The sequence below is a fragment of the Leptosomus discolor genome, chromosome 2 (genome assembly GCF_034619465.1).
Source record: "Leptosomus discolor isolate bLepDis1 chromosome 2, bLepDis1.hap2, whole genome shotgun sequence".
NCBI classification, from domain to species: domain Eukaryota; kingdom Metazoa; phylum Chordata; class Aves; order Leptosomiformes; family Leptosomidae; genus Leptosomus; species Leptosomus discolor.
The window spans coordinates 12110467-12254645 of record NC_141392.1 but is presented as its reverse complement, the minus strand read 5'-3'; positions in this window follow the sequence as shown (position 1 = coordinate 12254645).

The following is a 144179-nucleotide window of genomic DNA, read 5'->3' as shown; positions in this document are numbered from 1 at the left end:
CCGAAACCTTCCCTCCCTCCCCATCCATTTTATCTCTTCTTGTCGCTTCCTATTAGCTGATCATGACATCTTATGTTTTTCCTGAAGGGTGGGCCAGAAGATTACTTTGGAGCTCATGTAAGTGACACTCCAAGGATTGGCCAGCAGCAGGTTCAGCGGCCCTGGCCCCTGGAGCCGCGGGATGTCATCCTCGTGACATGCCTGGAAACCCCAGCTCATCCCTCAACTGTCCGGTTACAGCAGCATCTCCGTCACGTTGCACTTCAAGTCTCTCACTGGCATGGGTTCATGCTCCTCACCCGGGAACCCTTCTCGTTTTTGCTGAGGACCATATTTTTATTTTTAACGCAGAGTACTTCACATCAGTGGCAGCAAGAGTTTCTTTTGCAAGATGGGATTCTGCCATAGGAGGGGATAGCTGAGGATCATACACCAAATGTACATGCATGTGCTAAGAGAGGAGCTGTGCATGAAAGCCACCTAAACAGCATTTGAAATGTGTTTTGTTTTCAGTGATTTTGAAAGGTCTTGGGCCAGTAGCTCTGGACAGCAGCTCTGGTCTCTGCACTTTCCCTTTTACACCACTCTGTGGGAAGCAGTTTTTGGGAGAGCTCTGCCTGCCTGGAGGTGTGGGGCTGTCCTGGCAGCTTTGCCCCACACCAGCCGCCCAGTCCCTGGAGCCCAGGATGCTCCTGGTGAGGGGACACAGCCAGAGTGCTCCCACCAGCTGTAGCCAGACATCATGGCTCGTGCTGGAGGGACTCACTGCCGGCACCGTAATTGCAGGCTAGCTAGATTTTTGCTGTGGTATTACAAATTCCCCCAGGGAAGCCCACAACTATGACCATTTACATGGTAACATTGTCAGGCATGAGTCATTTTCTTCCCTCTTTCTCTGTGTCTGTCTCTGTTTCTCCTCTCACGCACACGCACTCACAAATGCAAGCACAAATCAACATACTGGTAAATAAAATTTAAATGACGCTTTAGTGCATTTTCAGCCCTCTTTTTCTGGCTGAGTGTACAGTTTGATGTATTTTTTTTTTGCTATAAAATGTAGCACAAAATGTATGGGCCATGTGAATGTTGATACTGGAATGATGACTTTTGCATCTTCTGCTTTGTATTACGTTTTTTTACTGGGTTAGCTTTAAGAATAAAATATTAATCAGTAAAACTAATCCTCAAAACCCAATTCTTTGTCAGTATGGTAAATCACAAAACTTGCAAAGTGAGTGACAGGGTCACTTTTTAAGAAGTTTTTTCGCCTGTCACTCCTTCATTAATACTCCAGCTCTGCTAAGCCTATTCCCACCTCTTTTCCTACACAGCAATGTGTATGGCCTCATTGTATTGTACTGGCTACCTTATCATAATTCACATGAGTAAGTATTTGCAGGTTTGGTGTCCTTGGCTCTGAATTCCTCCGTGACTTTCTCATGTACTCTGAAATGGTCACTTTGGTGCTTTAAAAAAAAAAAAAAAAAAAGTAACCACTAAAAGAAATCTAGGAAAATAGCTACAAAATTGTGGGGTGCCTGAATTAAGGTTGCTTTTGCAAGACAAACATGGCAGATTTGTGCATGCATCCTGATCATCCTGAGCAACATCGCACAGGAGATCACTGCTGAACCACACACTCTGTCCTAAGCGGGAACAGATTTGGTTTCCCCTTTCTCCTCCGCTTTTGTCACTCTTTCCCCAGCGCAATGCATGTGACGGGGTTGGTGAAACCAGTGCTGTGTTGTCACCTAATGGGCAGGGTGAAAGGGCAGTACTGTAAAACATAGCAGGGCTCAGATCGGGTGATCCTGGGGAGTGTCAAAGTGGAGGATGCAGGTAGAGTAAAAAGCAGGTAAATTTGTACGTCACAGTGGGTGTCTGGATGAAAATTTTGGATGCAGTGACCAGATCTGTGTGGCCAAATGTGTGCCAAAGACACTGCCGAGGCTATGTGACCATGAGTTTGGCGGGGAGGCCTCAGGTTTTGCATTTTGTTAGATTTACGTTTGCGGAGCGAGCAGAGGTTGAATAATTTATGGTGGTGACCACTTAGATACCATATGTCATGTTTTTTTTTAAAGCAGTATGGGTTTTTTAGTACACAAAAGGGAACAGACACAGGAGCTGAACTTTCTTCATTTTATTCAAAAAAAGAATACTTAAAAATGCTTAGAATAATGGGAGCCCTTTTTATATACTTTGAATGTGCACTGAACTTGACTAGTAAGCATCACCCTGGTTTTGCAATGAAATATAAATCCAGAGTGGTTGCACAGTATCACACACAAGAAGAAATGACGTTTACACTGGTCTCAGTAAGACTTCAGTGGATTTGTAAAGTTTAGTGAAAGCGTGTTTCTGTCCATTGTTTGAAAATGCATATTTAAATAAATAACCACGCGATTCCCATCCATCAGTATATAAATGGTAGTCTTGATGTCACAGGCAAATTTTTGTAGGTGGTTAGCACTGCTGTTTCTTGGACATTACATTGGAAATATTCTATTGTGTGTTTTATTTTGCTGTGAGAAAAATGAAATCCTCGCATACTAGGAGTTCACATGTCCCTTTAAGTCTTAAAATATGTTAATTTTACATGCCAAAGTCTTAAGAAGTGTTTGACTGCCCATGGCTTTTGTGTGCGTCTCCAGATGGCAGATGCCATTTTGTGTTTCACATTAATTGAGTAAATTTCCTTGCTCTTTGTACATATTGCAGAGGAAGCCATTCTCTGCTTTCAATAGGACAGAACAGCTCTTTGGCATCAAACCCTTCTGGTCTGGTGGTACTAAAACTGTTTTAAGGTGGAATTCTGAGAACAAGCTGTTGGCAATACAGATTTCCTCTATTGTAGATGAAAGTCAGACGTTTAACAATTATCTTAGAAATATCTTGAGGGTTTTTCCTGGTGAATTGTGAAACAAACCAGTTAGGATAACCTCAGGGGCTGAAGATATAATAAGATATATGTTTTTTTGACATTCGTTTAGCTAAAGGAAAAAAAATTTCTTTCATCTTGGAGGGCACTGGTTTTCATTCTTTTTTTTTTGCCAGTTTTGTTTTTTCCCCTCTCACTTTCTAGGTATTTAAAAAAAAAAAAGTCTCAGGGCCTTTAAAATACTTCACTTTGTCCAAACGTTACTGTAGTCATAGAAATTTGCAGTACTTTTTTGGGGGGCACAAACAGCAAAAGAGAGTGGGATGGGGCTGCCACAACAGACACCTGAGGTGCCATAGAATCCTGCCCGGTGCTGGGAAGCAGTGCCAGCCGCCCCACCACTGGCACTGGGCATCCTTGTGTGTATGCCCAGCACAAAGACCGTGGGGTCCCTGCTGCCCGAGCCCAGCCGAGCACTGCCTGCCTGAGCTACCCACCAGCCCGCCCTGAGGTACCTATACGAGGGCACGTTAAGTCTGAAAGCTGTGGTGCTCGGGATAAAAGGGCATAGCAGTTGTACAGCTAAGCATGCCCTAAGTCCAGATGAATTTCTATATGGAGTTTATAGTATTTCTAAATTTTTAGTGCTTGTAAGGACAATTTATGCTTTAGAAGTGGCTTAACATGTTTTTATATCAAGATAAAATGAGTCCAGCAATGAGATTTTAAATCACCATTTTTAATTTTTTCTGTGTGTTCACTCTTCCAAACTCCCTGTAGAAGGGAGGGAAAACAAATATCCTGTCTGTTTGAAAAAGAATATAGAAGACAGAAGTTAATGCTTATCAAAGAAACAAAGATTGTATGTCATGTTATTAATCAGATTTTTATCATGCTAAGTGGTGTCCAGATATAGTTGAAGTGGGCAGTGTACATAATAACATAATTATGGGTGTTATAGTGACGTAACAGCAGCAGGAGCTCGGCTCCTGACTCCTTTGTTTTCCATTCACACCCACCATGATCTACTGCTATATTTAGTTGTTTTTCACCATGCTACCTAGTACTGTCATCCTAAGTATTTTTTTTAAGTAAAAAAAATAAAGATAAGACCATATTGATTTTCCATGGAAGCCTGAACACTGGAATCTTTTCTTGCAGATGATAATTCAAACTGAGGGGAGGGTGGGGATTTTTTGGTTTGTGGTTGGTTTTTTTTTTTTTTTAGATTATTGTCATCTTTTGTGTGTGAAATGCAATTGTAGTCAGGGCAGAGCGGCAGCTGGTGGGAACCATCCCAGTTCCACTGCCTTCTGTGGACTGGGACTATCTGTGTCGGCTGAGGAGCTGCTCCAGACAATTTAAGGCAAGCTCGTGGAGCGTGAAAGAACTGAGATTATTATGTAACTAAGTGGTGTTTGGGGATTTAAATAAAGGAAGTTTTGACTGCTGAATTGCTGTACTTTAACAGTTCTCAGTCTATCATTTTTGGCACAGCTTGTTTGCATGGACTTGCAGTACCAAAGACACCTGAAAAACACCCATGTTCTTCTCAGGTAGCACTGGCATGGTGCAGGGCAGAAGAGCTCAGACCCTGGGAGGTGTTTGCAGCAGGCAGCGTTGCATTCTGCTTACACCCACATCGAAACCTCCCTTCCTATGCCCAGAAGTTAGGCATTGCAATTCTCCCCAAAGAAAAGATCTCATTTTCAAAACAGCTTTTGTGGTGAGATATACCTGCTGCGGTGAACTAATTATTGGTATGTGGGGCTGTGTGACACCGGTGGGCATTTTGCTTTGTCCCACAAGAACAAAAAGAGGTTTAATGCACTGTTTTTTCCATCTATTTCCTTGTTATCACAGAACTGGCTCCTGAATTAAGCAAAGGCTTTGTCAAACACCATCAAATCGAGTACACCACGAGAGAAGCTTGCAATGTGAACATCAGAAATGCCTTCTGTGTTTAGCAGTAGAGGAAAGTGTGATGCTATTATAAAGAAAAAAGTGCTTTCAGGAGTCCCAGACTAGATGAACCCGCAAGTCCAAGAGCCCTGGAAGGATGTTGCTTGCCAGTTTTACAATAGGTTTATTCAGCAGGAGTCAGCAGGGTTGCCTATCTGTGTTCCTATAGTCAAAGCTCATTCATTCTGTGCAACATAGGTCAGCTCTGGTGCAGCTATTGATATCTGTAGAGCACTTGCCCTACTGCTGTGATTTAAAAAAAATCAGCGCTGTAGTCACAAAACATTACTGGACTCCTCTATGTCGTATTTATCGCAACGTCACAGCTCCCTCTTTCTTTGGTTGAGTACACATACTACGTCTTACCCAAAGCGATGTGAACATGTGAACAAAGATGGAGGGGGGTCTGTATAGGAAGAGGTATCAAAAATTATACACTCTTCCCAAGATCTTTTAAAAAGTATTTTAACAGCAGACAAACAAATCTCCTCTCCTCTATCTCAGTCTTGTTCTTTGCATAAATTCAGTGACACTGCACTGAGGATCCAGGTCATTCAATATTTATTTTGATTTTAAATTACTCCAGAATAAATAAAACACTGTCTGTCCTTGCCTTCTCCTGGACCTCTTTTGATCACCTCAGCTCTATTCTATGTAGGAAATTTGTTGCGGCGTGTCACCAAGTCACTGTAGACTTGGGTATGTTTTGGAACTGCCCACAATGGTCCACTGCAGTTTTTGAGAGGGAGACGAATGATGCCATGGGGAACTGCCTGGACTGAGGCTGCCAAAGTGCAAGACAACAGGATCACCTGTAGCCAGCCATGTAGAAGGCAACTAATGCATTGAATAACAGTAGCACAGACAACTGATCTTTGTCTACTGCCAAGACAAGCACTTCTGCTAATGAGATCAATTCAGTCTTCCATATCTAATAAGGCTTATGCTTAGCTTGATGAAGGTGAAGACAGAAATTCCTAAAAAGCCCGATTTTAATAGCCGTGTTCAAGCAGAATTCCCTTTTTGCCTCATCGGGCAGTGCAAAAGGCTTGAAGCATAAGACAGGAGATTAGGGTCCTGGACAGAGGAATTCTCTTCATCACTTCGCATGGCATATGGCAGACCACTGCCTCAGTTTCCCTGACTTCATAGTGCTGCTTTCTTTCCCCAAAAAGAGTTGTCTGTCTGAATTCAGAAGCATGAATGAGATTCTTATATGCCACAATGCTTAAAGCCAGAGCAATGCCTATAAATATGTAAATGAGAGTTTTGCTTTATCCTGGGAAGGGCTGGAACTTTCCTCAGGAGACTTGCTCTGACTTCAGGACTGATTTCAGTAAGTACCCTTGGCAATGCAAAATGGAAGTGCATGAATAAATGAATTGGAAGATGTACATGCAGCTTCTGCCACTCCCCAAATACCTTTCCCAGCTCTGAATGCAACACAGATTTTAATCATGGAGCAACAGATGATTGATGGATGATTAATAGCTAATTTGTGAGATTCATTTAACTTCATTTTACTTATACACCGTATATAGAATTAGTTAAGGCTTGTACAGGAAAGGAAGTGATGAGCCATTGTTCCCATTAAATTATAATGACAGCCTTCCTCATCACTGTATATTTATTATGTAAGAAAAGGAAATGTCTAGTAAAAATCTGTATAGGTTAATAACACCTTCATAATATAGTCTCTCTTTTCTATTGACTTGAATAGCCCTCCTACTGACTTTTACTGGATTATTAGAGTTAATTACATCAATTGCAATATAATTGATTCTTAAATACTATGTAGGAACCTCATACAATTATGGAAAAACAAAAGTCATCTAGACATCTCCGATCAGAAAAGATTTGGAATTCCTGCACATTTAATTCCTGATAATCACCAGTCAGTTTGGACATTAAGATTGCAGGGTTTCTTGTTTTCTTTCTGTTAGGTTTTGACAGAATTGATAGTTTTACAACATTTAACTCAGTGTGCATGGAAATATAAGATTAAAGAGATGAATGTAATTTGCTAAAATCATTACTTCGTCTTCTAAAAGTGAAATGTATTACCTGCCTGTCTATATCAAAATACAACTTACGCTCACACATGCATGCTCAAGAGGGAAAAAAAAAACCCCAGAAATATGTATTTATCATTCAAGGTTGAAGTCCTTTATACACAGGTGCAAGCATTCCTACAGATCTTGCTTGCTAAAGTCACCAAGGGCCTTCAATGTAATGACATGAAGCAGAGCTGAACACTGATCTCCAGAGGGTAGAAGATCTATGCATTATTTCACTGAGTAACTTTGACATAAAAACAGTTTCTAAAGGATGGTCCTGTATTCCAGATAAAGATTACAGACCATTCAAAAGAAGGTGCTTTAAGATAAACCCTCCGAGGCACGCTACAACATTATTAAGCAGCAGTTCAACTTTAAAGCCAGTCAGACATAACATTTTTTGTGAGTCTGTTCTTGGTCAGAGTCCCCTGCGGTACCAGTGTACGAGATGTTAGTAATTTTATTTTTTTTTTTAGCTGGCTTTGTTACGATTCTCCAGTGGCCTTCTAGGAGCCATGCGGCGTTTTGTGAGAGCCAGTTTGCTTTGTGTTTGTGACTAGATTGTGCAGCTAAAGTCTTCACAAGGTAAATTCAACTCTCTTTATGCTGTTCCATTAAATGTCCTCAAGTCAATTCAGTTGTTGTGGGGATATCACTTCAGAATTCCAGCTGAGCAGGATGTGCAAGTTATTGTTATGTGAAATAATAACTTCTTTTACAGTTATTATTTTTCTTATTATTATTAATATTTTTGCTTTACGGCTTAATGCACACACTTAACCACACTGCAGCAGCCGGTTATCAAAGGCTTCCCTGAGGAAAAATTAAGCACTTAGAGCAATAAATTATGAAAAGACTACGTCTAAGGGCACCATCCACCTTGTTCTCACACCCGCTTTAAGTGTTAAATAAATCATAACATCCTGTTCATCGTGCCGTCAGTCGGGGTTAAATAAGTCACTGTAAATGAGCTCCAAATCATAGGACGTAGATGGCTTCCAAGTTTTTTGTTTGCAAGGAGAAACAACTCCAGGCCTTTTGATAGTTCGGGTCTTTAAGGAAAGCCTTTTTTCCATTCCAACTACTTCCTGTTAATGTGGAAATGAGAGGAAATGAACATTAAGCAGAAGGATGGGCCCATCCTTTTCCAGTCGTGTGCCTAATTTGTCAGGTGCAATATTGGCACCTGGAGGCTTGTTTTGGCTCCTATTACATCCTTGCTGGGGAAATATCAGAATACTTGTAACTAATGGCATAGGACTTCAAAGCGTTTTTGTTTTAGGGAGAAAGAAGAAAGGCTGCCGTCATTAGAAAATGCAGAGTTGAATGGCCCAGTTTGTTTGTTGAATGTAAGGGTTCTAAACAGCATAAGTTAAAAAATCAAGAGAAAAAGTATGTGACATTTCATTCTAAACCTAGCTGTGACCATTAAACATGTAAGGATGTACGCCCCGTAAAATTGCCTCTTGGAAATATACATGCCTTGAATGTGTTCTTCGTACTTCTGAAACTTCATATAAAATACCCCGTTGCTGAGGACTTGTCGCCATGTACGTGCATTTCAGTAGGAGACATTTGTGGTAAAACTATTTATGGCCTTTGAGTTACAGAGATGGCAAGGCTGTTGTAAGGGGCTCTGGATCTTGGATCAAAATCTGCAACCTTAAGGTGCCAGAGCCTGCCTGGTGTCTTTACTTTGTGCTAAACACCGCAGTCATACTTTCTCCTGTGGGACCTTTCTCGGATTAAGGAACTGCCCCAGATGAGTAAGAATGCCCGTGCTTGGCCAGTATATTAATGATGCACCTCTCTGGCTGAATCTGTAGGGAAAAAAAATGTATTTAAAGCTCCTGTAATGGAAAGAATGAGCCTAAAGTAGAACTTATTCCCCAACAGTGTTCTAAATTGTGAAGTGACAAGGGTTGGTTTGAATTTTTAGAACAGATTAACATTTTGGACCAAAGTAGCCATTCTGTGTGCCACTTTTTTCAGTCATGAACTACAATTAATTAGCATTTGTGGGTGCAAGAAGGGAAGTCAGTGTAGCTAATTATTATTTCATTCAGGTAAACCATAGTGAATCAAGCCATGAGTGATATATACAGACCTGCAACTGTTCTGAGAGCAAATCCATTCAGATCAGTGAAATGAGATAATAGACTTGGGAAATCCAGCTGCTGTGCAGATGTTGGGTGTAATTTTCCAGGGAAAAGCAGTTATGCCATTTTTTGTGCCTGATTCTGCATCCCTTACTCAGGAGGAGGTCTCTCTTGCTGGAGGGCAAGTTACCACAGAGGAGTCAAACCCCGTGCTGAGGAAACATCAGTGGGTTTGGGATTCACTAACCCCTTTCTCCCAGGTTAGTTCAATCTGTACCTGGGTTAGATGGGAGTCTTGAGGTCAAGCATCCACAGTTAGCTCTTTCCTGTGAGCAAGCAATATACTGTGCCTCATTTCAGCTGTCCTGGACTTGCAAGCTGTCTCAGTTTGACTGTAGAAGATGGCTGTGTATTTTGGAGTGACTGTTTCTTTCTTCACCTGAACGCTGCATCGATCATTTACTTGAAGGGCACTGTCTTTTACAGCCATGAAATATTTCTTTTTTACGCTTCTCTGACTTACATGGGGCATTAGACCAGTAAAGGAGATGCAAAAATGACTTGATGGCAGTTCTATCTTCGTGGTCAGGGCACTTCACCACCTTTTTTTTTGTCAGAACCGGTGATTCTTGGCCTTCATCTTCTTGAGAGTGTGCTGACTGACCTCCTGTCCAAATTCCACCAAGATAAGGCTTCTTTGTCATAGAATCATAGAACAGTTTGGGTTAGAAGGGACCTTTAAAGGTCATCTAGTCCAACCCACCTGCAGTGAGCAGGGACATCTTCAACTAGATCAGGTTGCTCAGAGCCCTGTCCAGCCTGACCTTTAATGTTTCCAGGGATGGGGCTTCTACCACCTCTCTGGGCAGCCTGTGCCAGTGTTTTACCGCCCTCATTGTAAAAAATTTCTGTGTTATATCTAGCCTGAATCTACTCTCTTTTAGTTTAAAAATATTACTCCTTGTCCTATTGCTACAGGCCCTACCAAAAAAGTCTGTCCCCAGCCTGCTTATAAGCCAGGGGAAGGCCACTATAAAGTCTTCCTGGAGCCTTCTCTTCTCCAGGCTGAATACCCCAACTCTCTCAGCCTGTCCTCATAGGGGAGGTGCTCCAGCTCCCTGATCTTTTTGTCTAGGGAAAGAAATCTTCTATGGATATGCATACAGCAGCAGTAGCATAGATTGTGTGATGGCTTCAATGCAAGGGCTCTGCAGCAAAGACAGTTTGGTTTAAACTATTCAGCAGCCATTAAATTCAGTCCAAGGATTTTGCACTGAAGTGGCTGCGGATTGCTCATATGATGTCCTGCTGACTCAGTGGTGAGAGTGGGGAATCTTGAGCTACAGAAGAGGTATAAAAGTGGTTGGAGGCAAGAAAATAACCCTTTACTCACACACCCAGAGATATTTCTGCTGATTGTGGCCTAATTTATGGTATACTGCAAAACTACAAAAAGCTAGAAAAACTCTGGAATAAGTGCAAGGATTGTCCTATATATGCTTGTTTACATATATGCATTTACCTGAAAGGAGGTTGTAGCAAGGTGGGTGTTGGTCTCTTCTCCCAAGTAGCAAGTGATAGGATGAGAGGAAATGTCTTCAAGCTGTGCCAGGGGAGGTTTGGGTTTGAAAAATTTCTTTACTGAAAGGGTTATCAAGCATTGGAACAGGCTACCAAGGGAAGTGGTGGAGTCACCGTCCCTGGGGGTACTTAAAAGACGTGTAGATATGGTGCTTAAGGACATGGTTTAGTGGTGGACTTGACAGCGTTTGGTAATGGTTGGACTTGATGATCTTAAAGGTCTTTTCCAACCTAAATGATTCTATGATTCTATGATCTTCCTCTAGTAACATTCCTTGTTCTCCATTATCCCAAAGGCATGAGGAAGGATTAATACTGCAAGAGACCTGAGTGACCTCTCTGCCTCCACAAATTACCATTGTACTGATAGTGCCCGAACCAGTTTGAAGTACTTACATTGCCAGCATACAGTGGCACTGCATGATCTGAGTATTTGACTTTCTTGCTTTGTAATTTTTCAGCTTGATTACATAAGCCTTTACAAACCCGGTTGCCGTGAATTTTGAGGAATAGGTGACTCATCATCCTTGTGGATGGGTGAAAAAGCCTTGCAGGGAGAATACAGCCTTGCCCTTGTGATGTGCTCCACTTTGTGCTCATCTCTGAAAGAGACACAACTTTTCCCTTTGGTACATCTCTTGGGATAGCCTTTCCCATGCGCAGCTCCAAGGAAAACAAATAAATAAATCAAATAAACAGGCTTTGGGGGACAATCCTTGACAGCTACAGCAATTGTCAACTGCTTAGATTCCTCATGTCCCTGAGTTCAGCCGGGATCGGTGTGCTCATGACATGCCATTTGCACGGCCCAGGAACAGTAGCATTCAGCACTTCCTTTTCCTTTGTTTTAAAGAATTACAAAACAGGTCGTGTGCTGGTGCAAATATAGCTGGTTGCTCTCCACACTGGTATCTTTTGTACCGTATGTATAGCTTTGATAAGCAGCACATGTGTCTGTTTCCCGGCTATACAGTGTTTCCACTCTGATCTCAGGAGCATAGCTAAATCAATATGTCCTTTGTGATGTGCAGATGGAAATAATCTCCAGAAAGATGCATTTCTGAGCTTTGCCCAGTATGCATTTATTTGAGAGGTACAGCTGGTTTGCGGAAAGGTACAACCCAAGACCATATGGGAGCACACTGCTAACCCTGCTCAAGCAGCTTTACACTGCTCTTGTGGCCCGCCCATGACCATCAGTAGAGCTGCTGGGAAGCTCCTTTGATGTGAAGGGAATTGCCAGGCAGGGTGTTGTGTGGCCCCCGAGGGGCAGAAAGAGAGGCAGCCTGCCTTTACACTCCCACATGCTCTGCTGCTGCCTGCCAGACACTCCGCCGCACCTCCGGACCTTGCTAGCTGCTCCAGTATCAGGTTGCCACAAGGTGCTCTTCAGTCCTGCTCCCTCAACTGGACCAGGTGCAGACAGGCCATTTCCATCCTTGAATGGCCTAGGTAAGGTTTGCTGATGTACTTCTGTCTACTGCTGCTAGTTAGTGGACCTAAATCCACACTTCAGATTCATAACCAGGTACAAGTCTAAATGTTCTCCTATCCATGACTGCTTGGGGTGACTCTTGGATTCAGGTTCAGTGTCCAAAGGTCTCTGACAGACTCTAACCTTCCCACCCTGTGGTGGAAAAGAATTACATTTCTGAAAGTTTTGCCTGATTCAAGCCGTTCTGGATGCTAAATGGGTAACATACGTCTAGTAAACTCACATCAGCAATGTAAAAACACTTTTGTTTCCTTGAAGGCTTGCACCATAAAAAATTACATGATGATTTGAATCAGAATATATGAGGAACTGGCAGATCAGTCACACCTGTAAAAACACAGGTTCAGCATCAATACCTGCATCATTAATGACATGCTACTAATAAAATATTGTACGGGTGAGATTCAACTAACTAAAGAAGAGAGACAGGCATTTTTTGGTGGGATTCATCTCAGCTGTTAAAATGAGGCAAATGGTGCCCCATTTTCTCTCCATGGATTACGCAGTGAATCAGGTCAGGGAGTGCTGTACTTTGGGTACGTTATGGTGGCTGTAGGGGAGCGGTTGGGTGGTTACAGGTGCCTTGACCTGCCAGCCTCCTCCATGGGGAGGAGAGCACCGGACTGACAAGCCACACAGTGGATGTGGGCTGTTTGCTAAGAAAATTCATGTCTGTTTGCACAGGTTTGTTCACAGATGTTTTAAAATGTGATGCCCTTGCACAAGTCAGGCTGTGAACACCCGAGTTTTGGTTCCTCCCAGAGCAGTTTCACAAGGAATTTGTGCTTTCTTTCCTGGAGTGGACATTTTGCATGGGGAAACATCCATCTAATTTTACAACCCAAACCCCTCATTCCTATTCATACTCAGATGTTCAAGCAGATAGTTCTCTGAGAATAAAAACTCGTGATTTTAGCTCACAGGTTGATCTTCCAGTTATGTACTGGAAGCAACCCTGGAAAGCTCACTTCTACCCACTGAATTCGAACAAATACTCCTGGAATAGTCTTTTCTCTGTCTCATGCTGCTCTTATCACCATCTTCATGTTATTAAGGGCTAATTTAAATCGAGTCATAAATACTTTCTAAGGACAAGCGCCCATTGCCGCGTGCTGGAGTCAGCTGGGAGCTGCTCCTCCTCTTCCTCAGCAGTGAGGTGCAGTGAGGCAGGGAGGCCCAGTGCTGCCATTTCCCTCCCCAGGAAGGGCAGCACAGACCCCTGGAAGTCTTGGGTCCACCATTTTGTGCCACGACAGGGGGACTTTGAGGTTATGCTCCCTCCCCTACATTGTGCTTGGGTTTTTGTGTGTGTACCTACAGCAACTTTTATTGTAGGACCCTTCAAATATGCCATGCAGACCTTTTGGGGAGTAACTTTTGCTGCACAAGGAGCCTCTCATCCCCCTGAGAAGAAGAGCACACATGGCAGCAGGGGCCTGCCATGTGCCCCTGGGCAGGACAGTCCCTGTTTCACAGTCAAGCACACTGCAGTGTGGCATGGTTTTGTGGGCTTTCCTAAGGTCAGGCATCAGTCAGCAGCAGGGCTCTGGCAACCCTTCACGTCTCTGCTGTTTGTAATATGTATTATCAGTGCTGCCATAATGCTCGAAAATGGCTGCTTCTTTCTGAATAAAAGGAAAGTCACTGCTCATATCTCAGCCTGTCTGGCTGGAAATCAGTGCAGGGTGCTAAAAACGGGCAGAGCAGCTGAGCCAAGCACGGTGCTCTGTGTCCCTGGAGAGCAGCACTTCGGTTCCCCAGAGCAGAGGCTGCTGCTTTGGCACCGAGTGAGATGGACCTCCCCTTCCCCTTGCCATCACAAGCAGCAGTAGCAAACCTGACCTGCTCTCCAGCATGGGACCGCCTAGGCTAGCCAAACACTGCAAAGCCTGGTCCTGGCTGACCGCGATGATAACCAGCCATATGTCTTGTTTTCATGCCCTTACTGGTGCTTTGTCAGCTCTGCCTCCTCTAGTGGTCCACCACCCCAAGTCCTCCTCCTTCATCTGCACTTATTTGGCCTTCCTGAAACCTGTGATCCTATTCTCTGCATATTACCTGTGATACACAGCAGGAGGTTTCAGGAGGTTTTTCAGGAGGTCTTCAGGAGGTTTTTGGATGGGGGCAGTGAAGTGATGCTGTTGCAGGATAGCCTGGGAGGAAAAGTGCCTGAGAGAACTTGAGTGTCTGACCCAAGAGGAGAGAGAAACACAGCAAATCCTGTCTGTTTTCATGGTGGAAAGGGACAGTGTGAAACAGTAATATTTTTGTTCTGTTGCCAATGTGTGAATTTTGCAAAATATGGGGCCTGACCTCTGAAAGGTATTCAGTGTCCTTTAAGATACCATTTCAGTGAGCTCACCCCCCCAGGATCATGTCCTCACTGGAACTGTGTGTCCGTGCATGCACACTACCCCAGCACAAATCAAAAATCCTTCCTTTAAAAAAATTCACAAAGCCTCACAAAAACCTATGGGAATATCTGGTTTTGCATGCAAATATTTACCAAGTAAAAATGGATACTTTTCCACAGCTCCTAGTCCTAGGCTTCTTCTATGGAGAAACTGCCAACTGTACATGCATGCTGGTTTGGCACCAGGACAGCGCATTCCCTAGAGAGTAGAACGAAACCACAAACTCCTTTTGCTTGTGAACCTCTTTCCACGGGCCAGGTGAAAGCATGCTGAACTCACCGTTGCCTCCTAGCCTGGCTGTTTTCTAAATGTCATTTGAAAGTCTCGCCCCCTCCTCCCTCCTCCTCCTGTCCCCAGTTTTATCCCTCTTGCAGGAGGCAGCCATCATCAACAAAACCACAATGCGGGGCTTGGCTGGCTGCGTGCATTCAGCAGCTGCTCTGTTCCAAGTTCTGGGCAAGCCACAGCTATCCAGATTCCCACTTGTCCTATGTCTTCTGCCTCAGTTGCAGTACAGCATCTTGAGCTAGAAGGACCACTAATTGACCAGCTTGGATGGGTTGCCAGCACTGCAGTACAGTCAGCCTGCTGTCCCCAGTTGTCTGTGCCTTTCCCCCCTTTGCTACACTTCCAGCCCTTCCTGATCCAAAGCTTGTGACATCTTCCAAGTCCTCCTTGCATTCAAGACTCTAATTCGGCATGTGGTATGCTGTGCTTTTCCAGCAGGCTGCTTTTTGTCATTATCTCTCCACCCAAGTGAATGTTCAGGATGGGTATGTTCTTTCTTCAATTATTGCAGAGAACTAAAATGTAAGCAATAAACGCTAAAGCCAGATTTTTCTAATACAAAGCATCAAGCAAAATCTTTGTGTTCTCATATAATTATTCAGAAAGAGTTACAAGCCTGGAAATAAAAATACAATTCTCTGTCTTAAAATATGGAGCAGTGTTTTCTTACAGGATAAGATAAGAATGTGATTTAAGTTTGCTTTAGCCCATTTCTTCACTGTGTTGTGCTGACATGATTGTTCAAAGAAATTGTGCTTTTGGAAGGAAAAGGTTAAAGTTTGCTACTGATATTCATCAGGAGATGGATATTTAATCTTTAATCTCTTGTTCTAGGCCCCTACTTCGGATCAACTCATTATCCCGAATAAACGATGTGTCATTCCCATTATTTATGTTTCACTGCAGCCAAAGTATCTGGACCTCGTTTTGGTAAGCACCATTCATTTCGACCCATTCAGTATTAATCTCCCTTCTAACATCTTTCCTGTCCTATGTGCTGTCCCCTATTTGCTTTTATGTTTTCCGCAGAGTGTTTATAAAAGGATAATCTTTTACAAAGCAGACAGAATTTTTGTGTATAAACTGCTCTGTTTGAATGCCTCATTGATATACCATCTAAACTGAAGTGTTCAGCAAGATTAGTGCATCCACTGAGCCACTGAACTGGGTAAAAATATGGGAACTGCTCCTTTCTTTATGGCGAGAGAGGGTAGCTAATGATGCCATCTTCTTTTAAATAGGATACTTTTAGCAGATGGACTCTGAGAATATGAATACATTCCACAAATAAAAAATAATCAACAAAGGAGGTGGCTTATTGTGACAAATAAAAGGAGAAAAAGGCACAAAATGTATAGATTATGTAAAAACCCTGAGCCAGCTTCCATCTTAGTGAAACTGGTGTAAATGCAGAATAATTCAATCAAAATGACGCAAATTAGTGGGTTTTTTACATCATTGTCGCTCACATCAGGATCTGGTCTCTTTGTCTTGTAACTGTGGACTTCAGCTAGGATAGGAACTTGCAATGCCTTGAAATGCAAATGATACATTTTTCTCTTTCTCATGCTGATACAAATTTCCAGTGAGAATGTTTTGAGCATGATCCCCTCCTTTTTGCTTGAAATAAATAAATAAAGACTGCCTGGCACGCATAACATACACTTATTTCGTCTGTCTCCTTCACAATATGTATCTAGTGACATCGGGTGCCACTGACACACCCTCCGAGATGCCGACACTTTATGTTAGAACACAGTATGCAAGTGAATCTGTGCCCATATTCCCACATTTAGATGGGAAAAATCCCAAACAGACATGTGGTAGTATCATTTGAATGGCATAGATTCTTAAATACATTTGTCACTTTGTACACTTGCCAGCTCTTCTTTGAAGATATAAACCACCAAAACACTCCAAATTTTATCCATCATGACGCCGTCAACATGTAGCACTGTTTAGCATCTTATTTTAGTTAAATTGCACTATTGTTGTCCATCTATTATGACATAAACTAGGATTGGTGCCCTTGCATTAAAATGAAATGAAAACTGTAAGAAAGAGTTGGGAAAGAGAGAACATTGAGAAAGTCATGCCGTTCATTTAGCAGTGAAGGAATGTGAGGAAGAATATTAGAGAAGCAGGGAGCACAAAAGGTGTCAGATACCCCTAGTTCCAGCTTTAAAAAGGATCACTCATGTGTTTACGAGGGGCTGCGTGCTGTGCATGGTTCAGTACCACCTTTGGGGACTGTGCATAGAGAGGGATGAGACTCCTCTGGATGGCTTCCCTTGTCATTTTAATTCACCTCCCCCACTGATATGACCCAGACCTGACTTCTAGCAAGAAAACGCTGTCCATGGCTATTTCTGGAGTCTGTCAACACCACTGCAAGCTTAGTGAGAGCAGTTTGCGGGTTGAGGACAGAGGTAACCCAGCTTACACCCATTTTACTGAATTGTCATTGCTCTTTGGAGATGGTCAATGTAATTTAGTACATGGACGTGGTCTGAAGGAAATAATTGCCTGTTCAGTCTTAAGAAGAGTGGTAATAAGAAGATGGGTCTGTCACTTTCTGGTTGCCATTAGCTGAGGTTAAAATCTTTCTAGTATAGCTACTATCCAATGCCCTGTGCATAGTGGTTGGGTGAGAGAGAAAAAATCATAACCATATTTGGCACAAATTGGCTTGCTTACCAGGGGAGATCAGCATTGTACTGATTCTGGAGAGAGCTACTCTTTTAGTGCTAGGACTGATGCTCTCGAGACCTCTGTGTTCAGCAGTCAGATCTTTTGCAGAAACGAGTGCAGTGCCCACTGTGCTGCTGGGGACCAGGCATCTGACGGTGGGAAACAGAAGAGAATTACCAACAGACCCCTGACAATTTCTGATGTTTTTCTCCAGTGGAGATATGATCTATATAGGAAATAAATAGAACATTTTTTCTGCCTAAAAGTTTTAGTGAAAGAGCAGTAAGTATACTTGTAAGTATAATTTATTGCCTAACAGTCTTGTGTGTTGAACCACCAGGTTCCTGGAAATCCCACAGGAAAGAAGATTTCTGTAGGCATCAAAATCATTGCACAAGTGATACAGAGGTGACTTGTGCCAAGGCAGCGTGTCCATGGCTCTGGAATGTGTCAGACTTGCTGTGCATGTGCAGGTCAACTGCACGGTGCATTGCATTAGCTCAGATCCAGGATGTGGCAGCCCTGTCACTTTTGGAGTCATCATGTTGGCAGGTCTCCTTCAGACAGATTTTTCCCAAGCACCAAATTCAAGTCAGTGAAGACCTGATGGAACAATCTTTGGAAATTATTCATAAACAATTCTAGGTGCAGCGGTGTGGGGACAGATTTCTGGGTGATTTATTTGCACTTCATTAACCTGCTCTTTTCACTTAGTCTCTGCAGGGGAATTTCTCTCTGCCTGGATGCATGGTGAGACTGGGATGAGCCCACCAGGTGTGTGGCAGACAAATTTGTGGTGCTAGGTCTGCAGTAGAACAAGAGAGACAAAGGGAGGATGAGTGAGAGAGGACCAGAGACAAACTGAGGGAGGTTCAGCAGTATCCCAACAGACCTACTTTAGTAAAGATAGGTAAAGCAAAGAGTCAAGGAAGTAATAATAAAAACCCTAGGCTCTCATGCACAGAGTGTCCATGCAGACTAACATACATAGGAAAATCAGAATGGACTGGTAATAAGTATGCAAATATAAGACATACAGTGAAGAGGAGAGGTGATATGATGTGGTACGATACAATACGATATGATGTGGTATAGTGTGCTCTTTTGCAGCAGACATTGGACACACCTCCAAGGTGTGGAGGTGGTCCTTGTTGGAATAGTCTTTGCCATAAGGAAAGGATCATGTCCAGCACCAAGATTCTCCGGTGGTGTACCTGTATCCACCCTGCATCTCTCTCACTGCTGATTAGACACCTCCACGCTGTAAGGCAGGAGAATGAACAACCGATGTGGGTGGACTAAGCCCGTTTTTTCAACAGAGTCCCTGTCATGACTACATAAGGAGGTGGGATGTCCATGTGGAGGCTGCGTGCATGATTGTGGGTAGCAGGAGACAGACCTGCCTGTCACTAATGGAGATTACTGACAGTGCTCATTGCTCCTAATCTGGGAATACACTCATAAATGCTAAGTGATGCTTTGATTTGATCCTGACCTGTACTGGCATCCCTGATGCTACTGCTGTGAGTTGTATTGATGCTCAGGATGAGGTGGTTCCCACATCACTCTTTCCACACATCTTGTCCTAACCATGCAAAGGTGTAGACAATATGTGGGGGAAAGGGAAGGAAGAGAGAATGCTGGAGTGACAGCGGATCATTAAAGAATGAGGATATCCCTTCTTCTCAGAGGCACGAAATCTGTCAGAAGATAGTGTATTTTTAGGAGCTGGCTGTAGACACTGAAGCAGTATATCTTGTTGGTATAAGGGCATGGAGATCTAGACACTAACACGATTAATACTGTTTCTCAACATAAGGGATTTCCCACATTTATATTGCTCAGAAATAGCTTTCCATAAATTTGATATGAGTACTTGGCAAACGAAGCAGCCATCAAATACCAATAAAAATATGTTTGTGATACCTGCAATATACACCTAAAGAACCAGAGAACATTAATATTCCAGAAGGACTCTTCAGGCACCCATAAAAATCAGATGTTACAGAGACTCTGTCAAGGTTGAGAGGTTCAAACCTTAACCTGATGTAAAACTTGCATTGTGAAATTTCTTATTGTGAAAAAACAGAATTTCATACTAGAAACATGGTTGAAATGAATGCTGACTGACTAGCACGCCTGGGATGCATTTGCTCTGTCAAGCACGCATGGGAATCCTTTCCGCATGGATCGGTCTGGGTTTTTGGCAGTGGTGAGGGGCCAAGTCCCTCTGGCTCCCAGCACCTGGGGCAACCTGAGAGCTAGGGGAAGTCTTGGGGGAGAGGGGTGCAGCCTTTCTTTGTATGTACGAGGTGGTTCAAGATGTTGCTGTGCACCCAGGGAAATATCTTTAAATAGTATTCTTCACAGGCACCATTTTTAGCTCCCCAGGCAGGGTGGCTCTGTTTGAGGGTCCAGGGGCTGATGAGTGCAACTCCTTTTAGGGATGCCAGAGTGGAGAGGCTGCACTAGCTTCTACATCAGGATTGTGCTTTTCTCTTATCCCCTTTTCTCTGCTCCCTGCCCCCGCCCCACCCCAGTCCCTCCTCTATAAATGAAAAGAAGTCTTCCGGGGGTGCCGGCTGGGATAACCAGCCCTGACCACTTCACTTTAAGAGAATAATTGGAAATGGTTTCCTACAGATGCTGTCTGAGCACACAGAAATGCCAGTGATAGACACAGCTTAAATCCCTAGACTGTCAGGCAGATAAAGGTGGTCTGTCCCAAAATCTGCCTATCCGTTGTATTGCCATGTCAAAATGAAGCAGAAACTTTTCACACATCATCACTTCTGTTAGCTTAAGTCCAGATCCCTGCACCCTTACTCATGGTTAGTAATGCCTTACTGCACAAGTAGTGCTACTGACTTCTTCAGGGCAACTCCTGGAAGAAGAATCTATTTAAACCTGCAACTGGAATCTAACTATCAAAGCTGCAACAATTCCTTAGCTACGTTTAAGGCAGCACCACATTGTACTTTTAATTAATATAGGAATCAAATTCAGTAAAAGAAAATTGTACTTTTTACCTAGCTATCTCTTCCTGTGGTTATTAGTACTTTGAGGGCTCAGATAAATATATATGAATGTGCTAATAGCTCCTTTTATTACCTGCGCCAAAGAATCCTGTTATGGCTGGAAGGCAGGTTTCAAATCCAGAAGAGACAGTTGTAATTGTGCTGCCTTATGTACATAGCGCAGGCCACTCATTTTGCACCCATCATTTCACTTCATGGTATCATTTCACTTATGGGGACATTTCTGCACATTTGAATACATCCCTACATAAAATGTTATGCCAAGTGAGGTTTTTTGGACCTCATTTGGAAAGCCCCCAAAGATCTGGCTTTCAGGTCTCTTCCGAGTTCAGGAAAAATTTCTGATGAAAGCTAAATCAGTTAACACCAAATTGGGTTGATAGGGGGATCCTTGTCTTCTCAGCTAACGGTATGAAACCAGATAAAGGGGTTGATTTGACAGCTGAATAGATTTCCAAAGAGGGGTCATTTTCTCCCATGACCAAATAATATGATAGAGATATGCAAGGGTATGTGTGTGCCTTTCAACAGCAGGCAGAGTCTAAGAGCTTACTTATCTGTAAATAGCTTCTCTGGTGTCTAAAATAAAGAATGCAGCATTTCTGAACAATCAGGGAGCAGATACTTTTTCTATTTTGCCTTGAGTGACCAACCACACCAGACCTTGGGGCCTCATGCTCGGTAGTGCTGTGTGTTTTCATTAGGAACTGGAACACTGCAGCTTTCAGAAAATCTTCAGCACCGTGGAAGATTGAGCCTTTAGAGTTTGACAGTGTAATCTGTATACCACCTCCACACAATATTCCGCTGACCACCTCACATTGAGTTTATTCTACAGTCATTGAAATATCTTCTCTGGAGTTGTCATTATCTTTGTGGAAGTCTATTGGGGAAAGAAATTGGCCAGTAAATCTCATAGGGACAAATTTTGGCTCCTCTGCACCAGCTGATGTGGAGAAAAGTCTCTGGTTCTTCCAACCATTAGTTTGTTTTCAAAGGATCTGATGACTGTACTATTTATTTACTATTTTAGTTTTTATGGCAACATTGTCATTCTCTCACTCTTTTTTTTCTTCAGCAGCCATAAATATGGAAGAAGGATTCTTGGACTGTATTTCTGCCATGGTGATCTCCTTTTTCTTCTGTTTTTGCTTCCCTCCCTTGCACGTGTCCTTTTTGGCAGATAAGAAGTTTTTGGATGTCACACATCACCTAACCAACAGTGGTGGCTTGAGGTCTGGATGTGGAGTCTGCAAATGTACCAAGGCTGAATTTCTTGGATACTTCAATCTTTTTTAAGGGAATTAAGTACACTGTCATTCCATGAGAGAGAGAGAGGTGGAAGGTGGTTGATTAGTAATGGGATACAAGATTGTTTAGCTCTAATTTGGCGGTGGTAGCACCTGATAGCTGTTTGCATCTGAAGGTTGTTGCTGGACTGTCTGAAACAAGGTTGCAGTTTCCGTCCGGTTTCTTGTGAAAAGCAGCACCACCACTGGCATTCAGTATCACTGTTTTCATCCCTCACACAATTTTTCTGACCCCGCTTTTGGGAGTTAATGAGAGTTCTGCTATCTGTTTCAGTGGGTCTGGTTCTCACCCAAGTAGACAAGGAGCCTAAAGTTCCCAAGAGCCAGGGAGGAACCTTTAGGGTCAGGGACAAAGTGTGCCACAAAAATTGCACTGCTCCTATCTGTATTCTGAGTGACAATCTGAGTGGTTTTTAATCTGGCTCTGGTGTTCATATTTAAACATGTTAGTAGTTGCTGGAAATTAATTTTCTGGTGGGTTACTCACAGGTAACAAAGTTCTAAATAGCTGGAGAGCCAAACATAAAAAGATAGCTGTTTCTCATGGAGACACATTTTAACACCTACCAACAGCAAAACCATCACAGAATTCCATGGACGAAAACCAGGAAGGTAGAACAAGAAACTTAACTTTCTGATTTGTAAGTGGAATTGTATCTTCTTTAAAATGGTGTCACTTCTGATGCTTTACTTTGAAATCGAAGGCAGTGTTTTAACACAGCTTGCATAATCTTTCTATGTGTTGTTATGCTGTGCCATTATAGGGCTCTGCTGTGATGGCTAACTCCTTTAGCCGAAATTGTTGACCTACACACTTTTTAAAGAGTACCTTATTTCTTCTACTAACATTAATCAGGAGTTTTTCTGCACACTATAAAGTGTTGTCACATCCCTATGCCTTTTGCAGAAGTTAACTGCTTAACATAGATTACCACCACTGACAGCGTGCAAGTTATTTAAGTAAATAACTAATATGAGGCTGACATAATTGCCATTATTGTGCTCAACTATATTACCAAATAAAATACAAAAGAGCTGAAACAATCTGGAATGATTGAAATAGGTAAATGACACCCAGAATTAAGTAGGTGACAAGTGGGAGCAGGTTTTCTCTCTCTCTGTCTTAGTGGGTGGCTGTGTGATTTTCAACAAGTGTGTAGCATGCTTATATTGCTGTTTTCTGTGGTGCAAATGAAACTGGTGTGATGTCATCCAGCACCTAGGAGAGGAATTAGGATCTTGTCCCTGCAGGCAGAGCCCTGTTCCACAATGAATTTTACTTCTATTGTGACATTTTGAAGGTACTACATGGTAATGACACATTGCTCCAGTAATTTTTGTACAATGTCTCTATGAGCTCTCCCCATCTGTCATGGCAGCATTAGTCTTGGCATCTCTGATGAAAGAATCAAAATTAAAAGGGAGAACAAAAAGTCAATTTCTAATGGGTTCCAAATACCCATATCTTACAAGCGTGAATTAAATATTGCTCTCATCTTGCAGCCTTCCAGCCATATTACATGGATAAAGCCCTCAAAACTATTTAAAATTAAAAATCCTGTTAAAAGCTGAAATATATATAAAGTAAAATAATATTCAGCTGTTTAAACTAACCTGTTGACAGGCTGTCAGCTGTCATTTGATTTGCACTTCATTTGAATTAATAAAAAGTAAACCATAAGCATCATGATTTACAGTAATATAAAAGCTATTACAAAGGACCTTCATCATAAGCTTCTTTGTCATAAAGCTATTGTATCTTACTTTCAATCACTAAACACTGTTAAAAACATTTGCTAATACAATACTGCCTGATGCAATAAACAAATTCCTTTGCTTCAAAGACTAGCTATAGGGGCATGACTTTGAGTCTTTCGAGACAAATTAGAAGTTTCTTTTTGCATAAAGAATGTAAAAAAAAGTATTTTCACTCTGGTGTTCTTCATCTTTTCTTGAGGCTACACACATCCCCCAGCCCCCCAGCTCAGGTTCACCCAGAGCCATTAAAGTGCCTTTATGCCTCCTCCTTTATTTTAAATAACACTTGGACAAACAACATCTAGTTACTCAAATACACCAATTTGTTTGCTTCTGTGAAAAGTGTTGTGAACTTTATATCGACTTCAGTTTCATATGTCCTCTTAAAGGTTGTTTCCCCTTCTCCCAGATGTGCTGCTTTTTGAACTTCATAATGCCATGAAGAGTGAGCTGGAGTTGCTGGATAGCTAATACTAATTCCTTTGCCATTTCCTCAGGCGTGGTATGTGAATAGTCTTCCTGGCTCTTGCCTATCCTGTCTGGTCATGGCAGTGTCACAGTTGCTCATAGGAGATGTGATCCCCGCTGTCTGGCCCTTGCAGCACTCCTCAGGTTCCCACAGACAAGGGTACAAAGAGAGAACTGGGGAGTGCCCATGCACCACAGGATCCCCAAGGACACGCAAAGCAGTGGGCACTCCTGTGTGCCCCCACCAGGGCTGCTAACACATCTCCTAGATGACCACCTAGCATTGTCCACAGTGCCACACCTTCACACTGCAGGTCAGCACATCTGTGCTCTCCCCCTGCAGCAACCCCAGAGTGCAGGGAACACCCAAGCCACCACCTCTGCTGCTCCCAGTGAGGATGAGGTCTGTTCTTCCTCAGCGATTTTCTCCTTGAACTGATCCTGGACAGGGTAGTTCCTCTAATGTCACCTGAGAACCAGAAGTAGTGTGCTGTTTCACAGGTTGTGTCCTTTTCGCAGGTTGGCTAACCACTGTCAATCAAGGGCAGTAAAAGTTCCCAAATGGGCAATGGGACATACCTCAGAGACAATAGCTAGAGGCAGAGAAGGCGAGGGCAGGACAGGGTGCATTCTTAGGCAAGGGGTGCTTGTCTTGGAGAATGACACAGCTTTCAGCTTGTGACAATGGGACCCCGTGTGGAACAATGCCTGTCACAAGTCTGCTCCACAGGTCTGACTCCACAGGTCAGAGGACAGTGCACCTCCTCATCTTGCTCAGGAAGGAATGACGGTGCTTTGTGCATGGCATCTGTAAAGACTGAGGGCAGAGATGGAAGGGGGTAGAAGGGGAAGAGAGTGGAGTGGTATGCCACCAGTGTGTCCTGACTGCAGTGTCTCTCCCGTCAGGAGACAGAGGACCAGTGGTGCCAGAGCTCCCATCGAGGGAAGCAAGAAGCAAAGGCAGCCAGCCCAAGAGAAAGTGCTCTGGGCACCCAGCCCATAATGGCCTGGGAGAGGACACCCCCATTTTTAAGCCCTTGAGAGAAAGCCCCACAGTCTGCCCAGCTGAGAAGCTCGCTGGGGCCTGGTGTGTGCAGACTATATGCACAGACTTGGACCCATGGAGGCATCTTACACAGGCTAAACATTGGCTGTCAGCACCTGTAGCCAGAGGTGCAGGCTGGATCTGAGGCTGGAGTGGTTAGGGATGGAGGGCAGAGGTCCCTGGCAGAGGAGGGCAGCTGTGTGATTTGAGACCATGGGACTACTTTTCCCCTCATGTTCTTCTAAAAACTAGGGCAATGTACACTTTTAACAAAAAGAGATGATCCAGAACCTGGAAATGAGCCTAGGAAAATTGCTAGCCCTCACTTTTTTTCACTGTATTTCTACAGACATTCCTCCAAGGACGCTCTTTCCTTTTCAGCTGCCTTCAAGGCCAGGCTACAACCTAGCCTGTGTTCTTTGTTTTTAATCTTCCTTTGGGTTTTCTAGGTCATGGCTCACAGAAGGCCTTTAGGTGTCTTTAAGTTAAATGGACTCAGCTTGACTAGATGGCAATGGGAAAGAGGGATGTCTTCTCAGTACTCTGTAAAAAAGCTGTGCTTAATATGTGCTGGTCCCAGCAAGAAGGCCTGGCCCACATATAAATACATTCTCTTGCATTTAACCTCCCAATGGGGCAAGAAATGCCTGGTGAGATGCTTACTGTGAACTAGGAGAGATCAATGCCTTTTGCTTATACCTGAGAACACAGGAAAAAGTTCTACATTTGAGAACAGTTAAGTGTGAGCAAGAGGTTTGGACTACATGTCCTCCTGTGGTCCCCCTGAACTTGAATCATCCTATGATCCTATCTTATGTTTGATGGTACCAAGTTTGGCACAATCAAACCGAAGAAAACTGTCCAAATCCTTTGGGATGTGTGTTTGGTCTGGCAATCAAAGTGCATCTGCTCCAGGGCTAGCACAATATCCTGCTTCAAGATCATGTTGGTGGTCTTTTGCCTTCCAAAATTAGCAGTGATTAGTTGACCATTCACTGCTGGAGGGCAGTGTGATTTCTCTGGGAGAAACTGATGTGCCCACAGCCACCGAGACATAAAGGACCTAGTTTTGGCCTCTAGAAGTTTAGCGGTGCACTTAGTGCACCAGGTAATGACTGAGCTCCTGTATCATGGCACACTTCAGAATTATTTTTGTAGAATTAAGTGGAATTGTGGTGTGACGGTACCTAAAAATATGGCAGTGGGGTGACACTGAGGAGCACCTCACTGTCCTGTCTGTGAAGCGGTGAGTTTGCTTCCCCTTGGTTTGGCTCTCCCCAAAGCTTCCTGGTTCTTCTATTGTCTGTCCTCACAAGTCAGAGCATGTCACGTCACAAAACTGATATAGCTGGGTATGCTACTTCAGGGTTTCAGCAGATCCTGTATTTGGAGTAGTTTGAAAAGTGTCTAGTGGCTTTGTCACATGATTTCTCTGTAGTGTGAGACCAGCCGGCAAAGAGCCGTGAGCTCACATGTTTAGATGGCTTAGTTTGTGCATGCAGATAACGTGAATATCTGCTTGGCAGTGTTTTACAGCAACTGAACATTCCTGACGCTGCCTCTTTTCATCCTTCTGCTCCCCCTTCCTTAACAGCAGAATCAGCAGCTGTAACAACACATGGAGGACACTTGGCAGCTGCAAGACACAGATGCTGAGCTCTGTAATAAACTTCTCCTGTAGAAGAATCTGAGTGCTTTTGCTGGCTGCTTAAAAGTCCTTATTGCTGTCTGACTCACTTGCTCAACAAGCAGTTACAGTGTGCTGATGGCTGTTGGTAATCACTCTGGGGGTTATAAGGACCAATCTAATTGACCTTCTTAGTCCTTTAGGATGCTGCCATAGCCTAGCTTTAATAATTTGTGAGTGAATTGCGTGCTTTCATGGTAGATATTTAAGAATAAAGTATTGTGCAATGTTTTAGTGGGCCATTGTTTTTGTATGTAGAGATAGGCAATGGGCCTGCTTTTGATCAGAAGTCACAACAGTGCAAACCAGAAATAACTTCACTGTTGTTAAAGGGGTATAAGCTGTTATAAAACAAATGTGAGTGAGGTCAGTGGTGAAGGAGAGCTTTGAATGAAGTCCGCATTGCCTGGTAAGGAAATGGCATATCTTTAATATCTCAGAAACTGGTGTTTGTTGGAATTGGCCTGTGATAAGGATGTGGATAAGGACGTGGATAAGGACTCATGGCAGCAGGCTAGTGTTAGGATGGAAGGAAGGCTCATTTCAGAAAAGCCTTGCAGAAGTGTGTTTTAAGGAGGCATTTGAATTTGCAGAAAACGGCCAACTTGGAAGGTTGTCCTGGAGTCTAAAGAGCACTGGGAAAGAAACCAGAAACAGACGCTTGTGAAGATAAAGGCAGGAACTGTGCAGCAAGTCTGGTACATGGCCAAGACAGAAAGGAGGGATGCTAGAAAGAGATGGTTGGAGATGCAAGCAAGAGAAGAGCTCTAAATGTAAGGACCCATAGCTTAACCTCGAGGTATAACATGAGGGGAAGTGCTGAAGAAAAATGAGTGAAGAGTGGCATGGTCAATGATGGGGAAAATGATGGTTTTGGACAAAAGTTCCATCCACCTGAATCTAAGGAAAACTAGTCATAACAATAGCAAAGATACGGCACCAGTGAGAGTGGGAAGGGAAGCACAGGCACCCGGAAGGGTGCAGAGTGAGGTGGACAGGACAGACATCGTATTCAGTGAAAGAGGGCTAAAGAAGGCCAACCTCAAGTGTATGGACACAGGAAGTGCTGAAAGGACAGAATGGTGGGGCAGGCTCTCACACTTTTTCTGGGAAAACAGTGTGATTAGGGGGCTCTCTGAAGTCCCTGTACACTAAGACATGCAGCATAGTGAACAAACAGGAGGAGCTGGAGGTGTGTGTGCAGTTACAGGACTGCAGCCTCATTGGGGTGACAGAGTTACGTTGTCATAGCTCACACAACTGGAGTGCTGCCTTGGAAGGATACAGGCCCTGAAGGAAGGACAGACTGTCACGGCAAGGCGGGGGCGGAGGGGGGGAGAAGTTGCCCTTGATGTGAGAGAGCAGTAGGGATGCATTGAGCTCTGCCTGGGCATGGGTGATGAACCAACTGAGAGTTTATGGGACAAGATTAGCAGGCAAACCAACGTTGTGATGGGTGTCTGCTACAGACCGCATGATCAAGAAGCAGCAGATGAGGCCTTCTTCAGACATCTGTAAGAAACCTGATGTTTGCAGGCTCTGGTCCTCACAGGAGACTGATATCTGATACCTGCTGGAGGGGCAACATAGCAGGGTACAAGCAATCCAGGAGGTTTCTGAAGTGCATTGGTGAGAACATCCTAACATAGGTGATTGACGAGGGGAGGCACTCTGCTGGACCTCAGACTTAAAAACAAGGAAGAACTGGTCAGGTAGATGAAGGTTGGAGTAGCCTTGGCTGCTGTGACTGTAAGATGGTAGAGTTCAGGATCCTGAGGGAAAGAACCAACAACAAAATTGGGATTAAAACCCTGAGCTTCAGGAAAGCAGAATTTGGCCGGGTCAGGGATCTGCTTCAAAATATCCTGTGGGATACAGCTCTGGAGAGAAGAGAGGTCCAGGAGAACTGATTGATATTCAAGGGTCGCTTGTTCAAAAATGGTCTATCTTGACGTGCAGGAAATCAAACAATGTTGGCATGAGGTCTGCAAGGATGAACTCCTGATAAAACTCAAACGAGGAAAGGAAGCATAAAAGAGGTGGAAGCAGGGAGAGGTGACCTGTGAGGAATATAGAGATGATGTCCAAGAATGGAGGGTTGGGTTTAGGAAAGTCAAAGCTCATCCAGAGTTGCATTTGGTGAGAGATGTGAAGAGTAAAACAAAAGGCTCTAGTTTTGGGCTCTCCAGTACACGGGAGACATAAACATACTGTAACAAGAAGATAAATAAGGAACTGGAGTATCTGTCATGTAGAGGAGAGCCTGAGGGAGCTGGGACTGTTCAGCCTAGAGAAGGCTGTGAGGGATCATATACGTGTGTATAAATACCTGATGGATGGGAATAGAGAAGATGGAGACAGATGCTTCTCAGTGGTGCCCAGTGACAGGAGAAGAAGTGATAGGCACACACTGCAATGCAAGAAATTCCATCGAAACACAAGAAAAAACTTACTTACTGTGAGGGTTGTGAAACACTGGCACAGGTTGCCCAGCAAGGTTTTGGAAGGGCTGTCTGTGGACATATTCAAAACCCAACTGGACATGGTCCTGGACAACCTGCTCTAGCTGACCATGCTTTGAGCAGGGGGGTGGACGAGGTCGACCCAAGAGGTCCCTTCTTACCTCAGCAACTCTGCTATCTATAGCTGAATGTGCTATATACTAAAATGCAGCTCAGACTAGTGGTAGCTGTTTGGAAATGGTTCCCAAAGGGCACATCTCCATAGTATGTGAGATACAGTTCACTGGCAGGGGAGAAGACTAAGAGTGGACAAGGGCACTGGCACAGAATAGGCAGATCCTTCATCTCAGTCAATGCTAGAGTCACCTTGGCAAGAAGCTACCACCTAATCTATGCCTGAGGAGAAGACTCTTGTTTCCACTTCAGTTAGTTCTGTCTCCTTCCTGAGACTGACATTCACGTAAACATTTTTTAACTGGAAAAGGACAGTCCTATTTCTAGTTTGCACAGGAGATGTGTTCCTGTGACCTTTTTGCGTCCTTGTATTCTAGCATTTAAAGACAAACAGCTGTCCCAAGCTTCAGTTGGAGGAGGAAAAGGAAGACACCGTCAAGCACAAATGTTAGTAAGTCACTTTTCCTTTCATTGTCCAGTATATCTAGGATGATTTTTAGCCTTAGAAACTATTGTCTCTCTGATCCCCTTACACTTGGTATTATTAACTAGTATTGGACATCAGGATTTAAAAATTCCTTCTTAAAGTATGAGTCTTGTTTCTTTTGATATGCTTTGGAAACTAATGTGCTTCTTTGGTGGCTGCTTGGTAGATGTTTTGGAAAACAGCTATCAACACTGAATTTTATTTTATGTTACAATCAGTATCCTGTAATTTTATGATATTCAAGCATTCTGGATCTAAATATGTGACATCTAAAATTAATATATTACAAAAATCTAGTATTCCTCCAAATAAACCACAGGTTAGGAACAAGAAAATACTAACCTTCAAATAGCAGGACTTAAATACCTGTTTCAGCAGTGCTTTCATGCTGCTTTGCTTGCTTGAAAACATGTGAAGTATTTATTTTTAATTCGTATTATCTCATTATTGCAGGTTTCCTTTACAACATGGCTCATTTCAAGCGTTAAAAAAAGCCTAGTGATTTTTATCTGAGTTTTAGAATTTCCAGTAGTGATCAGACACACGTATAGTGCTAGTTAGAACTGATGTAACAAACTGTTTTTGTTTTTTCTTTCATCACATTGGTAGTCCAGCAGGCAAAATGTATTGTGACAATTGTCTCTGAGATGCAAAGATAAATGTGAAAAGGAGCCAAGGACTATTGTAGCTGAACTATTGTGTTAGAAAGCTGAAGGTGATCATTGGGAACTTCTTATTCCCACTTACATGATGAGTGACGGCTTTCCAACACAAGAACTCCCAATCTTTTACCAAGTAGGCTCTGATTTGGCAAATACAGTCAGAGACACATTTTGCTCCATGTGAGTAGCCCACTGAGGTACCAATGCCATCCACCAGCATTAAGATGCTCACAGAAACAGGATCAAAGGCTACAGGGGAGGGACATTTGGAAGTCCAGAGGATTTGCTCATCAAAATCAGATGCTGTGGATATCCTATCTTTAATTGTTACTGTAATGCATGCTTAGAGCACTCCTCTGATATCCCTGTCCTTTTCCCTGCTCAGGGATAGTCATGTGGGTCGTGTCTAAGCTGATGGACCCAGGCCATGACAGGATGCAGGGTCACAGTCCCTCCTTGTTCAGGGAGTGCTGGCTCTCCAATCCTGCTGGGCACTTATTCTCCCTCTCCTTTTCTGCAGAGACCTGGGTGCAGCCTGGGAGGGTACAAAGACCTGAAGGAGTATTCCGGGTCCTTCATATTAGATGAAGCCTTAGGACCTCCTCTGTGAGTTAGTGTCTAGTTTGCATTGCATGAATAAAAAGAGTTGTCCGTGCAGAGGGAAAATTAATTTAACCCTCTGTGGATTGAAGGTATAATGACCTTTACCTGTGATCACACAGATAAGTTAATAAATGAAAATGAAGGGTTAGCAATTTTTCAGCCAGGAGAAGAATAACAGGAGGGTGATAGAAACTGAACATGAGGCAATACTAGTAAAGGAAAACTGCAAAGGAAGTCATGAAAGAGGCTGGTGGTATATACAGAGAGACAGGGCTGAGGAAGGGTGTTGGTGGATGAAATACAATAATGAAGGGAAGCTGTTTGATCCCTTGTAGCTCCTGGGTCAGTAGCAGCTGCACCTGCAACACCTCTAGGCTGTCTGTGGTGATAGTGGCTGATAGTGTCTGCTGTGGTGCAAATGTGGGCTGCCCTTCTCCTGTGTATCACTGCATGAATCAAACATCTGGACTCCAGAGATACCTTATTAGTGCTAGACAACCTTGATTCAATTATACTACAAGATGCACACAAGATGTTACCTTTTGCACAGTCCTGCACTCTGAAGGGCTTCTAGGAAATATAGCACTGGGGAAGGGGGTGAAGAGCATGGAAAGTCGATTATTTTCTTATTTCCACAGCTGGTCCATAATAGCGCATAAAGGAGGCAGAGGCTGAAGAGTTTGTATAGCCTAATGCTAGGGATAATTTGAATGATTCCATGTTTTGAAGGTTCTCAGTCCCATTTGCTTCACAAACACTATGTCTACATAGAGAGAAATAAATTAGGGCATGATTTTCGGGCCTGGAGTTTGAAAGTTAACACTTGGCTACGTGGCCTCAGCTACTTGGTTGTGCATCTGCAGCTTCTGCTGGTTTAAAACTCACTTTTCTTTCCTGACGTTAGAAAACAGACCAGCAAAAACACCAGCAGTAAGGCTTTTGCAAAGAGCGGGGGTGCGAAGTGCACTGCCTGGGCCAAATTCCACACCAGATAATTCCATTGAGGCGATGGTTTCAATTGGGCATCGTTATCTTCACTTCCTGTCTCATACTGCGGTGCCGTGCTACTGAGCAGCTGCTGATTTCCTTCTCCCCAGGCCTGGCTGCATGTCGTGGTGGGGCTGCAATGTCTCCTCCCAGCTCTTTTCTTCAGTGGCAGGAGTTGCATGGAAAGGAAGCAAATGATGGAAAGTGCTTTGAATTCCTCTGTTGAAATTTACGTCTTCTAGTGTGATTATTTTTTGCTACTATGGAGCAAAGTCGTATTTTAAAAACTTTCCTGTTGTTTCTGCAGATCTGTCATCCATTTCCATGGATACGTGAGTGGTAATAAGGCAGCCAGAAGCTGTCAATTCCAGCCACTCACTGGCTGCCCAGTGAGCAGTGAAAAGCTGCTGAAGTCATTAGTATTTTACACTTGAAAATAACACAATAGTTTGAACTTCTATGGTACTCTTCATTCTGGAATCCCCAGGTCTGGTAAATGAGCGACTACTATAAAATAATTAATTAGGCCTCATAACAGCCTGATGAGTGTGTTGGGAGGACATGGAGGCTGGGAGCGCTGAGGTGACCTGTTGAAGGCCCCCCCATGAGATAGTGGCATCAGCAGGAAGGCGGTCGGTTCACCCAATCTGACTCCCTGAACCCATTTCTCAATGCATTAGGTATAGACAATGTGCAAATCAGGTTATGGAAATATACCCATCCTCATCTGCTTAATGACAAAGTATCTTTCTCTTTTTTTTCCCCTGATAATCCAAGACATTTCATGAGTTTTTGCTGCAGCAAGAGCCATCAGATAGCAGAAGGGCTGCATTCCTGCAGGATATGGCATATGCTAACTGTTCATTGAATGGTTTTCCCTGTCCATCACGTTGAATTCCTCAGTCAAGTTCTTGCTAGTTCTTCTCTAAGGATACTGCTTCTGCCACTATGACAGGGAGATTATTCCCCAAAGATGAGAGATCATGTGTCGTTATTATCTCTGAGCATTGAGTTATTTTCCTGGACATTTCCAGTATAAAATTTCTCTTCGTTGTATTTCAGGGGAGCAACGCTAAACAGAAAAATAGAGAAAGAACTTTATATATATATATATAGTGTCATTACAGCATGCTCTGGTTTTGCACATTCTGTTCTTCAGTATAGTCACTCTATTTTTCAGCTCATACTTCTGCTGTATGAGGTGACACACATTAAGTGATGATTCTTTCATTCTTGCACTCTTACATAATCCACTGAAATAAACAGATCTTTGCATGTTAAACAACTGTTCACAGCAATTACGGTAGGTGGAACTGGGCCCATCACAATTTACCTTCTGTGAATCCTCATTTTCTTTTCCTAAAAGACCCCACAGGTGAGTGACTGTGTGTGTATATGGAAAGATTTAGAGAGTTTTGATAATATGCACTGTTCAAGTAATCCTTAACTCAGCTATCTTGCCATCATACTTCTCATTTACCAGCAATACATCTGGAGTTCTTCACACTCTCATTTGGTTAATTATTATTAACAAAAAATCAATCCCTGCAAACACTGTGGGGTTTATGTAACTAGTTTTTACACACAGCCCACCTAGGTTCAGTGTTTTTATCTGTGTGGTAAAGATCACAGAGCCAGGCCCAGAAAAATATGATGGCATCACCCAAGTATCCTCAGTCCCTCTACATTGTGTCCTTTGAGTCATTCACATGCATAGTCAATAAAATTGGTTCCAACACAGATGAAAATGGTACCGTACTATTAACCTCTTTTTGTTCTCAGAGGAAGCTCTTTATTATGACCCTTCGCTTTCCGTCACCTAACCCATTTCTAATCCTTACCAAAGACTTTATCCCTAGCCTTGTGATTATTTATTTCCCTTAAGAGTCTTTTATGAGGGACCTTATCAAAAAGCTTTCTGAAAATTCAAGTCAGTTAATATGTTGCAGATCACCTTTATCTACTGGTGTGTTAACTTTTTCCAAGAACAAAATGTTGTGCTTTTCAACATCATTGAATGGCTCAGGGAAGACACAAAAAAAATTTATTCAGATGTATTTTGACAGCAACTGTAGTGGTTTAGCAGAGCTGTGCTTGGATTAGCATTGTTCTTCTGTCTGTACTTAAGAACTCTATTTCATTTCCTGGCATCTCTCTCTTCAGGTCAACCACTAGTTCAAGGTGGAAGTGATAAGTCTGCACCATCTCAAGTGTGCTAGTGTTAGCTCTTGGGAAGTCGAGAGGAAGGAAATAACAGTCCATAAAGTTTTGATTGCTTGGAAAAGAAGAGATGTTTGCTGAAAGTATGAGCAAGGCCAGCTGCAAAGAATTCAGAAGTGAGCAGAAGTAGTCCTGTATTGGCTGCTCACTCATTTAGCTATTAATTAATAGCATTTCTTACTGGAGATTGAGTAGAGGGAGGCTATTTTTCTCAGGCCTGTTAGGGGGCTACCTTGCGTCATCCACGTTTTAGTTAATGGAGAGTTCACTTTAAAGATGGATAGAACAGCATGATCCAGGATGGTGTGGCAGGGAAGGTTTTGGCAAAAATAGTGGCACTGAAGAAGTAAAATAAATGTGCCATGCTCTATTCCTCCCCCAATTTTAAAATATCAGCATTTTGCAAGCAATGGGCCATATGCTCCCAGGGCTTGCAAGCCAAAAAGTATAGCAACTTACTACAAAACCGCTCTCCAAATTCTACACACAAGCCAAAACCTCCTACTTGGTATGCTGCCGTCATGCCAACTTGCAGAACAGAGGTTGGGCCTGAGCAAGGAGATCTGCAAAAGAATGGCAAGTTACACACATGCTCATGTAAAGGAAGATACAGGCTGTGGCTGACTGAGGCTGGAGTCAGGACACTTGTCCTGCAAACCCAGCTTGGGGAGAGAAAGTAAGATAAATTGATACTGCTAGCAAGTACGTGTTTCTAGGCTAGAATGCCTCCTTCCCACAGAGGGAAGGCAGCAAAGTCTCCTTGGGTTGCTCCTGCAGGGCTTTCCATGCAGAAGAAGGAGGAGTGTGGTCCTACAACACTGCCCCCATTCAGTCCATGCTGTGGGAGGAGCACAGGTTTTCAGCATGGACACCATGGCAGGGTGGCTGCAGTGGCTCTAGTCCCATCCTGTTGGATGGGAACCATCCTGCACACTTATGGTGTGCAGAAATAATTAACTAATACTGACACCAGGTTCCTGAAGAATACTAGTGCTGCCCAGAGATATATAGATGCTCTTCACCTGTACCTCACAGGATTGTTGGTCAGTCTGTCTGAAGCAATGAAGGAGAGGTGCTTTATTCAAGAATTTTCTGTGTGGCAAAGCAAGGCAAGAATAAGCCCGAGCAGTGTCAATTTGCTATCAGCAGAAATGTACATTTTACTGTGGCAAGACTAATAATCTAGACATGTGCAAGTACTGGGGAATGCCATCCAGAGATGATGGACCTGTGGGTGTTGTCTGAGACCTCACAGTGCTGTCCGTTTCCATGTTCCCTGACCCTTTGGTACAAGGCTGTCCTGTATTTTCTGTACTCTTCTGTTTCTTCACAACAGAGCATCCGGAGAGGACTTTATATTTCTCCAGGGATAATCCCTGCATTATATTAGCCATTGGCTACCTCAGAGCTCTCCCCTTCTCTGGCTGGTACACTACACGCTCTCTGGCAGAGGTTTAAAGCAGTACAGATGCTCAACTTTTCTGAACATTTTGTGGGCTCAATACGATAAAAAAGAGGTAAAGAATGCCTGTTTGAGGATCTATACTCACCACTATAGGCAGTGTGAATTGGGGTAATAAAATCACAGGATAGGATGTATGGAGTGGAGCATATGCTCTATCTCCACCAGGAGCAAGCCAAGTGCTGCAGGGAGGATGGGGCTGCGAATGGCCTCCGGACCAAACACTTGCTTAATTTGCACGCCTGCATGGCTGCTGGTGGATCCAGCTGCTCCTTCCCCCGTCTGCCTTACACAGCCATGGGGACATTCATGCCCAGGCACAGAGGGGCAGAGCAGTTCCTTAGGGACTTGAAAGCAGGCAAGAGAAAAGGACCTGGCCTGGGAAAAACATGTTGTCTGGCCCCACAGCTGCACCGAAACACTGTAGGTAAATCTGAGACATAGCAGGCTGGTACTTGAATGAGAAGTTTCTGAGAAGTAGCTTATGCCAGGTGCTTCAGGGTGCAGTTTTCTACTTTCAGTAGGTAGTAGTTTCTACCTCAGGGATCTTCCCTTTGAGGCTGGTGAAGGAATTCCCAAAGGCAGTTTTTGGGAGAAGTGCTACAGTCCATTTCCTTTAGTATGAGTTACATGTAAGCTGCTGAACACTGTGTTGCACCCTGAATGTGTCATCTTCAGCAGGGCAGTCACTTGTCCCCCCTGTCCCTCCCCCCTCTCCCCCGAGTAACCAGTGCTATATTGCCCTGAGAGGGCAGCAAATGTCAGTTACTGTGATTTTATGGGCTTGAGATATAATTATGCTCTTGTTATCAAATCTTATAGTGAAAGACAAGATGTACTATTTTAAGCATGCAATTTTGGCAATAATAATAATTATTTTCTTCAGAATGCCTTTTTTTTTTTTTTAAATGTTGGTATGAACTAAACTTTTAAGAGCAATCAGAATATATATGTATGGAATTTTCTCATCCTAAAATTTATGTTCATCTATTTTCTGCAACAAGTAACCAAAAGTCTCATGCAAGAGTACATGAAACAGGATTGCTCTTTTTTATTTCTTGGGAGATGGCCATCATTACATTGAGCCAGAGCTATGAGTCAGGGCTGCTGTTTCCTATCCTGAAGTGAGGAATCTCTCTCAGGAAGTCCTGTGTTGCGCTGGAGATCAGAGCAGGTGATAATGGTCTCATCTGGCTTTGAAATTTACGAGTAGGAGATAGGACATGTAATGGAGTCATTATTTTGTTTTAGACCATTCTTCACATTGCAGCACTTGGAGATGTAAAAGCCTTGTGGTGACCAGATGTAAGGAGCAGGGAACAGGGAAGGGCAGTAGGACAGCTTCCCCATTACTAGTAAGAAGATCCTGAATAGAAGCAAAAAAATGCTGGGAAAATATGTAAGTGATTTTATCCATACAGATAACTTTAGAAAGCAGTATGAGTTATGAGAATGTAGGCTCTAAACTAAGAGGAGATGGAAAGAGGAGGGAAGGGTCAGAGAATATGGGCTAAAAATACAAGAAAAGATTCGTGGTTGCATCCCCTAGAACCTGAATCAACTCTATTTGAAGTATAAACATCAACAGAGGACTCTGAATTCTCAAATGAAAATGGAAAAACACTCAAGGAACATGAACTTAAAAATAAGATAATTAGGGCTGAGAAGAAAGAAATAGATGTAATTTATGTGAGGTTTAGAAATACTCTAAATTGCAAGAGTTAAAAAAATTCCTCTAGTTTTCCTGTAAACTTCCACATGCTTCATTCAGAACTCTGGGACCCAAAATTGCCAGCATATCCAGGTTCAAACTTTTGGCTTGTTTGCTACAGTTTTGTTTTCTTGTTCTTTTTAATTCCATTCCTAAATATCTGTTTGTTAGCTCTTGGTTTCTAGTGGTTTCTATTTGGAGCGGGGCAAAATAATTTCTTCCATCAATTCTTAAACTTCCACTCTACCTTCTTTTGAGGCCATTAGAAGAAAATATGTTTTTAAATCATTAGAAAACTATATTTACTTCAAAATAATATGTTTATTTCATTGTGGACCTAAAATTAATTTTAAGATGACATTAAATAGTTGAAACTTTTCAAGGTCATCTACTGAAACTTTGCTTTATTTTATGAAGAAATACTGAACACTCTTGAATTGCTTAGTCTAGTAAAACTAAGATGGAAAGGGGATATGATGAGTTTTCATAAAAGACATTTAGGAGGTAAACTTCAAAGACAAAAAGAATTAGTTAAAGAATAATACTGGCATGAAATCAAGTGGATGCAAGCTGATTATTAATACATTCAGACTGGAAATTTAGAGACACATTTCCATCCATTCATCCAAGAAGTGATATTCTGGTAATGGGAACAGAGAAATTCACTGTTTTAGGCTGCAGTTGGGTCTGCTAACGAAAATGATTGTATCGCAGAATTCTTAGGGACAGAAAATGAGGCTTGTGATGTGGATCAGTTGGTATCTGATGTTTAGGTGTCAGCAGCTGAGTTTGAAAAGCGACTTGGTTGTTTATTTGCACCATTGCTTTATTCTATTAATCACATGCTTCAGGACTTTTGTTTGCAGTCTGCGGAGGTCAGTAAGGGTCATTTTTACTTTTCGTTTATGCATTGCTAGGCTTCTAGGTTGGTCTCTTTTTCGCTTCTGAACCATGAAAGAGCAGGAGGTAGGCTAGGGCCCCTAATCTCTGCATGTATCTCACTCACAAGCTCAAGTTTAAAGTGATCACCAAATCTGGGGTAAGGAAGGAATTTCTCTGTTTATCAGATTTACAGAAACTACTGCAGAAGAGGAGATTGTCTTCATCTGTCTTAATTTCTTTGGATTTGCAGGAGATTTCACCTAACAGTTTCCTTCTATTACAAGGATTTGGGCTATTGACAATGCATTGGATCTTGCCTTTTTGCTTCCTGGGGCTCATTAAGTTTGCAGCTGCTTTATGATGAAGTGTAAAGTTTGTTACAGGCTGCTGGGGAGCACCCTGGGGCCAGTGGTATGTGGGGACACATCAGGCAGGATGCCTGTGGACTCTCTAGTCTAATCATCTGTGAAGGTCTGCACTTGCTGGCCCAGCCCACCCTTTCTGGCCTTGTTTCCTACATTCCTATTCCTATATTCCTCTCTTTTTTTAAAAAAAGTGCTTCCAAATCTCAATTTTAATTAAATCCGAAATTTTTTATCTTTCATCGTGTGTCAAACTGGTCAATGACTAAAACGTTGTTGAAAAACCAACTTGGTCACACAGGAGCCCCCTCGTGCTTGGGGTTTCTCCATGGCCTCGAGTTAGATGTAGGAGCCCATGGGCAGCATGCACACAGCAATCACTCTGGAGCAAGAAGCCAGAAAACAGGCTGGAAAACAGGCTGGAGCCTTATCTCTATCCTGCCTCACATTAGGCTGGGCAAACCAAGCGGACCGGGTATCTGGACTTTCCAAAATTTGTCAGCTATAGATCAGAAACAAACTGTCCTGAATGAGGCCAGGGAGGAAGCGAAGCAGCTGTATTTCAGGGGAACACTTTTGAGGATGATGTAGGTCAGGCGTTGCTGCTGGCTTGGAGCTCAGGTGGAAACCACCATCAGCCCTAAAGCAATGCTTACGGGAGGACTCAGACCTCCTGCCCACCTAAGGAATGGGGGCAGTGCTTTGGGAAGGGGACAAAATGAGGACTTAGGAAATGGGCAGGCAGGAGGGGGCCCAGCTCTTCTTCTTCTGACACAGCTCTCATTTGTGGAGCCACTTGCCTCACCAGGTGGCTCTGACACAAGAAAGCATCACAGAGCTGCCAGAGAAGTCTTGCTGATTAATTATTTTGAAGCTACCATTGTGCAGCAGCTTAGCAATTAATCAAGGAGAAAGATGAATCGAAACTACAATGGTCTGTAAGATCCTGGTACTCTGCTTTGTAACTTGCACATGCTAAAGGCATGAAACGGTTACGATGGCTTCTTCCTTCCTTTCCAGCCTAAAGATAGTAAGAAAATTCCCCCCTTGCATGAAACAGAGAAGTAAACTGCAATGATTCCTGTGGTGCACTGTTTTAATACGTGCTGTTTAATTATACTTTTATGACTGGGAACAGGTAACAATGTTCATGCTAAAAATATTTAGACATATGGATTCCCCTTGTATTTGGAGTTGTTTTCATCTACCAGACTCATAAAGTAGTGAAGCTACATGAAAAATGCCATATGTATAATAAAAGCACATTTTTCAAAGACTACATAAATGCGTACTACTAAAACACAGATATTTTGCTAAGGAAATTAAAAATGAAAGATAGGTTTAAAACATTGTTAAAGACTATAATGGGAATGGCAAGTGGCATAATGGGAATAATGCCATGGGATTATCCTTGGGCAATAGGGAATAACCAGAATGAGATAGTATTAAGGACAGTAAGTCCAATCCTGCAGAGCTCGAGCAATCCTGAGAAGTGCTGAGCCTGCTCAGCTCATGGTGAAGTCAGTGGGAGCTGAGGGCATTGAACACCTCTGCAGGATGAGGCCCGAGTCAGAGACTTCCAACCTACGGCTGTCATTTTTAGCCTGGATTTTTATGAGATGCCAATTTGATTTTTATGAGATGCCAATTTGGATGTCTTAGCAGGACCCTGGCACACTGAGAACCACTCAGAACAGCAGCCAAAATTTTCCGAGTGGGCCTGATCCACCTGCCACTTATATTGAAGGACAGATCCCCATTGCCCTCCATGGGGTTTGTTTCTGGCCCTGTTATCAGGAGGCACCCTAAGTGCGTTGAAAATTGGCTGAGGGAGGTATGGAAGCAGCACATCTCAAAAATCCTGTGCTGCTGGCACTCTGGTTAGGTGGAGCCAGCTTAACTCCATTTTCAATTGTGAGATGGCCAAGTTGTGCAAGCGCGTCTGCCTATTTTGTTCCTTAGCACAATAAATCCCTATTTTACATACCTCAGATAGCCAAGGTTACAGAGCTGCAAGGACAGTGAGAGTCACGTATCTTGATTTCAAGCAGTTTCCTTGAATGGAAAAGTAACCTTTTTGATTCCCTGAGCAGAAAAAACCTGGAAAGGCTATCTCCCTCTTTCCCAGAGTGCAAGTGGGATTGTATTAACAACCTTATTAACAAGGTCTATGTGAAATACTAGTGAGTATGGCCTCAGTCCTGCAGTTTTAACACGACTGTGTGTGCCCAGGGAGTGAAGAGATGTGTGTGTCAAGTGTTTGCAGGACTAGGGGCTATGACCCTGTCCTGCTGAAATCCTCAGCGAGTTGCCAAGTGTTGTTGCATTTGGGGGTGCAGAATCAACCCCACTGCCAAACCCAGTATGCACTTCCCCAGGGCAGAGCCAAAACAAGCCTACAGTTTTTGGCTGCTGGAAGTGAATTTAGCTGTCTAATGTGCTCCTTCCCTTCAGCCATGCCATGAAAGCTTCTGTCAGAGTAGGGGGCTTCACTCTGGCCCCCACAGATAATCTCAGGTTGCCTCCTGGGGCTATTTGTTTCCTTCCTCACCATGCAGGGATGCAGTGAGGCTATTGCCTTGCAGTTGCATCAGCAGGGCTCCTATTTTCTTAATTTCCTTAGGTGGGAAGTTGAAAAATTCAGGCCCTTTTGGTGGCTCATGGACATTTGGCAGCCAGGCCTGAAAAAAAATCGTTATATTTACCTGTGTTCCATGCCTGTTTGGAGATCTATGTCAAAATCATGGGTGTATAGTGAGGGGAGTCAGAAAAGCCCTACTCAGGTTGCAGTTGCTTGATTTGATTTGGTTTGGGCCAAAAATCTCCAAGGGCGTAGAAGCAGCTCCTGCAATACGTCATCTGCATCTACACTGGATGAGGAAACAGTCATCTTCTCCTGCTGTCACCCTTCTCTGGCCCCAGAATAGGCAGCCGTACAAGGACGTCCAACCCATGGGTGCTACTCAGGAAAGCTGGAGCAGGAGTTGTCCCCACAGTGGATGGCCACATGACTTGAAGAGGCCCTGGCCGCCTGTCAAGCTTGACCTTGAAGCACAGCCTAGCACATCTGTGCTGCATCTCCAACCCAAACCACCTCATACCTGCCTGGATGTTGGCCTAGGAGCTCTCGATCACTGTGGGAGTGAGGAGTCCTCAGGATAGGACTTTCAGAAGAGAGTCAACCATGATGAGATGTTTGTTTCTCTGAGGCTGGGCTGGACCTCAGGCTGCCCTTCACTGGTTGTGGAGTGGGGAAAACAGCAGCTTTTCCAGGGGGAGCTTCTTCAATGTTCAGGTACACCTTCAGTATGGACAGTTTCCACAGCTGCTCATAAAATGCTGCTGCCTTGTCCCTTTAGAAGGCACCTGAAGGTATCTCTCAATTCTTCAGTGTACCTTCAGCACGCTGAAACCACTCATAAGTACCCTTGTTAAAACATGCACTTCAGCATAATCACAATGAGCCTAAATGCTAAGTCTAGCCTTACAGAGAGGATGGCACTTACCTCCTTAAATGTATAATATAGAGCATCCACATTCATATTTTTAGTAGCATATAACAGTGGTCCAGCCTTTAGTGTACTGTATGTACTTTTAATAATCTCCATAAAAGCCCGATTTTCAATCCCTAGGCTCAAGCTGACAGTGTAAATAAAATCACCCAAATCCACAGGGTAAGAGAAATGAAAATGACAAGGATTAAAATTTTGTCAAACCTCTTTCTTTTTAAAATTCTGCTTCCCTTCCAATTGGATCACGACCCTCTGTGTGCACAGCTTAAGACCAGACGGTATGCTTTCACTTTTATTCCGCTCTGCAGCAGGCTTACAGTATTTAGTGAAAGTCTGTAAAGAATGTGTGCTGTGTAGAGAGTTAATACCATAATCCCCTATCGTTAGGGTCAAATGCTGAATAGAGCAGAAGAATTAGAAAATATGTTACATACAATGGCAGAAAAAATGCATCAGCATGCTGTTCTATTAACACACGCATTCATTACCAACAAGTAAATGACAATGAGGTAATAGAGTATATTAAGAGATGTGTACTTCAAGTCTAGTGTGCGTGCTGTTGTAAGAACCTAAGACTCTGAGTGAGAAACTAGCTCTGTGGATACACACACATGGCAGGATTCTTCATTGCATGTAATTGCATCTTTCTAAGAAGCACTTTGATACAAAAATCAGCTTTTTAAATATTTGGTGCAGTAGAACTTTGAATGCTCTTTTTTTTTTTTAATTTCCTGTGAAGTGCAATATCTGTATTTTGCTATACAAGCATGGCAATACATCTGTCTCTAGAGAATTCCCTAGCATGAATTGTGGTAATTTTAGCTAAGGAAGTATTCAGAAAGTAGTCCTAGTGCTTGCCTTTTCAAGAGATCCTTAGCAGGCTAGCTACTTAAATCATATAGAATTGGCATGGGTGTTTCATTCCCTTGGGTTTTCAGGAAAAAATAAGCCAGTATGTGCTGAGTGAGTGACAATTTGCTAGAAACAGGAGAGATAAAATATATTTTGTATGTAGTGTTGCCTGACACCAATTGCAAAACATAAGAATCACACGATCCAAAAATCTTATTATTATGAGTTAGCATATTGTGCCTTCCTGTAGGGAAAAGACTGAGCTTCACAAGAAGGAGGGTGACCCTACAGAATAGGAAGAGATATAGAAGTTATTTGGCTGCCTGTACTGACACTAAGTAGTGTCTGATTCCCTAATTATTCCTGCTGATTTAGCCTGGTTATGAAGGGAGAGAGACAGTGCTGAGCTGGAGACAGGATGAAGGTACTTAAAAAACATCTTGCAATAGCTGGTTAATGACAAACTGTGGAAAGCATGGCAGCCACATGTAACCTCAAGACTTTGTCCAGTGCAAGCATGTTATCTTATCTCATGACTGATCGGTTGTAAATAGTACCAGGTGGCACTTTACCAAACTGACCATGTATGGTCTTATGTAGACACATGTGCTGGTTGTGCGCTGTCGCCTGCACAACGTTTACAGTTTTGCCTTATTTTACTGTAGTAGGAGTTGGGAGTGATCAGGAAATTACTTTCATCTGAAGAAAAAAAAAAAAAAAAAAAAAAATTAAATTTCTCAAAAGCTTTGTTCATTTTTTTTAATAAACTCAGAAAATGCTTAATTAAAAAACCACATTTCCCATGAAAGCTCTTAAAAAAAAAATGTCTTCCTCAAAAATGTCTTGACTGGTAATTGCAGCTAAAGAGATCTCAATTTTTAAATCTTTTAAGTTCCTGAAGGGAGAAAAAATTATTTTGGGGGCTGTTGTTTCTCGTAACTCGTGCCTCAAAATAAATGTCTTTTAGTTTTGAAAGTTTTCTAAAATTTGCTTTGAGCATTTTTGAGTTTTGCAAACGGGGCTTTAAGCAGTCGAGCACCTCTGACAGACAGCAAGTGGCAGGCAACATTAGCAGGGTCAGGACCAAAGGTGTTAATGTCCTGCACCTGAGTTGTTGTGTCCTGTAGTGGTCTCATCATTAGAGATGAAAATTGCTGAAGCTTTCCTTTGTTTTACCTACTTTACAACATTCTGACAGATCTGCCTTCAAAGTTGCACTACTGCGAAAAAAATTTAGAAAAATTATTTTAAAAGGAGTCTCACCGCTGAAATACAAAAATCCTCCTCCATCTAGGTGCATGGTTTTTATACCCATCCATTGGTGTCAAAGACATTTTCCACCTGGGTAAAATGCAGCTTTGTGGTTTAGTCTTCATAATCTCAGGTATACATGTCTTTCTGCCCTTAAGGCAGAAACTGGGTTTTCAGTTTATTTAACCACACTTACTACAGTATGGTGGACAGCCAAAGCCAGGTTGTGCCAGACTGCTGCCCAAGTAAATCCTTCTGAAGAGATTTGTAGAGACAGAGCTGCATGTATCTGGCTGCAACTCATGGTAGTAGGAGTGCTGCATGTTTTCTAAGGGAAGAACGTCTCACCTGGAAACTGCAGATTTCATGAGTGGATATTATTTAAAGCAATAGATGATGCGTATTGGTCTTGACTCAATTTAATATCCAACTGAGCCAGCAGGCTAAAATAATTAGAAATTGTGACTAGAAAGGGAAATGGAGTGTGATAGATTAAATCAAAGAAACAAAACCTGTTGTTTCTTTGGTGACAGTAGAATACACAGCAGAAGATAAAGTATTTGATGCGGAGTTCCTTCTGTTAGACAAAATAAAAAATATGCAAGTTAATTCAGGTGAGTCAATGATTGTTCAGGTTAGTGCTTGTCATTCAACAGGTGGTTCAGCTCAAGAAATGAGCCAACAAACCTAGAGCAAGAATCTGATAATAATCACTGCCATGGCTAACTTTAGGGCTAAAAAAGCCCCAAAATGATACCTTTGTGAAGAGGCTGATGGCACTGTCAGCCTGAGGTATGAGGAAGAGAAGAGCAGGCAGGGCCAACAGCGCAGTGAGCAGGAGCCATGGCCCCGTCACTGGTCATTGTTTTCCATACAGCTCTCTTGGTCAGGCTCAGACAATTAAACACTGTACTGGTAGGTTGCTCGTGTTTTGCGCAAGGACAATTAATGCCTATTCACTAGAGATGCCTGGATTGAGGTTGATTTTCTTCGAGCTGGTTATTTTCTAAGATCTAATTTTGGGTTCAGCTGAGTGGAATTGAGCTGGAGGTCTGACTGCTGAGTGCTCAAGTCTGTGCACAGCAGATGCAGACATTTTTCAGACAAATTAGTGAAGAGACCTCTGTGACGCACACAAACGGCTCTGTAATGGTTATGGATATTGTTTGGATGTTTCAGTGCTCATGATATGACTATATGGGGTTAAATCAACAGTACTGTTGGGAAAAGAAGCAGAAATGGGAAAAAGAGTAGTATCATTTGCTTAAATGAGCAGGTTGCGTGCACTCTGCTCAGCATCAATTTGCATCTTCTCATGTGGCTCCACACAACTCCTTCCTGTGGTTCAGAAGGAGATTGACCCAAGTGAATCACCCAGGAGATGTTCTCCTCTTGCAGAGACATCCAGTTTTCTTTGTGCTCAGTCACATACAAGTACCCAGGAACAAAATTATTCTCCACAGCTTCCCTACATAATCAGTGCATGCCCCGCATCCCTCTTTGGGATGAAAATTATTTGAGAAGAAGGGAAATTATCTCTTTCTGGCAATATCCGTGCCCTGTCCAGGTCAATGGCAGCTGCACATCTTTTGGTGCTTTTGGAAAGGGTCTAAGGTCATCTGGTACAGTTTGAAAGAAGTGATGTCTACCTTATTTCTTAATATTGGTCTTTAAGCACAGAAAACTAAGAGCGAACGGTTTTGGGTCAACCCTGAAGGAATTTACTCTTCTGAAAAAGTGAGATGACATTATGTTTTGCAGAAGTTTTTGTGAAGAAGTTATATTTGCATCTCAGAGTATTTACATAGCCTCTAACAGCACAACATCTGACTATCTTCCTAAGACGTAAATATGCCAGTGTCTTTCATTTTTCTCTCTCTTTTTTTTTTTTTTCTAGCCTGTAGGAAAAGTATCTTGAATAGCAGGTTTTTGTTTGCTTGTGTTTGTGCTTAGATGTGGTTGTACCTGGCAACTGTGTGTGAAGAAATTAATGAGGCAAAGTTAAGTCAGAGAGATGAGTTTTGCAATTAATGCTGAATGTGGTGAGATCTATAGTTACTCTCATCTCTTGTGAAAATGAATTAACTTGCCATAAGAGAGTCATGTCACCTGCCTTCATGGGTTTCTCTACACTGATTGGCATTTCTTGGTTTTGATAGCACATACCAGCTGCAGGATGCAACATGATGCAAAATCCATCTATGAACAGAAAGTCAGGAAGACTGGATGATCATCTACTCATGCCACTGCTCCTTTAAAAAAAAAAATGCTGCAGATGCACCATTAGCAGAGAGGAAAAGTGTCATTTATTTGAACAGAAGGGTTCTGACTGATTTAGAAAACACCCAGCAAAACGTAAAACACAGCATGTCATTCCTTTGCTCATTTGCAAATAGTGACCGTTCACAAATCAAACCCCAACATTGTATTTTAGAGAAAATAAAAACTCATGTCTACCTTTAAATAATAACATAAAGCTTAATCTCACCACACATGCAGTCACAGACAGAACTCCTCACTGTTACCCGATAGCTCTTACGAACATGATACACAGAGGTTTTCACTTCCTTGGTTTTAATTGTAGCATTCCTGATGACTGCCAGTTTATTGCCTTGGAAGATAAGTCTTGGTGTTTTCTTAAACTTGTCTTCTTATAAGCTTCTCTGTCCTCCTTTTTTCATTTGGTGTTGGAGAACACTGCATGAAGCTATCCATCATGCTCAAAGGAAACCACGGTAGTGCAGGACGAAGTATTTTTTAGAAAGTGCAGAATTCACAAAAAAGTTGTTCTGAGGAACTGAAGGAACTTACAACAGCTCTTGATCATATTCAGTGAACAGTCAATTCAAACATGTTGGAATTTAGGAGAAGTCAAGAACAGCTTCAACTTTTCAATACACTTCTGGCCTCTCTTTTCAAAGCAGAAGTGTTATTAAAGAATGTAAAACAAAACACCAATATCAGAAAGCACAAGCCAAAAATGCAACAAAAATACATCTTTTTCACAATGCTACAGCATCTCCACAGTTTTGGGACCACAGAATCCTCAGGCCGTCATTAATGGAGTACTGGCACCAATCTCAAAGCAATTTTTCAGAATGCGAGTTGTTCCACAGTTTTTGGCTGATTCAAGTTCCTTTATGGTGGCCTTAGATTCATAGAGGTCCCCTGATTATTGTCTGTAGAAACAGAAATACAGGTCACAGACAGTCACAGACAATAGAGGAAAGCAATGCATAAAGAACTGGGGCCCTGATCCTGCATAGCTTTTAACTGTCTTGATGCTCTAGGTACTTCTATTGCAATGAGGATTATGGGGCATAAATGCAATTCTATAATTTAACCCATCTGTAATCTGCATCTGTATGGAAAAGACTTCTGACTGTATTTTGGGGCAGAAGTCCCATTGGGACACTAAGAGTAAAGATTACCGCAAAGATGTTTGTGCATTTTGTGTACAAGGTTTTGCTTCTTGCATTAGATCCATCGTGGGTCAAAGTTGCTTTACATCACCTTGACTGGTTCCAAAGGAATCCTTCAAATAAACCAGGTTCGTTGCAACATGGTCTGTTGAAATACATCCAGGTAAGTCAGCATGGCTTAGCCTGGGCAAATGAAATCAAGTAAACTTATATCTTGCACAAGTCAGCTTGGGTTTGCTTCCTACCTGCTGTGCAGGATGCTCACAGAGCACCAGGGTATTCTTCAGGTAGTGCACACAGCACAGATAAGGACTGTCATTGTATCTTAACAATTTAGGAGCTGAAGGGGAGAAATGTTAATGCTTTGCATTTATTTACTTTTACAGCATGCCGTAAAGATTAAAAATACATTGTACACAAGTGCGGTATTTAATGTAGCACTTTAATTACATTCAAGTGTGTTACTAAATAGTCTTGAGAAAACCTTAATGACCAGCTGTTCTACCCTCTTCCCATATGTCAGAAATGGTTTCAGAAATCACATTCTGGGACAGTAAGGTTGTATAATTAGACAGTGTATAGTTAACACTTCTAGATTTTCCTCTTAAACTGCGGGCCTTTTTCACTAACATGTTGTGGTTTGGTGCCAGTTTGGCACAACACAATTATGCGATGTGCCAAACTGCAACTGAGATGTACAAACTCTCAGAGACATGTTATGATTGCACCATTATCTTTTTATATCTTTTTCATCATTAGGACTGGATGCTTTTTATGTTATGTAAGATTCAGCTTTTTATGGCCCACAAATAAACATAGTAAATAGGACTATAAATTTTTAATACTTCTTCCATAATGCCATTTGTATAATCGGAATTGGGTGGTTACTGTAACCCCACATCAGTTTTCACCAAAAAAGGCATCATTCCAAGAACAGCAGCTATGGACAAAAATGTCAAAGGAGGTACCTTTTGGCCCAGTTCAGGAATGCACTTAAGCACATGCTTAGCGTTAAGCACATGAGTGCTTATATAGAGGCATGCGCTGAAGCTGGATCAGAAAATGGTTTATGCCAAACAAATAAAATAAACCCTTTCTGGAAGTAAGCAAGTGTACGGGCAGCTCAGTCTTTCAAACAATTATCATCCCTCTTCCCGTTAACATCTAAAAATGACAGTGTTTTTCTTGGACGTTTATTATTTTGCAGGACAAAACACCTCCACAGTTTGCAAGGTGGGAGGGGGGGCAGTTGTGTGAACACATTAGGCGCAAGCCGCCAGCCGAGCCGTCAGTGCGCAGCGCGCAGACGATCCATCCTGGCCGAGCCGAGGGGGGGCCACAGGAGGCAGCAGCTTCACCATCCTGACAAGAGAGGTTTACGGCAGGTTTTTTTATTTTTTTTTTTTCCTGAGCGTCAATTTCCAATGACTTATTTAGATGTAAGCAATGACAGCTGTAATCATGTTTTAAATCTTGCTTTGTGTCCTTAGTTATAATGTTGTTCAATTAATATTCAGAATAATGGAAGTGATGTGCCCCTTTGAAAAAGACTTGAATGCAGGCCAAAGCTTTGGGAAACTGATTCTCAAGAGGATTAATCAGCATTTAAAACTTGCATTAATAAAAATCTGATCTTCTACTGTGTGGCATGCATAATACTTTTCATTTTTAAGCATTTTATTTTAATAGTGTGGTATCCTTTGTCCTGATTTTTAAAGGGATTTTAAAATCTAACTCCTTCAAATCAATCCTGCTTTGACCCCTGTGCATTCTTTTACTGCATATAAAAACATTAAAGAAACCCTTAGTTCACAAATACCTCTATTACTAAGGATGAGCAAAGTACAGTGCACAAGCACGTTTGTAATAGAAATGATATATAGCTTTCACAGGAATTTATGTTAGGCAAGGGCTCACCTTCTCATGTAAATTATTGATGCAATAAAACCACAAATTTACACATAATTACTTAAAAGTTTGAAGGTAAATTATACCCTGAGAACACATGAAAAGCCCTGGTAGGCTCCATAAAACGTGTTCTCCATTTTTACATGACTTTTCACTCTGTTATAAGGAATATTATTGTACCCTATGCCAACAAGATTGAGTCTATATCTGAAAGACAGACTTAATCTACGTTTTGTGTTGTTCTCCTGATCTTATTAGTGGGTTAGAGAAACAAGAGGATTTTGTATAAAGTTTCGCATATAAATTCAATTCTAGTAAACCAGCTAATTTACATGCTAAACAGCCAGCAGTTGGTAAGATAGTTTTGTTTCATGTCAACTGCAGAAGCTAAATGTATTTTATAAATACTAGAAAACATTATTTCTTCTGAAGAGGCATTTTAATAGCAAATAGCTCACTCAGATCTTCTACGAAGCAGAGAAATCTAGTTGAAAAATTCTTGTATTCTTACTCATGTTATTGAAAGGCAACAGTTTCTGCTCTGAGTATGGACCATCTGCTTTTACTTTGTTTCATACCTAATGTGATACTTCAGTTCATCATAAACGCAATCAGTTTTCTAAACGGTGCCAGAGGTTCTTAAAAGATATTTTTATAATCTTGCTGCCTTTTAGAAATAGAAGGTAAATGTGTTTTGTTTAAAAAATGGTAACTATAAAATGTATTGTAGCCAATGGAATGTCAAAAATTGCAATCTCTTAGGCTCTGGGCAGAATGAGTAGACTTTGAAATACTGCAAAGAATAATGAATCACAAAAAATATGCCTTCTTTACCTATGTTGAATGGTGCACCCAACATGAGAAGTGAAGTGTGAGAGGGAAGGGCTTTACATGGATATGCATGTTTCTGAACTAGATGCTGATTTAGTTTTTCTGAAGTAAAAAGAGGAAGGCTCCAATTTAAGATGCTGTCTGTCTGAGTTCCCAAGATCTAGGTCTGGCACAGTGATGCACAATGATCCCATCACTTGCACAGAGCAAGTCCTCACTCTTCATGTACTCTAAGAGAGGGACAAGTAGGAGTTACTTTGGTACCACCTTGCTATCCCACCAAGCACTACCTGCCTGTTTCTGGTTGCAGAGAATATCTCTGATTCTACTGCTCACAGACCAAAGTATTTCCCCACGAGTGAAATCCTGGTCATAAGAAGTCTGTGACAAAATGCATGATCAGGATTTTCAGCTGTGCTAGGACATTCTCTTGAGTTGATAGACACCTACATTCAAATCCAAAAGGCTGGACAAAATTTATATGAGCCTTCTACCTAGTGGATAAATACCCGGAAACTGGCTGTTGCCTCTGGCCTCCCCCATCCTCACCAGCTCCAAAGAACCTTGCTTCTGCCTGTCTTTGATCCTCTCTGAAGAGGGATAGAGAATTCCCTCTGAAATTCAGTCTGCAGTGTTCACATCCACAAACATAGGTCCACAGCTGACATATAAAGTTGTGTCTAGTTTGGAAATAAGCTAGGTGGGGGCCCATCCTCTCACACTGAAGTGAAGTATCATGACTTGGGTCCACACTTAAATTTTCTACAAGCAGGGTGGTTGTATCCAACTACTGGGAGCAGTGCCTGGGAGTGAAACTCTTTCCATGCCCTCTGCCTGAGCAATGCCTGAAAGAGAGTTAGCAGCGTGTCCTAACTGTGAGACACCACCACTCCCCAGCCAGGCCAGCAGGTCGAGGGACAGCTTTTAAGTCTCTTGCCAACTGACTGGCACAGGGATGAGAGAGGGAACATCCAAAGGAGGGCGAGCAGCTATTACAGCTCAGCCTGAGACTTTGAAGTGCGAAGAGGGCAAAACACCAGTCACCCAGTGTGGGGGTTTATTGCAGAAATTGTTACATGCACTAAACTCATCTAACCCCGACTACAGAAAAGCAAATCTACAGTTAAGTGAGAGTGAGTAGGTCCGATACGTCACTGCAGGGAGCCTGGGTCCCATTATTCTCTGTTATTAGACCACAATCTTCCTGTTGTTATCTTCTACACTTGTCTTGTTCTCCCTTTTTAGGCTCCTAATTGCTGTGAGGAACCAACCCCCTTCATGCAGTCAAGGCTGTTATCGCTCCCACCATTGCTCCAGCCCTTCCTCCTTGCTCCTTGGGGCTCTAGGTGCCCCTTGCCCTGATCCTTCTCCCCACTTCCCTTGCCATTTCCAGGCTGCCTTGCTCTAGGCTATGCCAGTACTGGATTAGGCTGAATACAAGTCCCACATTCTTTGTTACGGAGTCAGCATTTCTTCCTTGTTCCTTGCCTGGCTGCTGCCCAGCAGGTTATTTTGGGACCTACGCTAGCTGGCCCAGAGCACAGCCATGCCAGGGAGGGTACTAACAACTAATCACTGCCAAGGATTGTTTGCCAGTGCCTGAGCTCAAAATGAGGTGCTGTTTATTTTGGGATGTAGACATAGTGTAAAAGTCCCTGAGGAGAAGGGCGGTAGAGGGTAAGATTTATAAGTGTCCAGCACTGAAGGGCTAGCTGGGGGAAGGGGAGGCATGGCTGGGCAGCAGACCCTTGCAGTGCCTTCCCTGTAACCATCAGAGCTGCACACCCACAGGCTGGGGGTGGGAGAGACAGTGCTGTGAGAGGGATTACGCTATCTGCAGGTTTTTCTCCCCTTCCTCCTAGCCACAGACTGTCCCTCACCACTGCTTTCCCAAGGCAGGATGGTCCGTCTGCTCCTAGGACTTGTGGTCCCCACACCTCCCCCCGGGTCAAGGTGAGAAACAGCAGAACTGCAGCAGCACTTCAGGATTGTCCTGTGGGTCTTAGTGGTTGGGACTGGGAGACATTGGTCTAGCAGCTAGGTCACAGTTCAGGCACCTCTCCTCACCCTACACCTCCCCCTCCCGAGACAATGAGCACTGCAAGCCCATGGAGTGGAGACCAAGCTGTAGCTCAGGCAGAGGATGTGTGGGGACAGGCATTGAGTGCCAAGAGGGTGCAGAAGAAGGGGGCAGAAGGAGGGGAAGGAGATGGGATGGAAGAAGCAGGACTGAAAATGACATCTATGAAATGGTTGGGAAAGACAGATTTTGTTGTGCTTTCTGAGAAAGAGTTAGTCCTCCATGTGTTCTCTGAGCTGGTACATAATACTGATGTACAAGTATAAAGTGGGACTCCATGACCAGGTACAGACCACGCAGCATCTTAGTTAGGTGTCCTGCCTATGATATACTCATTTTATTCAGAATCAGAAACAATTTTACCTACTCTGGTGCACCTGCTCTCCTTGTGAAACTGTGTTGTTCTTCAGGGGCCCTTGTGCCTGTGGAGCCAGATGGCCACCAATGACTTGTACTTCCTTTTCTGGGAGCCAGCTTGGAGTAGGTTTTAGAGGCCTGAATTTCTGCTCTGGAGAACAGCCCTTTGAAAAAATCTTGTGCTGGGCAATTTTCAACGTGTGCCATCAGGAGCACATGATACCATCGCACCTTCTCAGCCTCACTGCAGCAGTGCAGGTCTTGGAGGAAGCCTGAGTGCCATTAAAGCAGCCAGTGAGCAGTTGCAGTGAGGTTGTTGTCGTACCTGAGCTGCTGTATTTGAAGACAGGGTAAATCTGCAGGAGCTAGGGTAGCTACCCTCCCAACTTGCAGCTGGATGTGCCCTGAAGACACAGCAGCAGCTACAGGGCCAATGTCCTGCCTCTAGCAGATGGCAGATATGGATGCCTGGAGAACAGTGTTAAATCCTGTGGCAGAGTCATGACATGTTGCTAGCTTATTTATTAACCTTTTCTTTTCTATTGCAGTGTTTTTGTGAAAAAAAAAAAATAAGGGGGAGGGGGTATTATTGTTATACTTGAATTTATCATGCTGTTGGAGAGCACTGGGCATGAGTCAGCCTTGAGGCAGTAAGATGGACAAGATGAGCTCTTGAAGTACCTTTCCAGACCTATTTCTACAAGTCTGAGCAGAACAAAATGAACTCAAGATGTTTTCCCAGAAGAGCAAATAAAGGAAGCATTTCTTTGAATTCTGTACAGATTGAATATGAATAAAATGAATCCCACATCTGGTCCATTCTTTTTCATTTCTTTAAAGAACAGATACAATAATGCCATACATGCACACAGAAAACAAGCAGGGAAGATCAAGTCAAGTGTGCCTCAGGTTTTACTTTCTGTCTATTTTTGAAAGGGCAAAAGATTAAAACCAAAAAATTCTGCACGCCCCGCATGCTTAAATAAAACAGCAGCTACGTGTAAACCATTGCAGTCCCTGTGCTGAGTGTTACAAAATCTGAGAGGGTAAAGGAGTTGGCAGTGGCCAGAAAGGGCTGTCCTCATGGGAAAAAAAGGGCTCAGAAAGCTTTTTGGCTCACGGGAATTCATGATATGAAGGTCAGTGGCTCGACTCCCTACGCGAAGTTTGACCCCTGGTGAAGATGACTCGCAAAAGCCAGAGTGCCGAGCAGGGACCTGCTTGTCCAAGCCAGTGGCAACCACTGGAGAGACAGATTTGCCCATCACCCCATCTCCAAAAGCCGCTCAGATGCCCAGCTCAGGCCAGAGAGCAGATATGGTGTACGGCAGCCCCTCCAAGTTGTGGATAATGAACACTGTGATGTGTCAGATATTTAGGATGAGCCCAATCTTATAGTTTGTTGGCTCAACTGAATTGGTTGCCTTCTCTGAATCTTGCAAGGCTCTGAACAAACCATATACATTGGTCTTATAAATATTTATTAATTTCCCCTTTGTTAGCTAATTGTTTTGCAACACAGATGACTTTCTTCATTAAACAGATTGCTAAGATGCTATTCCACAATACATTTATTGTTAATTCTCTAATTAGTTAGGAACGTATTTTTTGGATAGTGAAGCAACTGTGCATAGTGCCTGGCAGCTTAGCTTTTAAAATTAACTTTGTGTTTGGGTTTGAATGGTCAGCAGCAAGGAAGATACTCCTTAAATGCGTTTTTAAAAAAATCAATTAAGGAATATAGCTGAAAATTCATGTAGAGTCAGAACTATGCAATTTGCTTGCACATTACCTTCTGCCTACTGTATCTTCTAATAACATTTATGAATCAGATTTGTTGTACTAAGTTTATCTCTCCCCAGAGAGCAAATTTTTGATATGCTATAACTATCCTTTAAGATGCATTTTGACATAAACTGTCTAAAATCATGGCTCGTATTTTGTGCATTAATTTTTTTTCCTTTTGGTAGCCTCCTTTTGCCATTTTCAATTCTTGTTATGTATGTGCTTTAGAAAGAACGCATCCGCATTTGAGTGGTTAATCAAGGGGAACTAACCAAAATAATCACTTTTTAGTACTTCAAAATATTCTAATTTTTTAATGGAGAATATGCATTCTTAAATTAAATATGCATAATAAGTATTAATAAGAATAAAGTGGTCTCTGTAAGAATGAATGTTATGTTTTAAGCAAAATGCATTTGATTTGCCGGGTTCAAAGCTGTTTTGAATCAATAAGAATCAGTGCAAAAAATGAGGTGAGGAGGATAGAGAGCCACATAATGCTCTTAAATTGTCCATAATTGTATGGATTTTAAATATAAAAGTTGGCAGTGGCAAAAGCTAAAAGCCGTTAGAGAGATCCTATTGTGCCACACATCAGTAATCGTAACTCATAATCTTAGGGAAAAAAAAAACCTAACTAGAGTTTTCTAAAATTTTCATAACTGTACTTGAGTCTTGTCTTGATGTTTACTACAATGATGGCATTGTTTGAAATGACATAGCCTAATGCATATATGAATCCTGTTTGAAAAGAGCTACTAATTAACATGAATAGTCTTCTTCTCTGAAGGTCATTTATTGCAAAGTTCATTTTTCAGCTGAGCATTGCTAAAGTAGTCACCCCCGCTAACAGCCATTAGATTAAGAGACTTAGGTCTGTTCTCTTCCTGACACTGGGTCAGGATTTTCAAAGAAAGAGGCTCTTCGATGCCAAGAAGCCCTTAAAAACAATATTTGAAGAGAAAAAGAATGGATGTAATATACATTGTAAATATTTTTGTGGTTATTGAATTAATGAAGATAATTCTATTCATTTTATCTTAAAAAAAACCCACACCAAGTTTTCCTTATCTGATGTTCCAGTGCAGCTCTTTCCCATGGGACCTGATTTCTTCAGTCATAACGATTCATTAAAACCGAGAGACACTGAATATTTAGCATCTGATGTGTGAGTATGTTCACCTATTGCCAAATATTAGGCACATAAAGCCCCAGGTGCCTCTGCCTCCCCTTTGGAGGCCCCAGAAAGGCTGTGTCTGCATGCACGCCAGTGACTGCTGCTTCTCCAGTGAGAAGAGGAGATCTCCAAATCCAAAGGGCACTCACTTACCACTGCCAAACTTACAAACTACTACTTCGCCAGGACTTCAATGTTGCCACGTGAACCGTGAGTATCTAATTCTGAAACAGTGTGAGTCCAGGAGCCCCATTAATACCGTTGCGATAGTATTCACTTGGATACAGGTTTAAAAACTGCAGTGACAGACAGTTGCTGCTTGGGCTCAGGGACATCGCCTCGGTGGGTTTCCTGGCCATGTCTGTGGACACATGGTGATAAAGGAGTTAAGGATCCTTGCTGTGGTGACAAAAACTTGTTCACCCATGTCAGTTACTCACAAACAGGTGTGGGGTCTTTCGGGCTGGGGTGTAACATTAAATACATTGCTCTCCTGGATCTTGGTGGCTGTGGAAGTGGATGTGCTGTGCCCTTGCTAGCTCATGCACCACTGAGGCGCTGGTAAGGCTTTGCTCCGTTTTTTATGACACTTGCCTCCCATTTGAGCAGGTCAAGGGTGGGGTCTTTGATAGTCAATTGGAACCTAAGTCATTCCCAAACAGATCCCTGGTTTAGGGTTACTCTTGTCAGTAAAGAGAAGGTTCTGCAACCCAGTGGGGTTGTGGGGACAGGGAAGGACTGAGATACCTTAAGAAAAGCCACGAAACTCATGGAATTTCTTTGAGATAACAATTTTCAGTGACAAAGCTCTTCACTGACAGCTGGCTTGCAGGGAAGCCAGCTGTGGCCATAAAAGCAGCAGGAAAATCCCACAGACCTCAAGGCACTTGTAAAAATCTTGTGCCTTGGCCCACAGGATTTGTGTCTTTCTCCCCTGACCATGCCACTCTCCCCAGAGTCAGGCTTGCTTGGGCTCCTGGTGGCTACAGCCAGGCTGCTGACTATCGAAGCTGCTGGATATCAAACCTCGCTCCAAGGAGGACAATAGTACTAAGAGAGTAGCAAGGTACCCCTTTGCCCCTTCGTCTCCTTCCTGTCCCCAACCCCAGAGCAGAAATGTTGCAGATATGATGGAGGGGAGTGGGACACTTGTGATGTGGCTCAACTGCTTCTCCCTGCCAGCTTCCACAGGGTTTTTGCTCCTCTCCACTTGCGTTAGCAGAGGGGAGCATATGGGCCTTGGAGATTTAATGTTTCATGGCTTACTTGGCTGTCAAAATGTTTTACATTATTATTTGTTGCAACATTCACGGTGATCATCTTTAAGGAAAAAAAAAACCTGTGCGGCAGGTCCCTAGGTGCCCTTGCTGGGAGCAGATGTCGGAGCAAGAGCATTGTTATGCCTCTCTTGGATTTTTCATTTCCCACCCTTTGTACAGCCAACACGGTGCGACATGGCGCACACACATCTTCCCTCACTGCCCAGCGGGACCCACTGGGGTGGTTTAGGAAGGTTGAAACAGGGAAACTTTCAGATTTATAGGGCGCTGAGACAGATTCATAATCTGTATTGATGGCATCATCCCCGACCATGTGACAACCAAAGCAGATAAGCCTATGACTGAACCGAAAAGATTTCTTAAAGCTGGTAATCGATATTGAGCAGCTCAGTCTGTTGAGCTATTGGGTTTGGAGATCTCTGCACGTATGGGGTGGGGGTGGAGGGGAGCTCTGGGATTGTAAAACGGGGAGATGCTGAGCTGCTGCTAAGCTGCCGCCTGGCACAGTGTTGTAGGTTACCGATACCTGCTGCTGCAGGTAGTGCTTTCAGCCGAGGAAGGGCTCTACAGAAGCCATAGGAAGACATTGTTTATTAAGGAGGAAGATCCAGAAGCAAAGGGCTAATGAGTGAGGAACCTGAGTGTCACTGACTTGGGGCCTTGAAATTTTATTATGGGCGAAGGTCTCCAAGGGTACTGCATACTGTCCCTTCTCCAATGCCCCGGGCTTGACAGTCAAAACCTCTAGCTGATGCTGAAAATTTCCGTAGGGGTTTCCTTACTCAGGGTCTGATATCCCATTGCTGGCAAGTATCTTGGTACTTACGTTTCAGAAGCAGTCTCAAATCTTGTGACTTCCTTCCAGGTGTTCTTTCCAGGGCTCCTGTTGGAGTGAACCTGTTTTAAAATGAATAAAAAGGTTCTGACTCTTTGTAAAGACATAATGACTTTCCAGGAGGCAACTATTCAAGCCACCGTTTTCCATAGTGCACAGTAAAAAAAAGTCTACCCTCAGCTAGGTGGCCTGGGACAGAGTTCCCCCCAAAGTCACTGCTTGCCTTTTCTGCCACCTTTCAGACAGGGAAGGGAGTTGGTGCCTGTCAAGAGAAGTCCTGTATGGGTAGCACCTCCTCAGAAACAGTATTGCCATGAAAGGGAAAGAAGTTGTCTCCACATAATCAAGGCTTGTGCTTTGTTTCCACGAGATGACTGGGTATTATGAAGCCTGGACTGGTTAGACTGGCACATAAAGATGAAGGGAGAAGCTGAGCCTTTCTATTTTTCTGTATTTATAGGGCAAGACAGCTGTGGTTCAAACACACTCTGTATTATGAAGCACCTATTAATATCATCTCCTGATGGAGAACAGGGCATTTTTTTCTTCTTAAATGTTTAATTAGCAGGCATTGTGTTATGTCTTTACTTCAATAAATTCCAGTTGAGAAAGATTTTGGGTGCACATGTGAACGAACGCTTGTCTTGAAAGACAGAGCAAAAAGAAATTCATAATCATGTTTCCCTTGTTGTATTTACTGTTTTGCTTCTAAAGGGAATATTACTCCACTAAGAGATTCATAATTAGGAGGATGCCAGATGGGTTATCAATGTGGTTTTAAATTTTTATACGTAGAGTGCTTGTTTTTGCAGAGGATGCTTTGGTTCCATGTACAGTAGTTAAATATAAATGTCTTCTATGAGGGGACTGCTAACTATTCCATGATTTTGAATTTACTGTTTATTTAATCCTTCTTTTAGTCTTCTTTTTTTTTTTTTTTTCAGCTGCTCTGGTGGGGTAGATTAACTGAATGGGCCTACCAGGTGGAAGAATAAAGCTTGAAAGCAGAACTGAGACTCATCTCCACCTGAAAAAGCCAATAGCTTTAGTCAGTAAAAAGAAGTGAAGAAAAGTCAGGACTTTCTGAAATGCCAGGGAAAGCTGTTTCTGTTGGGCCGGGTGCCTCTGAGACCGGTGTGTGTTTTGTGCCATTGCCACAGAGAGGAGCAGCAGTGTGGTATGGGTGAGGAGGACAAGACCTGAGGCTGGCACATCTCAGGTGGGGAGTGATGTGCTCATGAGGCAGTTTCCAAAGGGAGGGTGAGAAGCGAAAGGTGACCAGAAAATCGTGGTGTGACAAGGCCATGCACCACAGCCAACAGCTAGAATTACTGTCCCACAGAAACCCTACGCCTCCTTGGGAAGCAGGGACTCAGCCTCAGAGGTTTCATGCTTTCCAAATACAGGCTGGCTAAAAAGCCTGCCGCAAGCAGCTCTGACCCCGACGGTGGCAAAGTCCTGTGGTCTCCTTATGGACCAGCTGCTGGAGGGTGGGATGCCTGCACACATGCATGTAGACACAAACACATGGGTGTACGCACACAGCATGCTTCGACCTTCATCGCCCAAGTAAAACTTCCTTCTCTGCGGGATTTATGTCAAAGCTGCCATATCTTCATCACTCACCAGGGCTTTGGATCAGACAAAGGGGCTGTGTCACCTTTTCTCTCTTTTCTTCCAAGTCCCCTCTCTATCATGAGCTTTTAGAGCTGTGATAAACAGAAGGGAGCCATACACAGTATAACGATAACCCAGATGACAGTGTCAAATCTGCATTTGTTCCATGTGTAAGTGTTACTGAAGGAGAAGACGCTGTTATTAAACACCAGGGAAGGGTGATCAGAACTGGCAAAGAAAAAAAAAGCGCAACGGCAATGGAAATGGAATGAAGCTTAACTGAAGTCCATTAATGTAACAAACCAGTTTATGAAAAACCTGTATCAGGTTAGGGACAAACTCAAGTCACAACCTTAGACTTATCTTAAAAAAAATGTGTAGGGGTCAGCTCATCATCTCTGAATGCAATTTTCAATGAAAAACATCACTGCCACAGTGTGTCTTCATCTAGGGAGTCACAGCCTTCTAACCTCCAAATCTGGAGCATGGACCTGTTCTCCCAGGCAAAGGCCAGACTGAAGGCTGATTGATGAAATTGGATACAAAAAAATTTACTAAAGACTTTAAATTCAATGGCGTCTCATAAAATAATACATTTTCAAGGGAAAAGAAAGGATTGTCATACATGTAAAAACATGTTGTACTGGTGTAAACTCAAGCAGGAAAATGTTGGATTATCAACAGAAAATCCCAATGTTTAATGATAGGGACAATTAGGAAAGTGTCACATGAGATCATTAGGTCATCCTCATTAGAGAAGTTTAGAATTACTTTTGATGAAATGCAAGAGAGAGTTCTGTGGAGGAAGCCCTTGCATGGTATAGAGATTGGACCAAGAGGGGCATCCATGATTGTGTGTGGAAAAAGACAAAACTTCATGAGAGATATTAATTGGGGCTTTATTTAACTGAAATTCAAGACCTGCAGATGCTGGCTCTGTGACTTGCCACTGAGAGTCTGGCCTCTTGCTTTCAAGTTTGCTCTAATGCCCTCTGTCTCCTCTTGGGAGAGATTTTACTGACATAAGAGAAATTTCCTTCTTTCCTTCACACAGAGCGTCTCTGCATTTGGAGAAGTTTGTAGTACTGAAGCTCTTCTTCAGATCTGTACATCTGCAGATTACAAAACACACATTCTGCAGTCTAACCTGGTATGCAAGTGGCAAAGTTTTGCTATGTATGTGCTATTAATTCATCCATCCCTCTGCTTCTCTTTGGCTTTCCTCCTGCAGAGCCTCAGGGAGGGAACCTTCCTTCCCAGCGACAGGGAGAGCAGGGGCAGGAGAGGCTCAGGGAGGAGGGTGATATGACCTCAATTTCTGCAGCAGCACAGCCAGGAGAGTTTCTGTGGTGGGGTTTGAAGTATGCTTGGTTTGCATAGCAGTGATAGATTTCACTAAATTCAATAGCGAACATGATGGTAATTAAAAGAAAAGATGTAGCAGTCCAAATTGATAGAGGTAACTGGCCAGTGAAGGAAAGGCTGTGTCTGTATGGAGCATCATGTATCTCAGATGTGCCCTGTAGTTCGTAAGCTGCACTGATCTGTAGTCTTTCCAGTAAAGTCACATTTACTCTCCCACCAGGTCTGGCAGGAACAGAAGGGGTAAGAGTTTTTTAAACTTTTCACTAAGCAAATTTTATGAGACGATGTGGTGAACATTCCCCTGCCTTGTCAGACCATAATGGCAGGTGGACACCTTTGCTTGGCTTAGGGGTCATTTTCAAAAAAATACTTTGTTGAACTTCTCAGGTCTTCTGGATGTGGATAAGAGGGAGAAACTGGAGAGATTTTAACCCCCAAAACTACTTGATTGTACACCTATGGCTCCCTGCGCTCCTGTTTCTGAGTAATCCTCTGCTAACATGTGTGAGTGTAAAACTTTTTCTGAGATCCCAGAACTGAAAGACTCTTACTTTGTTTTCCTTCTTGTGCTCATAACAGCAGCTATATTCTTAACAAAAATATTCAGAATACCATGTTACGTCTGTTTCTTATGCTGCGATCATTATGTGACTAATCATAGTAATAATTTGATATTAGGGGGAAAAATGTTGGAAGATATTCCCTAGAGGGAAATGAATTTCTTTTTATCATCTACAGTAGTTTATTTCACATATTCATGACCCTCCTGGTATTCTTTTTTTTTATGATGAGCCATAAAAATGACAAAATACATTAGCAAAGTTCTCGGTTTATGCTAAAATGACCATATTCAAAAATAATAACAGAGACTTGTATCAGCAATGCAAAAGATGCATGAAGTAATTGGTGCTTAATTTGTACACAAACTGTCAAGGCAGTTTTCCTCACGGCCTGCATCTTCTGAATTCATTAGTCTCTAATTAAGGCCAGTTGGGACCAGCAGTTAGAAGGTTAAAGAGGTTCTGACAGCCCTAATCATTGCTCAGGAAGCTGAAAATGTATGCAAAGTCTCGGCAGATGGGGTGAGATCTGCTTCTGCCAAGTGATAACTGTTATTCCTTTGCACCTCCAAAGCTGTCATCCTAATAGGCACATTTTAAATTTATTAATGCTCTAGTTACAATGCATACACAGTCTCTAATGGTATGTCATTCAGAGTATATAAACTGAGCAATTAACACATATTACCTGGTAATGGTAAAATTATTTGTTGCCTGTTTGATTTTTTTTTTTCCAGTTTCCTAATCCGGCAAGAATAGTCATAAGAAAAGACTTTTCTTTGTTAAAAAGGGGGGATTCTGAATTCCTTGTTTGTTGGCCATTAATTCTTTGTTTCTACAGACAAAACGCTCACAAGCCATAACTAACTTTTCTTTGACTTCCAGTGCCCCAAAGATTTGGGTTTCAGGGATTATATATTTCTCAAACTTGAAATTTAAAAATGTGTTTTGAATACTTCAAATATATTTTTAGAAGGAAATGTATTTTTTCTAAATCTAATTTTCTCAGTCCTTTTAAAAAATAATGCGGGAATTGCTCAGCAAATTCTTGTTGTCCTTGCCCCCTTCCCCACTACTTCAGTGAGATGCCCATATTTTGTTCCCCTCTGTGGTGGTATCTCTCTCCTTAATCCTATTTGGTTTAAAGCTGCCTAATCAAGAGAAAGGCATGTTTTCAGGTCTCTCTGTCCATCTGAAGGCTTCAGCCACGGGAGGCCTTTAATTGCATGTAGCACTGGTGCAACAGCGGGTTGCAAGGGGGTAGCCTAGAGCAGAGCCCCCCGTGCAGGCAGCGGAGCAGCCACCAGAGCCTCAGCTGCAATGGGAGCCCAGGAATCACAAACAGTGCTAATAATGTGCTAAGATGTTAATGTAAGCAACAGAACAATTATGTACCCAGCGACTTATAGACAGGCCAGGAACCTATTCCTCTGTTAGAATTAATTGATTTCGCTCTGTGTAATGAGCATAGCAGAAATGGGGAGAGAGAAGGTAGTTGAATTGAACTGTGGGCCTGGTTCTACCCTCACCAGCCTGAGTCGTGGGTGACTCTGAAAACATCAAAGGATTTCAAATGGTACAGTATCGGCATGAGACATAGTTGCAGACCAACTTTTTGCTGCTGAGATTTCTCCAGGTTGCATTTCAGACCTTAGTGCCTGATGGCAAGTCATCAGAGATGAGACCCAGAGCTCCCCTGTCAGCCAGCAACCCCAATCTTGTGTTTTCTTGACACATCAGCAGTCCTGCTGAAGTCAAAGGAGGGTTTTCTCGAGTGAGAGCTGTGCAGCCAGGCCCTGTGTTAGCCAACAGGACTCCCCTGAATGGCTACAAATAGTGCCAGTGATGTTTGCTGACTGCTGCCAAGGCGGTCCCCGCTGGGACCTGGGTTAAAATGACACTGCTATACTCCTTGCTCTACAAAAGTAGTTTCTTCAGTGAGTTTCATGGCAGATAAGGATCATTAGTACTGTTTTACATCAGGGGAAGCTCAGGAACAGGATAAAAAATTACTTGTGCCAGGAGTGAAAAAAGCCCTGGAAAACCTAGAAACCCCCACCTATAGAACATGTAAGAGGGAAAGGGAATCAAAGCTGATAAATTATATAGAACAACTTTGACCTAAATGGTTTTCAGAGAATGGGTAAAAACCTTGATCACCTTGACCTGCATCACTGTTGTATAGGAGAGCATTACTCTAATGATCCTCACTTTCTGATCTGGATGTACAGGAGAGCTCTAATCCCTACACCTTTCAAGTTTGAGCAGCACATATCCAGCATGGAATATGCTTAAGCCTAAACTATAGGTAGCCCCCTGAGTTACGGTAATTTTATGCTAGGACAGTTCATTTCTACTGAGATCTGTCTTACCCGAATGATCTACTTTGGTCTCAGACCATTGCTAAGTGGTGCGGTACCTCCTAGGTTGAGTTTCAGGCTATAAAATGCACCCTCTCCAGGGCTCTAGGCAACGAAAGACATTTATTTTCTTCAAAACAAAGCACACATTGAGGCAGGACCAGCTCTCAGGATACGCCTCTGCACCCACAATTTGTGTGTATTACCCTGTCTCCCCCAAGCAGGGTGAGCCCCATGAACCCCCATGAGGGAGAAAGGATGGTCTAGAACCAGGACATGTTTCTGGAGGATCCTTACTTGCACCCAGGTACTGCTCTCTAGGTTGCCCGAGACAATTTTAATCTTGGAATATTGTACATAGAAGTAGGCAAGAGCTGAATTTTCTACACTGTTTCTAACCTAATAAATGAGGGTGTTAAATTACAGTGGTATAATGTGGTGGGGCTCTGATTTAGGATCGTTTGAGCAGCCAGAAGGCACACCATGTCAATGCGGAGCTAGAAAACCACTCAGCTGTGGAGACACAGCTTCCCATTCCTTCAAGTACCTCTCTCCCAACCAGTCTGGAGCAGAGAAACCAGCGAATATCATGTGCTGCAGATGGATCAGCGATGGATCGCATACAGCTAGCTGAGTCTGGCATGGTCTGATTCCTCTTGTGTTTGCTGGCTACTTACCCAGCCAACAGCCAGACATTTGTGGGGTAAATCATTTCCAGTTGTTTCACAGAAGAAAACTGTCCAGCAGTATAAATAGTAATTCCCCTCCAACAGGGGTTTCAGTGTTTGCCTGTGGCTCTGGTGCTCTGCTGCTTCCCTTCAGCCCCCCACCCAGCACATCTTCTCCTGGAGAAGGATGTGAAGTCCCTGCTATGGATCAGTTATGAACAGAAAAAAAAGGTGCCAACTATTTTATCTTAATTTTTGCCTCTATACATACATAGGGCACAAGTGGACAACGTTACAAAAGGCAATAGAAATTCTCGGTCAAAAATAATGGAGGAAAAATTGCTTGTAAAATTGTGAGTGCCAAAGTTGTTTGGTTCATACCATTTATAATTCGTAAAACCTGAGGGACTGCACACAGACTGGTGCTTTGTCAGGAGGAAATTCAGCCCACATGAAAATCACTAGACATTGTCGTAGCTTTTGCTGGCTGTTTTATGCTGAGGAGGCTCTGGGGATAGGGAAAGCTTAGCAGCGGGAAGCTTGCTTTTGCTGAAATTCTGCGATTTGTTGCTTTTCCCTTTACTTTCTCCAAGGTGATGCCCCCTTCTCACCGCCTGCTCGGAGTCACACGATGGCCACCTCCTGCCAGCCAGCACAGGGATTTCTCTGCTACTTTGCAGCCTCCCGATGTTGGTGTAGGAGGGCTTCAGAAGTGAAAGGGCCACACAAATGATGACCCCATATTGCACTGAGCCCCGGGTGCCATCTCTGGCCCATTGGCATCTGGTGTAGCGTCGAGAATACAGGGTAAGCAGAAAGACATATGCGGAGCCGTTGTGTAGCTTGGTAGTGTCACTGCTTTGCCCTGAGTCATGGCATATTGTCCTAGGTGTAGTTGCCTGCAGACCTCCTGGGCAGAGGGAGGGTCTATTGTTCGTTGAGGAGCAGCCAATGCTCAAGATGCAATGGGAAGTAATCTCTGCAGCTGGAAAGAGGTGCCGGCTTCCCCTACAGCCCATGTTTGGAGTGAGAGGTCTTCCTCCAGACAAATCCGTGGCACTGCAGTGTCCTGATTATCTTCTTGTTCAGCAAAATATCTCCTGTGCAAGGGGCCTTGCCAAATATTTAGTCTGCACCACGTCTTGCCCAGAACCGGAATCTGGGACCTGTTGTGCCAATTCAGCCCATAGCACTGGGCTGTCGTGTTCGGGAGGCATTTCCTTCATGGGCATGCTACCCATCAAATGTCACTCAGGCAAGGGCACCCACACTCCTGGGGCCAAATGAGCTGTGTTGGGCCAGATGGTGCTAGATGATGGCATGATGAGGAAAAGGTGAGGGCAAATTGATTGCTGTGCTTGTGTGCAGTGTTTGCTGCAAGGTGTGAGGTGAAACACACCCAAGTCAAACAGGCTTGAAAGTGCCACAAAATGAAGGGCTGGAGCTAAGCTTCTTTTCAATAGGAATTTAATTGGAGCAGGCTAGGAGTATAAGCATGAACTGTCACGGGTTGCTTTCTGAGTAGCTGCTTCTCTGTTGAATCTCCCTAGTACCTTCCACTAGGACAGGTATCTTCTCCGCCTCAAGGCCTACCAGATTTCTTTACAACCTTGTGCTATCTTTCTACAGCAGGGAGAGTTGGGGCAACTAGTGCCATTATAAATATTTCTCTGTAGGGCTGAAGTCTCTTCTGGTTTGGACTGTAAGTTAGCTCCACTGAGCTCCAGAGGATGCAACGTGCAGCTCTGGGGCAAGTGAGATCGGGTGAGGCATATCAGGTGGTGTAAGGCTTGCCTTCTGGACTGTCTCGGTGTGCTCTTACAGGCTCCCACACTGCACAGTTGCCTGCAGTACTGGTACCTCAGGACTTACCCTTGTGGCAAAATACTTCATTGCCCTTGGGACCGCTGATGTGGATCAGTTTTAAGGAACCTTTTATGGAGCCTCGGCTCAAATCCCGGAGATTTGTGCTGAGACCCTGGGATAAACAGTGGTATAGAATGCCCTGGCAGTGGTAGCTGTCTGTATTGCCCTCTGTGAGCTGTAACGTGCATTTCTGCTTATGCAGTAAAACCATCAAATACAAACACCTTCTCTTTAAGACGTAAAGAAGACCCTGTACTGCATTGGTCCTTGTAATAGTTGATCTGCCAAGATCTAAATTTCATGTCTTCAAGCTCAAGCCCAACCTTAAACCAGTATTTTTTAAAAATCAGAGCTACAGCCTGCTCATATCACCAGGGTTTGGTCAATGTATCACCTATTTCTTGCTCACAAAAAAGCTGGTTTGTAGCTGACTTCCTGAGCTGGGGTTTCACAATGCTAAAGTGCTGTTGTCATGGCTGGGGTTATCCCTCCACCGGTGCTCCCTGGGCTGCTCCATACCATGTCTTCTGTCCTACTCTGACAAAGCAGGCAGCCAAAGATTGCCTCCAGGTTTGTAAGCCCAACTTAATGTCTCCTCTATCAACCACTCTCATCCCTCAGCATGGAAAAAAAAAGCCCTGGGCAACTTCCAGGGACCCCTGGAGGTCTTCCATCTTGTTCATGTCAGGCTCTAGATCTGTCACTAGCCAGCCTGGGCAAGAGGTTGCCAAACTCTTTTTTTTCTGGTGCTCCTGTTTTTTTTTTGCAGTCAGCCCAGCTTGATGAAACTAGCAGATATCAGGCCCCGTAAGCTTAAATGGTGCTTTAAAAGTTTTGGTGTAAAAGAAACCTCCTGTGATAAATAATGTAAATCATAGAGTAGAAAAATGGAGGCATTTATAAATCTGCAGACAGTAGTGAGTCATTCTGCTGGAGTTCTTCTGGACACTAAGCATTTCTCCTTGGATACACGTACAGTGATTTTAAGCAGATTGTATCTACAATGCTACAGCCTCTGACATATAGTTATTATAGTTGATGCTGTGTGCAGTCAAAGAAAGATGTGACTTGTCTACTATACCATGCAAAGGTGAACAGCTCCATAGGAAAAGAATCAAGCAGCATAATCCATTAAAGTCCATTTACAAACGAACAGATATTTTACAGACATTCAACAGACGTTCAATCAAATCATAATCTCAGAAACCTGCCAACAATAAAACCCATAAATTAAAATCAAGTTATATAACCATGACTTGATGAACCTGATGTAATCTGATGGCATGAGATGCACATCCTACATTAAGCAACAAATTCTCCTTCTTTTCTCTTATCCATTAATAGTGGGGCAGAAAATGAGTAGCAAATGTTTTGTAGCCAGCAAACCTGAACCTGAACACAGTGACATTATTTCATAAGGGATTATTTGTCATTCTGTTCTCCTTAGCGTATCACCTTTTTATTAACAAATTGATGGCTGGATAAACTTCCCATTAAAGACAAGACAACTGTTCCTTTTAAAGGGCAATATATGGTGCATGGTGTGTGATTAGACCCAAACAAAATGATCTCTGCTTCTGTGTGGAGCTCCACATAGGCAGCAGAGGGCTGTGATCTGTAGCCATTCTCACAATTCAGATTTTTCTTCTCTGCTGGCTCTCCAAGCTCCAGCTGGGTCTTACTCAAGGGAGAACTGATGCACTGCAAACAACATCACGGATTGCCTCATGGCTGCCTGCAGGGAAGAGGGTATCTTGCAAGAATCAGGTATCTTGCCTTCATGGTCAGGAATTATGCTTTAATAGCATTGCCAGTGATAACATGAAAGGTGAAGCACACTGGAGATAATGCATGAGTAGGTGTTTCTTAACATGTTTAGGAGAGAAATTCCTGTCTTTGTGCAACATGAGGGTACACAGGATCCTGGGGGGCAATCATCAGTGAAAGAGCTGCATGAAACAGCATGTAAAGAGCAACTTTGGAAGTGCGCGCTTATTACCTTGATTATGTGGCTCATACACAGTGTCCTGTGCAGAAGAGGTCCAAAGGCTGCTATCCCAGCTGGTTGCTTGGAATAGCAAATGCATCCTGATCCTGGAACAAATACTCAATTTCACACCCTCTGCTGTCCCATCCACCCCATGCTTCAGCCTGGAATTTGTGGAAATAGCTTTTCAAAGGCAACCAGGTAGTTGAGTAGACCTAATGGAGCTTAATTGCCACATGTTTATTACATTTGCAGAGTGGAGGGCACTGCAGTCTGAATGTCTAAATTAATCCTGCATTACCAGGCCAGCTACCATGACATTTCTATGTTCCAGTATAATGCAAACATAACAATTCATTTGATTTCTTTATATCAGAAGAGACAATCAAACAGAGTATGGAGGTCCCAGTCTTGACCTGGACCTCTTCAAACAGAGACGAGTTTTTCTCTAAACTGAGGGACTTGAAAGCATTCGCAAGCTGCAGGGCTCAGGCAGACATTTGGTCCCACCCCCTGCATGGGGACAGCTGGGCAGGACCTGGGCAAATGCAGCCTGCACTTCCCCTGACCTCTCCCTACCTAAGCTCTGGCTCACAATGCTTTACAGCTTGAAGGCTACAGCTTTTGCAGGAGACTGAAAAAGTGGGTGCTGAAATCCCATTGAAAGTAGATGCTGCATCCCTTTAGGTCTTAAATCCGTATGAAATGTTTGTTGTTTTGATGATTAAGCTGTTGATGTGTCCTGCACGAGGGTGACACAGTTCTTCCTGACTCTTAAAGATTACACCTAAAAATATAACCCTTAAGGATATATTTAGAATAACTCTGCTAGGAAAAAGACAAGCTCCCAAGAAGAATAAGAAGAAACAGTTCGAAAAGTAGATGAGAAGCACAATACAATTTTAACTTTATTTAAAATTAAGATGCCTGGTTTTAACTAAGGGCAAGAGAGATTCCTTCCTTCACATGCAATTTTGCTTGTAATAAATTGAAAAATATTTGTGTCCTACCCGGGCTCTGTTCTGTTCAAGTGATGAAAGAGCAGCCTTATTTATATACCTATAAAATTATCTAAGAAAAAAAAGTCCTGGGTGGTGCAGGAGGTTTTTTCGTTGCCAGTGTGGTTATTTTCATTGGTGTAGTTTTGATTTATCATAAAGGAAAGGTGGTGGGTACCGGGCAGATGGGGTCCTTGCCCAGCACTGTAGGAGAAGTGGGGAGCTCCCATGGCTGGGCCTGAGCTGGGGACACCATGGCAGGGGCGGAGCACCACTGCCTTACAGAGATAAATAAGGTAAAAGCTTTCCAAATGTTGCCTAGGTGTGAAAAAAAATAACAACTTTCTCTAGACATGTTTTGCTAAGATGCCGCTTCTATATTGAATGAGCAGCCTCTTCAAAGGGATTGGCTTTTTCATCTCAATTCTGTAGCGAAACAATAGTCAATTCTTGGTACTGAATATCTTCAATTACCACAATACCTTGCAGGATATGACACTAGAAAGGTTATGCATAGAGAAGATAATTTTGGTTCATAGCCTCTAAATGTTCCCAGCCGCAATAGTGTGGTGAAAGAAGATGTCTTCCAAGAAGTTCACATTACTGGCTGTAGTAAAATAAAATAGCTATATTGTTTCAGCCAGCAATTTCTTCCCATTGTCTTCACTTTAAAAACCATGCATACTCAAAGGCGAAGGGATGTGTTTCACTACAATTTGAGAACTGTACTGTAACCAAATATTATCTTCATTTTGCTCCTTGTTTCATATTACTTTTTGGTCCTTGAGTTCTCCAAAGTTCATCACTGTCTGTGACATTACAGTGACTTGCTAACTTTCTCATTATTTCCCCAATCAATAGGAGAACAATATATAGTGTTATTCTGTATTTCAGTTACCTGTCACTCAGTGTTTTATCTCCATTGATACTCCAGGTACTGCTCACAGAAACCAAAGTAGGCTGTCTTGTCTTCCGCTAATCTTGAATGCCTTTTGTTCAAGAGGTGTTTTGTATTCATCAGTCAACTGAGGACTCATCCTGAAGAAGCCCTCAGTCAGCACATAGATCTCAGTGAAAAAGGGATATGCAGCTCGTGAAATATTCATAGCGAAAGGTACCTCAATCATTTTCACCTTTTGACCCTTAGAGGCTGAAAGGATTATCAGCGGTAAGTGGCAAATCTTATGGATGTGAAATTTTCATAGATGAAATACCTTGCCATTCCTCTTATCCACTTTTGGTATTAAGCCTATTCAGAAGGTACATTTATCTACCCACTCTATCTGCCACTACAGTGGTGTCAAACTCAAAACAGTTTTACTAAAAGTCGAAAGTCGAAATGATAGTGATCAAAACCTGGAAATAGCCAAGACTTTTTTAAGAAAAGGAAAAATGCTGTGAATGTTCACTGCTTCCTGTACTTCACTGGAGGCAATGAAGAGCCCTTTTAGAATAGCTGTAATAAATACAGTGTAGTACTATTCATAGCCAAAACCGTCATTTAGGGAATCAAGTGACAAGTCATCTCCATTCGTGAAGTTAAAAATCTAGCACAATAAGTGAGATTTTTGTGACACTTATAGCGTGCTAAAGGAGAAAGATGAATGCTGATGGTAGGCAATTAGCTCATTCAGGGATCTCCACAGCTAAGAGCAGGCTGCAAAAACTGCCACAATGGCTTGAGGAAGGATTGCAAGCAGAAACGATCTTCTAAAATTTTATATCATTTCTCCAAAGCTAAAAAAAATTAAATTTTACCTATCTGAATAAAAACACCTCTGCTTCAGCATTAATCCAGACAGTCCTATCCACAGGCTGGATCCTGTAAATAATAGGATCCATCCTTTCTAAACAACAGATTAACAGTGTCACAGATGTGGTACAAGGCAACATAGACGAGCAGCAATAAAAGGTGCACACTTAGGCAGAAACAGGGACAGTTTGGGGCAATCTTGAATTCATACCCGGATGTGCACAGGGGAAGGGAGAGGTGTCCTGTGGTGGCAGCCCTGTGAGAAGCATCAGCATAAACAACCCTGTCGGCAGTGCTGCCAGGGTGCCTGGCATGTCTCATGCAGCCCAAAGTGTTGGGTAACTGATGTCATTACCAAAAGGGTGTTCACCAGCCTACCCACCGGCTATGTTGGTGATGCTCTCCTTCGGCACATAGTAGCTAGTGACTTTAAAATCAGCCCACGGTAGAAGCAGCTCTTCTGGTGATATCTCACTAATGAAGGCTTTAGTCTGATGGACCCCCATTATTTATCAAGCTAACGTCCAAGTGAATACCACTGGCTAGGAGATAAAACAACCTGAAACATGAAATGTGGTTAGGATCCTCAAGGATAAGTCAATGTTGTGTCCTTGTGACAGGGAAAGGACAGGCAAAGTTATAAATGAGTGCAGGGATGACCTGTGGAAGTCACCTGGCCACTCCGTGCCTCAGTTTCCTGAACTGTAAATCTGAGTCAGCATCAACAGCTTCTAAAAAATACTAATAACCCCCTTTTTCTGCAGGGGAATTTGGCTTTCTGTGTTCTGTAGCACTATTTTGCCTTCTGCTAACGAATCCACATATGAAGTATATATCACCAGTTAACAAAGGTTCCTATTACACCAAATTTTACACAGAAATGCCCTTTGATTTCAATAATGTATCTGTAGGCTCTTGCCATAACACGGAAATTACTTTGAAGTTGCCTGTGGTGTGCACTTTGCTCTTGAATACCCTCTGCCTTCTCTGCTTTCCTCCTGAAGAGTTTTTGGTTATGCATTCCCGTGAGAAGGACTCATTGAAACAATAGGGGAAAGCAAAGAAAATTGGTATACATAACAGGCCAAAATCCTTGTGCCTTCTTTCCTAAATATTTTATTTACTTCAGGAAACTGATAGCAGGATTTGGCCCAATGTGCTGCTTGGGGTGCATGAAAAAGCATACTTGGTGAAATTAGATGGTAAAATGTTTTATTCCTTGTTTTCTGTTAGATGTATTCCTCTTTTAATAGGCACATTGGATAGAAGATTGACAGAAGAATACTCCCGGTTGGAAGTATCCTTCTGGATGACAGAAGCACTCTCCTGCTCAGTGAGAACTCATATGGATGTAGAAACTGTAAAGATTTATATTTCTCCTGAAGTCACCTGGCGTGGTTGGTAAAGTTATTCTCTCTTCCTATGGAAAAGCTGAGGCCTCTGGTTTTTAAAATTAATTAGCAAATTTCCAGAGATATGTCAACGTTATTGCTATAGGGGAGAAATGAATGCACTTCTCAGAAAACTCCCTAGCAGGTTTGATCCTTAACTCTCCTTGGGATCTCAGTGTTTCCAAAAATCTGTCTGTCAGTGACAGAAGTTGGGAACTTAAATCCTTACCTGGGCACCTGGGGAGGAACTGGGATCTGGGAGGTGCTGAGAGTCCAGCAGCTCTCCCAGACCCTAATGGGTGGAGAGTGGCCATAAAGGGTCTGGGAAATCAGAGCACGTGTTCGGGGATTAAACACTTGATTTTGGCCATGTTTCACTGGAAACAGAGCTCTCTGAGGTCTGGATCATGCAATAGAGCACAACACTCCAGGACATTCATCTCAGATGTGCTATGTCTGCGAGCCCTCTGGCATATGGTAAGGGACTGGCACTCAGGGTAAGTGCCTACTCTGTACTGCCGAAGAAAAGAGCTGCAGAGTGCCTATCACCTCCAGGAACTGTAAAAGTCTCGTTTTCTGTGCCTGTTGCATTCTTCTCAGCTAGTGTCAGAAAACATGGGATAATTGATTACACTCCTTTGAGGGCTATTTCCATAACATGTATGCAGAAGCTTGATACTGCCGAAGGATTTTTCCCCAAAATGGATCCAAGGCCTAGGAGCCGTATAAAATGTCAAGCACCTTCTGGAAAACAAGCTTTTGCAATAGCAAATCTACCTGTGTTTCCTTCTCTGACCCCTCAAAATATTCAATGAGTAATTATGAAGCCTATAAAAATACGGACAGGGAGCCACATCCTGCCATTAACTTCAAAAGAAATTAACAAACAAGTGTGCTCAGAGGGGAACCCCACGGCTCGAGGAAGGGCAGGGCAATACAGAGCCTTTCACCTCAAGGTCACGGGTCTAAATCCAGTTGAGTCGGCAGAAGGCGGCAGTCTATCTCGTGGCCAACACCGAATGAATCATCAACCTCAGCCCAACTTCAGATGGTCCCTTGGCTGGAAAGCAATTGGCACCATTTGCCATTGTAGGTAGTGCCAAAGAGTTACAGGCACCCGAAGACTCAACTTCTGACCAGGCTTTTTAGCACTAATGCGTTCTGCAGCCACTGTGACCCAGATACAGATTATGACTACACCCAGAGGTTAACTCAGGACTGGAGACTACCCTCTCCATAGAGGCCATCTCATGCCTGGGGGTCCTAAATTGCCTCTGCACTGAGCAGCACTGAGTAAATCATCTGTACTTCAGCCTGGACTCACCACCCTTCATGTGGATGTCTGCCTTTTCTTTTTCAAACACCAAGTACCACTTGCTTTCTTCCAAACCAGTGAACAGAAGCTGCCCTGCCTGCTTTGGTGATGGGGCAGTCAATGCTAGGACTCACCTGTGCCATGGTCAGGTTGGTCGGTCACCAAACTCACGAGAGATGGTGCCATGCCCCAGGTTGTACCCTTTGACATCAGTCCTGTGTCTGTAAGGTGATCCATGGGGATGGGATATTGTGGGAAAGGGTTATGGCCCACGCTGTATCTGCTTTGTGGATAGATAAGTGTGCACACCTACATCTTACCACACTTGGAAATACGAGAAACATTGAGGGATGTGTCTGATCCTGTTGGTTTCATTGACTGAAGTTACACATTAGTTATGTGTCTGTAGGTCTGGCTCTTTAATATATACAGCTGGGATCTTGTCTGATCAAGCTCATTCAAAATAATAATGATTTAACCATTGAAAACAGAAGTAGGTGTCAACACAAACAATGAAAACCAGTGATTAGAGCTGCTGATAGTAGGCACAGAGGGAAGGTGTGAGGGATGGTATCTGCAGATCATTTCTGTCCCCTGAATCAAGGAGCATCCTTAGAAACACAGCACAAACTTCAGCATTTTCGTGCTTAAGCTGACCAGATACCAGCATGTGCAAAGACATTTTTCTTAAGACTTTAATTATTGTACCCCATACAAAAAGAAAAACAAAAGCAACACCTTCCTGTCACGCATCCCTCAGTATTAAAGAGCAGCATTAACGAGAAATGACTCACTAGTATGCCAAGTACCCCTCTGCAAATGGGCTGAGTGTTTTCATTTTGCATGCTGAACCAATTGAGTCATGAGGAAGCAATAGCAAGATTATAATTCCATATAGTCCATCCCCACCTCTGAATTTATTTACCAAGAATAACATTTATTTAATGTAATTTAGTTCTAAATATTTAAAAGCTCACTTTGTTTAATATGTTTTCAAGTACAAGATGTTAAGTAATTATGTATGATGTCGTGGTCTTTTATTAGATAGTTAATGACCATCTGGGAATTCAAGCCCCAAGGCAATGCCAAGGGCTTCTGAGTATTAGCTGGCCATTAACATAGTGGTAATGGACTAGCACACTCTACATGATTATGACTATTAACTAAGCATAAAAAAATAGCATTCAAATTAAAATAGGAAATTCAGGTTTAAGGCTTCTCTAGCATCCTTAATTTAATCAGATCATAGTGACCCATATGGCTGAGTCTTGTGTTGAACTGGATCAAACAGCGAAGAGGTTCAAGCTAGCATCTCCTCTGACCAAAATGGAGTTGCATAGCCAGGGCTCCAGGGCTCCCACCTGCCGACATCCTCTTGTCACAGCCCAGGAGCCCGCTCACGTGAAGAGTCCCGCTGCCATCCCAGACCCATCTCATCACCTGGGTGTCAGTGAAACAGGAGCATGGCAGGATGCTGCCCTTCCCCAGCATCATGAACAGGACCAAGAGGGATGCCTCAACCTCCTACGTGCCCCTGGGGTTTGGGGGCTCCTTGCTGGCCCAGGTGGTGTCTCGAAGACTGACATTGCCCCAAAGCATTGGTAAAACAGGCTTAAGGCTAGGACTGTATTTCTCCACCACTGCACACTTTGCAGTCATTAAATTTTGCTGGTGTTTTCTTTTCTCTTTTAATTAGGTGATGAAAGACAAAGATATTAATTGTAAACAAATCTAAGATAAAAAGGCCTACTGCATATTAATGTACTCAGGCAGTGTTGTAGCTCATAAACAATACTTTGGAGAGAAGGTAAAAACAGATACTGATTTTGTTTCACTGCTGCCTTGATAGTGTAGTGCTGTTCTCATAGGTAGGTATGAACATTGCTTTCATAGAAGTTAGAGGTAGAAAAGATATATTAGATCATACTATTCTCTTGACATAATGTGCTCTGTATAGACTTGTATTGAGTTTGTTTTGCCATTGTTTGTCATAAAGTCTCCACCTGAATTGTCATCAGAATAATATCTTAATATGGTCTCTGCTCCACAGAGTTGCCATGACATTATCATGAAATCACCAGACTATGCTAAGTCTCATGTAGGAGAGGAAAGCATGACGTTATAGAAAACTGCTGTTGGGATTTGAAAATTTAATTTCTATTTCTTTCATTGCACTACAGGTCTTCAGTCAGGAAGTGTTTGAACACTGTCTTCAGTGGAAACCTAATGGATATCTAGACACAGCCTCTGACAATCTGTGCAAACTGTCTTTATTATTATCATCAAATGTTAAAATGTTTTTGTTAATACAAAAGTGTCTTTACTGTTATCACAGATTTATTTTTTAGAAAAAAATGCATTTTGCTCTGGTACAGGGATCTGATTAAAGCTGGGTGTAAAGAGGATGAAGTAGAACTTGAAAAAGAAAAAAAAAATCAATGTCAAACAAGTGTTCTTCATAAAGAAAAACGGCAGTACTTAAAGGTTTAGCTAAACACTTTGCATTTTTTTTTTTTTTTTTAGGAAAAGAGAAATATTTGGAAATTTATTACCCATTTATTTGCGTAACACAGTGCATTCCCAAAGGACCCAGAGAAATCTGAGCTCTTAACAAGCTGTACACTTTTGAGGTAACAGTTTCTCCGCTGCTGAATGCAACCATCTCTGGGCTGAAATAGGACTGTTTAATAGGACATAGCAATCCTACATGAAGCCAAGAGGCAAAGAAAAAAAAATATGCCTAAGGTATGTGCAGTTAATGCAAAATATTTGTGCTGCTGTGTCGCTGGAACACACATGATCTGAAGGCCAGGAAAAATTAAAAGGTTAAAAAAGTTACAACCAAAGGAACAACAGGACAGTGCCAAGTGAAAGGTCACAAGACAAATGAAAAACACATCAAATGGCTCACCCTCTGATGTGCTCTAATAGCAAAATGACCCTCATCTAAATGTTCACCATGGGTGCAGTATCAGAAACTCTCCAAAGAATGCATGAAAAAGTTGGCTTCCTAAATTAATCAAGTTTTATAGCTTGCTTGGAAATTTTGGTCAGGACTTCTAAATACTAACATACCACTTCAACTAATATAATTTCCCCTTGAAAACACACCTTCTTTTCCAGTAATAGGAAATGTGTTTATTGCCACCACCACCCCAATTTTATGGCACTCCATGTGCTCACGTGTATTACCCAATACTAGGAATGATCTTGGCTTAAATTTTGTGTTCATTTGCCTTAATCATTTCACTCCACTGTGCAAGGGGGAAAAAGAAAATAAAGGTTTAATGTGAAATCTGAAGGCAAAGGGATCACACTTTCTAACAGTGTGTACTATGGTCATCCAGAGCAATTATTATTGCTCATTACATTTCCATGCAGAAATCATTACAATTTATACCACAATATGCATTTTTTTTATAAGTAAGCTTTAAGCAAATTAGAATACTTAATATGTTTTTTGAACTTTTGCCAGGCGTGCGCTCCCAAGCCGATTCCTTCTATTTACATTGTAGCATTTATCCATTTCCAAATACGAGAAGATTTATCTATCAGATTCTGTGCAAATTCAGTACACAGATAATTTGTAAAAAGCCTTCTTTTTCAAAATGTTCTGTGGTTTTTCTAATCTCATCTCTTTTCTAATTTCCTAATCATATAACCTTGAAGTCTAAAGACACAGCCTGTGATAATCTGTGTAAACTGTCTTTATTGTTATCACAGACATTTATAAAAAAAAAAAACAACAACCACACGCACACACGCGCACGCATTCAAAGCTGCCTTTTAAGTAATACTTTAGTCACAGTTCAATCAGATCCACATTACTGTTACTCATCAGATAGAAAGTGTTCGCAAGCAGGAGGGGGATATTGACTTTAAAAATTCACTGGCGAGGCGTACAGAGCCTGCAGGAATGTCAAAACTCCAACCTGCATTTTGATGTTTTTGCCTCAGGTTAGTCTTGACTGACATGCTTGGAGCACTCTTGTTTGTGCTCCGGCATCCATTAACTGTCCTTGACTCAATGTTATACGGGCCTTTACGGTCAGCTCGGTGCCTAATGGTTACAGCAGATTAGATGCCACGAGGTGTAAGAAAAGCATACGCCTCACTTTAAGGGATCACATTGGTCGGTCCCTGTTTCATTAGGGGGTATTGTTTGATCCTAAATTAATGAGAGCCTGTTAATTATTATTCTGATAACTCTGCTTCACGTGGGAGCATGCCAGGCAAGTGGTGTTGTAAAGAAACAGAGTTTTGCAAAAGAAAACAAAATGTCAAGGTTGAGATGTCTTTGAGTGGGCTTGGTTTACACATAAGGCATTTCACTCAAGTGTGGATGTGGCTAGATGTGGGGAAAGGAAAGTCGTAGCTGTACTTTTGTTCACCATTAAGCAACTGCCTTGCAAAAACAGCTCAGAGAAGGCTTATCAGTCCAGCATATAGATAGATGTATACACCTGTAATCCCATGCGATGTGCATTGCTGACTTTCCTTCTCTTTGACTTTGTCCTTCCCTGGTTTCCACAAAGTTTCTGAAAAATGATCCAATACCACTTGCACTTGGGTTCAAGGAAAGTCTCCCTTTCAATATAAGGTAAAATAGGTGCTAAAGCAGTGTTAATATTAACAATCATTTTAATCATTCTGATGTCACTCACATTAATATATATAGAGAGAGAACTCTACAGTAAGTGCTGACAGGTACGAATGTGCCCATAGAAATGTTTTTCTTTAACATCAAGCTCAGATAAGCTTCTGAGGTGCCTATATTCATTTACTGGGAAGTACTGAGATTAGACAGATGTCTCAATTTAAAAAGGGAGAAAAAAATCCCATGTAGATGTGACACTTGTTCACCTGTGTTTTTCTGCCAGTCTATATAATGCTATCAGAACATAACCAGAGTTTTGATTTATACACATCATTTGACATTGACTGGCAGCTCTACAGAGAACACATGCAAAGAGATGGTAATTTAGAAATATGGAGAGCTTATTAGGCCAAATAGAAAGGAAAAAAAAGATCATTTCATTTTACTTCTTTTGAAATTAAATGGGGACAAACCACCAAAACCGAACATCACTGTACTGAGGCACCAGGAGAGTGAACCTGGACAGGGACCAGGATGTGCAGATGGCCCCCATCTCTGCAAAAGGCCAGGTGAGGTATACGAAATGTCCTAAATTCTAGCGTTGGAGGGGCTTGACATTTTAATCTGACTTAATAGTTGAGGGCAATCTAGGTTATTAAATTGATCTCTTCCACTTGTCTGGGATATTTCACCAGAGAGAGAGGTGCTCCTTACTGCTCTGTGTCTTGGTGCTTCCCAGCTGTGAATCACAGGAGCCAATGTAGAAAGGGCCCCTTCAGCTCTCCAGGTTGTCCATGACCATGAAGTTGGCTGCCTAAATTTAGTACCTTTCAGTTTGAAAACCCTTGCCTGGGCTCAGAAAACTCCTCAAAGTTGAAAAGCTCTAGGAAAAAATCATTCTAGGTAGGAGCATAATTTTTATCTGGTAGCGTCAAAGTTGACTCAAGTCAGGTGGTGCTATTTGCAACAGCTTGGCGCTTTTGAAATGACAGAATGTTTGGAATTAGAATATGATATGTGTATTAAAACCCACTGAGATGAATCAAGAAAAAGAAGGAAACATATGTCCCAACATAACTTGTTAGGATGTTGGTCATGAAATGTCAAGAGGTCACATAGCTGACTTTTTTTCGTTAGATCATAGAATCATAGAATGGTTTGGGTTGGAAGGGAACTTGAAGATCATCTAGTCCAACCCCCATGCCACGTGCAGGAACACCTTCCACTAGACCAGGTTGCTGAAAGCCCCATCCAACCTGGCCTTGAACGCTTTCAGGGAGGGGACAGCCACAGTTTCTCTGGACAATCTCTTCCAGTGTCTCACCACCCTCACGGTGAAGAACCTCTTCCTAATACCTGACCTAAATCTCCCCTCTTTCAGTTTGCAACCACTACCCCTTGTCCTATCACTGCACTCCCTGATCGAGAGTCATTCCCCACCTTTCCTGTAGGTCCCCTTTAAGTACTGGAAGGCCGCTATAAGGTCTCCTTTCTCTTCTCCAAGCTAACAACCCCAACTCTCTCAGCCTGTCCTCATAGGGAAGGTGCTCCAGCCCCCTGATCATCTTTGTGGCCCTCCTCTGGGCTCACTCAAGCAGGTCCATGTCCTTCTTGTATTGAGGGCCCCAGAGCTGGATACAGCACTGCAGGTGGGGTCTCACCAGAGCAGAGTAGAGGGGAAGAATCACTTCCCTTGATCTGCTTGCCACGCTTGTTTTGATGCAGCCCAGGATGCGGTTGGCTTTCTGGGCTGCAAGTGCAGACCATAAATTCCATTATCTTGAAATAATGTTTTTCTTTCAACAAAAAAAGTTAAGAAGGAATTTGAGTGCTGTAAGCACAAGGGTGGTTAGAAATGTCTGTATATTTTTCTGTCTTTTTTGTGTCTTGCATTGCTAAAGCCACTTGAAACATCTTCTGTCTTGTTTATTTTCTTTTGGAGTGAATTTTTCTGCTCGTGAACAGTTCTCAGCTGACAGCTCTTGAGACCAAAAGCCTTCTTCCCAGCTGCAGAACGAAGCCGCAACAAGAAGCGGCTTCATTTGAAACTTCCCCATGCTGTTAAGCCTCTGCCTCAGCCCTGATCTGGTGGGTGCCCAGCTTAGTCCATGTGGGGTTTCCAGGCTTTGGCATCAGTTGTTGAGATGCCTGTCAGTACACAAGGTAGCCTCCTAGTTGGTTCTAATATGCCTTGAAATTTATAAACCCCACGTCTATGAGCATGCTGGGTTGTGTGGATCACCCGGTTGTGTGTTGAGTCCCTTATGTAAAGCATCTGGTATCTCCAAACTTGTGCCATTTTTCCTAAAACTCCCAAGTGAACTTGGGACTGGTATGGACATTAGGTGGCTGGTTCTGTTCCAAACCTTGTGCTGGGGTTCAAAGTGAAAGCAGTTGAAACGGACAAAGCAGTCACTTCTTAGCTTGACAATGAACTCAACATGTTTGGGGCATTGTGGGAAAAATAATTCAGTAGAGCCAAAGTCAGGCAGCTCCCTGGTCACACCATCTTCCAAGGTAGTATAGGGCATGCACTATGCCTTCTGCCAGGCATATGAATCACAGTGGGAGCAGCAGGAGGAGAAGTAGGTACTGCTTTGGCCACTTTCCTCCAAATCTCTTCTAGCTTCTGCTTTCAGGTACTACAACAGGCACACAGGTACATCAGGATCTGCATCAGGTGTATCAGATCTTGCTTTCACAAGCTTTGGAACTCGAGGCAGGTGAGCATGACTATGAGCCATCACCATCTGCATGTGCTTCTCAGAGGAAGTCCTTCAGCCTCAGTGCTGCAGGTGGACTGATGCTTGTGTGCCTGTGATTGCAATCCCATGTGAATGTGGGAAAAAAAATAAAAGGCTATTCCTGATCTATCTGGAAGACAAATCACAACATGCTTTACAAGCCATGCCTACCTGAAGAAGTGTCCCAGTGACTTCTAGAGAAGCTCTGTTTCCTGGTTAAGTATCATCTTCTGGAGGCTACAGTAGAGGGGCAAAACTTGAGGCTTCTGGGAAATTCCTTTCAGTGCAATATTTTCTAAATGCATGAAAGGATCTATGTTGTCGAAAGCAAGGGGTGTATCATAAGGTCAGGCAGAGCCTTGCTTCATGCGCCTTGCCACCAGATGGCTGATGCAGCGTGCGTTCACTGGGAGTGAGAGCAGCAAGGTTTTGGCCCTCAATCATTACATAGAAGCAAGCACTTGTTGAAGTTGCAAGGAGACTTTGAGCCTCGCATCTCTGCTAGAGGGTGACACGCAATAAGTGAACACTGGGAACTGCCAAAAGTTGATGTATATATATATAAATTTCTGAATTACATGTGATTTGCCTCTTTACAGCAGAGAGAGAGCCCAAACTTACACTGTTGTTTTGTGGTGATCTCTACAGAAATCATGTGCCTGCTGGAAGTGTCCGTGTCCTGGGGGTTACCTCCACGGAATATACGTGCAGTAAATGGAATTTTTTAATCCCGTGGCTGGCCTCCAGGGAGGGGCTTTCATTTCTGTGATCAAGGGAAGACCAGGGCAACGTGCGCAGCTCCCACCTGGCCGAGGGGAAGGCGTGCAGGCTGGGCACTGTTTTGTAGTCGTTGGTTCTTGACATTTGATATGTTGCGGTCGGGTGACAGGAATCAGGATCTCCAGAGCTTTGCGCGCATTTGTCACAGTCCTATTTGTTTTGCTATGAAGTTTCCTGCAGTTTCAGCTCCGTCAGAGCTGCTGCGATTGCCAGATAAGTGTGTTTGGCTGTGGGTGCGGCTGAGCCAGAGGAGGGTGCCATTTCGGAGGTTTTGCTTTAGGATATTTTTAGCGGGAGGAATAAGCACGTGCATGAGGGAGTTTTCCTGATGAAACACATGATTTCAGCACACTATGGAGTTCACCTCGGTGTGAGATTAGCCACACATAGCGGATATGAATAAAAACAAAAGATACCTTTAAGTTGGCCAGCACTAATGCTGACAGGGAGCCCAAAGCAGCTCCCACTAATGAGCCCCCACCCACTAGTCTCCAGTTTTGTTACTCATGTGCAGTGCCCAGAAATGAGAAAGTGCTGTTTGATTTTGACTGTGTTATTTGACTCTGTTCTTTAACAAGCATCTCGTAACAGCTTGTTATACGTGATGTGATGCAGCTCAAATAACCCAAAGTGTAGTGCTAGGGAAGAAACCAGGGGCCTGATCCAAACCAATGACCACACACACCTAAGCCAGTGCTACGGCAAGATTTTAGACATGCAGAGGCACTCTGTGTCACAAAACTCTGCACTCAGCAGCTACATAACCTCAGAAGCACCTGAGCATACCAGCCCTCCTGCTGCTTCACCCGGGGGTTGTCCAAGGGCTGCCAACCCATCCCTGCATGTACAGACCTGCCCTGATCTCAATAGTGAGGCACCCAGCCCATGTCCAGCAGCTATGGGCATCCAGAAAGGAGGTAGAAGTGTCACCTTGTTTCCCCAAGGGCTGGCATAGGTCTGCTCAGGGGGAGGTGACCACATACTGGGCAGGCTTACCCACCTTTGCAGCAGCAACCTGCAGTTCCCTCTCTGATCTGCTGGGATTTAACTCATTGGATCTATCTGCCAAAAGAGTCTGCTATCACCATGACAAAGAGATGAACGAGGAACCGAAACTAGTGCTCTCTCCCTGATTTCAAGGTGGGCTCGCCATGCTTGAAATGGTGCTTGGAGTCACCCATAGAGCCAGAAAAAAGAGCAGAGTTAACAAATATGACACATTGGATGATGTGCATGTGTGGAGGTGTGTGTGTGCAGGGCTAGTTTTTTTGATTTTTCCTGTTGTCTTAACCCATGAATATAAATGCATAAACGGTGTTAGAAAATCCAGAGCAGCTCTCTTCTTCCCTGCAGACTCAATCGTTCGGTAGGAGAGCCAATGCCTGCTTGTCTCTAGTCCATGAATCTTGCTTTCCCTTCTTCGCATTGGCACACTTTCCGTAGGGGAGATACTGGCAAGTCATCATTAGCCTATAACCTGGTGCCCATGACCCTTTCCCAGAACCAGGAGGTGGACTGACTTTGGAAAAACACTGAACAGAAATCTTGCATTTCTTGGGCAGATGTTTGTGATGAAACTGTGAAGGTACCTACTTCTAGTGTGGGACTCAGAGGCTTGGTCTTGAAATGACGGGAGGTATTAAACTGCACAGATGGCACTAGATTTCAGGCAAACACGTATTTCATACTTTTATTAACAGTGGCCAGGAGTTTTAGAGCGTTTTCCTGGAGCACTGACCTCTCAATGCACTGCCATGAGCTTGGGTTTTGAAATTCCTGACTTGGTGTCTAAGCACTTCGGTTGACCTGGCCTGTCACATCTCCAGCAGCCTGGAAACTGAGAGAAGGAGCAATAGGTGTAGGTGCTCCATTAAAGTGATAATAGACACAGAAGGAAAAGTATCTATAACATAACTGTCCATAAGCAGTTGAAAAAATAAACACAGCAGCATTTTTATTGCTACTATAGTACACAGCTGTTTATAACTTAACCCTGAAAACACTTACCGGTGTCAGAAAAACTGTAAAATGTTCTACTTATGTCCTCTATCTACTGAAAATTGGACAGTCTTAAATCACTCGTGCAACCCAATTAAATCTAGATAAAACTCCATTTTTCAAGGGATGGCTTAAGTTAATCCTCATACATACAGATGAAAGCTGAATTTCTGTAAGCAAATTTTGACAAAGGGGAAGGGCAATTGCTGTGTGAAATATAGACACAGGAAAGATCACAGATGATAAAAGTAGTGCAGTTTAGCATATTAACACACATAAATTTTTAAAGATATATTTATATAAGACAAATTAACTGTCCAAAGATAGCTGTTTTAAAAAAAAAAGGTCTTCACTTTAGGGATCTTCCTGCGTAGTTACTATTTGAAACCATTTGTACCCTAGGTTTCTACAATGTCACTTGGGAATAAGTTGTAAAATTTAATAGAGCAATGCATGTAAAAGTAATTCCTTTTGGTTCTGCTGCCTTCTTATTTCGTCAGGTTGTCCTAGTTCTTATGTTCTGGGAAATAATAAATAAACATAGTTATCCTCTAGTCATCTTCTCCGCACTTTTGGGGATTTTTCTAAACCTACTCATTTTCCAGGATCAAGAGTTTTCATTATTTCATCTCTTCTCTAGTTGTCCTTTCTCACCCTTTTCTGTTCCTACATTTGTGTAATTGAATATTTTTTATTTTGGAGGAGGAGAAGGAGTTGGCAGAGCTGCTCTCAGCTCAGGATGTGGCCCCTTGTTGTTGCTGGCGTTCATCTCACTTCTTTTCTCAATGATTCCTTGCGTTCTTCTTTTCTCTGTGACTACCACTCCATACTGAATCGAGGTTTTCAGAGAAGGACGCTACAGTATCTACAATGAATCCAAGATCTCCTTCATGATTGGCAAGAGTGTATTTAGAAGGGGTTTTTTCCCTATCTTTTTTACAAATATAGACAATGAATTTCACCTGCTTTTCTGTTCCCCCACTGTTTAGTTTGTGAGTTTCTTAGGCAGTTTTCAGAGTCAGCTTTTGCTGCAGCTCTCCAGTATAATTTTCTGCCAGAAAACATTGCCATTTAGGAATTCACACCTTTTCCTGATGATTAATGGGTGTACAGAACAGCAGATTCCTCTTAGAACAGCATTGGTAACCTCGACTCCATCGTTAAAATGATGATTGCTACTCATTCCTAACCTTTATTTCATATCTATTAGTCATGTATTAAACTTCAATAGGAGTTTCTTAGGTTTCTTTAAGATTTTATGGTGACTGATATTATGAACAGGGTTTTGAAAACCCACTACATAGTAGTGATCAAATCATCCTAATCCTTATGTTTGTGATCTCCATTAAAAACTCTGACACATTGGTGTGCATGACTTCCCTCTAAAGAATTTATAACTCTTTCTGGATATGTATTTGAACTCAGTTATTAATCCCGTTCCTTATTATATTTACTACCAATACAATCAGGATTATGGGATATTAATTCTAGTAATTTTTTCGCAAATACCTTATATGACATCATCAGTTTGACACAGATCCACCGCCTCATTCGTTCTGAAGAGACAATCTCCATTCACTGCTTTCCCTAAAAACAAATACAGAGCAGGCCGTGTAGAAAGGTGATTCATACAGATCTGTCTATATTACTTTTTTCTCATTCTACTTGCCTGGGAGTAGCTGCATGTTGACTAAACTGCTTCCAAATTTGCATAAGAGTTGCTGGACCTGACTGAATCCTTGCAACGCTTCTGTTTGTTGGTTTTGTTACTTTTTTTTTTTTTTTTTTTTTTTTTTTTTTAATCTAGAAGTAAGTGTAGGCTATTGGGACATTTCCAACCCATTTCACTTATATGACTCTTTCCCCATACAGAGGTGCTCCTTCTGAAGGTATTCCTCCAACACGGGTAGTTGTCGTCCTGAATCACATATTCAATGTAATCCTTCAGTTCCTTTTTTTGTCTGGTTCTGCCAGCACTGGAGCCATCCTGGTGGAGACTGTGGGACAGTTTTAATGCTGTATATCTTTCTTGTTGCGGGAATTTATACTGGGCAATTTGTAGAGACTATAAAGGTGTACGTCAGATGTGGGGATGACATCTTCAGGTTCATCAGATGCTCTGACTTCACTGCACACTGAGTTTTCTTAGCCTGCCAGGTATTTATCTTGGATTCTGCTGTCAGCGATTTTAGGAAAATACTGATTTCAGTTTTCTCATTTCCAAAATCTGTCAAGGAAACAATAAAGCCAAAATTCAGCTCCTGTATGTTTGAAATATATATACACACTGCTATAATTATATTTATAATTATATACATACGCTGCCATATATAAATATATATGTGTTGCTGTATATACATATATGATGCTATAATTATAAAGATATCAAAAACATATGAGTGATTGTACCGACCACATAGTGGTTGAACTACACAAATATATTTTATATATATATATTTATATATGTATGTACATATATAATATAGTCATCAGCTCTTCTCCGGTACTTGTCCTAAACTTGCAGGGTCATTGATCCAATTGTACCAATGCTTTCCCATGCATGTTTTTTCTCAGAATTTCTTGTTCTTTGTAGGTAAAATAAAAAACACCTCTCCATTGTTCTCCACCCTGCACAGACACATTGCTTTTGTTCCTGTGTGTCACAGGCACTTTTAATAGGCTCAAGCTCAGATTTCCACTTGACCTGATATGGTAAACATATTCTGGGTTTCCTTATCAAAAGAATATACCAGGGAAAGATCCTTACTCATTTTTTCTTGTGATATCTTTCATTTGTAATTGGGTAGCATGTTCATTCATACAACAGTAAACCAGAATAGAGCCTATATTCTAATATGTTCCAAGTCTGGAACAAATAAATATACAATGTCTCCCCTCACACACTTCTGCTTGTTAGCATGTGGTAATTAACACTTGCTAAAATGACTTAAATTTCAAATGTGGACATGGTCCGTGAGAAAAACCTCAGTGTGATTATACAGTGAGCTTTTCCATCAGAAGATAATAGGTATTTTTAGCAGCCCCAGTCTCACTTTTGTGACTTTTGTCACATTCCAATAAAAAAAAAAAAGTCCACTTTACATTCTGGCAATCCTGGTTTTCCAACAGTCAGGACAACTTTTTCACATTACAGAGGATTTTTACTTCATGTTTTCATCCCCATTTTAGCAAGAGATGCTGGAACTAAGCCACCCTAGATTTCTGTGATGAAAAGGGTCTGGAAAGGGTCAATGGGCAGCAGCAGGGACACCAGCTGCTAAGACGTTGGGGAAAACATTTTGGAGCAGCCCTTTCCCTATTGCCTTGAATTTCACACAGCAAATGGGAAGGAAAACACTTCACTGGGGACAGGAGAGAGGATCCTTTTGGTTTTGCAGTGATTTTCACTCTTTTTTTTTGCACAGGCAGAAATAACTACCAAAATGCACAGAAGCAGAAGCGCATGTTCAAATCTCTGTAAGATAACTGTCACTGCTGGTGATGGGGCATCCATCAAATAATCTATGAGTTTAGAAGGCACTGGGAGAAATTTCTCCTCCCAGGTAAGTTCATTGTGTATACCGTTATAAAACAACCACCAAAAGGGGTAAGGATGGTATATCTATAAGGGATGGTGAGGTGGCAAGTGAGTAGGTCCAGCAGGTCTATGGCCAGAAACTCGTTTGTATTTATTTGATTGCTTTTAACTGAAACTGTAAAGCTGTGATAGGCACACAGGCCCAATGAGGCACAGGCATTTCAGGTTCTGCCCTGGGCAGCCAAAGGGCAGTACAGCACTTTGGAGAAGGACGGCAGGGAAACACAGAAAGGTGCTTTAAAAGTGAGAGTTAAACAGATCTTCAACCAGTGAGTCTGCCCTAGTGAGGCAGCTTTCAAGGCTCCATCTTGGCCTGAATGAGGGCTGCTGTGCTAGGACAGCAGGGAAACGAGACTGGCAATTATCACTGCCACTTTTACAAGCAGAGAGCTTACGGTGCTCATGTGATACCAAGTGCTTGTTGTGTGCTGAGCGGTTTTTCTGGAAGCCTTGGCTTTGTTTTCCCTTAGTCCTGAGAACAAAAAAGAAATGTTACAAGGAAAGTGCAGAATGAATCCAAAAAGAACAATGGAATTGCGCTTGATTTGTTTAATTCTGAAATCAAGGTCACTTAGAAGTACTACAGCTTTTATTTGTTTTATTGGGGTTTTTTTTAAGGATTTTTTTTTTTTTGGCAACATCTTTCTTTTCATTTGACGGTCCTGTCATCCCAGAACTGTATATGTTACTGATCCTGCCTGTATTCAAAGCTGTTATTAAGTGGAGTCTTTTAGATTTTAGAGAAATGATAATGGTTCCAAAGATGACAGAAAGTGGCAGCTGGTGACAAAAAACCCCCTTGATAAGACGACAACAGTAAATCAAACTACTGCCACTTTTTCGTTTCATGTTTGTTAATACCACCTCGCCTTTTGAAGTTTAAAGCAAGGTTCAAAAGAGCCAGGTGCTGAATCATAATATTAAAGCAAGTAAGGATCTCCATGAAAGAGAGGAGATCTGAGAGGGGAAAGCAACAAACACGGCTTTCAACTGCCTTTTGTCGGCCTTTCTGCAGATGTCACCAGTTGTTATCCCCAGCAGAGGCTTCAAGCTTGTAGCAGTGCCTCTGGCTGATTCCAACTCAACGTTTCAAGTGTCAATCAAAAAGGAAGGACGCAGCTTAGGTCCTGGTCATTGTCCTGTGAAAAGAGCCAAGCATTTAACATTGATTTAGCTCCCTCAATATACAAAGATAGAGCCAGCTTTGTGCAGCAAAAGGGCCTTTGGCAAGGTTGCTTGTAGAGCAATTCCATCGCATCCGATGCTCCTTGGTTTAGCTGTCACACTGCAGTGTCTGGAGTCCTATGAAAAGTTATTCAGGAATGAGTGAGCAAATTAAAAAGAAATAGCATGCTCTCCTAAATAGCAATGCAAGCTATAGAAAGTGCTCTTAACGTCATTTAGCACTAAAAAGCATTTTTAATAAAAGTATTTTGTGCTTTAAATGCCTTTTAACAAGGAGAATAAGATGTTTCAGGACTAGAGGGGGCCCTTGTGAGACCCATCTCCATTGGATTGGATAAGCAATTGTACCCACAAAGTGTCTTTGGTCAAGTGCTTACTTATGTTGTTTTCAAGCCACTTACATTCACCGCCATCCACATAATGCGTTAGCCTTCCATATGGGTGTAAAAAATGCCCCCAAACCCAACAACAACAAAAAGGCCCTGCCTGAATGCCACAGATGCCCCCTGCTCTGGCTTTCCCGTCCTTTCTTATGTCAAATTCCTGCCTGCTTCTCTTGAAATTTTCTCAAAAACACCTCGGAAATTATTTCCTTCTCAGCCATTGCACTCCCCACCAGCTCTAGCAGGCTCTGCTGATGACCCATGCCAGTCATTTGGCACGGTCATGGAAATGACAAAGCAGTTGGTGGCCATATTTGGACTGTTTCAGTGGGACTCGGGGCTGGGGGGGGGGGGGGCAAGTTCTCATGAATGTGGTAGAAATCACATCTTTATCCTTAAAAAACAAAGTGAAACTGAGTGAAACACAAATGAAGTGTGCCTATTGTTTTAAACAAAGTCCATACAGGATGAATTTATGCTTTGCACCTGAATTATTGTCATTTTTCTTATAAGCAAGGTTCTTCTTCATGGGGTTTCCAGCACCTTTTCTGTTCAAGTTTAGTGCACTGATGGACTAACTGCGCCACAGGCTGGCCTGGTATCACAGAAGCAATAGTCTTGGCCCAACAAAATTCTTCTGCATGCATCCAGCTTCAGTCAGATGAGGAAAGCCATTTGAAGACAGGGAAAATGCTCCCCTTTTGCAGGATCTTCTGTTTTACACAATATTGTTTATTTCCAATATTTTCGTCCTCTGTGCAGAAATACAGGTTAAAAAATCATGGAAAATGTCACAAGAAATAGAATATTTCCTCCTCAACCTGTCCACTCCCAGCCTTCCTGCTCTTGATGTGGACATGTTTTTAAAGATCATGTATGTGAGCCATTCATTCTCCTTGGAGGTCAAAACAAAACAAGTGACAGGAGTGATTTTCTATGAACAAGTAGACATAAGTACATTGCAAACCAGTTTCAAATTTTTTTGAACAGCAGTGCCACATGCCATATCCTTGGAGGTCATGAGATAATGCATTTACATTCTTCAGTATTGTGAGAGTAAGCTTTCTGATTGCCATTGTATCCGTCGGAAATAATGGCTTCTGGTCACCACAAGTTAGTCTGCAAGCAGCAGACTATATCACAGCGACTTCGCTAATGCAGAAACCATTGTACATCCAGACGTTCCTGCCTTATCCATAAAGAGTAATTGCCTAAATGTTTCACTGGAAAAAAAATGGCACAGTCCTGGGAGTGTCAGGGATGATTTACAAATCAATTCATATTTTCACTTATATAAGGATGTAATTTTTTTACTATAATCACAAAATATCATCTTGCTTAAGTGCCTGTTATTAGATTGTTAAGGGCTATGGCACAGAGAAATCAAGTTGAGCTTGTTTTTATTTTAGACAGTGGAACTCTGTACTTGCACTCTTTCTTCATTAGCAAAACCTCAGTGTATGTAGTACATAGTGAGAGTTTTTGTTCACCTTTCCCACACAAATACCCGCTTTGGTCTAGTGATTTTTGTACAACTTAATTGATGGCAGACTGCAAAATCTAAATTACAGACATTGTCCTCTTCTTCATTCGTCAGGCAAGAGTTTTGTGATGATGCCTCCAGACAGCATTCTCCAGAGCTGGTGTGACTACAGGAAACATCAGTACGTTGTTTTACAACTATTTTCAGTGCCTCTAATAACAATTATGGCTCAGCTTCGGATGTTATTCTCAGAGCTACCAGGACTACTCAATCCCAGCTTGAACTATCTTTGTAATTAAAAATGTAAGTGTTCCAAAATTAATAACCAAACCTGGAGGGACCCTCTTCTGACAGCTATGCCCACTTTACTCAACATATCTTAGTGGCAGGGCCATTTCTCAAAGCAAGGACCCTCCAGCTTCAGCACCTGCTCTAATTCAGTACCACGGCTGGCTGGTCTCAGTGCTTGTTGTCCATTTACCACGCCAAAAAACCCCAAGACAATCTTTCCAGGATCATCTCTGTTTAACTGTTACAGAGTAAAGCAAAGGAAATACCAAAGCAGAGGCATATATTCACTAGCGGGGCTAGGTGCCAACCACTGAAGAGCAGGTGTCTGTCTAACACCCACTTAAATGGGGGTGGGATATCATGACACAGCCACAAAAAAGATGGTTGGAGGAAACCTCAGGAAGTCTCTAGTCCATCCCCTCACTGAGAGTGGAACCATAACCCATACTGGATCAGGTATAGAGCTAGCTTACAAGGTTCAAGCAGGTTGTTTTGCTACACTAAGACTATTACAATACTAATGTTGTTGCTACAGTCCTGATGCTCTAATGATACATATAAAGCAAGATTTTGCAGAGAGAGAAGTAACATGTTAAGCCAATAACAGGCTCACAAACCCCTGTTCAGATTCAATACCAGGTCTGAAGAAGGGATCATATATGTCTTTCTCCAGCGTGTTTTCTTTTTCCAATTGAAACTGTTCAGTGAATGAGACTGCATTTGCAGATAGTTTTGGCTGCTCTGAATTAGCATTTTTATCTGATTGTTTATACTGATCACCTCTATCAGACGTATTCCATATGGCCGTCATCAGCAAGCCACTGGTTTCATGGTAAGCATCTAACACTTAAGTTTCTCATATGCTTGTTCCATGATCCTGCTAGCTTTTGTGGTCTTTGAAATGGTATCCGTTTTCATCATCCTTCTGCCTACCAACATGCTGCCACCTGTACATTACCCCTCCATTCCTCCCCGACTCCTTGTTTTTATTTCATTGTTCATGGAAGTAGACATGATTTTAAATAACAACCTTACAACTTGTATTAACCTGTGTAAGTGCAACAAACTTGTTTAGTCAAACTCCTCAGAAAGCTAATATGGTTCTGCTCAATCTTTCTATCTGGCAGCATTAGACCTCAGTCATCCTTCTCCCTGTGAGTTCACTGGGTTTGTAGTGTGCTGTATTACATTCTCCTTGTCTAGGACCACCAGTGCTGGACTGGTGCTCTCCAGCTGCTAGCCATCAGGTTGCAATTCCAATACTTTGGGGATTCTTTTCATTTGCCTTTTGGAATTTGTACCTTTAAGGTTCGGGGTCAGGTTTTTTTTTTTTTTTATTTCTCTAGAACCACAATATAAAAAACTTTAGTTTTCTTCTTTTCTATATAAATGAGTGAATAAAAGTTGCACTTTCAAGGTATTCATGAAAACATAAAGCGAAAGCTTTAGGAAAAGCATTATAGAAAGATGCCCACTAAAATTTAAAGTGCACCTGCAGCTGAGAAAATGTACCTCTGTCATGGAAAAGTACATGCATATATAATCTAAGTATTACATATATGGAGAAAGCCATATACACGTGTTCGCAAATCAGATGTTAACATTGCTTTTTAATAATATTGATCAAGAAAAATAAAGCAGGTAATCAACATGTGTCATTAAAATGTATCAAATTATTTTCTTTTTAATGTAAACTAATAATTAAACTAGCATGAAATGTATCATAAATATAAGTAGTGTGCGCTTTAATCAGTTTTATTTTAGCTTCTTTTCTTCTTGTTCTGATTCCCAATAGTCAAAGTTTTCTCTGCATGTGAAAGATGCTGCAGGATGGCACAGGCTAACGTATGCCAGGATGTGTGTGACTGTGACATTCACATTTGCAGAAAGAGCAAACTAGCTCAATCACTAGCATTACCAGTTCAGTTCAGCTGAGGATCTGGTCCCTACTGTGTTTATTATTAGATGTAATGGACGAGAATGCATTCATTTTCTGCTGAACTTTTTGATGGCCTTGTTCTTTCTTCCTTTCTTTCCATTTCTCATACCCCATCCAAAATTTGTGCTGCAGAAATTCAATGTCCCTGTTGCTTTTTTTTTCACTTGAATCTCAATTGCAAAGCCAACTAGATTTCATCATGGCTTATATGCTCCTCCACTTGCTATCTGTAATCACAGTCATTGTGAAACTCAAAGCTAAGTCAAGAATTGTTGCCTTTTTATGGCTCGCTCTTTTATATATGTTGTGTTGGAGAGCGGTCGTTACCGCTTTTTTGTCATTATTTCTGGGCTTCACTCCATTAGCTAGTGAACAGGCCTTCTCATTGCTTTCCTTCAGTAAATACTGTAACATTCAGCTTCCTTTCAGGCTTGTGCTTTTAAAGAAAATCTTTGTACAATTAAAGATATGAAATTGCTAAATACAAGGCTGCATTCATTGTTCTCTCTTTTTAAAAGTTTAATCACACTTAATAGCTCTCTTGAAAACTTGAATTTTCCATGCTGATGGTTTTACCCCACTGAAAGAGTTTGCTAATATACTTTTCAAGTGTTTTCTCCTTAAATGAGCTATTCAAGAAGTTTTGTGCAGAATAAGATTGAGGAAGGATATATCCAGAAACAATTATGAAAAGGATCCAGGGCTATCTGTTTATCCATTGGCTGAGATTCATGAGCTCAGCAGCAGCCAGAAATAGAAAAGGGAAAAATATAGTCCTGTCTGGCTTTGGAGGACACATCTTGAAATGCCTTGTGTTCCTTCTTTTGGACCAGTCTCAGAGCAACTGTTGCTCCATTTTGAACTCTCCCAAGATGCAGCCCCTGATCGCCAGGTGATAAGCATCGGCCGTGGCGAGAACCGGGCTGAGTATATAGCCCGAAGAGGTGGTAACTTTGGTCCTGTGTGTCTCATTCCAGCCACAACCACCACCGTGTTCTCTGAGAGCACCTCTCTGAAGAGCTGGTAGCTGCAGTGCTGCCTGCTCAGGACTGGAGTGATGTTGGTATAAAGAGGGGAAGCACACACCTTTACTCAGTCCTTTGGAATCAACTTTCTGTCTGTGATCGACCAGACAAAAGTGTATAGCCACCCTTACTGTCAAGGGCTGAGGCTGGGCCGGCCACTAACAAATGACAGATGCTCTCATTTAACCCTTCTCCCCTCCCAAAAGGGGAAGGGAGAGAGAACAAGGGAGAGAGACTTGCAAGTTGGAAAAGAAAGCTAAAACAACTTTAATGAAAAAATAACAATAAAAGGAAAGATAATAATAAGAATAAGGAAATAATGAAATATATACAAATAGATACAAAACCAATACAAAACCAACACCGAACCAAACTGCCCCCACCCTGATGACGATACGTCACCACCACGCTGCAGGGCTGGCACTGAGGCAGTCCCAGGCTGGACTCGGCAGCAGGTGGGAATCAGCTGCAGGAGCTGGACTCAGGCACTGGATTCAGGGATGCACAGATCAGGACCGATGATGGAAGAACAGACAGAGTCCTCCTCAGATGTCGGCCATCAAAGAAGAGAGATTGACCCTTGTGATCCCTCAGCTTTATACTGAACATGACATCTATGGGATGGAATACTCTGCTGGGCAGGTTTGGGTCACCTGCCCAGTCCGCTCCTCCCTGCAGGGGCAACCTTTTACGTGCTTGCGACCCTTTTCACTCCCGGCACCCCAACACGGAGTCCAAGGTTTAGCAGTGACCTTGGTCGCTCTAAGAACAAGTGTAAGCAAGGGCCTCCCTGCATCCCATTCCTTGGGACTGACTGTAAACCTCAGGCCTTAGCACTGCTGGGAGCAGTCCGTGCCTGGAAAAACAGGCTGCTGTTTCAGAAAGTGCCGTTAGTTAGAGGAGACTTAACTGAAAAGTAAAATCTCTAAACTGGAATTAGTTCTGTTTTAGCCCAAACCAGGACACCTACAAGGCTCAAACTGGACACCTGTGTGCTGTTTGACTTTGAAGTTTTGCCATGGCTGTTTATCACATCCAGGAATGAAAGCCACAAGCCATGTGAAAGCTCTGGAAACTTCCATACACAGCATCCCATTCACTTAGTAGTAGCACAAATTCCTTTGGTTTGCCAGGTGTTTCTGTCTTGATAGTCAAAGCCACTCAGGGTATTGGACTTTGCTTCCTGAGGTATCACATCTCCTTCCACCAACATGACCTCCCATGACATTTGACAGGAACAATCTGGACTGTGAACCAACAGGGGATGTTTCTGAGCTTATGCAATGAAATTCTCACAGCTCCTGGAGCTAGACTCCATTATCTGCTTTTATCCTTTCTAACAGTCACTGATCTCAATATATTCAGAAATAAATGTGTACCTCTTTTGTGGCATACCTGTTTTCCCAAAAAAGTTTAAAACAAACCCAGAAACTCTCAGTCACATCCAATTATGCACAACACTTTAAACAGAACAAGTGCAAACCTTACAGGACATCTTTCAAATTACAGGAGAAGTAGGGAAACATAGAACAAAATAATCTCTGCTGTTTTATTTATATGTCTAAATACTTGGCAGACTCTCAGCTACTTTGGTAATGGGGACCATATAAGTAGGTAGGTGCAGGTTTAGTGAGATGAAGATTATAAATTAAATGTAGTAGGAGTAATATTTCATCTGTCTGTCTCAGGGCTGATACTATAAATCCTGAGATACTTTAGATTAGATAGATGTGATATGCCAATCTCCACTTAAATATTTTGGGTCTGCTCCCAATAAAGTTAATGGAAGTAGGATCAACTCTTTATTGCTCCCACGCTATCAGTGAGTCTTCACTTCCCATCAAGCAATTCATGTTTTGTATTGCATTGATACAAAACCTCGTTCTGCTCGTCTCAAAGTCAGCAGGTTTCGTTTTATCAGTGGGAGCCCTGTTAGGGTATTAGTGCTTTAAATTGAAGCTCCAAGACTTGGTTCACATGGCTCAGAGCCGTTTGTCCTCACTGCGAGTGCTCTGTCCTTACTGTAGTGGGTGCAATATCACTTAGTTCTCAGATGCTTTTTGGCTGGGGAGACCGAGGGACACAGATGACTTTACATCATTACCTATTCTGCTTCACTGCAGTCCCAGGCTTGTCTTGAGCCCTTTCAGGCCCTGTTGCACAAGGATTATCAATGGCATCATTGGGGTAGCTCTGTGTTGGGCCAGGTTGAAACCATCAGGGCGTGCAGCATGAAGCAGCTGCACTTACTGGAGCAGCACAAGATGCACCAAGGACACCACCACCAGTCTGCTACACGATTGCAGTCATTGTATACAGCCATTTTAAATGAATTTGTTTTGCTTGCACTCTTAGACCATTTGGATTTGCTCAGGTTGGGAACAGATTGCCAAGCAGAGGGGCCAAGTGGATGCAGGCAGAGTACCCAGGGAGTTTCCCAGCCAGGACAGAGACTTACAGCAGGAGTGGGTTGCCTTGATTACTTGCTGTTAATAGCTTCAGTTTAACTAACAGCCCTCTTGTTGTTGATGAAGTAGAATTTTCAGCCCAGGTATCTGAATAATCACCTACCACGAATTCAGAGACCTGCCAGTCATATGAACCTGAACAGCAAAATGCTGCACGCCCCTATGGATTTGTTACACAAAACCGAATAGCTAGGGAACAGAGACAGGATCAGGTGGCTTACCTAACTGGTTATAATGGAGCACACTTTCTGCATATATGATGAACCATTCCTGGAAGATTCTTATTCAAAATAATGGCAAACAGCAAATACAAACCAGCATTTTAATTGTAAACAGTGTGGACGGAGAAAAGGGAAACCTAGGCATTAGAGGCTTCGTTACATGCCACATTCTGCTATATTTGCACATCACCTGGTAGCTGAAGGAGTCCTATCCAGTCACTGGAGCTGCCCACAGAAGTCCCAGCACATCCCAAAACACACGTCCCATCCCAAAGCACATGTCCCGCATCCACTCAAGCCTAGCACATGCTTCAGGAGGACAGTGATTTTAAGCACTTTGCTGAAGCCAGCTGCTGGGTTTGTGATGGAGAGGTAAGATAGCACTCAAGGTGAGCGGCAACACCCAGCTCTATGACCTTTTGCCTCACAGATGGTTAACAGGCACAATCCGCTGTCAGGTTTTATACAACTGCACTAACAGTCACTTCCCGATTCATCTTGGGGCGGGCATCATCAAACTGTGCTTTGTCTTGTGTTCTGGTTTTCTTGTAGGCACTGCACTGCAAAACACTCAGTCCTTTATTGCCTCAAACCCACCAGGAACGTCACACGAGGATGTCTTTAAAAGCCACGTGATGGTCATTCAGTTTGTTTTCTTAAATACAGAGTGTCTCCAAAGTTACTGATTAATTTCACGCACTGCAAGGAGAACTATTGATTTCCCATGTCTGCTTCTGACCCTTTAAAATATAAAAATGCAAATGCATTGCTTAAAGAGAATATTTATTTATTCCTTGTACCTGTTAACATGTGACTTCAACAAAAAAAAGCAGCTTTTGCTGGTTTTGTTTTGATAAACTCTAGCATGTTTGGTATTTCACTGAAACAATATGCTAACATACTCATTTCTAAGCTATTCCTCATATCAAACTCCCCCTTTTCTGCTATACACTCCATGGCTCTCCAGCACTGCCAGAGCGCACACAGAGTGGTGGACCTGCAACTTCACTGGCAATGTTTATTTTCAAAAGACAAATATTGTGCCAGCGTTAACTTCAATTAGGAGACTTATTTGACAATCTGACTACTCCATCTGATGCCTCAAGGGCAAATTTCAGCACTTTATGAAAGATGTTGGCCAAAGACTGATCTATATGAATAAAATATAGGGGAGCGAAGTTTTAATGAACATTTGTAAACAAAACTATTGTGAATTAATTGCAAATATTTATGTGCAAATAAAGGGTTTGTTTTATATCTGTGAAGGCTAGAGAATTGGGAAAGAAAGCTGCCACTCCATCCTGTGGTTCCTCTATATTAGAAGAGTCTCAGGCAGGGTATATTCAATACCATAAGAGAGAGGTACAACGTGTAGCCACCACAGGGGGGCTGATCCTGCAGCCCTACAGCAAGGCATTCAGCCTGCTGGGTACCATGCAGCGGGGGGCTTCACCTCACCACATCTCCATGGGTTCACTCTGGGTTTGGCCATTTTTATTCACGTTTAATCATCTGATAAACATAATTTGTATTGCGTTTTGATTGCTTAATGGTGCTTTACTTGCGAAACACTTCCAGAGCATGTAAACATTTCTGTGTTGTTCCATGAAAAGCTGCTCCCATTGGAGAGAAACTCACCTGCTGCAAAGAACCTGCACAAGGCCTTGCACCGCTCAGGAGCACAAATGGAGCTACATTTGACCCTTTTACAGCTCTTGTTCAGATAAAGCTCCAGATGCCTTCAGTGGGAGGTTTGCCTGAGTGGAGACTGTGCTGTCTGCTCCTCACTGTCGTTGCAAGGTTGCTGGGAAAAAGATAGTGTCAGATCACAAGGAAATATTTTCAAAATTACTTCTACAGTCCTATTCAGGCACTAACAACCTGGCTCCTGGGGCATGGTCACCTTAGTGCTCTGGAAATCAGGAGCTGGTATTTGATCCAACTGAGGAGTTCTAGCTAGGGGAAAACCTCAAAAGTGGAAGAGTTTCCAAGTCAAATCTGCAGTCCTGAAGCTGGAAGGAAGGGCAATGTTCAACACAGACTTGGAGACAGTGCAGAGGGAAACCTGCACAGGACACTGGTTGTGACTGCCTGCACCTTCTTTTCTCACACCCCTTTGAAAGTGTGCTCAGGGCGTGCATCGAGGCTCCCTGACATCACTGGCACTGGGACCTCTCTCTCCCAAAATCCATAGGTGCGGATGACACAGGCAGGAATGCTGGATCATTCACTGCTGAGAGAATCACCCCCAACAGCACACAGATAAAAAAGAAGCAAAGGTGACTTTGTAGCACTACTCTGGGTGAAATTTCATTTTTTTTCCCCTCTCCGCAGTGTCTGATGTGTTGCTGCTGAAAAGGTTTCTATTTTGATGAGGCCACAAAAGCTTGAATACTTTTCTGAACCAGTTTGGTAGTAATTGCGAGCTGGGAATTATTCTCACGAGAGTTCAGACCTGTGTAGATTATTCAAAAGAGACATAACCTTGCTATGTAAGTCTTAATTATCATCTCTAGCAATTTATATTAAAGATATAATCCCCTATAGCTCCTTTAAGGTCAGGTAAATACCCTGGGCCTGATCCTTAGATGGTGGGACCCTGCACATCAGTTCTCAGGCAGTTTCTATTTGCATTTGACTCTGTTCACCTGCCTTTATTTCACAGCCAAGCACACGAGCTTTTTAATTCAAAGGTCTCTCAAACTACAGCAGCTGGGAATGTTCTGTTGGAATGACTTTCTGGAGGAAAAATGTGCCTTTTATAAAACTGGGATTTCTTTCATGGGAAAATTTCAATTTTGCCAGAAATTTCTGATTTTCTATTAGGAAAAAATCAAACTGATGGCTCCATGGCTGCTTGGCTGGAAGGCCCCTGTCGATTTTGTTGTCGTCTGCAGGGAGAGAGCAAAATTGACAATAGTCTTCCAGGCAGGCAGCTGGGGAGATGCAGCAGGTCTGGAAGAGGGAGGAGGGGAGGTTGAGTGCCCTGGCGCTCTGCCGGCCCTGCAGCCCAGCTGCCTCCCCAGCAGCCAGGCTAGGGGGAAGGCAAGGAGGAGGAGGAGGAGGAGGAGGAGGAGGAGGAGGACGAGAGGCAGGCACGGGGTGGCCAGCCTGCAGCAGCCTGCCGACAAGGCTCCTGCCGTTCTCCCTTTTCGGCAGGCAGCTGGCAAGCCCCAAGAAATTCCAGTTTGCTTCTCCTGAAAGAGATTTTTTTTTCTTTCTGGAAAGCGTTTCCCAGGAAAAATATTTACGTTTAAAAAAAAAAAAAAAATCTCACAATTTGAGGACAGAAGGGAGAGGGATAATTTCAAAATGACCGTTTTTTCATGGAAAGGAATTTTGGCAATTCAGTCAGCTCTACCTTACACCTGGTATACTAGTAGGCAAAAGAAAAAAATATCTATTACTTTTTTCCGTAATCCATATATTGTTAAAAAGTATAGTGCAGGAAATAAACACAGCTGTGTGGAGAAGGCCAGCAGAAGAACATTAGTCACACTTAAGATAGATTTGGAGAGGTACAAAACGAGGGTAAGTACCTCCTTTTGTGCCTCAAAGTGGCTGGTGAGAGCAGAGATCCCACATCGAGCAGCAGCACTGCCTTTACTGGCAAAGTCATACCCCAAAGTCCCCACCAACTCCATGTCTTTGCCCACAGTTAAGCAATAACTGGAGAAACAAATTTTGATCAAATCTTGTGAAATCAAAAAGTAAGAGTAACTCAGTTGACAAGCTTCAGTCTGATGCAATTTGATATTGCTGACTAATAAATCCTAAAATTCAAGGATTTTTATGGAATTGGTCATAGACCTTTAAGTACAAGGCAGTGTGTCTTGCTATAACATAAATTACAAACCAGAAGCTGAGCTCGTTGCAGGCTGCTTTGCAGGCTGTGAAGCCTCTTCTATTGTGTGTTTGTGTGCATTTCTCAACCTTTCTGAATGTGTTCAAGTTATCCTCTGTTCAATCCTCACTGACGAACAGCAGTAGAAGCTGTAGCTATAATAAAAGGAGGAAAACTTACATTCACTTCCTGACTCTAAAAAGTATTTAGCCCCAGTAATGACTTCTGGAGGACGTCCTTTGAGATTTCACACACAAACATGCACAAAAGTGCTCTCGTTGTTGCAGGACTCATTATTCTTATGATCCTAAGCAGATTTTTGTAAAGGGAAAGACCAAGAGTCATGAAATCTTTGAATAATTACATTCAGTAAATCAGATAGATAAAATATTTCAACAGGGACCTTGAAAGAAAAAAAAAAATTCAATTATATTCCTCTACATTCCAATAATCTATCCCTAACTAGCCTATAGATACCATCCAATACATTACACCGGTATTGACGAAACACCAAAAGGTAACCGCATCAGCACAGAGCAACATCAGCAGAGCAGAAGAGCAAATACGACTTTAATTGTAGGCTCTCTATTATTATTTTATAGTGTAGGCTTTTCGGATAATTTATTAATACTAACAAAGATGAATGAATTGGAGGCTGCATATTTTTTATTTCTTAGGAGTTATTTTATTTGATAATGACATTAAATATTAGAAACTATAACAGCTGGTGTGTTTATCCTTACTTGAGTGTATTAACCTCTTTAGCCCTTTTTTCCAGAAGAAGGATTCAGCATTACAGATTTGACTGTCAGCTGCAGTGCCTGGCGGCCCGTTGGATTGGCACCCTGACAGAATCGAAAGTCCAGTGCTGCAAGTAAACATGGATGACATTGCAGATAGATAGAACTGGCTGACTTGAGGCACCTGCAGCTGTTTGCACCAGAATAAAAGCAAAGGTTGTGGTCACTGGAGTGGAAAAACACTGAATTTACCTCTAGTTATTTTGCCTGGGAATTTTTCCCCCCATCTTTTTTTTTTTTTTTTTCCTGGTTGTACATTTTGGAACCTTTCCACTAAAAGCACATTAGGCTGAAATACCTAAGCAAAAAAATCCACCAGACACCAGAGGGGTTTATAACCTATTTTTCCTCACCCTTTTTTTCTTAAATTCGTTGAACAGTTTCCCCACTAGTTTCTGCCTGGTAATAACTAGAGCTTTACCAGTGCGAATACTGGATTGCAGAGAAGGATGCAAATACTGAATAGCCAGAAACAATTCTCAGCAGCTGATTTTTCAAATGTTGAATAGATAGAAACACTTCTTAGCAGCTGATTTTTTTTTTTTTTTTAAACGGCATTCACAACAACTGCCACAAGTGACAGAACAACAGCAACTCAAACCATTTCGTTCTGTATAAAAGCTCTTGATCTTTTAAGTGCTCCTGCTTCCCAGGACAGGTCCCCAAAGTCCTTGGAAACAAGGAAGACAGCACGGGAACTAAGTAGCTGCTCTCACTGCTATGCTGCAATCGATCAGCACAGCAAACTCATAGCCAGAATATTCATCTCTTAGCACGGAGGATCTCGGCGTGCTTTACAAACAGCATTTAATTGCCATAATCCTCAGTAAAGGTATTATATCTAGTTCACCAGTAGATAAACTGACGCACGAAGAGCTTAGGGGACTTGCCCAAGGTCACACTCTGTGTCAGTGGTGAGCTGGTGACAAAGACGTGACTCCGGACAGCCGACCTAACAGCGGGCGATGCTGTGCCTCCCTTGCCCAGCCCCAGCGGCGTAGCCTCCCTCTCTGGAGCACAGATCAGCAGCTGGACTGACAAACAAGCAGGAGAGGGGAGGGTAGATAGGTATGACAGAAGTTAGGTGTTTGATGGCTGGGCTTTTTCCCCTATGCCACCTGCATCTCTTTATAGCATCAGATCATTTACATTTTTAAAGGAAGTGTATTCTTTTTCATCATGGGCCACTGGTGAGCCTAACGCTATCTTTTGTGCGGCACCCCCACTAACAGAGGTGGCGGAGTATCAATCACAGCTTTCCCTGGGGTCATACCTCACTATGCTGGCTCTTGATCAGAAAGAAGCAGATGGTTATTTACAAACAAAATAATCAAGACCTCAAGAAGGTTGGGTTTTTTTTTCCCCAAATCCTCGTACAGATGAGGCCAAAATAAGGTAAAGTTGCTTGTGTTTCCTTCTGCCAGCTTTCAAGGACACTGCCTGTCCTACCAGCACCTTTAAATGTGATATCAGTTAAATTTGCCAAAGAAATGCATGGCACCTGACAGAGCAGAGTTACCTTAGATTATTCAGTGACTTTCATGAGAATCTGGAACTTGAACGACAACATGAATTACTGCTACATTATTGTGCAGGAACATTGTTATCTATCTGCCATACACTACATGTTTGCAATCAGTTCTTTACAAGCAACACACAGACTGCCTTTGAATCTTTTTCAGTAGCCATGGTCACCCTCCTTCTTTATTTAGTGTTAAGTGTTATTCATTTAGCAGTAAAAAATGAACAAAAGAGAAGAAAGCAGGTGCTCTAAGTTTACTCTACAGCCAGCTGTCAGGAAGACACACTTTACTTATTTATTTATTTTTTGTGGCGCATAAAGGGGATTTATTGAAAGTGTTTGGGAAAAAAATATGAAGCATACTTTCAATCAGTCTTTTCTGTAATCAATAAGGTTACTGAAGCAGAAAAAACTATAATGAGTTGTCATAGCATTTGAATTCCATTTGCTTCTTTTTATATGTATTCAGGCAGAAAATCATCACAGAAAGAGAAAGTTGGGAAGCAAGGCCTGGCTATGACTCTTACATTGGGTTGGTTTTGAACTTACCAGGTAGCATTTGATCAACTGCTTTCTGAGTATCAAGGGCAGGCACAAGCCTCTAGTATGAGCAGGATAAGTTACAGCCACAGAGATGAAATTTCCTTGCATTTCAGGTGGAAGAAACCTCCCTGGTGAGGTACGGCTGATCTTGCTTTCAGAAGATGCTAGCCACAAAGGTGCATCTCTCTGGGTTGACTGCACATTTCTTTCTGCTCTCAGTATTCAGCATTTTCAGCCAAGGGGCTAAGTGTTTCCAGCTCAAATGTAAAGAAAAACAGAGCCCAGCACATAGACTAAAGGTGATCATAAAGCCGAAGGACCTTCAGGCTCTCCCCTCCTTCCCAGCACACTGTGAGACTTTTCAAAAAGCATTGCCAAAGCATGTGGAAAAGGGAGGCAGAGGCTGTTGGGCCACCTACCCCAGTGCCGGGATCTCTGCTTTGTGGAGCGGTAAGGTCCACAGCTTTGTCAGATTTCTGCTGGTTTCTACTGAACACCTGAGCTTCAGGTACTTCATGCCAAAGGTTACGTGGCCCACAGGTTCCTGTGCGGCAGGTGGGGACGGGAACCTGCTAGCAGTCATGTGAATAGTGAAATACCTGATCCATGATCCTGAGACCTACGTCTCAAAGATTCATTGAAGGACATATATCAACACTTTTGGCAACAAAATCCTGTCCTCGCTTACATCAAGAGACATCACTGAGGACCCATGGATTTAAGGCACACGCTAGCTAAAACTGTTTTGGCCTCTCAAATCACTTTCTTTAGGAATCTCTCAACGTGATACCACTTGTTCAGTTTGCTCTCTGTTTATCTTGCCTATTTATTTTTCATGCGCTCTTTCTTACTTATGTGTCTGAATGTCCCTGTGGCTTCACAGAATACTCATTTTTCCCTCAGTGTTCGTCTTTCTAAATTTTTTCCAAATGTTCATCCAAAGGCTATGGGTTTTGATTTTAAAAAGTCATGGTACTTCATGGGTTTGTAGCTCATGTGTTTCCTAGTTTGACATCCTGCTAGCTCTTTGACTCCTTGATTCTCCAGTCCCACTGAGAACCTGCAGAACAACTATTATTTGTAAGAATATATTATATTTATACTATATAGAGAGAATGTTCTGTTCTCCACTTACAGTACATCTTGGGAAAGATAGGCAGAAACCTGGTCCACACAAAAGAATAAGAAATCAAGGTATCTGAATTACAATTTCTAACAGCCAACATGGTGGCTTTTAAAATACATGCTCCTCATAATTTTCGGGTTAAAACTAAGAATATTTCACTTGTGTGTTCACACATATTTAAAGAGAAACTTGAAAAATTCCACAGTAAATAATTTTCATGAAGAGTGAAGAACAATTGGCCACCCAAAACAATGTAAATGGAAACTTTGTGTCCAGATTTAGACATTGTTCAACCTCTCTTTTTGAATGCTTCTGAAGTATACTATCTCCATCATCACATCGTCCTTTGGTGATGGTGATTTAGACTTTAAATTTAGACTTAATCTAGATGATCAAATCAAAGTCAGACTGAAGAAAACTCTTTCTCTGAATGTCTCTAATCTTTCTCTGTTTCTCTTCTTGGTCTTTTTTTCTTTTATTTCTTCCCTTTTTTTTTTTTTTTTTTTTTTTTTTTTTGATCCAGACAGTCATAGAATTGACACAGGGAAAATACAGCACATTGCCAAAATCACATAAATTTTAATGGCTTTCCTGTTCACTTAACCCCACATCAACAGTGTGACCTTGCTAGCCTGAACCATGAACCACCAGGGTGTGGAGGCCAAGACCAGGGTGGAGCTGGCCTTGCTCCAGTGCCTATTGCACAAAGGAAACTGTGGGACATTTTGTGGGATATTTTTGAAAACACTGGGTGTCTTTTTCAAGACACTTGTGCCCTAATTCTATGGAAGCTGGCAGTAGATTTGGTAACCAGTCAGCACCCACCTCCAACAAGACTAACACAAAATTAGCACTTGGGCAATGAATGTTATTTGAGCTCTATCTACTCTAATCGTCTATGCTTCTTCAACATAACCTAGATTTTTATATGGCCTTCATTTTCAAGATATTTACGCACCTCAAAGTCCTTAACATGTTTGTCCTGTAAGGTAGGGAATTCTAATTATTGTTAGCAGGAAGGAAATTTAGGAACGGTGAAAAGACGTAAGGTGAAAAATTTTAAAGGTGTTCTAGCACCACAAAACGTAGAGGCACATATAGCTAGATCAGAAAGGACAAAAGCAATCCTCTTCTCTGACCTCTTGTACAACATAGGCCACTTAACTTCCCCAAATCAGTGCATTTTAAGTAGGGCAAATCTTTTAGAAAAACATTCTATCTTGATTTTAAAATTTCCACTGGTGTAGTAAGTGCCACAACCCTTGATAATTTGCTCCAAAGGTTAATTACACTCTCTGAGAAAAATGTGCACCTGATTTTTAATCTGAATTTGTTCCTATAAAACTTCCAACCTTCAGAGCCTGTTATTTAACAGATTGAAGAGCCTTCATTTCAAAAATTACATTCCCCATGGAGGCAATTAGTGTGGGATTATCTCATTTAACTTTAACCACGCAAAAATAAAGCATCTTGTCTCACCCAGTGTTTAGGGATCCTTCTGTGATCAACTGAGAGAAACAGGCACTACCAGAAGGCAATTCATTGCAGCTATCTTCATATGGGATTAGTTGCCCACTGGAGATATCTAACTTCTGCACTGGCTGAATAAAAGTGACAAAGCAGTGAGCCTAGACCATATTCCGATCTTTTAGATGGGGAAAGTTGGTCAAAACAAATCCCATAATTTTGGACTGTGATCAGCTCACCTCACTAGCCCTCTGTTTTCTGGGGAAAACATTGAATTCATTGAGCTCTTAATGATAAATCACCTTTTCCAGTACCTTGCATGATCTTATGGGTCTTCTCTCAGTGCTCCTCAGCTTATCAGCATCCCTCTTGAGCTGAGATTCAGAACAGGACCCTGTACTCCCAAAAGGGTGGTATTGACACCAATATTAGTAGTAATATAAACCCACCCTTCTCAGACCTGACATCCACTGCTGCACGTGCACATTCACTGATGCCTTCTTTTAGGCACCACACTGCACTGGAAGTTCTGTTTCGCTCATTATCCACCTGTAATGAATTCTAAGTCTTTTTAAAAGTCACACCTGCTGCAGAAAATGTCCTGTAAGGCCAACTTTTGCTATTTTAGACAGAAGACATTAGAGTTTGGCCAAAATATCTAGCTTGTTCCTTATCGGCAACACATTCACTTTATTATTGTCTGTTCTCCTAGTGTTCGTGTGGTCTGTAAGTATAATCAATAGTAACTGCTTTTTTTTTTTCTTTTAGGACATGGTTAGAAATGTTAAACAGCTTTGGATCCAGAACCATGATTTTTCCATTTACAATTACATATTGAGATGTACCAGATAGCTATTTTTAAAATCCATTTGATGTTGGCTGCAACGATTTTGTAACATTCTCCTCTCTTAATCGCAATGTCAGGTGGTACCAAGTCAAATGCCTCACAGAAATCTAAGTACATTACAACAGTGCTATTACCTTTCTCAACCAAGCTTGTAATCTCATAAAAATGATATCAAGCCGGTTTGACAAGATCTATTTTCCATAAACCCATGTTGAAAGGCATTAATTATATTACCTTCCTTTAATTCCTTATTAATCAAGTCTCATATCAGCTGTTCCAGTATTTTGCCTAGGATCAATGTCAGGTTGACAGGCCTATAATTACTCAAGTCATCCTGTTTAACCTTTTTAAATGTTGGCTCTATATAAGCTTTCTTCTAGCCTTCTGGAACCTCCCCAGGGCACCAAGATTTGTTGAAAATCATCATTAATGCTTCAGAGAGCTCCTTTGCTAGATCTTTTAAAATCCTTGGTTAGCTTCTGTAGCCTCTGTTATGACCATATGTCATTATTGTTGCAAAAAGGTCGGGAAGCTCCACTAGACACTTACTGCATCTTCCAGCACCCAAATATCTATGCAAGTCTGGCTGGCAGTGAGCTGCTTAAAGAAAGGAAAACGTTCACATGAACGCCTGCCACATAGCCCTGCCTTGAATACAGCCATCGTATGACCCCCCCTCAATCTCTTAAACAGTTGCAGTCACTTCCAAGGAGTGTCACGAATTTCTTCCAAGAAGCACGCCTAGTACTGTAGTGCAAGCCTGGTCTTACACTCTCTGCAGCAACTCGCTGGTGTTTCGGACATTTTGCCCTTAGAAGGTGTGGCAGCTTCCCTCTATATGCATCATGGCACAGCTGAGCCTAATTCGGGCTATGGATGTATCCCAGCAACCTCGATTATGTTTGTAAATACATAATTTTGATAATTTCTATGTGCAAGAAAAGAGAATGGCTTATTCATATATAAAGTACTGTCTGAGAGAACAGCAAGTATCAGGAAATAAAAAAAAACTTTGGCATGGGCCATTACTTTTAATACTGAAATATTCCAAATATTCAGTTGTAGGATATGTTTCCAAAACATTGCAAATTACAAATTTGACACTGCAACTATCAGTAGTGGCTATTGCATTATTCTGATAAAAAAATTGGTGCTTTGGTGTGATTCATATAAAAAATACTATAGCAGAAGTGCATGCTGCTGTAATTTTTGGATGTCCTTGTTTAAGTCCAGTTTATCTACTAATAATTTGTGTTGTGGATACCCAGGCAGACCATCTTCTGACAGATTGAAGAGCAGGTATTTCTGTGTTCCCATTCCCCATGAACTAGTGGCCTCTGTGTGGCAGGCAGAAGGGGTGTTTTTAATTGTAAGTGTGCATGCCTAATTTAACTTTGCCGGTAATTTAGCTAAGTTGTGCACTGAGATTTTTTGTGAACAAGTAATAAAATGCATGGACAATTTTCCACATAAACATTTTCTGAGTTACTTGCATACTATCTGAATTCTCAACATGTTCATATTAACAGATGAAGCCCCCAAAGTTTTTGTTTCTGTTGGTTTTGGTATTTTGTTCAGGTATCCTTGAGTTTAGTTAATGAATTAATTATTTTCTAAATTGCCCTGTGCCAATACAGCTTGTAGTCAGGAAGCATGAAGGTAGGGTTGTTTGAAAAGCTGACTGAAATAAGCAGAGCCAGTTCAGGGGGGTGTGTGTGTATGAAACATATACCTAGCTAGATATAGATCCAACTCTCTATCTCTATGTGTGTGCATGTGTTGAATATGTTAGTTGCTAGTATTACTATTTGGATACAGACAAAGGAAATCACCCCAAATTTAGAAAGGTAGAACTACCATAAAAATTAATAAATTTTTGAACTGATGAATGTTTTAAAATTAAATCTTACCAGGTGGAACATTTTTTGAATTGGAAGCCGCATTAAGTGAAAGAGAATGACAGTAAAAGTATTGTACTGCTAAAGAAAAAAAAAAAAAAAAAGAAAAAGGCATCCTCCTAGCTAGTGTCACAGGTCTGATTGCCTCACTGAAAAAGATGCAACAATAAGAATCATTACCAAAAGTGGTTTGGTGCATGGGACTTCTTCATTCTGTACTGCAGGTTAGTTCACATGAAGATGAGCAGAAGTGGGTGGATTAACGAATATTCTACATGGGATAAATCTGAGACTCCTAAATAAACTAATGCAGTAAAATTAAAACTGGAAGTGAAAATGTTTTACGTATCATCTATTTAACTTCTGTAACCATCTCTGTTGGAAGATGTTACTGAGAAAAATAACCGAGACGACAGCTAGAAGGGCAATAATGGGAGTAATAATGACATGAGCTGGATTACCAGCAGTTACAAAAAACTACACAAATACCTAAATATTATAAATTGGGGAATTTTTCCTTGGTATCCCTATTTGATGGTTTACCTTTTTTCCAGGGCTCTTTATACCATTGTTGGAGGCAAAATATTTAACTAGATAAGCTATGGACTCAACAAAATTATTTTCTATAAGATAAATTTCCACTGTTCACCCAGTACCACATTTCTGAAAGTATACAGCTACTTCACACATACCTGTTAGTGAAGCCAAAGCTATGCAGTAATAATGCTCGCCTTATTGAAAGAGCATTGTTAATACCGTTGGAGCAATCAGCTCCAGGGTCTACCTGGGAAGCTGTTGGTATCCTGAGCTAAACCAGACAGCGCTTCAATGTTTGCACATTCTTGTTTACAAACTGCATCAGTCAAAAATAAAAAGTTGCCTTTTTGAAAGCTTTCTTTTGGCGACTCACACATGTGGAACAACAATCACGAATCATAAATGTCATACCTTTGTCACCAGGATTTGAAGAAATCTGCAGGGTTCCTGTTTGGATGCAAATCCCAGTAGTCGTACCTCCTGCAATTCACATCAAAAAAACTTGAAAAAGGTTTTTGATTTTGGCAGCTGTTGTTAAAGCAAAACTTTCTTTCGACTCTTACCATCCCAGTTTAGGGAAGGCTCTGCTGCTTCTGCACAGAGGTCTTGGCTTCTATCCTCGTGCACCCCCGTCTTTGAAACTGAAGAGGTAAATTGAAAGTTAGTGATAAGTGTTTTTCCAAGGTGAGCAGGTCCCTTTATTGATCTCCAGTAACTGTTAGTACCTTGTGACATACTGACAAAGTTTGCCTTTTCCCACAAATTCCTCAGAATAATGAGATGTGTCAAACTAAACTTCATTTGCTTTTTGTCAAGTGTAATTTTTTTTTTTCAAATGTTTAATGTGTTTTAGGGCTCATGGGAAGAGCCATGTTGGCAGCCCAGGCAAGCAAAATCTTCCTCAGCTCCACAAACCCACTACGTTCAGACTGCTGCCAAAAGGAGTTCCTCTGTGTGGTCCCATACCTGCACCCAGCACGGTGGGGAGAGCAGGGACCAACAGATTATCATTACAGACCAAATCTTGCATGTCCTTCACAACAGAGGAACTAACAGCATAGGTCTAGGAACAAGAATCTGTGCGGGGCATCCTCCCACAGAGTCTGGGTGCTGTCACCAGGCAGGGCACCACACATCGCCCCCGGGCAGCAGGCAGAAGGAGCTGAATGCACCACAGTAGTTGTGATGAGAACGTCAAAGAAAGTAGTGCTGGGGAAATTTAGTAAGACATGGGAGTCTCCACAAAACACCCCCCACCCCCACCCCCCCCCGCCAAGTCCCCACCTCTCTGCAGGTTGTACATTCTTCCTCCCAAAGCAAACAAAAGAGTAAAGGAAACAAGTTGACTTCAAGTTTCCTCCTCTGCTATTTTCCTTCTGTCCTTCAGGCTGGCAATGCTCAGCCTCCACATTCAATCACTATACGTTTCCTCTAGAGCACATTTAAGGAGCACAGACATGATCATTTAAGTGCACACTTTACTTATCTATCCTTAAGAACACAAAATAGACCCAGAAAAAAAAGACGGTGTCTGTATGCTCATTAAAACGCTTTCAGCCCAGGGCAAGGATTTGATCAAAAGGATTCCTGCCAATGGAAGGGCATGCTGGAGCCATTGTAAGAAGTTGTGTGCAAGCGTCTGCCTTCCTTTCCTTTTCTTTCTTGTGCCCTGTCCCTTCCACTGCCACCTCCAATCTCTTTTCTTCCAGCTGGGGGAACAGAAGAGATTTTACTTCCTTGATGACAATTGTGTCCTTTGAGCAGCCAAAGCAAAAGGCACTCTGAGTTCAAATGAGACTGTGACTTAAACCAATATTAGCCAAGACCAACACATGTTTATTGTAATATAAGTAACCTTCATTCTGATCAGCAGGTTTTCCTCACCCCACTGCAGTTTTACTCATTGCCTCTTTCATTCTTCCAAAATGAATAAATGAAATGGCTGCACATTTTTATTCACAGCAGTGGGTTTCAGAACTTCAAATCAGAGAGGCGTTTTGATTTTAGAAATAAACTCCAGAGGAAACAGTTTCAACCAGAACTTTCATATATTTTTTTTACCAGTTTAAGGTAACATCAAAACTCACCTTTCCAAAAAAATGAAACCTCACAGCATTCTTTTAATCCAAATTAAATAAAGTGTCATCCCTGTGTCCTCTTCCTTCATATTTAGAGGGAAAGAAAACTATCCTGCCCATACTTTAATGGTTTTGTCTGCAAATCCTAAATGCTCCGCTGCTGCAAATTTCAAATGATCTTATACAGCCAAAGTCTCTTTGGTGTCAGCAGCCACCCAGGTAGCAACACAACCATGAGAATGCTGCTGATCAGAACAATGAATGCCTGATCTACAGATGTCATATCAAGGTAGAAATCTTGATGAGCATTGTAGTGACATTACAAAGTGGATTACACATGCTGTATCTGGGTCAGAGAAGGAGTTATTTCAGTAAGGTCAACAAAGTACTCCTGACCAAACTTACTTTTCTACATTTTGAGAGATATTCTTTTGTTTGTTACTTCATGTTGCATCTAATAACAATATTCTCTCTGTACTCCTGTATCAGTTTGCAAGCAAAGTTAAAAGGAAGGCAAAATATCCCCATGCCTGGGGTTATGCAGTTTCAGATACAGGTTCCAGCTCCCTGCTCTACTTTCCTTCATGACTAGGGGCTCAGCCGCTGCCGCCCAGGCTCTCATTTAAGTGTTTAACATCACTTCAGAGAGGTTTTTGAGCTACATGCTTAAAGTGTCTGTCCCTCAGTCTCTCCCTGCCTTCACTCTCTACCCAGTGACAGGATACAACTAGGACTTTCTTGCTTTCCAAGTGTTTTGGGTATCAAGGAAACAAATATAGCAAGGTTTTAATGTCCTCAGATATTCCAGCCCAGGGGTAGTGCAAGTACTAAAATACTTGGATTTTGGATGTGTGGGTCTCCACATGGCAACGATGTTGCTGTACAACACAAAACACGTCTCACTTTCTTAGAATCATAGAACGGTTTGGGTTGGAAGGGACCTCAAAGATTATCTAGTCCCAACCCCCTGCCATGGGCAGGGACACCTTCCACTAGACCAGGTTGTTCCAAGCCCCATCCAGCCTGGCCTTGAACACTGCCAGGGAGGGGGCAGCCACAGCTTCTCTGGGCAATCTCTTCCAGTGTCTCACCACCCTCACGGTGAAGAACCTCTTCCTAACACCCGACCTAAATCTCCCCTCTTTCAGTTTGCAACCATTACCCCCTCACCCTATCACCACACTCGCTGATTGAGAGTCATTCCCCACCTTTCCTGTAGGCCCCCTTTAAGTACTGGAAGGCTGCTATAAGGTTTCCCCGGAGCCTTCTCTTCTCCAGGCTGAACAACCCCAACTCTCTCAGCCTGTCCTCGCAGGGGAGGTCCTCCAGACCCCTGATCTTCTTTGTAGCCCTCCTCTGGACCTGCTCGAGCAGATCCAATGGGTCTTTGTTATGCTGGGGAACCCAGAGCTAGACACAGTACTGTAGGTGGAGTCTCACCAGAGCAGAGTAGAGGGGTAGAATCATCTCCCTCAACCTGCTGGCCACACTTCTTTTGCTGCAGCACAGGATGGCATTGGCTTTCTGGGCTCCATACACACACTGCTGGGTCATGTTGAGCTTCTCGTCAACCAACACCCTCAAGTCCTTCTTCTCAGGGCTCCTCTCAATCCATTCATCACCCAGCCTGTATTTGTGCTTGGGATCACCTCAACCCCAGTGCAGGACCTTGCACTTGGCCTTGTTGAACCTCCTGAGGTTTGCACAGGCCCACCTCTCCAGCCTGTCAAGGTCCCTTTGGATGGCCTCCCATTCCTCCAGTGTGTCAACCACACCACACAGCTTGGCGTTGTCGGCAGACTTGCTGAGGGTGCACTCGATCCCGCTGTCTGTATTACTGACAAAGATGTTAAACAGCACTGGTCCCAGTACCAACCTGTGAGGAACGCCACTCATCACTGGTCCCCACTCAGACATTGAGCCCTTGACTGTGACTCTGAGTGTGACCTTCTAGCCAATTCCTGATCCACCAAGTAGTCTGTTCATCAAATCCCTGTCTCTCCAGTTTAGAGACATGGATTTCAAACATCTTTCCCAAAAATGGACAACAGGCCAAAGGCTAAGATGCCTTATCTACATGGCAGACAGAAGATGAAGTTGCCCTATCCAGAGAACACAATATTTCAAGGCTGTTGGCTTACAGTACTGTGGGTGGGACATAGGGATACTTGTGAGATTATTTTTGGCAGTACCAACTTCTTTTGGTGTCTTGATTTAAAATTTTTTAAATGTTTTTTTCCCCACAAAATTTAAAACAAACCAAATGTAGTTCTTGACAGCTGATAACCTTGTGTTTCCAAATGCAATACGCTCCCTGGGATGTTGACAGCCACAAACAAAATCAGAAAGACTGCCCATCCCTGCCAGCTGTGCTGGGGCTCCCAATGCCAGCAGCTCTGCAGCACCCACCATGCACCCCGAGCCTCCTGGCCCCCCAGCCCTCCTGTGGAGGAAAGCCTGGATCTTGTGGCTAGCCAACCGTATGGCTTGGGCGAGATAAGCTGTGCATGCCAAAACATTGCAAGAGTGTTGTCAGAGAGTGATACCCTTGTGTTGGAAAGAGAGGCTCTACGAGGCGTGCTTGAGCCCCTTTAGTCCTTACCCAAACCACAAGCCAGGTATGTAACTTAAGGAAGCACTGCAAAACACACCAGATAATCCAGTGGCTCTCCTTCAACCGTTAAGGGCTTGAAACATTCCCAGTTTCAAATCCTGGAAGAAAACTAGTGTCATGCTCAAGTATTACTTATAGTGGGCTCAGATATATTTACTTGCATACAGGTCCACTGCACCATAATAGCTAGCCTAAACCAACAGAACTAGATCTTAAACTGAAGCATTGATGTCAGCTCTGAATACCTTAAAACTAAAAGCAGATATATGCCTATATATACAAACATTGAGAAAAAGTGTTTCACTTACCCAACTTAATTATCAATCTAATCCAATCATGTTATTTCTATTTTTTTTAAAGTAAAAAAATAATTAGAGGGCTACTTTTACTCCCTTGAAGCATTGGGAATTCTAACACCACAAACCTGCACATTTCCGTGAGTGAAAAATGGAAACCAGATCTGTAATTGAAAGCTTTAATTATCAAGACTAAACTTTCTTGACTGAGAAATGCAGAATTAAAAAAAAAAAAAATCATCAAGTTAAGAAAAACTGTTCAAGAGCTTAAATAATTGAAAGCCATCAAAGTGTTTCTTTTTCCAGTTGCTATGCTCTGCGTCAAAACCTCCAAAATCTTACAGTGGTAGCAAGAGGTCTATGTTATAGTTATTTCTTTGTGATGACACTATACTTTATTCCGGAATGGTGGTACATGTATCAGATACATCTGACTCATGAGGGTGTGATCCAACACCCAAGGAGCACAACTAAGACTATCCCATTGACTTCTATAGGTATCCCTCCAAGCTAATACCCTCCTGGTGCTGCATTACTTTCTTTAATGGATAATGTTGAGCTCACATCTGTGTTTTAAAACATTGCTGGTGGTACATAAAGAATGAGTTTATTTGCTTTTATTACAGTGTATGGCTCATATTCTATCAATACACCATAATCCAAGGTTTAAGTTTGATGTTAAATAACCTATTTAAGGAGGGAAACTAAAGCCACCCCCGCTATGTTTTAATAAAGCTTTATCACATGTATAAATAATGGGCACGATTTGTTTCCATTAGGAAGATAAGCTTTCTTTAAAGCAGTTTAGTGTTTAAGGCTTTGAATTTTGTCAGCACTTGCACAAGGTTGCAACAAACCTTATTTACAGAGAGATGTCGAGTGGAGATAAAACCACTTAATAATCCACCAGTTCTTGCTAAATATATTTTCCTTCCATGCCCTCTCTGAAAAAAGGGTAGGATAGCACTCTTTGGCATATTCTTGGATATGCTTTTATTTTCCTGAAAGCTCTTTGAACTAAAGGTTTTACAGAACAGTTCAATTAATAGATCTCATGGCTTTTCTGAACAAAATAATCCTGAAAGCGTTTAGGGTTCAAAACCACAACCAAAAAAAGCCCTTAGGCATTTAATGGAAAATAATTATGCAGTAACAATAGAAAAGGGAACAACAATAGCATAAACAACCCAAAAGTTTGCTTTGCTGTGGTTTGGTGCCTCTTTCAAGAAAAGTGGCCTCATTCAAGACCAGGTGGCCTCTGTAACAAAAACGGTCAACTTCCGAATTTTTGAAATTTTATCAGATTTGCAGCAACAGCAGCAGCAAACTGCCCCAAATGCCCCAAACATTGAGGAGAAAATATTCCCATCAACAGAAACATCTGACCCCTGCTTCTCTGCGTGCATTCCAGCTTCTCTCTCTGTTTGTTCACAAGGACTCTGCTTGAATGGAGCCACTCTCAGCAAGGGCTGACTTAGTAAACTGGTATGTTGCCTTAGGGACCCTGATGTATTTATCAGAATTTCCCCTTCCTTTGTGTTCGATTGTTTCTTGAATGGAATAAGGTTGGTTTGGTTTGGTTTTTAAAAAAGTCCAGTGTTCATTTCTTTTTATCATTGCTTTTGGCGCAGTTCTCAGGCAGCCCTGCAGTACTTCTCTCTGCTTTGCTTAGAAATGTGCAAATAAAGTTGTCTTTCGATCCCTATTGCAGGCCCTTGGAAGTCAAAGGAAAGTTTCCATGTACGTCTGTGTTGAGAAAGTTGAGAAAGTTTCCTTGTTGAGCTCTTGTTCCAGCTCCCACTGTCCCCTTCCCAGTCCAATCGCATATCATTGTCTCAGCTATGGTGTTACCATTTCAGTAACGACACGCTTCCATCATACATGTCTTTGTCACGCTGCACCTGGATGTTGCCCCTGCCCTGAGGACAATGCTGCTGCCCGGAAAACAAGAGAGGAGCCTCCCTCTGTGTCCCTCACTTCTTTGTCTCCTCTCCCTGTCGGATTAGTGGTGGTAACCTCCTACACAGACACCTGGGAGGTAAAATGGAGAGACTGGCTGCTGTAGCTCTACAGAGGGACTGGAAGTTAAGAAGTGAAGAGAGTTTTGACTTGGAGTAATCTCAGGACTCCCAGCCTGAGCAAGGTGTGTGTTCCCTGTGTGTGGCTGGTGGCAACCGCAGCAGGTGGGGCAGGGCTCTGAACCCAAAGGATTTTGTACCTCTTTATTAACCCTGCAGAAAAGGTGGTGAGCACCTGGAGCATTAGTCATCATACATCTTGCACTAGATTCCTCTCTCCACTTACTACCTCAGTCATTTGCCTGGGGAAAAGCATCTCTCTCTCCACGTGAAGTGAAGCTGACCGGGATGAGCCCTTTTTTTCCCCTCCAAGCTGCTAGCAGTGAAAGGAAAGCAATCAGCAGGGTCTGTTTGCAGACACAGTTTGAGAAAATCCCCCTCTCCCCCTCCCTCAGGCTCCGCTCACACAAGCACCGCACGGGAAACAGCAAACACAACGTTAGTCATTTCCTCCACGCTGCCAGCTGCTGAGGGTTTGCATAAGAAGAACCCTTGGACTTCAGATTATTTCTTGAACACCTCTCGCCCCAAATCTTTCAGCAAACAGACGCTGGACCAGTGCCTGCAAGGCCAGCAAAGTGCTGTTCCCTGGTGTGCCCTGCCACCTTCCCCATCGTCATCAGCCCTGAACACTCACATCTCTCACCCCACCAGCATACGACACACCTACCCTCTGATAGGGATTGCATTTTTGAAGCCTTCTGCTTACACAGGCAGATACAGGGCAGAAACTCATGCTTAGTTACTTCTTTTGTGATTAATGCTTAGGTGATGGTGGCATCTAAAATTTTCAGTTACAGATCAAGGCCCGTGTGACACTCTAGGGCTAAGTGACAAAGGAGACAGCCTTTGCCCCCACAAAACAGACAGTCAACAAGCCAGTCAGGAAATAAATCGTGTGTGAAAAAGGAAAATGGGCGGGATGAGCCAATAACGAAGAGAACAGATCTAGCAAAAAAGTCAAAGCCTTGTCCTCGTAAATAAGATTGTAATTTTGATGTGACCCTTGCTTCCGAATCAGAAGGTGAAAGCACCATGACCATTAGGCTTTCACTGCTCTCAAGCACTTGGTCTTGTCTGTCATTTGTTCTGGCCTGAACCTGTTTCCTCAAGCCTTCTTTTGCCCTCCTCAGAGAAACATACGACTGGGAAGACCTGGCATTGGCTTTCCTTGATCCTAGTAATTCCTATGCTTTAGTACACAATAGCTGCTATTCTCTGAGATCATCATGTCTGAAGATTGCTCTTTCCTTTAGCTCTTAATGACCAGGTGGAACATCTCCCCCAGGCAGGTGGGAGGATGGCAGCATGTGCAGCTTCTATGCCTGCACACAAGCCTCTCCCCAGTGTTTCCCTGTTGCATTTCCTCAATGTGAAGTGGGAAGAATCAACATGGAGATCCCAGGAGGTAGGATGGGGTGGGTGATCTCCTAGTCCTGTCAGCTGGTCCTTGCTGGGAAGATCAGCCCAGGCTCAAGGGACTGTTGGAGAGCACTAGAGAGTTTCAAAAAAAACAAAAACAAACCCGAGTTTCTATAGCTGATGCAGTCACTCTGCTCCCTCTGTACACCCTGGTCTACCAGAGACTTTTATTTCCTGCCTTGCTCTGTTGGTCTACTGAAGCTTTTTTCTTTTATCTTTTTTTTTTTGTTTGTTTGTTTCTACTTTTCACTTCCTAGCAAGTTTATTACTGGGGAGTGTACAACTCTGGGGCATCATGCTCATCTAGGTTAGCCTACAAACTTGTGTTTCGTCTCTGTCACCACTGTATTGCTATTTGATCACCTTTCCCATTTCTTGCTTCCACCAAAAGAGTTTGTGTAGTAAATTGCCAAATCTGCATTACTTGCCTTTGCAGGAAAGGCATGTCTTGATTCAGTCTTAATTATAAATCAGATCATTTTTTGAAAGTATGTTCTTACATGGGGCAAGCTGGTGGGAGCCTTCCCATTTTCTTTACTATTTCTTTTTCTCCCTCCCAGCCCCCCCAGCATCACAATTCCAGGAAATTATTTTCTGCTTCTGGATTGATTCCCCAACCTCTTATGCAAGCGCACTGTGGCAGTAAATCCATTAATGTTTCTGGCTATGTCTACCTATGCTGTCAATAAATTATGTTCACCACACCTCCTTCCCAGACCCCTTGTTCCTTAAATACTTGAATGCTTTCTTATTATTTATGTTAACCTGCTCTGTAATCTTACTGCATTTTTTACCTGTTCTTGCTTTGTCATTGTTTTACTGTCTCATTTTGCAGTCATGCTCAGAACCTTATTTTAATATCTCATATGCAGCACTTCTCACATATATGTTATATATTTGTTCATTAATCATTCATCTTGAAGGAAAAGTGATCTTCTTTACTTGCTTCGCTTTTGGAGCTAAATCACAGATCTCTCCATCTTTGCTTCCTTCTAAAACACTCTAAAACACAAAAATGTAATTTTCATCCAAACTCAAGATGACCATGGGCTTATAGTCTTCAACCCACACAAAATTAGCTTGACAGGAACAAAAGAAATTAAAATAAAGAATGAAGATACATGAGCATGATTTCCATGCTGAAAACTGTCTGCCAGGCTCCCATATTCTATGGGTGTTGCCTCAGGACAATTTTCTATGTCTAATACAATGAACTCTGTTTCTAGGCTCTACAGTCTAACTGGTTTTTGGTTTGGTTTTTTTTTTTTACTTTGTGATTTGATCTCTGCCTTGTATCTCCTCATTGCTGTTCCTTCCTTACCTCCCCATCTCTTCATATAAGCAGAAAGAGTAGGTAGAACTTGTCACACAAGTAGAGACAGAGACACATGGAAATACACAGGTTGAGCTACCCCCTCATATGCAGATGTAGGATTCTGTTGGGGTACTAGAACTGGAGTGCCTGATATATCAGAAGAAAAGCTATTTTCACAGTATTCACGCCAGATTCGCCGATGCTTATCTTTGTAACCACCCATGCTGCTGAAGGCTAATGAGAACTAAATACATATTCCAAAGCATGAGGGAGTATCCTAAATATAACTCCTCTGACATTATACACTGATGTGCCTTTCAATACCCACAGAAAAGGGCAGTTGTCCAACCTAATACTGCTTATCTGTGAACAAACTCTCCATACGGCATTTTCTAATTACCTTATTCTGATATTTCTTATGAATTTGGGAAATAGTCTTTGACTTGGTTACAAGTACAGCTGCATTAGGAGCAGTCGGTAGGGTTTTCTCTGTGTAGCCCAAGATACACTATCGGCTGCACACTCATGGCAATACTTGATCAGAAAGCAATGGATAATTTTGTGTTGTATGTTCCTGCATACATATGTCTTAGGATGCTCTCTCTTTAGCTAGATTTTTCTTGATATTGATCAATGAGCAACAAAAGGGCACAAATTTGCAAGCAAATGGTTTCTTACTAGAAATCACCAGGAACCATACAACTGAATGTTCTAGTCAGAGCAATGCCTTTCATCAACACTGACACTCTTTGTTGATAGGCAATGAAACAGAGTGCAAGGGAACAGCCCAGACAGCCAGAAGCCCAGTGGATATGTCAGTAATAAAGGAGGTAGGAGACACCAGTCTGAGTCCATGCTTTGCCTAATATAATCAGGGACTTGGCATCCTACAACACAAACCATTGCCCTGATATTGCAGGCTGAGTGTAAGCTTTAACTGGCCCCTTATAGGTGCCTTCAGTACAGGCTTCTACATCTAAGCTCATCATCCATACTTCCTTATGGCTGCTGGAGGAAGCAGGAAATTTTAGCCCAAGTTATTTAAGCCCTAAGCACAACTGTTGCTCTCCATCAGCTGTAAGTGGAGCCAGAGGGAGTGAATGAGATGGAGAGGTCTACCCTGCACATCCTGCAGTTGAGGAAGAACTCCACTGACCACTCAATCAACTCCACAAAATGGAACAGTTTGAGGAGGAAAGGTAGATAAGCGCATTCCACCACCTATAGCTATGGTCACCTGCCCGGGCCAGTGGCTGTCTTTTCCAGGTGCTTGCTGCTGCAGTACTCCAGCATCATTTGCCCTTCTCTGTTGTGTGCAGGCCACTTTCACATTGCAAATTTTCTGGACAATGCCACGTCCCGATCTGCTCTCCTGCTTGCTTTTCTTAGTCTAATCTGAGGTCAATGATATACTTCATACCTGCCAGCTCATCCTCTAGGAAGTACGCACCAGGTCATGTGCCATGTTGTAGTTACCATTGAATTTTTCATATTGTGGTTATATACACTAATTTCCACACTCCCCTAGAAGGCTTCACGGGCTAGTCTGTGTTTGGAACTATAAGTTACTGCCAAATAATTTCCTTTAACTGACAAAAAGTTTCATATATTCCATGCTAGGCGTTTGTCACATCACCTGTGAGATTTAGTGTATTTTATGAGGAATACCTCATTTCTTTCACAATGCTGCCGTTTCCTAGCCCAATTAAATCCTTTCATGCTTGCCTTTTGGGACAAGAACTAGTTTTCTCTTGTGTTTCTACTTTTGCCACAGACACTTATTTCTTCAGGCTACTCATGCCATAAGAAATAGAAGGCTGTGTTTTAGAAGCTCTGGAGCATCAAGTGACATACCTGAGAGGGACAAGGTGTAAAGGTATTATTATAGCTGCCAGGGACAGCCAGAGACAGTCACATAATTTAGAGCAGTGTCAGGGCTGCTCTAAAATATGCAGGTGTTCGTGACCCCCACTGAACTCTCCATTAGCCAAGGATCATTGCAGCTATTAGCCTCTGCCACTGTATTCCCTCTCTAGGCTGAACTAGGATGAATTTCAATTACTGCTCCATTCCCTCTTTATGCCTTCTTTCAAGAAATATCCCCTATCATATTTCCAACACATTACAATATTCCAGTCAAATTTCATTAAGACAATTTTCATTTGCTTAAATCCTTTCTTCTTGTGACTGAAGTGTTTGTGTTGCCTCCTCTTGAGCATTTTCTTGTTAATGATAGATGGTGTCACTGGATCCTAACTACTCCCCAACTTCAACTTAATTGATCAGACTTGGCAGGTTTCCTAGAATTAGGACCTGAATAGCCTCAGACTATGCAAGCTTGGCTTTTCAGCCAGCAGTGTGAGATGGCAATCTTGCATTACTTCTGGAAACCCATTCCTCTGCTTCGCTTCTGCATCGTGGCTGTCCCAATCAATAGCCGAGTAATTAAAATCCCTCGTGATCAATGTTCTAGCTGTTTTACAGACTTCTCTTATCTGTAAAAACATTTCCCAACCTACTTTCTTTGTCTGCCCTGGGGGTCTGTAGTAACATCCAGGAATAACATGACTGCATTCATTGTCCTTCCTCAGCTTCTGCCCAGACAGTCTCTGCTCCTACAGGCAAAACATTTGTAGTGTTTCCTGCTCTGGACCTGAATTTATACTGCTGTCTCTGCTGTGACTGAAGAACACAGCCTGTCTCCTTTAATAAACTTTACATCTCCCCGCTCAATTTTCAGTCTCTTCTACCTGACTTGTTCCAGGAATATCATGCTTAGCCTTGGAAATGCATGTTTTCAACTGGTGACCTTATTAATATGCTCACAGCATTTGTATAGAAGGTATTTTCTCCTCCCACCTTTGCTTTACATTCTCATTATCTCCTACAATGACAACCAGCGGATACATTACTGAGACATCCATGCATTCCCTCCTTTAAATTCTTCTCCTCCCACACCACTAATCTAAAAAAATGGCTAGATCATTTCCTTATTAGTGGACAATCTGTTTGCTCCCATAGGGTTGGGAATAATACAGGCTATGTCTCCTTTGCCATTTTGCTTTCTCTGTTTCATTGTTTATAATTCCCAAAACCTCTTGCGTGTTCCCCCACCAGATCGATTTATTTATCTGTGGTAAAATGAACCACTTACATACCGGAAAATACCATTATTCTGCTTTCTTCTTCCACTGGCTAGCTAAGGGGTGTAAGGCTTTTTTTTTTTTTTTTTTTACAATACCTTCATGCTTTCCCTCTACATCATTTATAAAAATCACCATCCATTATGCTAAACTCTCTTTAAAGCTATTTTATCTGCCATAGCCCACTGACTAGAAGTCCCCTGCCCCTTCTCCTGGAAGCATTTGACTTGTGTGTATTTGTGTGAGGATTTGGTGTTTTAAACAGCAGCGACTATCTGCAACATCAACTCTGCCATCAACACTTCTCTGATCTAATTTCGCTGCAGATTTCCCCACGCTAATTTCATGATTTTGTGAGATCCTGTCTTCTGAATCATTAAAACTCTGGGAAACGTACTGGGTGCTGGCACAAGCCCCCCGCTCTTTATTACACTTCTTCACTCCTTTACTACCTCTTCTCAGTTACCCATCCGCTGCCCTTTATATCCTCCTGCTTCTGCTGGAACAGGGCTGCTTCTCCTGCACAAGGCTGTGCTTCCAATGCACTCATCCTGCAACTCGCTCACAGCTGGTTCTCCTCCTCCTCTGTCACTCCTTCGGAGTATGAAACCAGCCATCTGTCATCACTGAACCTCTCATATTCATTGATCTTCCCCAGCACATCAACCTGTCTTTCTAATTCCACTCTCCAGTTTCTTAGTGCCACAGCTAACTGGCAGTGCATGCACACACACACACACACACAGAGTATTGTTCTATATTTTCCAGTCCCCACATTCAAAACAGACATCAGCTGAAAAAAGATCTTTTTATCTTTCGGTTTCTAAAGTCGGGGCAAGTAGAGGATGTTTGCAATCCAGCTACAGACAAATTGCACATTATTTCATGAAATAATGAAGTAAGAAGAACCCAAAAATACCGTGAAATATCCCTGGTTATTGGGGAGTTGCATTTATGAGGCATGGTAAGCAGCCAAGAGCTACAGCTCCTAGAGAAGATGCTGCAATGAATTACAGAGACTCTTTTCCCTTCTAGCATACAGTGCAGCACAGGGTGGGCTACAGAAAGAGAGCTGTGCACGCTGTTTTCCCTCTCTGACCCATATGGATCCATTCCATTTTGACACCTCCCCCAACTGTTTTTCTAGCTCCACCTGTGGTCCATTTTCTTAGCCTTTGATTGTAAGCTCTTGCCCTGTGTTTGCGTAGAACCTATCACAGAGGGACCTGCCTCATGGCTAGTGCTAGTAGCCACAATGGTGAAAGAAACAACAATAATAGTAACAATACTAATATCCAGTCACTGTGAGGTAAATCCTCCTACAACATAATTAAAACCAGGAGGGGCTACTACTGTTTTCTGGTTTACAGGGTTTTTTGGTTTGGAGCTCTCCTAATAGCTAATGTTCAGGTCCAAACTGCCCTTGTTTCATCAACTCAACTCCAGACTGCTCAACAGGGAAATCAGGCTGGATGAAAGTCGCATAAGGCCTTCTGGTTTCTTGGATCTATTTCTCTTAAAGGGTGTGATAAAGTCCTCTTCTTTATACATACAGCTCTGCTGAAATCAATCAGACATTAGAATGAGAGTGACTCCTGTTCCTGGACAGCACAAAGGCATTTATGTTTTTAAACCAAAAATCTATGAAAATGTGATCTGCCTTCTTTCACCTGCCACCAAGTCATGCTGCGAAGTCTGGTGTTTTCCCTACAACAACTGATGACATCAGATTAACAAAACCTGCAGAGGTAGTGCAGCTCACATCAAACCTCATGGGCCTATTTATAGTCATTGCAAAGTTCTTCTGTGTCAGCCTGCCTGCTGCATATGAACACTATATCCCTTTGCAAAAAATCACTATGACTTTTTGGTAGAAGATATTTACTGCACATGAGCAGTGGCTGATTGTGTTTTAAACCTTGGGTATGTTGTCTGATTTTTTTTTCTCCCTCAAAATGCCAAAACTGACTAAAACATATGATCAGTTAATCTTTGTCAAATTCCATCATTATGGTAAGAGGCCTTTGCAGTTGTGTAATGGAAAAAAAGGGGCATATTGCAATACCCAAAGCCCTTGTTTTGCACATCTATGCCTCATCTTACTTTCCGTTGAACCTTGGTCTCAACTGGTACGCCTGACCTTGCTAATTCACCTACAGAAATTAGGAGAAAAGACTGAGCATACGAGGAAGAAGTTTCTTTGACATAATCCATCTTATTTACAAAGTATACACAGAAACTCTTGTTTCTCTGAAAGAAGTTGTGAGAAAATGAAACTCCTCCAGTCAAGAATGAAAGCCTGCCTCTCAGCAAAGACTTTGGCCTCTCTTGGTTCCTTCCATGACTATCTCAACCTGCTTCTCTCCTACCTCCCACTGCACTCCCAGCATCTGCTCAGCACCCAGGTCCTTACATTTGCAATGAGAAAATGTTTTGGCCTGCATGGATTCAAGTTGATTTGCTACCCCTGAAGCCTAATTCCTTAGGTAAATTCTTTCATTGTCTTCGTCTGTCTTTCTTCATAAAGAGATCTTTTCTCCTATGTAACACCAGTGATACGTTGCTAGCAAGCCCATTTACTTTAATGAGGTCAGCACGGGCCTGCAGATGAAAGACAACTTAATTGCAGCCATTAACACATTCCAGTATGACAAACACATATTTTAAGTGAATGTTTTAATAAAAGGTGCTGGATTAACCTTCCTGTAAAGTGAGGTTCTTTCTTGACCTACAAAGTTGGTCCACACATGCATTTTGTGCATTTCAGTCTTGCCACCTACTCATGCATTTGGCAGCCCCTGTGGCTAATTTAAGGCATCCTGACTGGGGCTGCCTGTCTTGGCGCTTGTACAACTCTCTCTGCAGGTGTACACACAGTTGCATCTTGAACAGGGTCAGGAACTGATCTGGCTGAAAAGAGCGGGAAAAATAAAAGATTGTTTTCAAGAAAATAATTTTTCTGAGCTGGTTCACCAGTCTCCCGTAAGAACCACGGGCTATGGCTGGTGACTTCATGCTGCCGTAAGACTGCACTCTTGGACGAGGTCCTATGGAAGTTTTAGCTAGTTAAAGTCAAATCCCGCCTCATCCCACTCCAGCTATTGCCCCTTCTTCCCATGTGGGCCAGCAGGTGGTGGATGCCACTGAAGACATTGACACATGTCCATTAAGAACCCAATTGTGATGTGCCACTTATGTTTTAGAGCAGTCTGATAGTTGGCTTTGGTTTAGACTCAATTCAAACAAATGACAATTTCCTCCTCCACGTCTGATTTCTTATAATAAAAAATTGTTTGTTTCCAAATTTCTGTTCTCACACTGAAGAACAGCTTCTGATTTTTTCTGTAATTTTTCTACCTAAGAAAAGTCCGATTTCATTTCAGCTCCTTCTGTAAGTCTAAGGAATCAGTTCCTGAGCAGTCATACAGTCTGACTGACAAAGATTGCTCCATGCCTGCAGATGGTGATATTCAGGCAGTGAGGGAACTCTTGCAATAAAATACAAATGGGACAACCAAAAAAAAAAAAAAAAAAAAAAAAAAGAAGACCAAAACCTCAGCCACGACCAAGATTATTAGAGATATTTTAAGCAAGGATAACACACAGTTACCATGTACATCACTCACAGAAATATGTCCATACCTAATCTTTCCAGCTTGGATATATTGAACTGCTTCAGTCAAAATAAACAAGATTCCCAAACAAGTTAATACAGTTCTGACCACTTAGAAGAAACTTTCCTCAGCTCTTTTTTTAGGCCTATACTGGATTATCTGCTGCGATGAACAGCAGGTGCTCAATTAATTTGCCTAATGTAGGGAGCTCATGCCATGAGAGATGCTGTAAGGTATTCCACCTGGTGGCCAGTCCTGCTCCAGAAGGGTGTGGGTCTCTCATACGTCCATTATCATGCCAGCTGGCGCCAAGAAAATATCTCAGATAAACGTGGGTGTCTCAAATGGCAGAATAAGATGGGGTTTAAGTAACTGAATGTCTCCCTGTGTTTAAACGCCTGTTGAAGCACATTGTGAGAGAGAAGACTTTCACCTTTGTCTCCAGGCTCAGACATGTACTGTAGCAATGAGCACACAAAGAAAACCATAGGGAGATGTGCTGTAACAAGTTGTGCCAAGGGCTTTTTCACAACTCACCAGCCAAGCAAAAATGAACAACAAGAGATTTGGGAACTGATTCTTTTCTATAGCTGCAATTCACTCGCTTCCTCAAAGGCGAGCATGCCAGAAATTGAGCCAGCTCTAGTACCCTGAATACTTGCTTGGCTCAGGCCCAGCCACCACAAAGTGAAGCAAGGTCTTCTGCTAACTGGGGACAAGACCTTCTCTGTACTGCCCCCGTGTTAGCAGAGAACAATCTCGCTTCTTAGTGTGCCTCTCCTGGGATTGTCCTCATTGTCTGTCACATTAGAGCAAGGATCTCAATGTCTTCGAGCATGGCACTGATGTCTTAAGAACAATGTAAGATGCTGTGGTCTCACAGTCTACTGCTTCCACCTGTAAGAAACAAGGAGAAGGCTTATAACTCCCAGAAATCCAGTTAATCATCTCACACATGTATGCAGACTAAAGTGACATGCTCTTTACTGAGAATTGATAGCAACATTACGGTTCTTCACTTCTTCCTCTATCTTCCCTTACACTTATGCTTCCCTGCATGTTACAGAAGAACTTACCTTTCGTCATTCTGAGTTGTTACTTTACCTCTCTTTCCCTTCAAAGCTAGAGACAACTGAGCTTTTGTAATTCAAGGAAACAACCTCACTGCAGTGACATTCACCCAATAGTGCACCTGTAACTGATGAACTCTGCTAGGACTGACTGCTCAGGGAGAAGAGAAATATGTAGTCTGTGGGTGGTGGAAGGAGGTAGCTGAAGCTGGGAAGTGCTGATGGGCAGAATAGGCTTATGAACAATTTAGTTGCTTTTTCTGTATTGCTGTGGTGGAGTATGCAGTGTAGCAACCCTAGCTCAGCTACTGACTTTTTTTCTGTGCAACAACATATATAATTAAACATAGGTAGATGCACACTTAACTCTGCATTATTTAAATACTCTGTTGGAGAATATTGTGTCATACTTGGTTTCCGCACATAAAGAATAAAACATATAACTCATGTGGATGCCAGAGACCTCAAACAACTAGTCTCTGTAAACCCTGGAGGAAATGCTAAATTGAGCTGAAAACTTCCATCCCAGCATTATGCATCCACTTTCCCTGTTAACCTGTTTTTCCCTCAATCATAGGTTTTGGTTTTGCTCCAGGCAATACCTTCACAGCAAGGAGAAGTACGTGGTGAGATTCTGTCCAGATGTTTAGACCTATCCAGAAAGAGTGTGGGATGACATAGACTGGATAAGCGTGAATTTTAAAAAAGTAAGGGCAAAAACCACTTCAGTGCTGAAGGTTGCAGTGGCTCAAGGTTTTGTTCCACTCCAATATTTAGTCATGAGAGGAGTTAGACACTTAAGTAGAGGAGTCAGTTTGGTGTATTAAAGATGGGACCTCATATCCTCCATCTGTTTGCAGTGACTTGAACCTATATATTCTAGTTTCCAGAAATTTGTGCTAACCAGTGGGCCATAAAGCAGGCTAGGACACTGGGAACACTGTTAAAGCTGTCTCACTACGTATGGAAGACACTGGTATTCACTGGGCCAGGGGAAGAAAGGAATATGACTCCGAAATTGCCTGGTCACATCAGACTCCTAGCCAGCATTTTGGAACAGATGGAGCAACGATGGGTCTTAGAGTATATCTTCTCATATTTAAACTCAACACAATACATATGGATAGGAGCTGAGTTGTCCAGTCAGAATTGTATGAGTACTCACATAAAGCAGATGAAGTCAGTAACTTGTACTTCACTCTAGTGAGTCCAATACTTTGCTTAAAAGACTTCTGAGAACTTTAAATGTTAAAACGTGACCTCTAAAAGTGGCAGTTTGGAGTTCCTGGATGGAGAAAATAACTTGCAACTTCAGCCGTTGGTCATTTGCTTTTTGAGACAGACAGCATTGCTGGTTGTGCTTTGAAGGCAAACATTACAGGGATGGAAAGACTCATTGGCTAATGTGAAACCAGGCCCCGAGGCACCATGTTACGCCAGGGAATGATACATGGTAGCAATATAAACTCAAGTAATAGGGTTGAAAAATACTGTCAGATGAGGAAATGTTTGTGAGAATTGGGTATTGGCTAAACAGTTTATCAAATCATTCATAGTCCCATCATTGTTTCCCATTTCTTGTCTCAGTCCTGTCTCAGCCAAGAACAAGTGACTGCAAAGCAATTTCCCAGAATCAAGACTGTCAAAATACTTCTCAGTTCTAGTAGTTCATTTCTGTTTTACTTTGGATTAGATCTGAAGTGGTTGCTTTTATAGGAGTGATAGAATGTGAACAGAGGACAAAATGAAAGTGCAGTAGAAGTAACTACAGCTGCCTTAGACTCTGGGGAAAACAATGCAGTAGGAACAGAAATAAAGTTGTTACAGAAGGTATGAGAAAACAGCCAAAAAGTCTCCAGTGTTGATTTTGATGACAGAGATTGCACAGAGCTCTTCCCACAGAAATCTGTACGTGCCAATCTCTTTAGCACTCCCAACTTACAGCTAACATGGGTCACCAGCAGACAATTCATTTTTGGACAAATCACGATAGATTTCCAAAGCTATGTGTAGGAGGAACAGGACTGAGCAAGGCTTGTGTGTTAATCATCATTCTGACAGAAGACATTTATTTGATCTTTAATACTTGGTCACAGTCTCCATGTGACACACTGGACGTTACAGAGAGATGATGAGTGTGAATCTTATTTCATTATCCATGTGCTCATGTGTACAGAGAGATAGTTCATGCAGCCATCTGGTCTCACCGTGCAGTCATGCGACAGTTTTTCAGATCTTTGTCGTCTGATTCGCCTTCTTTCACTCTAATTTTCTGTCTTGTTTGAGCTAAGAAGGACAAATGACTAGAAAGCAATGCTCACTTTTGTGTGTCAGCTCACAGTATCACAGGAATCTATTTATATTGGTATCAGCTATAGATCAATTTACAAGTATGAAATGGGATGGAACAGCCTTAGAGCATCCCCAAAAGGGCTTTTCTTCCCTTTTCACCTGCAGTCTATCTTGTCATATGTGCTTAAAGAGGAGTCAAAAATGGTAATAAAACCAGGGTATATACAAGGTCTTCAAAGCTGCAAAGTGATAAGAAGCAATCCATATTTTGACTCCATTAATCTTCCACCTTGTAATAATAAGTAGATAACGTCTCTTATCACACCTCTTGCCTTTGTTTTGCAGCTGGAACCTATTCTGGTCCCCAGTTTGTGCATACGAAGGAGCTAGTACAAATAGTAGGCCTGATTCTGCACACATTTAATGAACATCCGTACATTTGAGGTCATTCCTACCAGACGTTAGAACTAATTAGTGCTTTCGCAGCTTTTGGGCTTTTTTACTGGCTGCTGCACTCTGTCGATTAAAGTCGGTTAAAACAAAACAGGTTAGCATGCTGAAGTCCCCTTTTAGCTCAACAGGGAAAGCCTTCAAGGGCAAGTGTTTGTTGTTTCCCTCTCTGTATCTCAAAATCCTACAGCTTCTCAGACTTCCAACCAGTCTGAACTTCAGCTTGAATCAAAAAAAGGGTACCAAGAAACCTGAGCTGACCGCATACATTTGTCTGAAAAAATTGGCTAGACGCAGACCCTACGGGGTATCCAGGAGCAGCCTATAGTCTTCTCACTCCATGCACTTTCTGTGATGGATGGACAACTTGCTAACGACCTGTATGCCAGTTGCTTTAAGGAGAGGAAAGGACAGGCTCAGGGATGAAAAGAGACAACCAGAGAGTTATAATTCAGACTTTCATATAGCTTTTAGATTCAGATGCTCCTGAAATTCATTTGTAAAGCCATGTGAAGTCTCTCACTGAAGGAATATCAGCAGTGATACCATTGTGGGGGAAAGAAAAGATCTCAAGCTTTGAAAATATGACTGTAAGTGCTTTGCTGAATAGTGTTCAAGTGGGTTTGAAACTAAGCAAAATTAGTTTGTCTGTCCCTACTTAAAATAACAGATTAGATAAGCAATAAAATATATTCTCTGCTAAGCTATCAGCACTTAGTTTCTCTTTTAATTATAGTTAAGTAATGTAACAAAGGGCAATTTCCATAACATTTATTCTAACCATTTTCTACATTTTGCATCACAAAATTATTCTGAACTTTTATCAGGGCATGTACAACATCTACCACCTTGCACTTTACCTTGATGCTGATTCCTCTGAAAGAGCAGCAAAAGAGAGAAACCTGTTAGTTGCCTAGCATCTTGTCTTCAGAGGGCTGTTCAGAAAGATATCGTAATTCTTGGACACCATACTCTTAAATACGGATGCATAGGTCTTTGCTGATAAGCCATCTTGCAATCTGGACTGAAATAACTTGATTTCTGAGAATATGTTGACTCTATTGTCTCAATAGAGAGTTTCAGCTTCTCAGCCTGGCACTTCTTCAGCCGTACAGACACTGTTCGCTCTGGACTATTCATAATAAGTAGACAGCTGATCCTGAGAATCATGCCAGTTTTCATCACTTGGAGACTATTATGGAAAATGTTGAAGACCAATCCTGAGTTGTGTCTTGTCTTCTCCCAAGACTTGAATCAGGTACTCCTTCTGAGTCTGAACAAATGATGGCTCATGTTTCACAGACCCTTATTCCAGTCATCAGAGATCTTTAACTTAGCAGTGAATGCTTAGTGAAAACATTAGTGGCATCGTTTTTAGGGAACAACATTTTAAACTACAATAGTTATATCCTTGAAACAAAAAGGAAGAGTGAGGGGCTTTTTACATTATTATTTAGTGAAATGTAATAGAAAACCAAAGCATGAAATATTTATACACTCTTCTTTGAAGACCCCTATAAAACTGGTACTGAGTTTCTTTAAAATTAATATGCAGGCCATGATTTCAAAGCTTACTGTATCGGGTCTTCAAGGACTTTTAAAACAATTCAGTTTCACTTCAGACATGGAAGGGAAAAATGAACATAAGAAGCCTCAAAGAAAGCTCAAATCTTTGCATTTCAGGTTATGGTTTGGTTGGCTCTTTTTTATTGATCATTTATGTACTAATTCTAAAATGTATTTCTCATATTTAATGTCACACCATAGAAAAGCAGTTCATCTAGGCTGCATTTAAGGCAATAATGTATATTTTTTAAACTTTGGGGAAGTTCCTATAAGCATCTATAACACATTCATCAACAGTAGAAATAATGTTATCTAGTAGGTGTCTTCTCAAGAAACTTCTGATCTCAAATGTTATTTTTATTGTTGTTAAGGCTTAACCCAATGTAATTGTCTCCTCCATTAGTAAGAACAGAGTCGCTCACACAGCCTCAGCCAGTGGCAAATGACTTGTTAAAAACAAAATGGTTTAATGTCAGGTCTGTTAAAAGGAATGAAAGAAACATTTAAATTTGAGAAAAAATCTGCATTTTTGAAGGAAAACCAACCATTTGCAAGACAAACCACTTTTTTTTTTTTTCCACAGTAGATAGGGATTTTCTTTCTCAAAGGATGTTAACTCCTAAAATGTTATGCCCTGTCTGAAGCCCCAAACTCCTCTGTTCACAGCATAACATCAGAGAAGCAGTGGTTCTTTGTTTAATGGAAACAAAATCCCTAGAAAACTAGAGTTGTTCATCCTCACTTCTCAGAGCTTTCTTAGGAGCTTTAAGATATTTTTCTGCTGATGATTTTGTTCCTTTCCATCTGGGAGGCATTGATTTATTTTTCCATTTTCTGAAAGGAACTGGAGTGAACATGGCTGTTTATTTTTCTACTTAGATAGTGCCTTTCCATGCCAAGACAACTCTGAGCACCAGCCTCATCAATTAATATCAGCACCACTCTGAGAATGGTGTTTGCTAAGAAACTGTTGCTACAGAACAAGCAAAATGAGGACAAAACATTGGGCCAAATGCTAGAAGAGGCAGAGGGGAGCCAGGATCTGTGGATCCTGGCCCAGGGAGCACAGACGGGGGAGTGCTGTCTCCCTGGCATACTCCCCTCCTCTGCAGACCCCCCCCCCCCCCCCCCCCCATGCCAGGCTTTGGGCTCTACACCTGGGTAGGAGGGGCTATGCTGGGATGCCATTCACACACCATATGGAGCCTTCCTCCATGTGCAAACCAGCATAGCTGAACGCTGATTCAGCTGGGGCTGTGAAACCACACCTCAAAATGGATCTGCAGTACTTTGGGGCATTCCTTCATTTAACCAGGCGTTAGCAAGCCTTGGAAGACACCCTCAGAAATACCTTCATGCACCAGGCACCCTCCTCATGTTTAATAAAAGTGCAGGGAACTAGAAGTTCACCTTCCCAGGTTATATGTCAGATACACTGGAAGCCTTAATTGCTGCTGCTGAAATGCTGCTGAACCAATAGCATTCGGACGGAAAGGGAGCACTTTCTGTGACATTTGCCACAGTGTTTTTCTTCATCTGGATGGAAGAGGAGGTGTTGCTCAATGCACTGTCTTTTCTCTGTATTAGCACAAGCGTATACATGTACACATGAATCCATCTATGTTTAACCTGTGTATCTCTTTCCCTTTCTCTGTGGTCCCATACTCTTGCAGCAGTCTCACTAGAAGTGCTACGCTACTGACCTTTAGCAATTGCTTTTCTTGATCTCCACAAGTAACAATCCAAGGTATCTTTTTTATGCTATCTGTAGTGGTGAATAGCAAAGAGAAAACTATATGCTTAGACCAGTGAGGCATAAATGCCTTTTGGGGCCATAATTGTGACTGTGTGTGTGTGTGATGACAATCAACTGCTCATGGAGGTGTTTACAGACTAACTAGCAAGGAAAAAAACAAAAAAAAAACCCATGAATGGAGAGAGGAGGAGGGGAAAGAGAGGCTAAAAAGCAGGAGAAAATGATTTGTTTAAGATCCCACAGAAAGGTGCTGAAAGAGCCAGAAATAAGACTTATTTCTTACCTCCCAATTCAGTGCTCTGTGTATTGTAGCACACAGACTTGGCTGCTTCGCTGCTACAACACACCACTCATTGTACACTTCAGAACTGACATTAATATTTTCTCTGCTACTTTAAACGATCCCATAAAAAGGAATCTCTTTGCCTGAATGTAAAAACTATTATCAGGCATGCAGTTGACCAAACTCTGCCCAGATGTTGCAGCGTAGTTGCAAACTATATGTCAGCTGTTCTTTTTGCTGCTCACCATGCAGCCAACCTGTTCATCTGGCCATATGGAAGATCCATGGGAAAAAAAGAAAACCTATTTGTGCATTGGTATTGAAAGTCAGAATAATACAGCCTTTAAGATTTAATGGGTACTCAAGCTGGCTTACAAATAACCAGCTTTGTCTGCATTATTTTGTCTGCGTCTTTCTTTATGAAAACCAAAGAATAGGAAAGAAAGATCAAAGATTGCAAATGCAGCTTTGTTTTGAAAGCCAAAATGCTTTACTCCCTTCAAACAGCAGGGAAGGCTTCTATATATGGGCTTCAGGCTCACACTGCACCTAGGCCCACTGCAGCAGAGGAGTCTCCCTGAGAAGTATTTCAACTCCCTGCACCTCCCTGCATCCTCTCCTACCCCACAGACTTGGAGCCAGCAAAGCCTGAGGTTCAGTCCTCCTCCCGTCCGACGTCACCCTGCCAGCCTGCCTGGTAAGCCTTCTGCACGACAGAAATAGCAGAGGTTCCTGAGGGAAGGGGAGCGCACAAATTATGATAAATGGGCATTTCCTGTTAAAGAGGATAAGGCAAAAGTTCATAATGTGATTCCCCAACATGACTGAAGCCAAGAGGAGATATGAGGTGGCAACTTGAGCTTTTCATCACACAGTGCTTGCACAGTACAGCATAACTCACATCTCATATGCTGGAGGCTGATGTCTTACAGGTGGGAGAGCCACCAGGGCTTAAATGAACTGGAGCTTCAGCTATGCCAGTGCTGGGATTGGGGTGGGGAAGAAGCTTTCAGGGGCTTGGACAGACCAAATTTAAGCAGCCAGATTGGACACATACAGGCTATGCACTCCCAGAAGCAACTCAGAGTGCCTCAGTTGGGCTGGCATCAGTACTTGCACGCTTGCAGCACCACTTGGAAGCTTCTTTTTATCCGTATTGATGGTTTGGGCAGTCTAGGCTCATAATTTCAGCACTAAATTCACGGTGCTAAACGGCGCAAAATCATTTTCTTCTTTATGGAAAATGATTCACCATGTCAAAAATCTGCGCATCTAACACCAGGGACATGCAGGTACCAAACTCTCTTAGATATAGCCTTCAACAGTGCATGGCTGGGGAGGGGGTTCCTGCAAGAATGTCTTCACACGCATGAGCACCTGTTTGTACGCAGTTATCTGCTTTGCATGTGAAAGAGTGAGCCTGTGCATGGCTACACGGGCGCAACTTCAGACGTTTGATAATTTGGCCCTGGCTGCGCTGTCAGCTGCTGTCACTTTCTGTTTAGCGCGGCGTTCATAAGGCAGCAGCTAATGGGGCGGGAGCATGGGGAGGAATTCTGGCAAAGACAAGTCGTCGAGATATTTATTTGGCTGTCCTTATGTAAAAGAGTGCAAAAATGGAGCAGTAAAATATTGTAAAACTTAAGCTGATACTTCCACTAATTCAAAGTGGCAGATTTTAAATAGGGTTGCTTCTGTTTGTCACTTTCAATCATAGAATGCCGATAGTGGTACTTAGAAGGACCTAATAGTCTTAAGAAAACAAACTGTCTCCCTCCCCCCAGACCAGAACAAACAGAGCCATATTGTCATGCCTTGAGATACATCAAGTGTGCTGCGCGGGGGGGGGTGGCCGCACGCTTCCTTCTCGGCCGACGCAAGCGAAAGTGACAACTTGTCAACTCTCTCGTCCTGTTCACTTTGCGTCCTGCTCCGTTTCTTGTGCTCTCTTGCCTTTCCCCGTCTGCTCTCTCCCTGTTTCCACTCCCAGCCTTCAAAAGACAAGGGTGCTCCCGTGTCGGTAGCTTTCAAATGCGTTTTATTTGTGCCCACCCTTTTCCCTGCTAGTTTTCACATATCCACAGGACTTGTATCTTAATTGAAGCAAGGCACAGGTATGACTTAGGCTTATGCTGGGAGGGGAGGCATTTTTGCAAATAGGGAAAGGCAGAGTAGGAGGTGTAGTGCCTCATCCCCTCCACACAGGCCAAGCTGGAAACAAGCAGCAGACCTGCTGTGAAGCAGAAGGCTCCTGTGCCACGTCCTCTTTCCCAGCAACAAAACGAGTCTGTGCCATTTGCAGTTGTTATTTGCAAAGCCAAGAAAGCTGTGCAAAGCCCCCCCCCAGGTGAGGGCCAGGGCCTTGGCTTCATGTACAACCCTGGTCTTGCTAAAGGGTCAGTGATGTGCTGCCTACTCAGGTTTACACTATGTGGGGACCGGTTGGGCAGCTGCAGGTGTAACACCAGAAGCGTACTACGTTTTCCACATACCTGCTTCCTGTTCTCCATTGCACACCCTGCTCCCCTTGCTCAGGCTACAGCAAATTGCAAATCCAGTGCCTTCTCCCAGCAGCAAGCAGAAGTGACGAATGAAATGGTGAATAAAGTTTCTTTTCTTTATGCTGGATGGGCTTCCCAAATTGTAGTGAGGGAGGTGAGGCTCTGATCTGCCTGGAGGGACACACACAAGTAAAACCCAGGTACGTCCTCGCATATATCGTTTGTCAGCTCTCTCCACAACTTGTTCAGAATCACTACCTGAATTACTTTGCCCAGCAAAGGCAACAAACACCAGTGGGACCTGCCATGGGAAACCTGCATGTAGCAAGCAGAGGGGCATGGGGAGGGGGGTCCCTTAAACTCCGCCAAGGAGCTCTCTCAGTATGGAGAGCATGTTGGTAGGGCTGGAGAGGGACTATGCAGCCAGGAAACAAGGAGTTTGCCTGAGAAAGAAGATAGGGGTCACTCCAAATCTCTTTCACATCAAACCTTTTTGCTTAATAAACAAAAAAAAGCAACCAAAAAGCTGTACAATTTAACAAAGTGTTCATTTGAATCAGAACAGAGAGAGGCAGATTTCTATTCCAGAGTGAAACTAGGTCTAATAGCTAAGACAAGAAAGTGTGTGTGTGTGCGTGCGTGTGTGCAAATCCAGGAGAGTGAGTGAAATAAGAAAGAGCGATTAAGTTCTTGTGTGAAAGTAGTTAAGCTGTCATCTTAAGCACACTCTGTCAGAATTATTGCTGTTTATTCATAAGACTACTAAGGAACAGATGTTCACCTGGCCAGGCAAACCTCCTGAAAGGAAGATATCCATATGTGGCAGCGATCAGAGTACACTGTGATTCTTAGAAAAGAAGGGGTTTTTCCTGGTATTGGTTGAAGCTTAGTAAAAGAGTGGGAGGGAGAAAATAAAAGGTAGGTGGAGGAGCTGGAGAGGAAAAATGAAGGCAGAGAGTGCAAAGACACAAATAAGAGCCAAGGTGAAATTATAAAAGCTAGAAGGAACTCGGGGACATTTCTTGAATATCAGTAAAAGCATTTGTAAGGACAATAGCTACACAAGAGGCAGGATAATTAAAAGAGCCCAAGCAGGAAAAAGAGAGATGAATTTCTTTTCATAGTTTCTTTCTTCATGTTGTTTCAAGTTAGCAGCCAAAATGTGCAAGCAGGTCAGTTCTTCTCTACTTCCTAATGCATTTTCTTTGCTTAGCCTTTTGTCTTATTTATCTAATGGATTTAGAGCATTGGCATCCTTTTGTGTTGAAGTTTCCTGAATCAGCCTGTCTGCTACAGCCAGGGTCATGCACATCCTCCAAACACAGTCCAGAGTATAAACCAAAGAAAACACAAAAGATGAGAAAGACACAGACTCATGGGTACCTTAGAGGTAACAGGAATTTCATCCTGCTTAATTTCTAGGGGGCTGCTCACAGTAGCTTGGGGCTGTTCAAAGCATGAGATATCAGAAAAAGTAGAAGAGCAAAAACTCAAAAGGGAACTAGGGATAAAGGAGGCAATACAGGGCTGAAGAAAATTACAGGCACCTACACTAGCTGGGGTCCTGCTCCCTCTGAAATCATCAGCTTGCAGCTCCAGAGATGCAGGGCCAAGAAGAGCCTGAAAGAACGTTCACTGTTCAGCACTTCTCCTCGTGCGGCAGGGAAGCAGGACATAAGCCTTTGCCCCGCTAGCAACAGGAGTTCAGGACCCAAGTAATACTGTGGGGAAGGCACAGTGACCATGTTCACATTTAGAATATTTTTAAATGGAAAAAGCTTATTATATTATGGCATTGCATAATCATCCCTGTAAGAAACTGCTTCTTTAATTACTATTTTGCAAGAATCCTACTAAAAGGCAATAAGCCAAACTACAAGTTAATTTTGAGTGTTATTTCACCCAGCCAGGTCCCCTTGTGTTCAAAGCGATGGACGACGAAACTATATCCTAAACCGTGTCAAGCTGTTCTGTTCATTCTGCAGTCAGATATTCCTTCTGCTGGAAAGATCACTAATTATTCAGTCGGCATTTGCCTGAATAAGGCCTCAAGATTTTGTCCATAGACAGCAAATGTTCCTTCTTGATTATTTTTTCAAATTAAAAGAGAAGAATTTAGAAGGAGAGCGTATGAAGCTTATTTGTAAGACAGATGCTAAATAGACTAGCAGCTTCTCACTATCCCTCTAATACTTATCCCCAGTAGCAAAATATATTCCCTTAGCCTTTATGATACGGGAGTACTAAGGACTGTATTGACAGTATCCTGAATGACTTTACAGGTCAAGAAGCATGAATTATTTATGCTACTAGTAATATTTTACATCAACTTCAAGTAATTTTGAAGTGGACAGAATTTTTGAATTAATTAATTTATTCACTGAGAAATGCAGTTTTGAGTCAACTAAAAGTATTCATTAATATAAAGAGGCTCAAATGAGTAAAAAAAGGAACATTTAGGAAAAATTTTTTTTTCTTCACTTTTTTTGACACAATGTTTTGGAATTAAAGACAAATGCTCTTTTTCATTTAAAAAGGGATTTTAAAAAAAATGTCTCATTTTGAAATTAAAAAAAATTAACAATTTTTAAGAACATCTCATATCAGCAGATCTACAATAATACTTTCTATCTTTGGGGGCTGCTTGGGCTAGTAACTGAAAAAAACAGGTTTTCCTACAGTTCTGAGCCAGTCGAGCCTTTGAGCTGCCTTGGGGCAGGACTGTGACTTCCTTATGGCGAGCGGTGAGCCCAGGGTGCTCCACCCCAACAGCAATGGGACAGATGTGTGCCCGGTCCCTTCCCCCACCATCCAAGCCTACTTACCTGCTTGCAGCAGCCTCTGAGGTGTGTAAGACATAACAACCGTCAGCACACAAGTTAATGAACATACATTGTCTTTCTTCCCAGCCCAGCCAGCAGCAACAACCGTGACAGATTTCAAGATACAGCATATCAGAATCATAAAGCAACTATTTGTTAGCCCAGGAGCGAAGTCAAAATATTACTCAGCAATGTTAAGAACAGCAAGTGGTATCTGAAAAATATTAGGACACTAAAATAGATTTATTAGCTTTTGATTAATAAAGTGCATCTAACCGTCTGAAAATCAGTAATGTAAATAATGAGGCATTCTGTATAATTTTTTCTCATTGTGTGCCTTCCATATGAGCTTTTCTTCTGTTTGCAGACCCAAAGATGGTTTTCCTAGTTGCCAACTCTGCCCTTTCATCCTAAGACTTGAAAATCTAGCTGCTATCTCTCTGCTATTAAAAGCCCCAGCAGTCGTACAGTTTCAGCTGCTCAGACCTTCTTGGGATCTGCACCGACCTGGAGGCCCAAGAGAGTCCTGTTTGCTCTTCCACAGCCGCACTGGATGTTGAAACACCAACAGAGATTCAGCCACACAAGACCTAAGTAGTTATCCTAAGATTTGGCACATAGTCTGCTTTGACTATGATGAGTACAAGGGCACTGTTTTTACACAACTGCTTTGTTAACATTTTAAACCAAAGCATCCTTTTACAGAAAACAGGAAGAATATATGCCGGGTCTCTGGCTGCTGTAAAGAAGCATACTTTTACTGACCTCAATAAGGTCCCATCAGCTTGCATATGCCGAAAAAACAGCTCAGAAGCCAAGGGAACAAGCACTATAAAGGAACATAAGAGACAATTTTTAGGCTCAAAACTTCCAAACGCTGTGTGTGCAATCTTAATTGAAGTGACTTGTTCTTCCAACATGCACAGGGCTCCAACACACTCCAAGACCCATAATGAACTTGTCCAGGCTCAGAACATTTGACACTGAATCTGTCACAGATCAGATTACTACACCGTCCTACTTCTGAATACATGGGGGCATTATCTTAGCATTCCTACGTGTCCGTCTTGAAGACGATAGCCAGGGCTGTCAGTATGCAGAGGTGACGGATGATGTTCTGCTAAGGGGATGACACTCTCTGAGGAAGAATTCCTGAGACCTAGAGATATGGACAACATAGATACATGTTGCTTGCAGTTGCAAGCAAAACCAGAAGCTTCAATTAATTTCTTTTCATATTAGTTCGGATAACTTGATTTTTTAACTTGAGACAGAAATCATGCAAAAACAGTGTATTCCATCCATAGCACTATGGTAATATAAAGGATAAATATTGAAATATTGAATGTTTTCCATCATATAACTACTATTGTATTCTCTAAAGGCTGGACTGAAACACATATTAAACCAATTTAAAAGGTGGGGAAACCCAAAGAAAATAAAGATCAAATTTTTATAGTAAGGGTTTATTTAAACACACAAACATGGATAAACTTTTGCATATCTGAGTCTATCTTTACCATGACCATTCAAATTACTGTCTTGCATTTGCCAGACAGTGGCCCAGCTGTTGCTCTGGTTTTCTCCAGCACAAAGAACTAAGTCTTATCACTTCCCGTCTGTTTTGAGTCCTCTCCAACTTTGCTCCTTCCAGCAGCAACATTTCTCAGACCATTCTTGATAACACCAGGGAAGGGAAATGGTCTGGAGGAAGAAGAGTCTATCATGGCATTTGAATTTCCCAAGAATTTTTTTCATGCAGCATTTCTAAAGGCTTGTGAACAATCCCTGTAACATCCTGGTTCTTTCTTCCTTACTGATTAGCGCATTGATGCTGGTCATTTCCTCTATGTGTGTCCCCCCTGCCATTCCCTCTTTCTTATGCTACCTAGTCCCTCTTTCCTACCATCCCCATTAGCTTTGGAATTAGACCACTTTCACACACTTCTTCATCAAAGCCAATTTGTAAATAAAGTGAAGAAAACCAGACCCAACACCAATTCTTGTTTCATTTCACACTTTACCCTCTCCCCTTTGACCGAAACCCTGTTCATTTGCAAAAGCCTTCTTTGATACCTGTACTAGTTCTTTGTCCACTGATGTACCTCATATCCAAACCTGCCTACCAACCTAAGAAGCATCTTCTGTGGGATACCAGATCAAAAAGGTTTACTGAGGATCAGATGAGCTGTATCCAGGCCTTTCCTCAGCCAGTCTTTCACGACTCTCCTTAAAAATTCCAGTAGGTGATCTCTTCTGTGCACCTACAGACAGTATCTGCAGTAATATCACAAGTCTCTGTCTTTTCCTTCCTTCAGACTCTGAGTTATGATTTCATTCTCTTCCAACTCCTAGTATCAATCATCAAACCCATTGACATGCAATTTTCCAGATCTTCCCTAGATATATTTTTGAACTACTAGCTGAATTTCGTGTGGCCCGTAATACTGGTACTGTGGAATACGCCAAAGCATCGTTCCCTTATTGTTTCTAAGTTTCTGAAGCAAAACTTACATGTTATCTTGCTGACTGACATGCTTGTGAAGATAACCTTAAGCACATTAATGGACCATAAACCAATATTCATCTGACATTGCAGATATAGCTTAATACTATAGTTTTGAGAGGCGCGGACAGCCGCATTCACCTCAATAGTGTATTAATGCTGAAACAAAAATTGACAATTTAAATTCCAAGATTATTAATGATTCCACTGATGATCATTTTAGCAGAAGCATCCAGCCAATGCATTTACTCCACAATCCCAAACTGCCTCCCATGGCTTCCCAGGTGCCAAAAGCTCCAACTGTCCCCTACCCAACTGCCAAAGTCTTCAGCTTCCCCATGGCAACTCCTACAATGCAGTTCTGCATTTTCGTTAGAACACTGAACCAAGTAGGGAGTGAACGTCAGGAAAATAGCATCAATGAAACTGATTTCAGTATCAAAATAAATAATACCATTGTTTTATTCATTTAGGTACTTAATTGAGTAAATTTTTATATAAATTTATTTTAAACAAATCTGCTATTGAACTGCAGGCTGCATCACCAGAAGGCTGCAGGACTAAGGACCCTGCCAAATAATTGAAGTCCAGTTTGTTGCAGAGCCCATAATTCCCAGAAATATTGCTTTAAGAAGCTAAACTCTGACATTATGCACCAGTTATTTTTTGTATGAACTTTGTATGAATTTTGATTCAGTCCACAGTAAGCTGACAAACATTACACCACCAGAACCTTCCCATGAAGTTCACAGAGTCCTCCTGATTCACAGCAGCTAGAAATCTGTAGCCTATCAGCTGTCGCCTTAGCCATGCAGTCTTCTATAAACAGGGTCTTAAATGTGCCTGCCTGGGGTTATCCTACCTTTCTTGATGTTTTCTGTTGAAAGCAGGCTGCATCCCATCTGAACAAGTTATTTTGCAAGTCTTCAGATATTCTAATTTCTTAATAACCCGTTCTGGCATGATCCTGATTTCCTTCAGTGTTTCTTTCTCCTCCCTTGGGAAATTTATGCTTGTTTCTGACACCTGTGTCTGCCACCACTACCTTCTTTTCAAAGCATGAGAGCAAGAAATGTATTGAATATTTTAAGCAATACCTACCTTTCCTTTCAATAATTTTTCTCTGCCCTTCTGTCTCTTTCACAGACCTCTTTTTCCTTGTGTACTTGAAAAAAGTCATTATTTTTCACAACCTCCTGTGCAATCTTTTTTTCATTCTTTACCTTTGCTTTTCTTATCATTTTTAATACTTTCTGAACTTCACTTTGTAATCTTTCTGGTCTTCCCCTGTACTTGATGTTTAATGCCTCACATATGCCTCTTTCTTATCCTTGATTGCTTTTGCGGGGGGGGCTTGTTCATCATAGTGTGCATGTGTTTCTTTCAAGCCTGCATATCCAATGGCCCTTGGGCATATATTAATTTCAGTTCTGCACATTTTGAGTTCCTCATCACTGTTCTTGTCCTCTTCATTACTTTTCATTCGGCTCCTCCCACAGACTTCTGGAAGTCATACTGAAATTTCGGAAAACTGGTTGCAAGCCCTAAAGAAAAACTTATGACAATCAACACTATCGTGACCAAGTTACCCTGGATGTGCCAAGCTCTCAGCCAATATCACACCTTTCTCAGGCTTATTATCAACAGAGATCAAACTGGAAGCACATGCACCTTGGGGGCTGAGGGCCCCTTCTGCCAGAGGAGGATCACTGCCTTTTCTGACACTCCTGTACTCCCTGCCCATGTGAGGAGGTGGGCAAGTGGGCAATATACAGCTAACCGCATCAAGGTAGTAGTCTATCAAGGAGACAGACAGAGCAGTGCCCTGTTTGCACCACCAAAGTGGAGCAAAGGCAAGTTTTCTGGGCCAAGGCAGTGTTCTGATGTCTGTCCTGAAGTACTTTATATCACCCAATCTCAGAGCTGAAATGGGAAGTTATTCAAAGGACATTTTGTTGTCTTTGGGTGTGCATCATTTTCGGCAGCAATGTCCAGACATCCAGGGCACAAAATTTATGAAAAGTGTATGGTTATGAATCTACTCTTTCATCTCCACTCACTTCCATTGAAAGATTTTTGGCTATGTGAGCTGGGAAGTGCTGAACAAGACAGCAGACGTGAACTTCCACACACAGCAGTTCACCCACAGTCTCTGCAGGTCAGGCTCCTCTCATCTCCCTCAGCCTTCACATACAAAATCCAGCACTTAGTGGTGCTATAAAGATTCACAGCCTCCCGATGGGGGCCTGTAATGAACAAGTAGCACCCATTGCCTGCAGCTCCTTCGTGTGTGATAGATGGACTATCATGAAAGCTATTTCATCTTTATAAAGTGTTTTCCAATATAATAGATACAATTCTTCTTTTTAGATAACAATTTTCTTTTAATAAACACTGTTTACATGTACAAAGCACAGCCCTGACTATCACAGCCCTTCTGAGGCTGAAGACATCTTTCACCACTACCACCCCACAACCAGGTCCTGCCTAGAGAACAACTCTGGCCTCAGCGGATGGTGTGAGCTACTTGCCTACTGCACTCCACAGAAAGGGAATGCTCAGGAACGGGGAGTAAGGGGGCACAGCTTCTGTCACATGCTCCAGTCAGCACCCAGAATAGCAATGTGGCACATAGGAGTAAGTTTTCCAGTGGAAAGGGTTGGAATATCTTGCTTTCTTACCCAAAGTGGGGACAGAAGAGAAAGTCATGGTCTGTGCCGTGTTTACACAGCTGAGTCAGCACAAACACTGAAAGCCCACTCTCATTAACATCCATTCATATAATCCTTCACAAAATAAACTTATTAAGAGAATACTACATGTTTTATAGATGGACACATAGAGTACAAGGAATATCAATATCCTAACTCTAGTAAACATGGGTTGCAGTTAAGGCCCTCCTCCTGTACAGATAACACAGACCTTTTGATTTACTGTGGGTTCAGTGAAATGGCTCAGAGCAAATAAAGCTCATCACATACGTACATCTAGGAAAGAACAGTAAAGTTTCTTACCACACAAAAATATTTTTGTGTTATTTCTTACAGAAGATGGCACAGGATCACCTGAATTTGCAGCTTTAGAATAATGCTTATCTCCTTCCTTCTTGCTATACTTATTT